A 137,617-nucleotide genomic window follows, 5' to 3' on the forward strand; every position below is an offset into this window, starting at 1 on the left:
AAAAGCCAAGCAGGACCGGGCTGCCACCTGCTGTGCAAGTTTTGTTCTCTGTTATGACAGGGAGTAATTTTGTAACAAAAGGTTAATTGTGGAATGCAGATGTCTAGCTTGTTTTCCTTCATATGAAATCATCTAGAGGAGAGGAATTTGACCCACGTGGAAATGGGGAGAATCACATCTTGAAGCACAGGTGTGTTCACTGGTGCACACTCACAGGGTGTTCAGGCAAGGTCACAGCCTGGAGCCACACCTGAGAGGGTCACACACACCTGATATGTGACATTAGTTCATGGGAATACTCTCTACATGTGTTCAACACAATGTACTTCAACCTCTACAAAAGAAATATCTCAAAATACCAACTCCTGGGGACATTTGAACTATTTTATACAGCACATGAATGAATGCATAAGAGCTGTCTGCAACCCTACAGATAATACAAACTTTCTAGTTAATGTTCACCAAATTGCACTTGTCTGTTTGACTGATGATTTCTTTCCTGTTGGTTTGGGTTTTGTTTGTTTTAAGAAAAGCAGATTTTATATAGATACCAAGTATTTTTTAAATGTCCTTTTGTTTCACTTACAAAATTTACAGATCATAGAATTTCACTGCACTATAGAAATGGGAGAAGGCATGCACTGGTATTGTGGTGAAGATTTAAAAAAATCTTTTAATGAGAACACTGTACTTTATTCTGTTTGTGTGCCTGAACATCTAGAATTTTCTTTGCTAATATAGCAGCCATTGGCGCTCTTCGGACTTAACACAACAGCAGCAAACAGATCTGAAAAACAGGAATAACCTGAAATGTTTCAAGCTGGAGTATAATTTTGTTCTTCTTTCCCCCTTCTTTGGATAATTTTTTCAATGACATGCTCCTGGAACTCCTTTGAGATTATGTGCCCACACAAGAGTTTCAGCTTATCTCTTTGTTTCTAGTAAAGGCTTTACATAAATAATTTGGGCATATTTCTTCAGCATTAGTTGGAGTTCTAAACAGAAAAATTTGTTGCTGAGTCCATATGATCTGCTGGGTAACAACCTGTACTGAGTACCACAGCACTGACCTCCCATCCAGGCAGGAAGGGATTGTGTCAGGGTTGGGGCTGTGGAAGAAATCTTCCAAGTAATCAGCCACAGGACAAAACTCAGCCCCCAGCTCTGAAGCATGTGAATACCATCAGCCAAGCTGTGAAAATGCTCACATGTACACAAGCCATGAATCCTGATATAGAAAGCTCTGTGGTAAATATTTTTAAGATGTTTGAAAAAGCCTAAGAGGGGCTGAGCCATCTGGAAATCATAGACCTGAAAAACTCTTTTGCATCCCCTGTTCTATTACTGGAAACTGTTAGCAACCATCCACTGATGTGGGATGGATAAAGGAGCCAATGGCTACATGATTCATCTGGATACCAAGATGAGAACATAAGCTGAGATCTGCACAAGATTTATATTTTCTTGTTTCCTTTAAACACAGTGCACTACATTGGCCTCAGCAAATAACACCAAAAAGATCCTCTTATATTTAAACATCATCTCCTTTACAATAAATGCAATCCTTACATATTTCAAGAAAACTTAGTTCAAGTTATGTATCACTAAATTTCAGTCCAGTGATTGCTGCAGTTCAGAGCTAGTTCCTTTCTACCCCATCTCATCTGAGAACTACAAAACCTATTTCACTCTTTCAGGTCTAACATGAGAACACAATTCCTGCCTTCCTTCCTGCAAACACTGACTCATTTTCCCAACTCCTGTTCTATCAGAATGCTTGGTGTGCCCAGGCCCCAGCCAAGTTCCCAGTGACTACGTGGCCATCATCCCTTCTGCAGAAGCAGGCACATACTCTTGGAATTTAAAGTAAAACTCCCTTGTAGAAGAGTATTGTGTCTCATGCAGGTGTGTAATGTATTGTTGGAATAGAACTAGTTCAATTCACAGAAACATAGAATCATAGAATGGCCAGGGTTGGAATCTCCTTCCTTCTGCTAGACCAGGCTGCTCCAGGCTGCTGCATCCTCACAGGGAAGAATTTCTACTTAGGGATCTAATCTAAGCTAGGTCTTTTCCAGTTTAAAGCCATTCTTCCATGTCCTGTCACTCCATGCCCTTGTCAAAACTCCCTCTCCAGCTCTCTTGGAGCCCCTTTAGGCAATGGAAGGTGCTCTAAGGCCTCCCTGGAGCCTTCTCTTCTCCAGACTGAGCAGTCCCAACTCCCTCAGCCTGATCAATAGTAAATTGTTACTATTTCATTTCCTATGTGTAGAAGAGTGGTCATAGCAACATTCTCAAGGGATAAACCAACAAAACTTGTACTGCTACTGAAAGCAAAGTGTGTGTGGGTTTTTGTATTAGTTATAGAGCATTGGGATGAGAATTTCAGGGTGTGACCAACCACCAGAGGGCTCGCAGCTCCTTCCAGGCTGTTCAATGAAATGGTTAAACAGGACCTGTGTCCCGTGTGAGGCTCCTACTCTTTGTGAAATGCATTACCTTGCCCAGAAAACATGCCAGTATACTACTTTTCCTCAATAACTTATTAAGACACAGTAAAGACATACCTCACCATGGTCCTTACCACGGGCTGCAGGGGAATCTGTGCTCCAGTGCCTCCTTCTTCACCTTGGTGACCTTGGTGTCTGCAGTTGTTTCTTTCACTTGTTCTTGCTCCTTCCTTCCACTGCAGCTGCACAGGGGTTATTGCCTCTTCTGAAATCTGTTATCGCAGAGCTGATGTCTCTGTTGGTGCTGGCGCAGCCTCATCCAGCAGCATCCTGGAGCCAGGCAGCCTTGGCTCTGTTGGACATCAGCAAGCTTCTGGCAGCTTCACAGAAGTCACCCCTGCAGCCCCCTTGGCTTCCAAAACCTTGTCATGAAAACCCAATACAATAAGAGCAGCCTTTTGGTATTTTAAAGCATCTAATTTCAGGGGTTATATTCACAGAAATGTTCAAGTGTGTGACTGACACCTGTGCATGCTAATAAATGATGGGAGGGTCTAACAGAACCCAGGTTTGGCTCCGAAATCTTTGTGGAAAATGGACATTTCTTGATCACTCGCTGTAAAGCTGAGGTATCCAACACCTCCTTCCCAAATATCACAAGACATAAAAATAAGTGTGATAACACAATTATATAACATAATAGACCTGACCTGACAAAATATTGCATGATAGAATGAAATGGTAGAAATTTCATACAATTTAGTTAACCAGAGATTGCACCATGTTATAGTTCTCCTTCCCATCTTTCATGTTGTTTCTGAGACTGCTGTTCAATTTGTTTTACATTATGTAAAATATAGCAGTTCCCTGACTTTGAACACCAAATATCACAGTGGTTTTAATAACAAAGGCAAATTCCACACAGAAGGTTAGGGAAGACACAGTGTTCTGAATCCCTCAGGTTGAGGTTCATAAGCAGTGACAGTGTCTCATAATCTGAAATTAATTCTTAGTTTTAAAACTAAGAACTCAGTTGTAGCCAAAATGGATTTCAGTAATTCATCATGGAGGCCAGTGTGCTCAATAAACTATAGCAAAACAGAACAAAAATAGAAAGCACACATTCTTCTGTCTTAATATCTATGTAGATTTAGAGTGTACCTCCTACGTACACCAGTCACAGCTTAGCTCAACTCTAACAACAATTAGAGACTGAGAAAAGTGCTGTTAAGGCTCAGCTTCCAAGAGAAAGAGTTTGGATTGTTCTTTGTAAAATGTCTTTTATTATACTTAGCAATAATATGGGGCTAGTACTGGACATAAATTAAAGCACATGACTTGAAAACTGAAAAATGGGTGAACAACACAGGACACAAACACAAAAGGGAGTGTTCTAAGGCAGAAATGTTTGGTTGCTGATGTGTGAAAACAGCAGTCATCTTTTTGTTAGTTCTCAAGATACTTCAAGTTTAAGGAGAACATCTGGATGGAAGCTTTAGTTTTCTTAAGAACATGTGTTTTATAACAGATCCATTTTTATAGCGGATCCATTTTTTCAGACTCAACAAAAATATCTTTTCCCAAGCTCCAAACAACCTCAGAGACTGTGTTTACTCATTTAGAATATGAAATTACAAAGAAATATTCCAATTTTTCAGGTGGCTCCTCCACCTGTATTGCAGACTGACTGTACTGTTTGACCTCTTAATTTCAACACAAAAAATCCAAGTGCAGATAAACTGCCAACTATGATTTTCTTTATCTCGGAGCAAACTTTGCTGGTTCATTATAGTTCTGTACTTTTCTCTGCTTTTACATCCACCTGGTTTTTGTGTCTATTAATACTGCAGCATTTTATGTAAGGGAAAAACTAAATGTAATAGTGTGAACATGACAGAAATGTGAATCAGTGAGAAGCTGGTTCATGCAGTTGTCACCTAGCAAGTTTCTGCTGGTGCTTTGTATTATTTTCAGTCCATCAGGTTAAAAAACATGACAACATGATATGCTTTTTAAGCTTCTATTTTGAATGCTTCTAGTTGACATTTACTTATTTTTTGGTATTGTCTAGCATATGTTCTAACTAAATTATCTGACAGGGAGAGATATGATAAATGGAACAGACTTTCATCTTTCTCTCAAGAAAAATCCTTGAGAGGAAGTAAGCAATTACACTACCATAAGCCTTTCTTTAAATTCATAAAAAATGCATGTGAGCAACTGACTCAATAGAAGGAAGTCAGAATAACTGATGGAAGAATCTCTATGAACCTAGATTGGAAGCAAGAAGGAAAAAACACACAAAAAAAAGAAAAAATAAGAACAAACAAATCCATCCTTAGTGAGTGGCTTGCAGTAGGTATCTGCATCCCCTGTGACCACTGAGGTGTCCTGGATGGCAGCTGGTGGTGCTGATCTCCCTGGGGCAGGGACACTCTCAGGGTGCCCCTCAAGGCTGGGAGAGCCCTTACCCAGCATCTCACATCTGCAGCAAGGCAGGAATGTTTGATGTCACATCTGAAGGTGCACTGCATGCTCCTGGCTTGGATCCATACCCAGCTGCAGCTTCTCTAGAGCAGGGCAGCCAGCAGCAGTGTCTGACTGCCAGCAGATTGTCACAATCCTGTGGTCAAAGCAATCATCAGCCCTTGCCACAGCCAGTAAAGCATTGCTTGTGGCCCCACTGCTTTCATGAGTGATCCAGGGTCTCATTACTTTCTGAAAAGTGGATAAAATGAGAAGAATTTTCATAAGACTATATAAGCCCTTCAGGAGTTAGTAGAACTCAGCCCGGGGTGTCAAAGCCATCCTAACAACAAAAAACACATTGAAAATAAGGTCAGAGGAAGGATGTAGATGTACAGACTTCTGAAGATTCAACCTCAGTAGGGGAGCAATTGTCCTAATTTGTGAAGGGAAAGTACATTTGATTTAATTAATGGGCTACAAGGAATGAAACAAGAAGGCCAAGGGAAAAGTGAAAAGAGGTAGGATGTAAGTAGGAAGCCAGAGAGACTGGGGGTTCTGTTTTGTACAGAAACAGGACTTCTGGTTTACAACTGTTGATGCTTTCTGCATACACAACTTGAATATATTCATGCCCATAGCCTGTAAGTGCTGCCCAGAGCTGTTCTAAGTCTCATTTTGACTGCTCAAAGCATTTTCAGAGTGCAATTATGTGCCCAGTACTGTTCTTCAGCCAAAAAACTATGAACAAGGAAGATCTGTGAGTATAGTTATTCACCGGAAACATTTCAGGACTTAAAATATAACTTTGTTGCTCATTTAGCCTTGTGGGTTTTTGTTGTTTTGTTTTTTTGTAATACCCCCTATACAACAAGGACACAAAGTCTCTAGTACATGTACAGGTGTAACCACATACTGATGTGTACAATCACATTTCTAAAGTACAGCAGCAGAGCTTAATGCTGAGGAAATTTATATAATTAAATTCAAAGGATTTGAGGACAGGCTAAAGCTAAGCATGTGCTTAAATGCTTTTTTGAATAAGAATTAACGTTGTTTACTCCTTGTGCTTTGAAGTCCAGCTTGTGATGCTTGTTGATGATACCTGCCACATGCAAGATTTCAGGCCTCGCCTCTACTTTCAGACTCACTTAAGATGGAATTTGTGAATGATAATTAGGGAGAGACAAGATGTAGAGCTTTGTTTTCCAGAGAGAGCATAAACTGCCTTTAAATTTCATACCTTGTCAGAATGGTACCCACAGAGGCAGCCATCCAAGAGCTGAGGGCAACCACAGAGAGGCCCTGACCTGAGCAAGGGCTCATCCCAGAGCATCCAGCCAGGCAGGAGAACAGGGCTGGAATGTGGCAGGGGCTGTAAGAGTCCAGTGATCATTAAAAAAATGAGGGGGGACAAGCCAGGTCCAGGGTCAGGCCAGGAACAGCACTCAACAAGTCAGGAACAGCCTGGGCCAGGGCTGAGAGCAGTCTGCCTAAGGCCCAGCCTGGGACAGGACTGGGGCTCTGCCTGGTCAAGGACTCCTGATGTGCCCAGGACCTGGCATTTCTTCATGGATTAACATGAGATTTCACCATTTTTATATTTAAAGAAGCCACTGACAGAAAAATAAATCTCATGCTAGATGCAATACAAGCCTCAGGCTCTTGTGCAAACATTTTAGTTGCAGGAATTTATTGCTTTTAGAGAACCATTTCTATTGACATTGGAGATATTTATGTTTAAAGTGGATTGTAGTAAGATCCTGACTTACTTAGGCAGAAGATGAGAAGAAATGGTTAATAAAGAGAAAAGAGCAACAGCTTAGTGTTCAGTCAATAATACTGAATTGTTATTCACAGATTTCAGGGTGCTTTTCAAAGAAGCTGAAGAAACTCAGAGAGAATGAATGAACTGTGCATTCAGCAGATTGAGATCAGAGAAGCAGATATTTTGGATTTATTTTGGATCACAGTCTGAACATGAATGATCCATATTGTGTTGTTGCAAAGAAGTATCAGTTGTACCAAGATATTAAATTTTATACCAACCATATTCCTTCTTTCTAATGACTGGAGTGTCACAGCAGACAAAAAATCAGCAAATCACCTCATCCACTGCCACAACCTCAAGTAGGATCATATAGATCAGCAAAGTGCTCCAGGTTACACCCAACTCTGGAATTATAATTGTAAAGTTAATCAGCTTCCTCATACAATCAACCAAAGCCCCAGAAAAATTAATGCTGGTGTAAGATAGTGAGGCAGAAAATGAGTAGCAAGGGGAGGAGAAAAGGCAGAGATGATTTATACCAGTATAATGTGCTGAACTATGATTCTACTTGATCTTATTGAACATCTTTATTATTTATTTTAAAGTTATTATTTATTTTAAATGTTTCCTGAATGGTCAAAAAATGTTTTGAAATGTAATTCTGTGTCCTTCCTCCTTTGCATCACCTGCAAAATTAATAAGAATTTTCTCTGTTCCATTATTTAAATTGTTAATATCAATAACACAGAGACCCAGACTGAAGACAGGCTCTAAAAAAACAGCAATATATCCTTTCTTTTTGTGAGTGAACTATTTATTGCTGTGAACTACTCCTTGCTATGCAGGAAGTTTTGTACAGACCTCATAAAACATTTACCCAGACTGTATTTCTTTAACTTTTTGAAGAAAATGTCATGTAAGTGTCATAAACATAATCAAGCTGACAACAGGCTCTGTCCTATCCATAAGGCCTGTTCCCTATTGGAGGAGAAAAATCAAGTTATCTGGTATGATTTATTTTTGACAGATCCATGTTGACTGCAATTTTTCTCTGGTTATCATCTAGGCTCTAATAATAGTTTGTGAGGTTTATTTGTCCAAAGATTTTTTAATGAATTTAAGTTAGTTACACTCAAATTGAGCTGTATTTCTCTGGCTCCATCCCCCTCTGATAACAGCAATGTTGCCTCTTCTGTTTTTCCAGCATCTCATTTACCTTCTTAATTCTTCAACTGTCTTTCAATCACATTCACTAGAGTCAAACTGAAAACATTTGGTTCATCTGAGTGCTCCTTATCTGTTCTTTACGTACTCTGGGCTGAGATAATTTTGTTCTCAGCATCACCAGTCCCAACTATCTGCTTGTGCATGGTCTTTTTTGTAAGTCTAATACAACAGAGACACCAATCCCTTTAGCTGTCTTCACAATTTTTTGATAGATTTTCTCTGTTGAGTAGGGGGTTAATAATTTCTCTATATCCTTCTTAGTACAAATATATGTAAAGAGCAGTTTTTATCTGGTAGCTCTTGACAGTTCAATGGTTTTGCAGCAGTACCTTTTTTAGTATTTCTTTCTTATTCTTAGTGATTTGACCCATCTTCCTTTGTATTTTCTTCATGTGCTTAAGGTCAATAGAGACCTCATGATGTGGCCAAGCTAAGCTTACTGCTATTTCTGTTGTACTCCCAATTGGGATAAATGGCCCTTTGAATTATTTTCTAAAGCATTATTGCTTTTCTTAACTCCACTCTTTAAACTTCCTTCCTGTGAGGTCTTAACTATTGATTGCTTAAATCTTTAGCTTTCATGACTTCTGTCTTTATCTAGCTGTGCTCTTTCCTTCCTCTTTAATGGACAACAAGCTGTCATTTTGCAAACACACTGTTTTTGTGAGCAAAATGCTGCCCACTTTCATGTTTTCAGCCAGTTATTCTTCACTGGCAATCTCTGAAAAAACCACAGCAACCCCCAATCACCCAACCAAGCCCTCATATTCTTGAGGCTAGGCCATATTCTAAAGAAATCGCTACATCTGAAATACCAGGGTTTTTCACTTCACCAAAGATAAGCTCAGGAAAGAAGTCAGAGACCCAGACCCCAGACCCTGCCAAAGGTAAGAGACTGAAATGCAGAGACACTGCCTGGGATTGCTTCCAGCAGCAGTAGCTGTCCTGTTGTATGTGACAGGGGTTGGAAAGGACAGATCTGTCCCAGGTTGTTCAGTGGTAGACCCCTAGGAGAAAATACTCTGTGCTTTGTGAGCAGTAATCCTGTGTTTTAGAAATGGAATATATTTTTGAACAGTAATCCTACAGCTTAGAAACAGAGGAAGAAGAAAACTGCCAAATATTGGTGTTAGTGCTGAACTGCTTGTTTTGAGAATTCAGGCTGTGAAGCAGGGTCATGCAGCATGTGCGTGTTGCAGGTGTGTGTGTGTCTGGTTGATGGGGCAGGAATTTACAGGAACATTGTGCTGCAGGTTTAGATCAACAATAGGTGTTTTAATCAATCAGCAGTGACTGAAAAACCAGCATTTTGTAGAATTCTTATTAAGTTCAAATTGTGGAAAAGAATCCTTGAAGATTTTTGAAAAGCCAGGTGGGATCCCTTCTTTCCCCAAAAGGGAGTAATTTTTTCCACAGCAGTGGCAGTGATATACAGCCTCCAGCTTTACAGACCAGGTATTGCTGCTGCTGTGTCTATATAGAAATCATTTTGACTCAGCCAGTATTGATATCTAACTGGTCTTTTCAAACTTATTATTAAGCTTTTATTTTCAATTAATCAGGCTCAACAGTTTGGCCAGTGATGGTGCTGTCCTAATGCTGTCCTGTGGAGAAGGAAAGCCCTGAAATAATCAGGATGGGGAGAGCAATGTGCTGCACGCAGCGAATGTGAAATAAAATCTGTAGGAGACAGCTCTCAGGGGATGAGCAGGCTCTGATTGCCTCGAAAACATCCCCTTAACCTGCTACTCTCTCCGGACCCCCACAGACCTTTGCCTTTCAGACAGAGTTACATATTTGCAATCCAACCTCTTCACAGTGCTACAAACCAGGAACCCAACCCGTGCCGTGCTGCACAGGGCACACATGGCAGTAAATCGTCTAAGCGCTAAGACAGGTGGGGTCTGTGCTCTGTGTGCGACACTGGGCACACCTGGCTGCGGGCACCTGTGTGCGACACTGGGCACACCTGGCTGTGGGCACCGGTGTGCGACACTCGGCACACCTGGCTGGAGGCACCTGTGTGCGACACTCGGCACACCTGGCTGTGGGCACCGGTGTGCGACACTCGGCACACCTGGCTGTGGGCACCGGTGTGCGACACTGGGCACACCTGGCTGGAGGCACCTGTGTGCGACACTGGGCACACCTGGCTGCGGCCGCCTGCCCATGTCCAGATCGGAGCTGAGCTGGAGCCCCGCTCGGGTTTGGAGCTGGAGCCCCGCTCGGGTTTGTCGTTCCTCGGCCGACCTATCTATATCTGCTGCAATGGCACTTGAAAAACTCGTTTATCGAGTTAAGGTCGCTGCGATCGGGTCGGCGAACAGCCCAGCGCTAACGGGCGTGCAGAGCCGTGCCCGGTCCTTGCCGCCCTCCTGGCCGGTGGCACTGAGGGGGCGAACCGCGGGGAGGAGGAGGAGGAGGAGGAAGGGGGACGGCCGGACGAAATCAGCGGCAACAGGCGGGAGGCAGCCCGGCACGGGGAGCGCGCACCCGCCGAGGGAGCGGCGGCGAAGGGAGGCGGTGGGGAGCGGAGGGAGGCGGGCGCAGCCGTACAGGAGGGAGGAGCGGGCGGCCGGGCGCAGCCAATTCGGGGGACTCGTCCATTTTTCGGCGTGAGTCAGGCACGTCGGTGGGGTGATGCTGCGGCGCCGGGCAAGGGCCGGGCCAGCCGCGGGGAGCGGCCCGCCCGCTCGGGCCCGGAGTCTCGGCCGTGCCGGCGCTGCCGCTGAGCGCAGCGGTGCTTCCTCCTTCCCGTCCCTCGCCGAGGCCGGCGCCATGGCCGGGGGCGCCAGGCCTGCCGCTCCCTGACACCCGCCCGCCCGCGGAGGTACCGCGCCCGCGGATGCGGGGGCCGCGCAGGGACAGCGGGGCGGGCTGAGGGGGCCGGAAACGGCGCTGGCCGCGGGTAAGGGCAGCTCAGATCGGGGAGGAAAGGGCGAGCGGTGGGCGGCAGAGCCGGGCGGGGAGAGGAGGGTCCCGGGGTGGGGGTCTGGAGCTGGCAGGCTCCGTGCAGCTGCGGCCTCTGCTCCCCTCAGGCTGCTGCGTGCGGGACTCTCCGGGCAGCGGAAGGGAAGGAAAGAAGTGCCCGTGCCCCGAGCGGAGCTGCCCGCTTCTCACGGAGCCTCGCAAGGAAGGGCTGCAGCGGCAGCGTTTCGTGCTTCGTTAGCCCGGCCGTGTTTTGTCTTTGATTCCGTCTTGCTCCTACCTGTTCCTGGAGAAGAGGTCCCCGCCATGTCTCGCTACAGCCTCCACAACCTCCTGGACTGGATGTACGGCGGGGTGGACCCCAGCTTTGCCGGCAATGGAGGGCCGGAATGCGCCGCCTTTCTCTCCGGCCAGCAGCGCCTGCTGGAGAGTTTGGTCTTCCTCAGTGTGGGCACCGTGGAGATCCTCGTGTCCCTGTGGAAGCTGAGGCAGCAGCACGTCCAGGAGCTGGAGAATCTGCTGCAGCAGCCCCAGGCTAAGCAGGAGAGCCTGGGCAAGAACGTGCTGCTGGTGCTGCTCTGCCTCATCTTTGGGCTGGAGGTGGGGTTCAAGTTCGCCACCAGGACTGTCATTTACCTCCTGAATCCCTGCCACGTGGTCACCATGATGCAGGTAAGGCTTGTGCAGGGTCACCTGGAAGTTCCTTTTTGTGATGTACTTGCACAACAGTATTTTCCCCCCTAGTTTGTTTGTGGACCAAAAGTGCCTAGCAAAAATACAAATGCCAAGAATGGTATAAATATTTTAAAACATAGGTTTTGTGTCAGTTGAATCAAAATCTATCAAAAAACCCAAGTCAGATGAAAAGGTGAAATTGTAGCTATAACTAATGTCCAGATCTCTGGTTGAAAGTGTAGATAATTAAGGCTTTCTCATCACTTGCCTTCACCTGATCCTTGTTCAAGAATAGAAGGTGCTGTTCTCACTGACAGCAGTGCTAAAATTTGCACCAAATCTAATGAAAACCAGATTACATGCAACACCAGCTATGTAATTTACGTGCAGCTTTTCCAAGCAAGTGCCTTCTAGGGGTGTGATTCTATTTTGTGAAGGTGTTGGAGAAACAAATTACTCATTGTGCAGATACTGTTGATTTACCTTTCTAATTTTAGAGGCTGAATAGTAAAGAAACAGCTGTTACCTGGTTCTCATATGTGGGGTGAACAATCTGATGTGGCCTAATATATGTGGATAATCCATTTCCTTTTGTGACTTGGGGCATGGTTGTTGATGTGTAATAATGTGCAGTTTGTGTAGATTTCAAAATAATGGATACATAGACAAACTGTTACTGAACTGGGCATCTAAAGCTTATAAGCTGTGTTTGTTAATATTTCTGTGCATGTACTTAACTATCAGTTTTGCTGAGCTTGTTACAGGGTGCTGGATATGCCAAAAATAGTATTATTTTGCTAATTTTATACCCTCAGCACTGAATAGCTTAAAAAATTCAAGGTCAAGAATTAAGTGAAGAATGTCAAAAAGGCTTTCATGAAAGCTGCCATGATAGCAATGTCTGTCTAAGATCAACAACAGATGAAAATCAGATCAATGCCATTCTGGGTCTCCTATTGCAGTATATGAGGTGATCTGGGCAGAATCAGATCTAGCCAGTCATTGGATTCACACCTGGAGAGCGTTTTCTAAAAGGCAGGGAAATATCTTTTCTGGTTGTTCCAGTGTTTTGAAAGATGAGTTTTATTTTAAGGGCAGGGGGACAAGCTGATACAGCAATATTCAAGATCTTTACAGCAATTAATTTACAGCTCCAGATATAAGTAGTAGATTATGTAAATTCCTAGGCTGTGATGCAGTGTTTGCTCAGTAATTTACAGCATAGGACACTTCCTTCCTGTGAAGTGATAAAGGATTGTTGTGAAATCAGTCAGTCAGTATTGGGGTGAAGCTTTGCAAGGACTATGTAGAAATAATTAAAATAAATTAATATGGCCACATTTCCTTTCTGGGCAGTGCTCAATGATAACTGGGAAGTTTTCCTATTAATTCTCTGGAAAAGAGGTGGCGAAATATTAACAGTAGGATTTGAGAGTTTAGTTGTCTTTATGCTATGATATTAATGATAAGTATTCAGCTGAATGCTTCCACAGACCTGGGACAGCCAGTTCTGTTCACCTCCTTCAATAGTGCCTCCTGAAATAGAGATGGAGTCTATTGAGAGTTAAGCCATGTAGTTAGGCATTGCCATTTCTGAATCTCTTTTTGACTAATTGTGAAGTTTTATAAATAATCCTAGCTAATTACTCACTAGAAATGGTGCTCCAGCATTTGTGAAATTGAGAAGGTGAGCATATCGGCAAAATGTGGAAGTCATGCCCCTTCATCCTCAAAAAGATGCATTAGAAATAGGCTTAGGCTTAATGTAGAGAAAGAAAATAATGGCAAAACCAATGGCTTTCAGCAGACAAAGAGAGTTAGAGCCAAAGATTGTCAATGACCTTCACCAGCAGACAAGTAATACATAGTTGGAAAACATTGTTTTCCTAGCCTGAATTTGCTGAAGGCAACAGATTTGTAAGATGAAACATATGAAAATATAATTTGTCCTTCTCTTCTTGCAGTAGTGTGTACATAATCCTGCTATGTCTAAATAATAGCATGAACAAAGTAGAAGATGAAGAGATGAAATGTGCTACAACAATCAAGATCACTTCAAAGGGAAGCCAACAGTAGCTGTTGATAAATGTTTCTTCTTTCACTCTATTTCTGTTTTCATTTTCTTCAGCTGAGACTGTTTCACCTCAGCAACAAATACTCTGGGCTCTGAGCCAAAAATATTTGAAACTCAAAATTGTGCTTCAGATTTTCCCTGCATAAAAGTAAAATTCCTGCTCTTAAAAGACCTAAGACTGAAATGAGATCAAAGTAAAATGGAAGTTAGGTGTGTGTGCATTTGGGCAGATAAAACTGTGTAATACAATGACTACTGAGTTTTAGAAATGAGTCTGTTCTGACCAGGCGTCTGATTTTTGCCTATCATGCCAACCTGTGTTCAAATCTTTTCAAAAGTGGAAAGAACTAGTTTAGATGTGTCATTGCAAGGATGAAGTGTTGATCAAATGAATGTATTTAACTGCCTCAACAGGTTTCATGGCTAATCAGCTTCCTAGAATTTGTTGCCACCCTGTCATCTGGTTGAATTACTAGAAGCTGTAACTCATTTCCTGTTCTGGGTTTTGGCTTCTTGCTTAGCTTTTGGAGGAAGAAGGGTGTTTCTTCACCAGTGTCATACGTGCAGCATCATTGAGAGAAATCCTTTAAGTCTTAAAAAAATTATATATATTTTGTAACACAGGTGAATGGAAACTGGTGTGGTTTCTCTGCCAGCTGTGGGATGGGGATGGGGCTTGTTTGTGCAGCACAGTGTTTAGTTAGTGTGTGCTGCAGCAAGGGGAGAAGTCTGTGAAGGAATTCATAGTGATCTCTCCTTACATAAAAAATGGTTTTAGTGAAAATTATTTGAATACCTCTGTTAGAAAACAAAAACAAGCCACAAACCACTCTCCTTTTTGGACTGGCAATATGACTGGACTGGTGCTGCTGCAGACCTGACATAAAAAGGAAACATTCAATTTCTAGGCTGTTGAAAACCTATTTGCCTTTCCATTGCAGGAAACAAAAATCAGCATATGCTTAAGGCACCAGGTGTTATATTTTCAAGACATTAATCATTTCAAGTATTTTAGGGGACATCATTGTGGTATTAAAATTGGCTGTGTGAAGGAAATGCTTAAAGTTTCTGATTGAGCAGTGTGAGAGGGAAGATTTCCTCGAGAGCCAAACACAGCACTATTGATTTCTTTACAAGCTTTGTGAAGGAGACCTTGAGCAGCAGCTGGGTCTTGTGCTTGTTGAGAAGTACGCACACAAGTGTTGTGTCCCTGTCTATGAGCCTTGCTTTAGTGAGGTGAAAGGAAAATTTCACTCTTTGCAATGTCAAACCAAACTATTTCTAACCAATTTTCTTTATCTATTCTGTATTCTTTAAATGTTTTTTTTTACTTGTACTAGTTTGAAAGCAAACCAGTGGGAAATCCCAAGTCAGAACTACAATTTAATAGGAAAATTAAAATAAATGCAATAGTACAAAACCACTGACAGAGTCAGGATACAACCTGACACCCTGTGGGTCAGGGTGTTGGTAGCAGTGCAATTAATGGTGGCTGCAGTGCTCCTGCAGTGCCAGGTGTGGTTCTGTTGAAGCAGTGATCCTGTAGAAGGGTGTGGTTTTCCTCTGAAGGGCCAGTGGTGGTGTAGATGGGTCGGGTCTTCCTGTGGGAATCCAGTGGGAAAAGGGTGCTCTGGTGTTCCAAATCTCAGGTTATATCCAGGTAGGAATGCTTGGCTCCTCCCCCAGGTGGAGCATCTCACCCTGGGATGATGTAACTGTATCATCAGTCATGCAGTGAGACCCAATGGCCCATTAATGGGAGATGTCCCCCTGGAGAGAGGATGGGTGGTGAGGAGATGAAGAACACTGCCCCACCTGGTTTTAACAGCTGGGAATCGAATACATAATTTTGGTTACATCTGACATTGTAACTGAGGATGTTACTTTTCAGCCAAAACCCTTGTGTTCGTGTAGCAGTTCTTTGTTTCACATTTAGTGAAGGAGCAGTTAGAATATATATCAAGAACTTGTTCTATATCATTTGTTCCTGTGCTCCCAGTTTGTAATTTGACACACGAAATTTGCAACCTGCTATTCACAATCAAGGTAACTTAATGCAAATGAGTAAACACAGGTGTCTCTTGATATCCTGAAGCCACCCAGCTGGAGTTAACAAGCAATTAAAATTAGGTGTAGACAGGAGTCAGGGCTAAAATTAGTCTGTATTGCAAAAGTGAAACTTGTAACCAAAAAAAGGAAAAAGCTATCTAAAGCAGAGGTTGTAGGTAACACTGGTAGGGTGAAGTAATCTCAAAAGGTTTCCAACATTGATGATTATGGATTATTATAATGTTTTTCTTTTTAAAAGGATCTTCAGTTTTAAACACTGAAGGTTATGACTGACCAGTCTGTAGAAATTAAAACAGCATGTGTATAATTTTATTGAAACCTTAAGGAAGTGGCAGAAACATGACTGCAGTCTAATCCTAAAATGATAGGTACAGCCACTTGTTCTTGTAAACTGTTGTGGATTTTGAACTTGACTTTAGTATGTCTAGGCCTTCTTCCAAAATAGTGCTTTAATACCAATCTTAAAATAAATGTTGTAACTCTATTTTATTTTAGAAAGAGCTTTGCAAAAATAATTTCTCAGTGGTAAATTTCAGCTGGTTAGTTATTGTAATTATCTTCCAGTTTTTCACTGAATTATTCCACTTCAGCCAGTTAAGGACTGACATTTGTTTGGAATAAAGAAAAGTGTGTTTGTAGGAAACATCTGTTTTGCTGGGTTATACCTCTGGTGATTTTTTTAGGCAAAGAAAAGTAAATGTAAGAGGGAAGCAATAGGTGGAAAGAAGGATAGGTTTCACCTGGTGATTTTGGTCTGATGTTTGCATAAATAAAGTGAGTACTAAGTGCATCTGCAGCTCAGTAAATACTAAATTCTGTGTTCATTATTTCCAGTTCTGGCTTCTTTAGAGACCTGGATCCTTTCTGTCCTCTGCAGAAGATGTTACTGTTTTTTGAAACGATGGGCTGTTTTCAGAACTTACATAATAAACATAGCTTGACTGAATTCTGCATCATTTGGGAATATGTAGCAAAATATAAATTGTCTTTTTAAAAAATATATTCTGGTTCTTCTAAACCTTGAGTTAAAATTAAAGGGACAAAATTCCCTATGAAAATACATGCATTTTTCAAAGTGTACGTCTATGAACACAGACTTCCTTTTGAAAATAAGTCTTTCTTTTTTCTTTTTACAGCTGCAAGTTAACTTGTGATGCTTTTTCTTATAGCTGATGGCTAGAGAGAAAATTCATGCTGGTGTGTGGTGAGAAAGGGCAGAGGAAGAAGAATTAAAGCACTGACAGCACCAGTGTTTCTTGGTGGCAAGGCTCATTTCTTGCAAAGGAGTTCATTTTCCTTCCAGGAGGGTGAGAGCAGCCTCAGGGACACAGACAGGGAGTGACAGCTCAGGAGACAATCCATCAGCTCCTGTATCCCCAGTCTGCAGTGCTCCAGAACCATTGGTCTGGCCTTCAGAGCACCAGGGCATGCTTGGATAGCTTAATCTGCTCCTGGTTCCCAGAACTGGCAGGTTTTTTCTTAATTGTTGCTTTTGTCTTATTGTTTTATTTGTCTTGTTTTTAAGCAATGATTTTGTTGTGTTTAAAAAACACAATCAACAGGAGTTTAGAGGCTTTTACTGATACTGCAATTATTGTAATAATTACATATATGATTGAGGAAAAGCTTTTCTGTGATAGCTTTAACACTGTATATACTTTGTTTCACCACTGTGTTTACTGTTAGTCAATCCCAGCATAGAGCAGGGAAATGGGAAAACATTAGTATGAGGCAAGGCAGTGTTTCTTAGTCAGAAATAAGAGTAATTTTTTGTTTAGTATAAAGAGGATAGCAAATGTGTCCTAAGGCTGTGATTCAGTTTTCTTTGTTTGAAGAGATTATGGACCAGCCTTTTTAATTTAAACAAGATTTGGCCAGTGATGCTTTATCCTAAGCTTTAGTCCAGGTGCCAGGGACCCCAGGAACAGTCATGGTGCGGTCAGTGTTCCAGTTCAGGAATTGGAGTCTAAAGCTCTTAGTTAAGCCTTTGTTTTGAAGTTGCTAGAATTTGGAAATACTGATGTGCTTCAGGCTGTTATGCATTCTTAGCTAATTCTCTCCTTCAGACTATTCTTAGGAGAAAAGAACATAAAAAGTGGGGAGTTGACAATGGGTATCTTGCTCTCTGAGCAGGAGTAGGAACTGCATGATCGGAAACTGTGGATGAAAAAGCTTAGCTTTGTCTGACCCCAAATATTTACACTGAGTGTTATCATCTAAAGGCCACTAGATGAATGATTAGGTAACCAGATATTGGTTTGTTTTGATGAGATCATCACAGATTTAAAGCAAGTATCATTCAAAGTGTGACATGTGTAGTTTGAGCAAGATATTAGGGGAGATAAAGGCCTCTTTTTGCTTCTTTTTTCTTCTTCTGTTTAGATTTTTTTTCCAGAACAGAGCTTTCAGTGTACTATCCAGTGTTATGCTGTTGGCTGCAATACATTTTTAGGATGGATTTTTTAATCCTAGTTGGCAGTTTCACATACCGTTCTATGTAGGTTGTTTGCTGGTAACTTAAACTGATGTTTCATGAGTAGCTGCCTGAAACAGGCAGAAAAATAAATCCTGCATCTAGTAGGATTTCAGTGGAGTGGTGAATGAAAACAGCAGCAGAAATCACACTGGACACCTTAAATTCCAGGGACTGGGATGTCTTTCATCTCATGATTTCCAGTCTCAGAAACCCTTGTTTGTTGTTGATGTTGGCAGTCCCAGTCCCAGCTGTCGAATTTCACTGAAGGGGTTTTACACCAGCCACATCCCTTGCAGCAGCTTGAACCATGTCAGTGCTCACCAGGAACAAATCCTGTGCCAGGAGTTTGAAACCTGCAGAGTGTAATGGGACTCATGTTTCTGGTGGCACTTCCTCAGGGCTTTGCATTGAGGTGCTGAGGGTTTGTTAATTCAGATGGCCAAGTAATTAGTGTCAAGCAAATTTAATGTTTTGTATTGTAATACTTTGTTGGTTAGTGAAATGCCAACTTAAATTATCAGGAATGCAGTGTTGTATGCCTTAGCTTTTTATGGATTGTGTTACTATTTCATTGGTGAGAGTTGGCTGTAGTAGGGCTATTAGTTACTCACTGGCTTGTGTTTTTAAAGACTAAAAATTTCTGTTGTAAAATCCTACAAAATGAGGAATTTCGAACTGTGACAAGAAAAAAGGTGTTGGTGACTCAGGGCGGAGTAGAGCAGGGCTTTTCTATGATGATTTTGCTTTTGTAGGAAACCAATACAAAACATCCTTCTCAAGGGGAAAACTAACAAAAGTGAATATGCATGTGACAATCTTCTTGTGAACTCGTGTCACTGACAGAGGGAGATGCAAGTTAATCTAAATTGTGTAAATAAAATTTTCTTAAGAAATTGAAATTGGGACTTCTTTTAAAATTTACCCTCTTTGTTCTTTTACCTCAAATATGTTTTTAATTGTCAGGTTTTGTTTAAGCACTGATTTAAGAATAGGGAATGAAGTAACCCACTACTGGTGAAGGGCTGGTGTAGATGGTAGTTAGAGAAAAAGGAAAAGTCACTTCAGTGACCTCTGAAATACTAATTCCTAGGGTGTGATAGCTAATGCTAACGCACTCAAAGAAAGACCTGAGTCATGTGTTAATAATTTATCCTGAACTATGAGAAGTCTAGAAATCTTTCACCTAAGACTCTAAAAGGGAAGAAGGTGAATATGGATTTGCTGATTAAACAAACTAAGCCTGTGGAAGGGGAGACTAACCTAGAATGTCCCAATGGACGTGGATCATGTACAATACATTAGATTGTAGAGGATGGAAGCTGTTCAGCTTGCTGCACATCTTCCATCCCTGGGTAGAACTGGGAAGCTGGGGATGGAACCTGGGACAGGCAGCTCGTTGTGTTCCAGTCTGCTTTATGTAACACACAAACTGCTTTTATTGTAGTATTTCTTAATGCTCTGACAGCAGTCTTGCTTTGAATCATGAGTATCCTTAGTACTAGATTAACATAGGACACATTAATCCCTGAACCTGTCTGACAGCTGCACTGAGGCAGCAGTGGTTTTTATGCTAAAATATTAAATACATTCAACTTGCTTCTATTTAACAATTAGAATGTAACATCATTTGGTATCTTTTTTCCCCCCAGATTTAGCAGTCTGAACTTGTCAAACCACAGATATGATTTTTATTTATTTGTTTATTATTTTTCAATCTAGCAGTACAGTTAAATGTAAAATAGGAAACCAGCTGTGTTTGATGGTTTGTGCACTTTTTTTCCACCTCTTTAAATGGTGTACTTACCCATTGCTGAAGTCCAGATATGTAAACTGTAAAATAGATTTCTTGAATAAAACTATTTCTATATTAATCTAAAAAAAAAAAGAAATCAAGCCCACTAATATCTCCAAATTAATGGGATAATTGCAGCACAAATAATGCTTGACATGGCAGAGATTATTTGCAGCCCAGTTCAGACCAGCCATGAGTTCAGTGCCCTAAGCTCCTGTCTCAAGGAAAGAATAGTTAATTGGTGCTGTGCTGGACACTGGAGTCCCCAGATCTCCAGCCCTGCTGATCCATCAGGTGTGGTGGTGTGACCTTTGTCTCTGGGCTTGTGCAAGGCAGGGCTGGCCATGCAGTTCTTCATGCCAGAAACATTTCCCAAGGGGATGGATATTTGTACTTATGGTCTTGCAAAGTATAGTGACAGAATTTCTGATTTTTCATTTTCATCTGGGTCCTCAAGATTGAAGTGAACTTCTGTGGATTAACCAGAGTTAGGAGATTCTCTGCAATTTACTGCTTGAGGACAGTTGTAGAATCTTCTGGTCCTCTGCTTCTGCTTCTTCAGCCATCCTGTCTCTAGTATTGTCCCCATCTAGGACTTCTTATCTTTGCATTTCCTCAATGCCACACATGATTTTGTACTTCCTCTTCTCTTGCACCCATTAGTCTCAGTCTTTTACAGATATTAATCTCTGTGTGGAAGAGGTTTTGTAACTTTTTTTTTTTTGAATGTGGAAAGGGAAACGCCGTGGTCAGAACTATGCCCATAATCCAGCCTATCAGACAATGTATATTTTATAGCTAATTTATCCCATCCAAAATAGCTAATTTTGTCTGTTTTGGGTTAATTCTTTTGTTCTTCTTTCGTTTGTAAGGTGAAAATATAACAGGTGACAGAAGAAGGGCAGACACATTGAACTTCTTCCCTAGTGTTTCTTCTAAATTGAAAGTTGAGTTATCCTGCCTTGGGCAAGGAGAACTTCACTGTGCTTTACCATACCCACTGCCTGTGTCTGCTGGAGCTCTGCAGTGCCAGCTGGGCTGGGGACTCTGAGCCCCAGTGCCTCAAAACTCAGGAGTTCTGCAGGAGAGCAGAGGCTGGGAGCTCTGCACAGCCCTGCTGCTGGTTTAACACAGGATTCTGTGGTTTGTGGAACAGAACTGTTCCCTCCTGCAAGGCAAAGGATTGAATTTCCAATATGACACTGAAAAGTAGTAGAATTATGGGATCAGTGTGGGAACACTTGTGTTGGGGCTTATGAGCTTGTCTGCTGTGAACTGTGTATTTAAGACTGCTGATACTCTGAGCTGAGAAATGACACTTTTTATCTAGATCTTTGAAAAATGAGATGCAAGTGTGTCCTTTAAAATTTCCCTTTAAGAAGTTGAGATTTGTTTATCCTGGCAAGTATCTACATATGTAAAGAGAAAGTGTTGATATTAAGCTGCTAAAGCTGAAGCATTTGAAAATCTCTTCCTTGATCCTAAACTTTTAGCATAAAAATTCTGGTTAGCATTTCTCTGCTGTCATGAAAAATGGAAGTCAGGCTTATTTTCTGAAAGATCCCTTTAACAGAGGGATTTTCATTCTTTAAAAAGTTAAATATTTGGTTTTCCCCTCATCAGGGTCTGAAACTGTTTCTTTCACTAGAGTTGAAATAAAAATAATCAGCTGTGAATTGTGTTCTCTTCTTTGCCTGTCTCCATGGCAATGAAGTGATTTAAATTGGTATGTCCATCTCAGTCCTTGTAACACTGCCATCCTTTTTAAATGGGAGCTGTTTTAGTCCTCAGTGCTGAGATTCAGGCAGTACTCAGACTCAGATTGTAACTTCTGCTCTACCATGCAGTAGTTGGATACTCTGCAGAGTGTTAGAAAAAGAAGGGTCTAATGTCATTGAGACATATTTATAGTTTGTTTATTTTGTGCATACAGAGAAAAAGATCAATTTATAGGGTTGGGGGAGGGTGTTTGGTGCTTTTTTTTTTTAAGATGTAGGAGATAAGATAAAAAGAAATTGAATTCTCCCTTGGAAGAGCAGAATTTGTTTCATGAAAGTATTAACTTCAACATGCTTCAACAGTAACATATATCTCCTGTAGAATTTCTGAATTTAGGCAAATGATAAAATAATCAAACTTAAAACTCCAGATGAACAGATAAGTCTCTGGATATCATATCTCTGTTTGCTAACATACAACATGGAGTGTTTTAAAAGTTTGACTCTGCATGCAGGTTGCATGTGAGAAATTACTTTTCACAGAAGAGCTGTACAAGATATTATGGTCTCCAAAGAAGTGAAAATATAGTCCACAATTCAAGGAACTTTAGATAGTGAACAAAGTTTATTCCAAAATATGCAACAATGGAATAATGAAGCATAATAAGTGCTAGATACTTTTCCCAGAAGCTGTATGGGTCTTGCATGCAAGGTGATATACAGAGCTCTCATAAGATTTTTCTGGCATGTACTTTTTTTTCTTTGTTTCCTTTAGCACAGGAAAACATCCGTTAGTGATTCTAATCATGCACCTGTTATGGTCTCTTCCTCCTTAACCTGCCCTAATGAGTTGAAATAGCTTGCTTTTTAAATGCAAGACTTCAGAGAAACTGATTGGATTTTAACAGTATTCACTGAGAAAATGTCTTGAGGTAGATTCCATTAAACTTAATTGCTGCCTCTCCTACTGTGCCTCTGTTAGAGTGTTGTATGACTTGGGAAAAACAATTTGAGTGTGTGTAGTGTTTAAAGCTGTTGTTGAGGCTTGAATGGAACATACCAGATGAGTGTCTATAAGGAACTTGACCTGGAAATAAAATATTTGGCATGTGTACATTTATTTGTGTAGTAATGACAGGAAGCCCCTTGTGTATGAAAGGGCTCAGTAGGATGATCCAGATTTCAACCCTTCTATTGCTGCAAGTACATGGTCTGGTAGTGATTAATTTCAGTATCCACTGGAGGCCTCTTCCTAACCCTGCAACACTTGAAAGAAACACATTGGGTGAATTGTCCAATCTGACATCACAAAGCAGACATATTCTCCAAATGTTCCCACTCAGTTCAGTGATAATTTATTTTGTTGGTTGTCAGTGAAATAAGGTATTGTGAGTTTATTTTAGGAACAGCAGTAAAAACTGAGATCCATATTTTGCTGAAATATGGAACAGTAAACCAGAATTTCTTCTTTGCAGTAGTGGGCAACATAAAAAAAAAGAATTTTTATTACTGAATATTTATGTAGTAATCTCCTCACATCTAGAGCAAGACTTGTTTATATGAAGTTACTGTGTGAAGTTTTGGCACTGGTGAAGGGAAGGACAATGGTGATGTTGTAAATGCTGATATTTAGCACAGCAAGGACCTCAACTGATTGAGGGAGCTGCTGTATGCGATTGGTGATACAGTAATCTGGTTCATAAGAGACCTTTTATAATGCCAGTAATAACTGGCTAGAATTTGGCTGGTTTTGTAGGTACTGGTAGAAGCTGAACTCTCAGTGCTGCTGCTACTGTTTAAATCTTTTTATATGTAGGTAGTGGGAGACCTTTTGATTTGTTAAAGACTTTAAATCTTTCCCAGCTCTGCTGTAAAACATGTCTTCTGGCAAGAAATTAATTGTGACATACAGAACTGAGTAGGAAAGATTTTGAAAATGGATTCTAAAAGAGGTCACTGCCATTAATTTAAATTTGTTTCTAACATTTCAGATTTTTCTTCTTGCCTGTCCCCCATGTCGGACTGCAATGATTCTCTTCAGGTATTACCTCCTCCTTACTGTATTTCTGTCCATTTGTACAATGTATTTTAGAAGTTAATTTATAAAATACTAAGGGAAATATCAAGTTGGAAAGGCATATTGGCTGGATTGAAAAATGACACTTTGAAAAGCGTCAGGGCTTAAATCAGTGTGTTGGGTCCCTTATCCTTGCTTCTTGTGTGTTGGTGGGTTTGGCCTTGCTGATGAACAGGAATTAGCTCAGTAACAGTGGATTAATGCAGATTAATGTATGAGCTACTATAATTTGTGTCATGGGCCTTGAACCCTTTTACCATCCTCAGTAGAAATTGTAACTGGGCCTTGCTGGAAGCTGTGCAGGCAGTTTGGGTCTGATTTCAAAATTGTGGATATGTAAAGTTAAATAGGCAAAGCAAATTCTCTCTGGCTTGGCTGGGTATTTCTCAGATCTGTGCAGTCTTTTCTAAAACACTGCATATTGTTACTAACTTCAGCAGCAGCAGAGCCAGGGTGCAGCTGAGGGTGCAGCCAATGTGTTGAGGGGAGGGTCAGTGATTTCCTGGGCACTGGCACTTGGCACTGGCTGCCACTGTGGCATTAAACTCTGCTTTTCCTTGTCTTAGTCTAGGCAAACAGGGTGCTGGGGGAATGCCTAAGCAGTCCTTCTGCAGCTTTTCCCTGCTGTTCCTTATTTCTGCAGGGATTATGCTGAACAAAGGCTCTGTATTAGCATTTCTGTCTTGGAAAGTGTGGAAAGTATGTCTGCTGTCCAGGAAATCTTTGCTAAAGACCAGCTGTAGATCAGAGGCCACAATATTTGTTGTTTTTCAGAATGGGTATATCTATTTTCTAACACCCTGACAGCATATAAATTATATTTGAAAATCTGTTTTAAAATTGTAGTACCTTTCCCTCCCTCAAGTTACTTTTAAATTCCTAGGAGTTTGACAGACAGTGGTGGGAGACAGTTTATTCTTTAGTTTGTGTCTGATGTAAAATAGACTGAAACAGTTCTGATACCAATTTTCTGTTCCTGTGATCCAACAGTAGTTCAGAAAAAAGATGTCTGAAAGCTATACAAATTATGGAGTATAATACTACTTTCCTGCCTTGTGCTTTCCTTAGGACTTGCTGTTGCATTTTGATAAATGTAATTATTTTATTTAAGGGACTTCTTTCAAATTCTTAAAGCTTTACTTTGAAGCTCTGCATGCACAGCATTAAAGAGGAGTAAAACCCTTTATCAAAGATGCTATATTAAGCTCTGCAAGACAAATGAACAGCAGAATTCCAACTATTTAGCAGCTTGCATCATGAACAGGATTATGGGCAGCCCAGGCTTTCTAGGAATCCAAAGCTCATTATAGAAAGCAATCCTACTTTAGGAAATTCTTTAAGTGTGTATTTAAAGATAGGATTTGGTCCAGTTTTATTGCATTTAATAGTGACTTTATTAAAATTCAAGCCTAAATAATTTTTAAAGTGTCTTGCTATGTTTTATTGAAGAGATACTACATAAAAGACATGAAAACATTTTTATTGCGTTTTATTTCCATGTGTGAAAATAATATCTCTTCTCTAAGGTTGCAGATGCATATGCTGAATGGGGCCCTCTTAGCATTGCTGTTTCCTGTTGTTAATACACGCCTGGTGAGTGTACTGTGGGTTTCCTTCTCCTTTTTATTTCTTTCTAAAATATTATCTTTGGAGAGATGTCAGATGTTTGCTTTGCTTGGCCTTTTAAAGTTCATTTTACCAGGCTGTAGACTCCTGGTCACTACAGTGGAGCCAAAATAGCAATCTTGGATTTTAGGATGTTTACAATTTGGTATGAGAAGACAGCACTGCTGTACTGAGTGCTAGCTCCATTCTAGCCAGTAATGGAGGGAAAACTTGATGGCTTTGAAAGAGGCTTTCACAGGTTAGCTTTGTGGCCTGTAGTCAAAATTCAGTTTCAGATTTTTCAAACTCTGTAAATGTAAGATTCCTCAGGCCCGGAAAATGCCAAATGTTGTTGTTGGCTGTCATTCCCTCTCCCCCAAGATTAGGCACAGCAGATTTTTTTTTTCCCACACAAGTTTTCAAATCTGCTGTAAAACTTCAGTCTCCTGGGCAAAAAATTAGCCCGTTGGTGTTCCTAGTGAGATTGTTAAACCTGTTGAGATTTAAAGGTAAAAAAAAGCTATTTTGAGTGTGAGTTGAACGAAGTATTTTTGAGGATTATTTCAAGAGCTGTTCTCCTTGCATATGTAGAGGGGGCGTATGTATATATGACTAGATGCTTTTAACTTTTTTTGTATGATTTATCTGCAAAAATCTGTTGTTGCAGCTATTTTAATGTCTGTTTTAAGACAGATATGAGTACTTTATATTTAAGCAAACTATGTCCATAATAGAGGGTGAATTAATATTATTAACAAAATAGTTGTGGGCTTTAGAATCCATTTCAGATTTTGTTGGTGGATCTCCACTTGCAAGTTTTGACTGTCTAAATGAGATGAAGTATAAACTTTTGCTTATGTGCAGTTTGCAATTACATTTTATTAAAACTTGGTACTGTTGAAGAGGCAACAAATTAATAAAGTAAGTGTTCTTTTCCTGATAAGGAAAACTCTTATTTTGTATTTAAAACCATCTAGTATTTAAGTATAAATAACCTTAGGCATGACAAAATTGGTCTGGGTAACCTTTGAAAGAAAAAATGTTGAAGTATTTAATAAATCATCAGCTTGTATTTTCTCTGCCATTATCACAGATCTCATTCATATTAGGGCAATGGTGATTAAAGAAGAAAGATACAGACTACTTATAAAACTGTTCCTGTAGTTTGGAACAGAGTAGCCAAAAGATACTGTCCAAAAGTAAATATTTTTGGAATAATTATAACTTAAGATATTTTTGGCCTAACAGCTGCTTGCCAGGCTTTTCACTTTTCCATGTTTCTTCTGGCACAGGATATGTGGGTGATGTTGTACAGCACTGCCTTGATCAGACTCTCATGGCAGACACACATTCTGCTCCACAACTCTCACTGTGGTTTTAACACCAACACTGTCCTGAAACAGGAAATGTCTCCTAAAACCCAGTAGGAATGAAAAAATAAAAAACTGGCTGCTCTGGTTTTTTAATATCTAAGTGAAAAACTTTTGATTCAGTCATTCAGAATGAGACAATCATTGCTTCAGCAGATGATGGATGTTTTAGTGGGTATCAGGATTTGGGTTGTAAGTGTTAATTTGTTCAAAGTAATTTCCAGAACATCTCTTACATTTTGTGGCAGAGTCTGTTAGGGTCATATGTTTTTGCTAGCAATTATATTACTTCATGAAATGCAACTGTCTTTTTGTAAATATGCTTCATTGTTAAGTTATCCTGAAGTGGAAGCTTCTGGCATAATTTCATGGTTCCATTTTCTTGTAATGTATCTCTTAATATTTTGTTGTTGTTGTTTTTTTAGAACCTCAATCAATCAAGTAATTTCAAAATTCAAAAATAGTAGTGTACTGCCAGTGAAAATGGAGAGTTGACATATTCACTGAAACTACAGTAGAAAGTTTCTACCTTCTGTTATTTTAATCTTTCAGTCAAACTGTGCTAAACAATGCAGTTAAAAATCTTGTTGGACTATAACAGGGACCTGGGATGATGTTCAAAAAATGTAGCCTGAAAGGTGAGGTCAGTCTATTCTGTTCTTTCCAAGAAAATATTTTCCTGCCTTGGCATGAGGTTGAAGTGCCAACAGTTAACAGACTTAAGCAACAGATGCACCCACTTGTATTTGTTTGGCACCCAAATATTGCAGTTCTTTGCTACATTAATTGCCATGTGCTGATGAAATTAAACTCTGTGCTTTGGGATAGACATTGGATAAAAAGATAAAACTGTTTCTTGTCCAGTCAGTGCTTTTGTGAGTTCTTCTTACACTTTCAGAAATAAAGGAGAAGATGCTGAGGGAATTGGCTTGTTAAGCTCCCAAAAGGGATCCAGCAAGGTATAAGAGGATACACAGGAGTAGAAAGATTTCTTTTTACTCTATATTTATATTCTGTGGCACACAGTGTAGGTCCTGATTACCTGGCTGTGCATGTAAATTCATTTAACTGCCACAAAGACTCAGACTGTTTGGACAGTAACTGGGTTTGCTGGAGCTTTCATGTTGCATTAATCAAATTTTAAAGAAAAGTCTTTCCACTAGTTTAAAAGTGGGAATTTTTTGCAAGCTGATGTCCTGGAAATGTTGATATACATAAAGTAAAAAAAAGGACATGTCCCAGAAGGTCAGATACATGGGTATCAGCTCACATGGCTGAGATGGTGCAGTTTTAATATTTCCAGAAGCTGCTGTATTCTATTATTAGAACTATTTGGCCTGAGATCCACATTCTAAACCTGTGTTAGGAGTAGAATCATACTCTGAGCAGGACTTTGAGTATATTCTGTGTATGCTCCAAACATTGGCTGCTGTATTGTTGCTGATTGTTAGAGAAATAATTCACTGCACTCAGTAGTTTGCCTGTATTGGCTGTGCCTGCACAGCAGAATGGAATAGGTTTGGTAGCACATTGTCATCTCTAAACTGGCCTAATCTATCTGGCACAAGGGAAAACAACAGTGGGGGGCTGTTGGGAGATGGTGGCTGGTAGGTGATAAAGCCAAAGTTTGTGCATATTTGGGCACGTGCACATGCTGTGTGCATTAAAATGGTATGAGTGTGTCATTTACTGATAATGTCTAAGAAGGTGGCTGGTAGAGTTTGGTGTTTATTAGGCTGTTCTAGGTGTCCTACAGGAAAGACCAGAATGTGAGAGTTGAGTCCCCTCTATTCCTTTTCTGCCACACTCTGCAGTCTTTGTAGAGAATGATGGAGGAGGTGCTCTTGCACAGTGCAGTGCTTCAGCCAGGGTATAATAATTAACAGAGAGTGGAGTGCTACTGTCAGAAACCAGAGCAAAGTGTCAGCCTGGGAGCCTACAGAAAACCAACTGCTGTGTCTGAGTGTTTAATCTAAATTAGTATTATGTCCATGATCTCTTGGGGTGAACTCAAAATATCTGACTTCTGGGTTCCACTCTACTGCTGCCTTGAAGAGATTTTTCTAAAGCTGAGTTCAGTGCATGGAAAGATATCATTGTTCCCTTTGGAACAATATTAGCTACTATTAACTTAATACTACTACTATTTGGGTAGTAGCTAGTTTAAGTTCGAACATGAAGTCTTACTTGTTTTCACAAAGAGATTATTGAAATTCTTGATTGATGGGCAATCCCTTGTGCCTTGTCTTCATTTCCAGTTTCTCCTCACACACGAAAGGCGCTTATGCTGAGTGAGTCTTTTATTGATAAAACTGTTTATAGACAAGGCAAGAGATGCAGGTGAGTTAGTTTCTCAGTGCAGCTTGCTTTTTGTGTTTGTTGTAGCCTGGCTGTACAACTTGAGTGCTTGGTTGTACAGCAACTCTGCAGCTCTACAGGAGGAAATGCACTTGCAGAATCAGCCAGGATTCAGAACAAGCCGCCTTTTACAGTGGGGAAAAAGATGTTTTGTTTTACACACAAAAAAATACTGTCAACACTACTGCAGCATAACAACTGTTACTCTGTTCTCAGGAGTGTCCCAGCACAGTGTTTGTGTAACAGAGCCTCACAACTCCACGGCTGTGGAAGCCCTTTTGACACCACAGATAAATGGAGAATGCTCCTTGGCAGGAGTGAGTGCCTCATGTTGTGGTGTTTATATCAGGAGCAATTGTTTCTGAAGTGGGAGAGGTACAGTTTTTCTCCAGTTAGGATCACTGCTTTAGCCCCATCTCAAATAATTTTAATTCCCTCACTTTGCTCTCTGTCTTGTTCAATGAAAGACAGTAGGAAAGGTTCAGATTTAGGAAACCCCACAATTTTCATGAAGTTCTTGCTTTTGCATAGTTACCTTGTTTGTTTTGGTACAGAATACTTGGAATGAAATAACCCAACAGATTGTATGGGAGGGTTGGTTTAGCTCAGTCCCTACAGGAGCTGGCTGACCACCTTGGAGTTGCCATCAGGATAGCCAGTGTCCAGTGGGTGAATGCCAGGACTAGTAAAATCCAGTTGTTAGTTTTAGAATCTTCTACATTCAAAATAGGATATAAGAATTGTAGTTGAATTTATAAGATCACTGTGTTATTTACCAACTGTTAGACTATTGGTTAGGAAGAAAATCAAATTCTTTAAACCTCTCTTCTGTTGATGTAGAAATTTCTGTAATGTTTCAGTTTCAAGGCTGTGACTTCAGTATCTCAGAAGAGTCATACAAAAGGAAGGCTTTTCTCCCCACTCCCTGCTTCCCAACACACAAGCCACAGTGGTAGGTCCCGTGTCTGAATTCTTCTGGCTGGAAAATGACAGAATGAGTCTGCATTTGAACCAAGGTTTTTCATTATTCCCATGAGATTTCATACTTGTGGTATTGTCCAATTTGCAATTCAGAAAAATAATGCAACCAGTGTGGCTTTTCAGCTCTGTAAGTCAGATGCAGTAAAAAGCTGAATTCTGAATGTTTGAGTGTTTTCTACTACTATTCAGTTCTGTTCAGTTTTAAATGTGCTGCTTTAGTGTAATAAATAGATGTAGGCTAAGGTACTTGTAGATGGGAGTAACTTTCAAATACAGTGCATCCCCTTTTCTAAGTGATGAAGAGCTAGAAATAGTTGAGTCTGGATTAGGAGGCTCAAACACAGAGATATGGTTGAAGTTATTTTTAGTATTACTTTAGGTGTCTGGCTTCTTAGAAGAGAAGTTACACTAATTCAAATAAACACACAAATGACTAATTGTAATTTCCCAAAAGTTGGCAGCAGGTGAGAAATACCTGATTCACTATTAACTGGTAACTTGCTTACACATAATTCTGCAGCTTGTCTTTAAAACCAATAAATGACTGGTCATTTTATATTTTAATTTATATTTGGCCAAGCTTAGCAATTCTGTGCATGCATGCAGGTTGCTATAAATCAGGTCTTTTGATTTTTTTGCACAGGCCTCCTATTACTTGAATATATCTATTTATATACTTTTATATATAAAAGACCTAATTTATGGAATTCTCTCACAAGGTAGCAAGTATCTTTTCTTTCTAAAAAGACTTCTACACTGTGGGGGTGTGCATAATTTCTGATTTAATTATTTGAGTGGTTTGCATTGTTATTGGTGATTCATGCTAACAAAGAAAGGGAAAGAGCAACCTTATGTTACTCCTCCTTTGTTGTGCTTCTGGCTAATTTTGGGAATTACCTACTGGAAGTGCTGTGTTTGTTTTAAGGGGGATGGAATGGGTACAGTCAGCTGCACTTTCAAGGCACTGAGCATTAATGTTTGTTATTATACATAGGTGATAAAATAACTGACCTGAAAGCATTGTCATGGGTTAGAAAGAGAATTGTTCCTTGGAACTTGGTTGTTAATGATGAAAAATACTTACAAATGTTTTCTTTATCCCACAGCTTCCATTTGAAACGGAGATTTATTACATCCAGCATGTGATGCTCTATGTTGTGCCCATCTATCTGCTGCACAAAGGAGGTAGGTAGGCAGTTTACTCCCTACGGATTGAGCTGGTCCTGTGGAATGAAAACACTGCTTACTGGATAACACCAGCTTTATTCTTACCCTTTTAAAACCAATTTTCTCTGTTTTTAATAAATAGTTCCTGATGTTCTAGTGTTCTAATGTTGGAGTTTTAACCCAGATAATGAGTTGTGTCAGGCACTAAACAAAAAAATTTAAAAAATGGTCTTTTGCCTGAAGGGATATTTAGAATGTATTTGCACAATGTGCATTGTCTTCTTGAGCAGCATCTCTGCCATATTGCAATATTCTCAGTTGTTGGTGGGATGTATTTTTAAGATTTTTACCTTCTTGGATGTCTCTTGAGAAGTACTGGAACTCAAAATAAGCCAAAAAAAAAGTAAAAAAATTAGTTGTCTAGTTAGATAAGTCCCAGAAATTCTGAAGCCCCAGTGGGATGTAGTGACATGTATCACTGAAATGAACTAGATTGCTTATCTCTTCTAACAATATTGCTGTCTTGCATTCACTTATACCATAATAGTTCAGCAAGTCTGGGAATCCTAAATTGTTTCCCTGGCCAGTGATTTTTCCAGTTGTGGATTCTCCAAGGGAATGCACTATACATTCAGCTGGTGTGGTGCTCTGCCCCTATCTAGTGCTGACATGCCTCTAGCTGCATTTTCTAGCAGAGCTGGATTGTTCCATCCAGGAAATAAAATATGATCATTTGTGATCCACATGTTCAGTAGTCTTTAATGAAAGCCCTGAGGATGTGATGTCAAGCAATGGGATGCAGTCAGGCTCTTCCATCCTGCTGAATCCATTGTGTTTTATACCAGTGGTCACTTATAATCCTTCACCCTCTTTCACGGTAACATTTGTGTTGCAGTGACCTGATTGCACTGTGACCCACTGAGTGAAACTAAGAAAAATTATTCAAAGGAAAATTGAAGTCCTGTACTTAAAAACATGATTCTGTTTCTTTCTTTTATCAGGGAAATATGCCAGCCATGTTTTAATTTTAATCCACCCTTGATAGTATAAAATTCTAGCAAATAATGCCAAAGTGCAGAGTAGTTGTAGGAGTTACACAAACTCAAAATCTTTGCAGGAGGAGGGTGAGGAGCAGGGGGCAGAAAGACTAAGCAGCCATGGAGTGAACTGTACATAGTGATGAAGCTCTTGTGATGTCAATAAATCACTTGGTGGCCTTGGAGTTCCATCTGAGGTCACTTTAAGACAGTCCTTTGCTTTAAAAAGGCTTGGCCTTGGATGATGCTTGATGTGTTCTTTTAAGAACACTTTTGGTGGTTTGGTTTGGCTTTTTGCTGGTTTTGAAGTAGAGGTTCTCAGGGTTCTTCAGGACCTGGGACTGACAAGAACTGATTTGCAGTTTGAAGGGTTTGATGTTGGACACTTGTCACCCTGGCTCAGTATTCTGAACGCCTGCCCTGTGTTTATGTACAGGTATTTGCTGCCATCTAATGTTCATGTGATGGCAGTAAAATTGCTGAAAGAACTTTGTTGGCTGAACCTGTCAATTGAGATTGCTGTTTAACTAATAAACAGCTCCATTTCTTATGCACTAGGCTAGTCGTCACCTGACTGGCTGTAATTAACAAAACACCCATGAACTCCTGCCACAGGTGACAAAAATGGATCATTTTTGGCGGAAAAATTATGCCTAAAAATATTTGTTAATTTTGTCATTTCACTAGAACTTCTGTTTAAGTACTTTCTGAGTAGGTCACACAGGACTTTGTCCTGAGTTCTGTATCTTGTGAAAATTGCTTTTTCATCACTGACATTGATCAGCATGCAGCTTGATTTCAGTATTGAAAATAGAAATTTCCATTAGTGAATCTGTGTATTATGATTGAGAGAAGTAATCAAAGCGTAGAAAATGGAAAAAAATTAAAAGGAATGGATTGTATTTGGAAAAATATACTACTTCAGTTTTATTGGGAATCTGCCTATATTACTGGTGACCTTGATCCAAATGTTTCTCAAAGATAGGGTGAGCAGAACACCTGAAGGAGAGTGGATTTGAGGCTCAGGCTATAGAGAACTGCACCCTCAAGTTTGCTTGCAATACCCTAATCAGGTATTGCACCAGCCATGCACACACATCCAACTGCCTGCTGAAGTGTTTCCTCTTTGAAAGTAAGCAAGGGCTGGAATAATTTATTTTTTGTCTTTTCCTGCTACTTATTAGTGGTGCAGACTGGTCATGCTGCACTGGCAACCTTTATGTCCTTCCTGACCCTGTAAGAGGGGGGCTTTGCCACACTTAGCAGCACATGGATGAGAAAGGTGTTTGGAGCTCAGCATTCACTGTTGCACAGTAAACTCACTGGAGCTCAAGGACATGGATCCCTTTTGGGGATTAAAAACTCCTCTTCCCTCTCACTCCTCTCTGTACTGAGTGAATATAAATTTCCATACTTCCCTTTCTTAACATATTTTCTCTCTAAGTGCATATATGCATGTATACATCGCATGCATGCAGGCTAGACAAATTAATTGCTTTTACACCATGTCTCATCTTCCTTGGCAGCACTAAGAGGCTCTCATGCAAAATAGATGTAGTGTGGATGTAACAAGCCAGCACACAAGATTCCTACCTCAAGTCAGTTCTTACATAAAGTGTATCTGCAGTTGGCACTTGTATTTTACTGGATGAATCTCACCTTGTGTCACCTGCCTCCCAAAATTGCAGTATGCATCTGAGCAGGACACAGCATTCCAGAAACTGCTGGAGCATTTGAACCAGACCTTGCAGGTCACTGTTTTCTCTTGTCCTTAAGAAGTGAGACTCTGAGAGACTTTCGGTGAGGTCAGGACAGCTAAGTTCTTAAACTGTGTATTCTTAAGATAACAAAAAGAAATCTAGCTTGCGCTACATCAGGTTTAGAGACTGATGATGATGACTCTTGTTTCTGATTGTCTTAAGCTTGTTTGGTTAGGTTTTGCAATGGATTTGACAAGGTCAAGTGTGCACCTTATTTCAGAACATCAAATCATACTGAAAGTTAATCAAGGCAGAATTGTTACTTCCTTAGTGCAGTGATCAAACAATATTGTAAATTACATTATTCCACAGCAGACTGAAATAAGAGTGAATTTGTAGCAGCTCCCTAGAGCTCAGGAGATAACCGGCCCTGTGTTTTGATATCCTCTGTGTTATTTATTTCAGTTAGTAATTCCAGTAGGTAGAAGAGGCTGTTGGCGTTGAGGTGTTTGAGATTCTGTGGCTGCAGGGAGCTATGCTGAGAGTCTGTCGGGCAGGGGGTCTGTCCTGCAGCTGTCGGCAGGTCCGTCGGGCAGGTCTGTCCTGCAGGTCCGTCGCGCAGCTGTGGGCAGGTCTGTCCTGCAGCTCCGGGCCGGTCTGTCCTGCAGGTCCGTCCGCGCAGCTGCGGGCAGGTCTGTCCTGCAGGTCCGTCCCGCAGCTGCGGGCAGGTCTGTCCTGCAGGTCCGTCCCGCAGCTGCGGGCAGGTCTGTCCTGCAGGTCCGTCCCGCAGCTGCGGGCAGGTCTGTCCTGCAGGTCCGTCCCGCAGCTGCGGGCAGGCCCGGCGCTGGGCCCGGCGCTGGTGCCAGCGGGCTGCGCTGCGCTGTACAGCACGGCCGGCAGGCGGCGCTGTGCCCGGCGCCGTGAGGGAGGGCAGCTCCGGGTGCGCGCCGCAGGAAATGCCCTCGGTGAGCCGGGCCGGGGTGGGCCGTGATGGCCTTGTGAGGGCCGGGCAGCTCTGTGCGCTGCCCCCGTGTGTCTGAAGGGCCGATTTGCCGCTAAATAAATTAGTTGTTTGTTGGCAACAGAAGCAGAATTTTCTTCTCAGGCAAGTGCTGTATCTTTATAAGCAGAGAAGAGCCTGTGTCTGACTCAAGTCCCAAAGCCCTTTACTTTGTTGATCTGTTCTCAAAGGTGGCATCAGAAGAGAAGCTCTGTGGCATTGTCACACAGTCAACTGAAGCTGTTGATTTTATTTTCCTTTTCTCCCTTCTCACGGAGGATGCCTCTGTTGTGCTCGGCAGCCGGGCAGGAGCAGCCAGCGCCGGCAGCTCCCTCAGAGCCGGGAGTGCTCCTGACCTCAGCACGGCCTGGGCTTGGGAGATGCAGCACATAGATACCAAGTACACATGAAAGGATCATTTTTCCTTTCGTTGTAAATTAGGAAAGTGCAATTAAAACACTCAAGTTGTGTTTTCCACTGGCTGTTAGGACCATATTTAAAGACCTTTTTTTAACTTTTGCAACCTCCGTCAGTCACTTTCCCACTCTCCCTGTCTTTTAGCTAATTCTTTCCTTAGCTTTCTAAAGCAGTTATCAAGCAGGCTTTATTATATACCTCTAGCAGTAATCCAGGAGAAATATCACTTCATATTTTGATATACTTAGGCAGTCATAAATCTAGTCCATCTCGATCTTCATTGAAATACTTGATAATGTGTGATACAGCTCTTTTGCTGCAACTGACTTACTTAGAGGCCTATTGACTCTTGCATGTTGTTTCCCTACTCTGCTTCTGCAATTCCATGTTCTATTCCAGATTTCTCTACCTGCTGAATGCCCTGTAGTAGACATAAATGTGTGGTTTGCTGTTGAGCTGTGCTTGTGCCATGGCACCTTGTGTGCTGTTACTCTCCTGTAGCTTGAATATTCGAGAATAATCTTCTTTGATGATTTAAGAGAGATGAAGAGGAAGAGGAGGAGATGTGTCCCTGTCCTATGACCCTCTGAACTTTATGCACTGGGCAGTTACAGTTTGAAAAATGAAATATCTTTCCAGGAGATGGAGAAATTTAGAAGGGCAGGTGCCAGTATCTGGAAGAACTGCGACTATATGAAAGTAGAGGAAGAGCTACTGCTGCTGCTTTATGGAATATAAAAAAATGATTCCTGAGAGAAGCAGGTGCTGTAAGAGCTCTGTCTGAGCTGGTTCTGATGAGAGTAGCTGGCACTGAGGGGAAACAGAAACCTCCTGGCATAAGGCACTAGTTTGAAACCTACTAATGGAGTCAGAACTGTAGGGGAAACATGGATTTCAGGATCATCCTCTTGAAAAAATTATTTTCCTGTGTGCCCCTGCAAAAGGAAGTTTTATCTCTAGGCTAGCTCAATAGGCCACTCATGTGGAATCAACCTTCTGTTCAAGGGAAATAAAAGGAAAATAAATTTGCCCGCACATTTTTGTAAGCTTGAAAATGAAAGAATTGTAACAGTTGCTCTGAGTTTTGGATTAAGCAGGTCTACTTATAATTGTAAGACAACTGAGAATGTGCAGCACTGGAAAACTCATAAAGCTCTATCAAATGTAGTGGGAATGAAAGCAAGACATTAAAGAGATTATTTTAAACCCTACTAAATTAAAAATTTGTACTATATTTAGATTCTAAGTCTCTAATTCGAACAGAGGAGTAATTTTCTCCTGCATTATGTTTTCACAGAAACACAAAAGGAGTATTGCTTTCTATTAAGTTGGGTTCAAATTTTCAGAAGCCTGTGTATTGAGAATTTTAAATAAAAACAATAGTTCATAAGAACATTTGAACTAGCACATTGTGGAGAGGGAAGAGTATAGAAAATGGCATCTCTTTGTGGATCCTTAGTTTTTTAAAGCCATGCTTCCATTTCCTAGATGGCAAAATGATCCATTTGGCATATTCAAGGTCAACAAATTCTTGTTTAGAAGCAGATGAAGAACCCCAAACTCTTCAGTCTATATGGAATCCTTCGTATCAATGCTGTTGAAGTAATGAAGTGTGATTCAAACTGAGGTATCCCCTGCCATGCTATTTCAACACAGGAGCAAACATGCAGCCTACCTGGATGGCCCCAGCCTGGAATGGTCTCAGCTGTCTGGGGAGTGAGTGTTTTTGAGAATGAGATCAGTGCCAGACTGGCACTTGGACTAAATTTCTGTAAGTGCTTAATGTATAAGAACTGCCCATGATTCTTCATAAACAGAGAGTGAAACTCTCTGCTCCCACCCATTGAAATTGATTTCCTATGCAAGCAGCAAGTAGCTTTTGCCAAAGCCAACACAGGCCCTTCAAACAGCCACTCAGCTGGCTCTCAATTTTCCTGTTTGTGTTTTTCTTTTAACAGACTGTACTATGGAAAATAGACCACACTGCTCCATTAAACAGCAATCCATCGAATAGCAGGGCTGTAGTGTAAGAAAATCTATAGTGGGTATTTGTATAATGAGAATTGTACAGAAAATATCCCAGGTATGAATTTAAAATTAGTTTCCCAAAGCACACTGTGGAATCTAGAGTGCTCCAAAATGTTTTTGTGCGGAGGTCAGTGTTTCCTTTTTGTCCTTTGATGTCCAAATAGTGCCACTGCTGAAAATCACACCATTATTTTCAGGATTCCAAAGTCTAATAAGGAGGGATATTTTTAGTAGGAAGCAAGACCAAAAATCTGTCGAGAGCGAAAGTTGCTGATGTATTTTTTTAATTTTGCAACAGAGCAAGGATGTAGCAGAGGGAAATTCCTTGTTGGGGGAACCTGAAAAGCTCTGCTAAGGGACCTCTGAAATCCCATTCCCTGATTAGACTGAAGCTGGACATGAGAAGCCTGAGTTCAAAGCCACATTGTGCCATGGATCTGTGTTGTCATCTTGTGCAATTTCCTTAGTCTTCTAATGACTGCTGTCTCCCTCCAGTCTCATTTTATAGTTGGGGTCACTTGCCTATATTGGTATTTATACCCTACCTGCCCTGTAAGTCACCTGGATGTGGAGATGTCTGTATTTTAGCTTTCCTGGGTGCTCACCCCTTTAGACTCACCAGGCTTTGTCACATACTTTTGAAATGACACAGGCAACTGCCAACAGAAACCTAATTTGGTTTAGCACTGCTCAGCCAGTTCCCGGGAGCTGCTTTGATACCTTATTTAAATTTCATGTTGTGTTTTGTATCTAGGTTAAACATACACCTAAAACTGCAAGGACAATATAAATAAATTTTGCAAGTTAAGCAGTGTTTTCTTTACAGCAGAGGAGGGAGTACAAAGAGTTTCTGTAAAGCTTGACCAGGTCACCTAAAGTTGGTGCAGCCAAAAATAGAGCCATGATCTCCTGCACTCTGACACCAAGGCTCATTCCTCCCCCTCCTCTTCTCTCTGTAATGAAAAACCATATTCAAGGTGGTGTCACCTATCTGATGTTTTCAGGCCATGGAGTTTAATGAATATCATTGCTGTCTAAGTCAAGACTTCTGTACTGTTTCCTAAATAGGATGCCAGTCTTAGCTCACACTTGCCAAGTGCATCCCAAGAATTACTGTTGGGAAATTTTTCCCTTTACCTGCAGAACTCAAAGTGATTCCTGTAGAGTTCTCTTTGACCTTTGGTTTTACTTGCTGTTCAGACGCTTTTGGCCTTCACCTTCCCACTGCATAAGAAACCTTCCAAGCTGCCCTGTGCTTTCCAAGTAGCTCCTGTGCCCAAATGTGTCATGGGCTCCCCAAGGTCCTGCCTGCTCACTGACCCCTGTGTTCTTGGGAGCGGATGTGCAGTTTTAGACAACAGCTTGTAGGTGATTTTGAATCTGTAGCACTCACAAAATGCTATTTAATTGAACTTATTTCAGGTAACTACAGCAAAATCAATTTGAGCTGGCATGATGGGTACAAATTACAGAAGGAAACTATACAGAAAATAATTTTGAAAGGGCCACAGAGCTTGAGGAAGCATTGCCCTAGAGACCTTAAACCTGAGCTGGGATGCAGCATTAAACAGTGATGTGGTCACAGCAGTTACTTGTATTTATCTCCACAGGATGCCCTACACAGGCATTTCCATAGCAGCTGTGGTCTGGTGGGTGCTGTGGTAGCTGCTCTGCATGTGGAGTTATTTAAGTTCCCAGGAGCCTTGTGCAGTGCATGCTGAAGTGTTTCATTGCTTCCTGGTAATTACTGAGTGTGCTGGCCAGCCAAGGCCAGTATCAGTCTTGCACTCTGTGCTCTAAGCTATCCTTTGAGTACTGGATACGTGTTCCAGTATTTAATAATATCTAATGGATCAGAGAGCAGATAAAGGCAGATAAAAATTGCCAGTGTATTTTTATAATCCTCTGAAACTCTTACAGCAGCCAAACAGCATGACATTGTGCATCTTTCCTTCGTGTTTTGAGGCTGTTATTAAAGTCATAAGGAAAATAATATTTTCCCACATATCTTACAGCACAATTTTCATGTCTGCTAGTAAGAGTCTAGAGAACTCTGTAAACTGGTTTTGTTCTTACCATATGAAATTTGAATATTTAATTCCCAAGATAGTCTTGTATCTATGAGTACTTTTATTAAATCTGATTCCCTTGGTACATTCTAGGTCAGGGAACATTGTGTTTTGTCAGTAAAGCTTGGTTTTGAGAGGGTTGGAATAATAGAGAAAGGTTGGAATAATATATCTGCTATTTCATTTGAAGGGAAAAAGTGTTTTACAGTATCTGTGATATCTACTGATTATAAAACTGTTTGTAGTGTATATCTGAAAATATCCCCACAGCAGCTTTCATTTCAAAGCACAGCCTGTCATTAATGGATTGACCACCTGATACAGCTTTTCTGTTCCTTTGCACTATTGGTGCAAGTTCCTTTTTAATAGTTGTTAACCATAAAATTAGGAAATTACAATTAAGCTGTGCTCTAATAAAGGCTGTGCAGGACCTGCTGCTGACTAAGTCAGTTCTGTGCATGCTGAAATCCTAATCCCTGCAAGAAGCAGGTGTTTTAAGTATAAATAACCTGATTTTTAAAAAGATTTACTGTACACCATTATTGCATTTATTACTTCTGTGGTAGAAGGAAGAATGAAATAAAAATCATTGATGTTGGTGAAAAATAGATTTAGTGAGGTAACATATTGTACATCTCACTGCTGAGATGTGGACAAGGAGGAGGGAAGAAGCTGATCAGGATGCTTCAGGTAAGAAATAAAGCTCTCCAATATTAATTAGTATAATGGTATTGAGGAGGTTATCAGCTCAAGCCAGATGTCCTGCCATGCAGGAGAGAGAGGATTATTCATTGGGAGTGTGGTGGGCACAGCAGTGCAGCTGAACATTAATGTATTCCTTTCTTTTCAAGGTATCTACACCCCTGAACCGCTCTGCAATTTCTGGTGGGCTCTTTTATCCACGGGGTTTATGTTTGTGTATCATTTTAGCATCTTGCAGATCCTGGGACTGGTAAGTAAACCAGGTTAATAAATGGATAGTCTGCAAGTACATTCAGAGTAAAAACACTGAGTAGTTTAAGTATGCAGGTCTACATAGATAAGACTACTTGCATGCAAATTATTTTATTAGGCTACTTGTATGCAAATTGCATGTTCTAATGAGGATTTGTATCTTATGTCTTGCAAGTACTGATAAAATAGTTCATAGATTGGTTATGTACCTGCATAAATCCATTTATTAAATACATCATGGAACTTGGATCTGCTTTTTTCCGAAAGCTGCCCTACTTGTGTTGAGCAAATGTGTGTCACCTGAACATTTTTGATTATTTTGGTAATTTTCTAAATTTTCACTGTTTTTAGGTGAATCAATGGAAGATAAAAATATTGTTAATTGATAAATATATTGCTGCTTCCTCAGGTTACAGAAGTGAATTTGAACAACATGTTGTGCCCAGCCATCTCAGATCCTTTTTATGGGCCCTGGTACCGAATCTGGGCATCTGGACATCAGACTGTCATGACCATGACTCATGGGAAGCTCATAATCCTGCTGTTTCACAGTGCTGTTCCCACCCTCAAATGCAGCATGGACTTGCTTGGACTCCCAGCTAAGAAAATAGACTGAAATTTCTCCCCACATAATAGTTCATACAGGAAGCAGAGCTATACTGGAAAACAAAGAGGGGGGGACGAGAGGACAATGTCTTTATACTTCTTCCCACAGTTTTTTTGCCTCAAAAACACCTCTGTAACAAAGTGAGTTTTTTTTTACCTGCTGTTTCTCACTGCCTATTGCCAATGGCAAAATTAGTGGCCTTATTTTGGGGAAGGTTCATGTTTTATACATTTTGTATAGATTACAGTAGAATCTTGCTAAGCCACCATTTAAAATTAGGCCAGGACCTGTCCACATTCCAGCAGAGAGAGTGGCAGTGCTACCTCATTTTGACTCATTTTCCATTAAAGAATTGTAACTTCTAGGACAAGAAATAATGCTGAATTGTAGCACTCCACTGATGTGAACCAGCATGCTGGACTGCATCACCTGGCTTAACTCTTAAAGCTTGAATGTTCCAAAATGGTCACAGGAAATCATGCACACTTAATCTTCCAATCAGAAGTGCAAAACAGTGAGGTTCTACTGTATTTTCTTAAAGCTGGTTGAAAATGTTGGGGAACAATAACTCATTAAAAAAATTAATCAACTACTTAATTTCTAAGCTGCAGTGGGTAAGTACCTATCTAGTGAAGTCCCATCATGATGCTTTGGAGATGCTTTTATTTTAATGAGGGGAAAAAAAAGAATGTTGAAATAACTTCAAAAGACCATGTTATGTATAGGCCATGATAAGATATTGCATCCACTGTTCTGTCCTGACTTAGAACAAAATTTTTTTTTTTTCCACTTACCTTATACTGGAGAAGGAGTGGAGATACCAAGTCCAATGTAAACATCAGGGCTTTTTTTTATACTTAATAGCTTTTGAAACATTCCTGCTTTGTCTGTGCTGATCTTCACTGACCAGACTGGTTGGTGAAGAAACCAAATGAAACTGTTCTCTCCCTACAGCTCTGCTATATCATGTGTATTGATTTTAAAATACAGGTATAAAAAGGAATGTCAAGTCAGTGCAGGCCTCTACTGCAAAGGGCATGTTCAGTTTAGTAGCATGACCATCAATGTCTTTTGGAGAACAGGATGGGCAGAATGATCAACTGTGTGTACCTGCTCAAATTTTGCATGAGGAGAAATCATGGGCAGAAAGAGAGAAAATCCTGACTGTGTTCTTCCAGAATTGTGAGTCCATTATGCAAACTGTTGGGTTTCAGGGCTGCAGATTTTTCTTGTACAGAAGTTTGACGGAATTTATAGATTAATTGTGTTGTCAAAGCTGTGACTTGTAAGATAAACCAAAACCATCATACCTCCTCCAGCTGGATCACCTGAAGGTATGTGCTGAAGTTAAGGTACAGCTATTTATACCTCAGGAAGCAAAAGTAAGTTAACCTTTTTTTTTTTTCTTAAGAAAGAAAAAAATTATTTTGTGAGGGAACAAGTGGCTAGTTCAAATATTTTTACTCCATATGATTAAAAAAAGTACACCTTAATCAGAAATACATTGTCCCATATTCTGATTTACAAATTGATTTCTGGCATTCTTCCATGCCTTGCTGTATGTGTGTGTGTATATATAAAAATACACTGTATGCTCACAACTTGAGAACATGCAGCATGTACCTAAACTATCCCTCAGGCACATACAGCTGGTGTTAGTATTACAATAGAAGGACTTAAAACAAATTTTGCAAATACTACTTAGCATTATTATTTGCTTTATTTGTTTAACGTATGGTTTCTGGGGTTTTTGTTTTTTTAATTGCCTTTTTTTTAGCATCTTCCCTTTTTTTTCCTGTCAGGATACTGTAGTTACTGGAAACACTTCTCTAAGTAGGAGCCTTTTCTGTTTTCTTTTTCTAAACTATAGCATTTCCTATCTGTAATCATCTGCTTCAGGGCATTCCAAACAAGTATAAAGCAGCTGCTGTTTGCCACCATTGACTGCCTCTGGTCAATTAAAACTGCAGGAGCATTTAAATGAGCTCAGGTGTCTCACTCAGTGCAGGCTCTGTGCTTGGAAAGCAGAATTTGCAAGCTCTTCTGGCTGACTTAAAATTCAGTAGCAGGAATGTGAGCAGAGCTGACAGGGCCATCCCTGGGCAGTGGAAAGGGATTACTGGTGCAGAGCTGCTGGGAGTGGTTGCCTCTGCCCTCCCTCCCTGGGCCCACCTGTGCTTTTCCCTCTTAGGCTGCTCCAGTTGTTTCGAGTCACACAGAAATCTGAGGTGTAATTTCACCACATGGGGTTTGCTGATGGAGCCGCTCATCAGAGCCAGTGGGGCACTTGTACTGGCCTTCTAAACCTTATGGGCACGTTCTGGAGCTTGTTGAATCTTTTGTACCAATTTAAGCTGAGAAAATGTCTCACTGAACAAGGCAAAAAAGTAGAGAGGTAACCAACTACTGCACTCAGTAGGGATTTTAGAAGTACTGGAGCTGCAGTGAAGGAATCAAATGGTGCAGCTGGAGTCAGGTGGGAAGGCAGGCAGTGCAACCTTCACCTTTTGAACATAAACTGTTGCTTCTTTGTTGTTGTGCACTATCAGTGAGGCTGGCTGAGTTAGAGCAGAATCATTTAGGTCAGAGAAAACCTGTGAGTTCATCAAACCAAGCATTGACCCAGCACTGCTGAGCCCACCACTAACCCTTATCTCCAGGTGCCACATCTACACATCTTTTAAACTCCTCCAGGGTTGGGGACTCCATTGCAGCCTGTTCAAGGCTTGATAACCCTTCTGGTGAAGAAATTTTTCCTAAGGTCCAATTTAAACCTTCCCTGGTGCCACTGAAGGCTGTTTCCTCTTGTCATGTTGCTTATTTCCTGGGACAAGAGGCTGACCCCCACCCTCCCTTCAGGCAGTTGCAGAGTGACAGGTCCACCCTGAGCCTCCTTTTCCCCAGGCTAAACCCTCAGCCATTCCTTAGATGTGTGCTTCAGACCCTTCCCCAGCTCTAATGCTTTGCTTTGGATGTGCTCCAGAGCCTCAGTGTCTTTCCTGTAGTGACAGGCCCAAAACTTAAAATTATTCCCTCCTTCCCCATGCCCTTCTTTGAAGGCTTTTAGAACTTTATGTAGATTTATGGTGACCCACCACTCAAAACTGCATCATTGTAGCTAAGACAGGCTCCACAGCAGGGGAAGGACAGGTCAGAATGGGAGCAGAAAAGGGAAAAACTTCTGAAGCAATTGTGGAACTTCACATCCTTCATTCCTCACCTATCTCTGGTATCTGCTGGGAATATGCATTAGCCAGAGCTTGCCGTATGTGCAGGAAATGGGAAAGCAGAGTGCTTCATCTCTCTAGCACTTATTTGTTGTTTTCCCTGGCAGAGGCTGATTCTTCTTTTCCCTGAATGGTTTATTTTATAGGCAGTTACACTATACAGATTTCTTTGGTTGCTTTATGCTTATTTATGCTGGAAATGAAAGCACAAAACTCTACTGCTGTTCTTGGGAGGCAACTGCATTCTCTCCTGGGGTGTTACACACTCCATCCATATCAAGACAACTTGAAGCTGTTGCCCAGTACCTGGTGATGAGGTTTTACAGTGCTGCAGTGCAATGCAATTGAAAGGGCTGTCCTGGGCCTCCTGCTGCAATGTGCCCAGATGTGTCATGGCACTGGGAATTTCAGCAGCAGCAGCTGAAGCAGAGTGTAAAATCTTACCCCAGAGTGACTTCATTTGCTGGCCAGAATACCCCAAAAAATTCTTGTGCAGTGCCACTGCCTGGCCTTCAGAGATGCTGGTATGGGTTAAGGGGTCTGAACAGAGCCCTCCAAGTGTTGGTATTGTAGGCATTTCAAAAGAAACAAACTCATTACTCCAGCTGCCAATGGCTGCATTTCCCTCCAAGTGTACCCATGAATGCAGCATTATTAGCTATAATAAACCTGTTTACTGATGGGTTTGTTTATGCAGCATTGGAGTAAGTAGCTCTCCAAACCAGTAATGTTTCTGTCCCTACCACTTGTGCCATGGCTTCAGCTGTCCAGGATCCCTGCAGTGCTCTTTTTCCAAGGATTCAGACACTGTACAGTGCCTGAGCTGGATCTATTGGTTCAACTTCCTCTTTTAAGCATCAAAGGAGAATTTGCATCGTTTCTCTTGAGAGGTGCAAACAAATAGCTCTTGCCCATGTGTTTGTAAATTGATGAAAAGCCACAGTCTATGAACACACACCTGGAGCTGGTTTTGGTTCAGCTTCTCAGTTCAAAGATGCTGCCCTAAGCAAAACTTAACGTGTGCTTGAGGAAAAGTCAGTCCATTTGCAGTCCAGTCAAATCTTGAGGCCAGAGAGTACCTAACAGTAGGTTTCTGTTTCTGGCCACAGAGTTTTGATATTCTTGTATATTTCAGATAATTTTATAAAGTTCAGTTGTATTTTCCAGAAGTGGCTCTTTGCAACTGTTAACTGACTGTAGTTCTATGTCCTAAGTCTTGCATCTAAACCAGAAGCATTTGTTTTCTATGCATCCATAGCTTATGGAAAATAGAGTTGCGGTGTTTTCTTCAGTGTGACAATTGTTTCACTCTAGGTGGATCCTTAGGAAAAAAATATCATCCTTATAGTTAACAAAGCTCTGAAAAAGCCAAAACCCAGAAGAGGGTGTATGTCAGCCCTGGTGGGAGGTTTCTGCAGGCAGACACGTCAGCTTTGGTGTTTTCAGTTCTACAGTGACAGGACTCGTAACAAATCTGTTGATTTTTGTGACCTTGTACTTCAAGTGATATTGCTGTAAATCTCTCTTGCAGCTGTTGGTGTAACCTAGTCAAAGCCAAGCTGTTTTATAAATAATTTTATTTTTCTTCAGGGTCAATTTTGTACTTTTAAAAACTCTTTCTGCATTTCCTGAGTCATTATCCCAATGCTGCAGAGGACACAGCAGGCAGAGCAGTGAGCACACCCCACTCTCCCTGACCACGCTGTGCTAGGGGTTGGGCTGGAGCACCAGGGGCCTGCACAGCCTGCAGGGCTGCTTACCCCACACTCCAGTCCCAGCATGGCATTATCCAGGCACAGAATGGGTTGGAAAGGGATGGATGTGGATGGGCTCAACTGCCACATATGCTGTTAGTTCTGAATAATTTGTAAGAGTGTTATAAATTTTGTAAACTTTTTAATGTGCTAAACTTTGGTTATGAAGTAACATTTATAAATGAGGGGTAATTTGTGTACCTGTTTTTGTATTTTGCTCTGGTGGGCTTTTTTGTTGTTGTGCCCTAAGTCCAGATCATTGGGCAAATAGTTGTTAAACCTTGGAATTAAAACAAATAAATGCATTTTGCTGGATACTGGATGATTTTGTTATCATTCTGATTGTGCCAGGTCTGAGTCTGGCCTGCTTAGGACTTTTTATAACTAGGTAACAATCACAGAGGCACATTAATATTAGCTGTTTATAAATCAGGTAAGAAGATGGAAGCTCCTGTGTGAATCTGATGTTGTCCATCTTGCACACAGCAGTTCCTGGGAGAACAGTGGGTACTGGGATTTCTGGAATTCTAAGCAGTTCAGTCTGACTTTTGCCTGTTACCTGTCAGTCAAGAGCAGTTTAGTGTCAGAGCTCACTGCAGGGTATAAATCCTTTAATCACTGTTTAAATAGGACCTGTCCTTGTCTTTCAGGTGCAGAGCTCAGGGAACTGTTACAGCCCAAGGATGCTTTCTGCAGGCTTCCTCACTGTTCCTACCCCAGCCTGGGCAATGTCTTGTAATTTTCATTTCACAGCACTTTAGCAGAAGATGGGAGAACATGCACAGAAGTTTTCAGCTCACACCTTTGTTCAGAAAGCTGCTGTAGGACTGCACTCAGCCCCACATCACAGGATGGCAAAGTAGTTATAATGTACTTTGCAAATGCTTCTGGCTGTAATAAACATGATTGCAGCATAGTTAAATGTATTCTTGTGACCCAGTACATCTCAGACAAGCAGGTTATTGCCTTGTGTGCAGTTCTTGGCAAATACTGTTCTTGGAAAAAGAACATACTGGCTGTGCCCACCCTGTGTTATTATATATCCATTGCAGAGAATTCAATTTTTCATGTGGCTGGGGAAAAGAATCAATTTTCCAGCTTACTTTCTCTGGAAGAGTATAAAGACTGATGAAACAGCTTAAATAAAAATCCAGTGTGAAGTGCTGTATGGCAGCCTGAGTTGAACCAAGCAAGCAATTTCCCATTGCAGGCACTGCTGATTACTGGCAGCAGCCTTCTGTAACTAATTGGAAATCACCCTTTTATTGTTTAATACCAATAAATATGTAAGAATAAGCAAGTTTCTACATCTGAAACACCCTTAATGCTACTGGCTTGGTTTGATTTTTACAGTGGGAATTGGAGAGCTAAAGCAGTGAGAAGAGTGGAAACTCATTGTAGGAAGTGGTAATTAGCTCTGCCTTTCAATGGCCTCAGGGTTTTAGATTAGGTTTAGTGTAGGTTTTACACTAAATTTTACCAAATCTGCGAGCCAAGCTTCCATCACTGGTTTAGTATTTACCCAGGCAGGTCTCCCTTCAGAGGTTTGTTACTCTCCTAAATAAAGCTTCAGAGCAAGTGAAGGAATGGCTGCATCAGACTTCAACATCCAAAGGTTACATGGATTCTATTGCTCTGCTTTCAAAGGCCCTGCATCTACAGCCAGCAGAGCTTTTAATAGAGCATGAGGCAAACAAAGCCCTTCTGAACTCAGAGCTGAGTTCCAGGGAGATGGAATGCTTTGTCTCAGGAATTATCCTACAGAGGAAATATGCTCCCTCTAACTCAGACTCAGTAGAAAGTATCTCAGTGCACCAAGAATTTGGCTGAGGGACCAAAGTTCTCCAACTCAGTTTTGGCATCAGCTGTGCTGTTGCTTTGACAGAGATTCTTCAAGAAACATTGATCAACAGAATGTTGTGCCAATCTGGCTGTTAAAGGGTACTGGTGCTGTGTTCCTGACACCAGTATAATTGGTTCTGCAAAGAAGTTTTGCTTCAAAAGTTTGAAACCATTTCTGCCTCTCACAGGAGGGAGCTCAGGCCTGGACAGAATTCCATGTGTAAAGTTAGACAAGAAGTACAAAACTGAACTGGCAATTGATATAAATACTGATGAATATACTGAGACAAATAACTAATGTAGCTGATATAAATGGTGATTTCACTGGGAGTGTTTAGTGAAAGCTGCACGTACCTTTATCCAGTTTGTTCCTACAGCAGACAAAACAGGAGAACATTTCTAAAACACCACTGGCCTTTGACATTAACACCAGGTAAAAATGCTTCAATAAAAACACTGACCAAGCCACGCAGTTAAGCAGAGAAACATAAAAAGAAGTGGTGATTCTTTTTCCTTATTTTATTGGGTAAATGATTTAAAAGGTAATAACAATAGTGTTAAAACTACTACAATATCTTTCCACAGCCATATCTCACAGACCCACAGATAACCTTCTAGCATTTTTTTTTCTTTTTCCTCATTTTTCTCTTTTTAAGCCATACTTATATTAAAATGCCCATTTCAACAGTTTCTTCACACTAATAGCAATTAAATGTGGAAGGAAGAAGGATCTAGTTATAAAGGAAGGGGGTTCAGGTAATCTGTGATATTACTGTAATCAATTGAGTTGCTAAGGAAGGAAGGAAAAAACTGAGGCCTTACAAGCTACTCCAGGTAGCTCTAAGCCCACTGTGTGTCACCATGGCATTGAAGATAACTCAAGATGCTGGTGAACAATTTAAAGTAAGTTTGTTTTTTGTTTGTTTTTTTTTTTTTTTTGTAACATATAAAACACTAAAATAACTTAGAAACTAGATCCAAATATCTTGAAAAGAATCAACTTTGATATACAAAAACAGTCATAAGTTGTTACAAAAGTTTCAAACAAAAGTTTGTTTTCTCAGTGCGTTTATGTACCAGCGCAATTACTGAGTCCAGAGCAAAGAAAGAGGTTTTTCTTTTTTATTTTTTTTCTTTAACAGTAATAAAAAATGAGGAAAACATATCTTTGTATATAAAGAATCATTGCTGGTCTTAAGAATAAATGTAACCAGAAACCCTTAAATCTGAGAGGCACACTTTGGGTTTCTCTTTTTTTTTTAAACTTTTTTTTTTTTTTTAACATAAAATGAAAGTCACCAGTTTATTTAAATGGAGGAGATACTCAGACTCCCCAGATAAACTTAATTCAATTAACATCACTAGCAAAAATCAGTTAGAAACTGTACAAAAATAAAAAAGTTAACACATTTAATCCTGCAGGGATTTTGTAAGGACTGGAAGGCAGGCTTTAGGAGCAGCATTTGGGCATGGCTGGAGGCTTCTTTGGTTCGATCTAACACACATAAGAGATGTAACCTACTCCAGACAACAGTTTTAAAAACCCGCACAGTTGAGACAAGTAGAGGTCCATATACAAACTCCAGGTGTGCCAGGGCTGTGCCCACCTTGGTTCCAGAGCGGGGCTGAGGTCAGGACCGGAGCGTCCCCCCCTGCCAGGGCAGCGGGAAGGACACTTGAAGCATCACCGAGTAACAGCTTCGTGTCAAGTCTATGGTTTGGTTGTCTAACTCAGTTTACAGAACAGAGTTTTTAGGAACATTAGGCAAGAGAATGAAAAAAAAAACCCCAACAATCTCTTCAATGGAATAAGGCAAACTGAGTAGTGCTCATAAAAAAAATAATCAGCATTTCAATTTAACAAACAGTGAAATAAGCTACTTGGTTGTACCTTAATTTCTATAAAGTACCCCAAATGAAAAACAAATCTGTAGCTAGCCCCAACAATACAGCTAAAAGCTACTGAAGGTAACTATGAGGGAATGACATTTGTGAGAGCAGTTGCTGATTAGCTTTAAGCAAACAGACCTGTGCTGTGCCAGTGCATGTCACAGTGAGCTGCACGTTTGGTACAAAGAATCCCACAATTACAGAGAAACAATCTGCAGCAGTTCAGCACAGTGTGCTGAGGAGGTAGGTGCCCTAGAAACACTGTAGGTAGACTGATTATTCCAATCTTAAAAAAAAAATCATACAATCTGATTGACCACAGACTCTGTAACAGTTTTTAAATTAGTGATACAAAACTCTGGTCCAGAAGGGTCTGGCATGAGCTCGGTTCAAAAGCACACCTTTACAGTTTGTATAACAGCCTTGAACTATATTTTTAAGCAACAGCTACTAAGAGATAGACAAAAATGCATTGTGCATTATGCTGTATACAAAAAGGAGACAAAACTATCCTTTTCTCCCCCAAGCCATGGTGGGAAGTATTGCTGACCTTGTCCTTAAAATCCTGCAGGATTGTTTATTCATCAGTATATCATTATTACACTGGTAAGAAATTCTGTATAACATCTGCATATATCGAAGATTTCTTAAAAAATCTGATATGATTTTAGATCCGCATGACCAGTCACGTGACCTTCTTGAGGTTGATTAGCACCTTTCAATACATATATATTTTTATATATAATAGATCTTTTTAAAAAACTTCTAACAATGAGCTCATGCAGAAGCACGAGCGAGCTGTAACGAGATGACAGATAAAGATGGGGTTGGATGACTTTTTTCGCAGCAGAATGATTCAGTTTGTGCTCAGGTTCCCTATAAGGGCAAGAAAAAAAACCAACACAACTCTATCAGGTAGCCACTTGTTCACATTTCCACTTGAAGATTAATTCATCTAAAAGTGTTCCCCAAGTAGAAACAAGACAACAGTATCATCCAAAATAGCCTCTGTATAAACATTTACTCATTTTTGCAGCTTCTGGCTGGCATCTCTTGGCTCCTGAAATTTCAGGCCCTCTGCTTAAATTAAGGCATCGCAACTGAAAATGGTAATATTTGGACATAAATGCTGTGGATGAAGGAATACCAAAGACCTTCTACAAGAACCTCCATAGAAATTAAGTGGCAGACCTAACCTCACATAAGGGATGAGCATAATTTATCCATATCCGACTTTGAAGCCCTATTGAAACACTTTTACAGTTAATCCAATTTTTTTTAAAACTGAATTTTATCTATTTGATTTTTATATATCTATGTATTTACAAACATTCATTATTCAAAGCAACTGGAATTTCTGCTTACTGTGGTTTACTCACTCAGATTAGGAAGGTCTTTTCTGTAACAGGCAGCCTGTGCTGCAACAGGCAGCAGTGGGAGTTCTGCAGGCACAGGAGGAAGCAGTGAGCTCCTGCCATTGACTGGCCTTGCAAACAGACCACACATACCTTTTACTAAATCCTATTTTTACAGCAGGAAAAAGTTCCAATCGGTTTTCTTTCTGCTACCGTGTGGAGGGGTATCAGAATTATTACACAGTACTTACAGCTCTCAAGCACTATTCCTGCAACAGATGAAAACATGTAACATTATGGCATACTTGTCCTGGCTTTCTCACAAGAGTCTTTTTTCTTTTATTAAACAAAAGTTAACTTGATCCAACTATTCAAGACTTGATAAAATTCAGTAAGTTCAAAAGCAGATGAAGAACAAAACAGGAATTTCTCTTTTCCAAAATAATTTTGCTAATAATAATAAAGTAAATCTCACTTTAAAGAGAAAAAAAAGTGTCCAAAACCCTGATGCCAGAGCAGCCTCCACAGGGTCTGCGAAAATGTCTGGAGTATATGTTTTCTATGAATTTTATATATAAGTATATAATTATGTTATAGTCAAAGGCACTAAAATCTAAATCCATTTCCTTCCTAATATGACATCTGCTACTCACCAATCTGTTTTTAGGACACAAATGTCACTCCTAATTTGAGTCATCACAAAGGCATCGTCTCATTACAAATGCATTCTTGTGACTACTCCCGACAGGCCTGGGCTGCCTCTGATTGCCAGCACAGGATGGGACACAAAAGGGTCCTGGATTGGATTGTGCCCAAATCATTTAGGCCACTTGATTCTGAAAATGCTGCCATGTTAAACATCACCTCTCGCTGTACATGAGTCGCTTCTCTTCATCCCAAAAAAGCATTTTGCATGTCAGCCTTGGTGCTCTGGCTGTTTGTGCTGGATCTGGAGATCCTGTACAGAGCTACATGGAATCTTTACTGTGAAGGTGAGATATTGTACACACAACGTCATTAACAATGTTATGAAAATGCAATTCATTGTCTACTTCAATACCTGAATCTGATATGTTTCATTCCCTATCACACCCATTAATGCAAAAGCCATGAATGCCTTTTTGCTAAGCAAAGCATCCCTAACTGCAATCCTTAAACTCTTCCTTCCATCCACAGTTACAGAAAGCCTTGATTGATATAATTCAATGTTAATGAAGTAGAAATTTAAATTTTCATAAAAAACCCAAAGGTATATGCTGCAAAAAAATCTGCAGTGAATTAGTAAGAAAAAGGTATGGGATCTTTGTAGTAATGCAGTTTTCCCTCCCGTTGCCATGATGAGCTGAACCAACCAAGGAGCCTCAACATGGCAACGGAAACTATCATCATAAAATGGTACAGTAATAGAGATAGCTAGACCAAGAAGGGGCAGGGTCTCCTGGGAAGAGGTCTGCAGAGAGGTCCAGTGACTGGTCATGCGGCTCAGTGTCAGGAATAATGGTTGTATGGTGGAAGGGGGTGCCCAATACCATTCTGGAAGTGATGATGCTGACGATGGGCAAGGTACTCTGTGTAGCTCATCGTCATCTTCTCACTGCGGTACCTGGCAAAGAGCAGAGAGGCCAATTCAGAAACTGCTACCAGGAAGCTGCACTGCTAGCACCAGAAATGCTGCACTGCTGCTTTGTTTAGTGGTAAGAGCTCTGTACTTTTGATGTTGGGAATAAGACTGACTTCAGCTGCACAAGGGAACTGCCACAAATGTCAGGGTCATTTCTTAAATCATGTGACAAATCACAATATAACTGCTTATGAAAAAATACTTTAAGCAAACAGAATTGTTAAAAATGGTTGGCTACTATGCTGGTTGAGGTAGAGGGAATAGAGAATGTCCTGTAGCTTCAGCCAACCCTCTACAAAAATATAGTAGGAAAAACCATAAACAAGCACTATAGATTTTTGGGCTGTTTTTAAACAATCAGTATCGACTGTCTGCCAAATTCTGCTTTTAAAATTATCCCAGCTACATTAAATATAGTTACATTCTTTTTAGACTAGAATCACAGAATATCTCCAGTTGGAAGGGACCCATCATGAACATCGAGTCCAACTCCCTTCTCCTCACGCAACTACCTAAAACTAAACCATATGGTGAAAAGCATTGTTCAGACACCCCTGGCCTCCAACAGGCTGGATGCCATGACCCTGGACAGCTTGTTCCAGTGCCTGACTACCTTCTCGGTAAAGAATATTTTCCTAGTGTCCAGCCTGAAACTTCCCCTGAGGCAGCTTCATTCCCTTCCCTCACATCCTATTGCTGGTCCCCTGAAAAAGCAGATAAGCAGCTCCCTTCCACTGCCCCCCAGGAACCTGTAGACCCAGTGAGGTCCTTCTCAGCCCTCTCCAAACTGAACAAAACATGTGACCTCAGCTACTCCTCCTGAGTCTTGCCCTTGAGGCCTTTCACCATTGCTGGTCACTTTCATCACACTCTAGAGTTTGATGTCCTCACAGAGAGGCACCAAACTAATTTTACCAGGCACTGAAGTGAGACCAGCAGGCCTGTAATAACAAGGATCTCCTTCTTCCAAATGGAACAATATCTGCCAGCTTCCCCTTGACTGGGACCTCTCCTGACTCCCAAGTCAGTTGAAAAATAATGAAGAATGGTCCCACAAGAACACTGCCCAACACCTTGTAACTAAAAGCAGAATCCAGGTCCTGACAACAAATATTCTGAATACATCTGCATCGGTATTGTCAGACAATGAGGAACACAAGGCACCAGTGGCTGCTGGGCCTTGCAGAGAAAGCAGCAGCTCTTCTGGAATCCATGGGATGGTACATGGCACCAGTGAATGGAACTCCCCCATGGGACACAAGGAGGGGCCCTGCAGGTGACAGTGACAGACATCAGGGCCAGCTGCACAGCCCCTGCACAGCTCTGCATCCCCAGCTGCTGAGCTCTGCATTTCAGACCCCTCTGACTGCTCTGAGTGCCTCTGTGCCACTGTTTAGCTCTTTCAAACCATGGCCAGAACTGCTGGGAACCTGAAGGGAGTGACAGACTCATGATCAGCCTAAACCTTTTTTCACACACTTACTTTAATTCAGAAGACTTGAAAAAGAAGTTAAAGGCCCTTATTCACTCCTCCAGTAGATATTTTCATGTATGACAATAAATTATTAAAATGAGGTTCTAAACCAGGTTGTCTAATGCTGGAAAACAATTAGTATTTTAATAATGCTGTCTCTAATCTGTCAGCAGTATCTGAGATTTTAAGCAAGTAAAACAGACAATCAAAAAACCCCTTTTTCTGAACAATGAAAAAAATTATGGTTTGCTCATTTCGCTTATCAGGCAATTGATTGTGGTAGCAGTTTCAGTGTTGTGAACTTAATTACACTAAATATAAGGCTTTTTGTGGGGTTTTTTGGGAGGAGTGGGGTGAACTTTAGGGTTTTTTTGTTTGGTTTTGTGCTCCATGCTATTGCTCCAAGCAAAATTGTGCAGCAGGAAGAAAACGTGTGCTATATAGAAGTTTTGCTTAATGGAAAAATATGCTCCTCATTTGCTGAGGTGCACAGAAATGATCTGTTGCCTTATTACTCTTGCCCTCAGCTATCTCCAGATACACTTTTCAAAAATAAGATAACAAGGTGTACAGCTGGAATGAATTAAAGGGAGACTGGGGCTCTGCACTTGGAAATTTAGCTGGCTTCTGTAAATCCTTCCTCCCTAATTTAACCTTCAGAATAAAATGTTTCCCTTACTTGGAGCCACTCCACAGTAGTTAGGTTCCTATAAGAATCCAGAATTCCAAACACTCATTGAGACCCAAAGTCTTTATCTCCTTGAAGAAGACAAATGGTCAAAACTTCCTTATAACCTAAGACTTAAAAAAATCCTATTTCTCCATGCATGGCTAAATAACTGGAGTTCAGCAGTCATTTTACACTGCAGGCTTATACAAATAAATAACTTTAAACCATTCCTACAGACATTCATACAGACTCCTCTACCCTTCCCCACCTAAGGACAATATTATGGGCAGAGTATCTGCTGCTAATTCTGAAATACCTTGGCTGCCACACACTATGGAGCCCTCAAGAACATGTTTTATTAAATTAGAAAAACCAAACGAAACTAGCATGAAATAAAATATTAAATTCTTGTCCCCACTCCTGGGAATTCCCTGACACAGTCTCACCAGAACACTGGCTGTGGAAGCAGTGCACTGCTTGCATGTCTCACACCTCAGGATTAGGGAAACCTGCACTCCACAGGGCATAACGCTGAGGTTTCTCTGAGGATCCAGGGCTCTGAGGGACCTCCATGGCAATGCAACAGCAGCCCCACCATGCACCATCTGCCCAAATAAATCTAACAAGAGCAAGTAATTCCCATTAACCACAGCCCTGAACACCCATTACAGCCAAAAATCCCTCTGTGAGAAGCCAGAGCTAAACCAGCTGTGAAGGTGCAGAGTTATCAGCCCAGATCTGCTGGAACTAACATACCATGGTACTGAACAGCCACCTCTCACTCCTGCTTAGGGGATTCACTCATCCCTGTGCAAAGCCTTTCCTAAGTCTGTACTGCTCTTGTGGAGCAAAGCAACCATGACTGACACATCCAGGAGAGTTCACCATACCATCTGCAGGAGCACTTACCAGGAAGGAGCATTACAAGAACAGGGCTGTGTGTGGTATCCCAGTGCATACCTGGTTAGCTTTATTGTTTTCCTGAATTCATTAGTAATTGGAGCTTTGTAGCCTCCTTTCCTCAACAAGGAATCTATGGTTTGAATGTGGTCCCATCCTGTTGAATTTCACAGTAGCACAAATTAGTGAGAAATGAAGCAATAGGAACAGATGTTGCAAAAGCACAGTAGTGTGTGGTGCTATTCAGAGTGCAAGGGCTCTGCTGGCATTTGGGATAAACCAAAACATTCTTTCCTACTTCAGAACAGCTGAAGGAAATACCACATTTAGTATTTCTTTACACACACAGCTCATTCTACAAACAACATATATTTCTCATCTCATAGCTGAAAGTGAACCCACTCTGCCCAAGTGTCCTAAAATGGGTGTGTGATAAACTTTTCCAAAACATCTTGGTATGATCATGTATCACAGCCACTTTTGACATTATAAATGGTTATAGTAACATGGAAAACTAAATTTATGCATAACATTTATAATAATAATTAGTTGAACATGTACAGAGAACTTGAAGTCAGACTTCTTCATAAACATCAGTTCACTTTACAGAGATATGGCTGATTTTAGAACTATATATTATAGGTGTCTGGATAATTAAAGAAGCAGTAGATTTAAAATACAAATTCATTACTGTTCTCAATAAAATTTTCATGCTATCCAAACCTCCTATTTATGTAAAAAACTCTCATATTTTAAACAGCTGTTAGACAAGTTATTTCCTAAAGATACAATTAGTCACATTGTTACATTAAAAACCTGCAAAAACCACAGTAGATTTGGGCACATACAAAATACAAATGAGTAGTTCTGGAGATTTTAAAGAATCAGATTGCAATTTATAGTCTACTAAAACTTTTCATAAATTTAGACACATTTCCTCCACAATTCCTGAATTTTAGAAAAAACTTGGAACACCCCTCAACTTTTATGAAACTATCTGGAAACAGAATTATCAATTAAAAAGAATTGTCAGTAAAGATATCAGCTGAACTCTTTGTAGACAAACTTATATATAAAAAGGTAAAAAAAAGTAGCAGTAATGCAAACTATAAACGATCGAGACACACTATCAACCTTGGAAATATAAAAACATAGTGAGCCCTCAGAGTCAGCATAAGACTGTTCAACAAAATCTACTCTAGTTTTTTAAATTCACAAACTGAAGTCTCTGCCTCTATTAAAAGGACTTTTAACAACATCCTTTTGTACTTCCCTATTGAAAATAACTTCCTTCCATCCGTTAAAAACCCTGACAAGTCAGTGTTTGTAACAGGAATTGAGTACTAGCAGAAAGTACCTAACCGAAAAACAATTCGAACATCAGGAATTCAGGAATAAATAATGATTAAGATAATTGCCCAGCCATCCCAATGCTTAACAGAGCTTCTGCATCTCCCTTATATCCCAGCCCAGCAGCCACACAGAAACTGGCAGCTTTTAACAGCTGTTAGCCTGGCTGACAGCACTGTACCATTCCTCCACATTTTATTTTATTTTCCTATAGCTCCATGCATTTATGACTGGCTCAAAAAACAGCTACAGTTTACTGAAGCCCTCTAGGAGACTGACACATGCATGTAAATTGGCATTTTATATAAGAGCCTTCTTACAATTAAACACTGCTCCATCATCTGACATCAGTGCAAGGTCAAATACTGCATTTTAGATTTACAGGTATGTTAAACTCTTCACCAGATCATAGGAAATAAAGTGCAACAATGACCTTGCTCCTTGGCAACCTCGGGTAAGTAGGTGGCCGTGCGCTTTGATCCTTTCTCGTTGATGAACTCTATTCTAATGCCATGCACACCCACCTGCAAGAGATTGGCACCCATTAGTACATCAGCAGAGCAAAGAGACAACATGGGAACTGACATGGTGAAATCCAGAACAGTGGTTAACAGCATTTCACAGAGTTTCAAGGAGGTGGCCCTGCAGTGGGTGGCATGTTTTGGAGAGGTGTTCACTTACTGCCATGAAAGCTCAGCAGCAGCACAGGTACACAGGATGTTCCTCTGCTCCTCACCACAGAGCTTCATTCCTGGGCTGGAGGAAATCCAGCTGAGGAGCTAAAGTTGTTCTGTCTCCTCTGACACTGTCACCATTGTTGTTGCTGATAAAATCACCTGGTCACCAGCTATAATCTGCAGGCAAAACAGCTGCCAAATCTAATGAGGCTTCAATTAAGAGCATTAATTTTGTTCAAAGCAGCAACTGAACAATCAAAGATTTGTCACACTATGGACTCGAGCCTGGAGCCTTCAAAATTTCACCTCATGTATGACGAGGAAATGGAAATATTACAAAGTACCCAGCCTCAAACTCCTGTTTCTGTGCTACTAAGAACTGTAAGGTGACAAAATGACAGCACAGAAACCAAGATTACTAATACCAAGGAGCTGGATGCAGATCAAAATGCTGAAAATATTGGGAGAAGAAGAACCAAGAGGCTGGGCACATTTCCAGGGCATTGTTTAAGGCCCCTGTTTTCAGGTTACAGTAATTCTGTGGAGAGTACCTGCACTGGGATCAGGCCATAAAAGATATTCCATTGCCAGAAGGTTTTCAGCTGCTTTTGAATTCTGTGCACAAACACAAAGCATTATTAGATGGACATTTTTATGCCCACATAACCAAGATGTTATTTCCATTTGAATCCCAACACTGCATGTGAAAATGAGTCAATGTTTTAAAAGGATATCACGTTGTTTGGTGTGGCACATGCTTGAGGACACAAATTTAAGCAAAAAATGCTGTAAAATTTTCTCTAGTAACAATTTACTTACTTTACCATAACTGCAGGGCAGTCAAAAAACAAATAAGGAATATTTACAAAGCTCCACCACTTCTTCAATTAACATATATGCTTATAGTAAGACTTTAATTTTTAAACTTTTCACTCTTTATATATGATATAAGCAGGGGAAATGGGAGGAAGAGTCCCTTGTAGCTGGCCATGGCCATAACCATTCTTCCCTATGAATCTAACATTGTTCATAAATAGGAAAAATGTAACTTTGTGACTAACAAATTTAATTCACTGCAACTTTTAACATATTATTTCATTACCAAACATTCCTAAACCCCAACTTTCATTACATGGATATATATAATCACCAGAGAGATTAAATCTGTATACTCAGAAGATACAATTATAAGCCCAAAGGCCTGAAAGTAAAATGAAATTATGTTAGAAGCTGAAAACAGCCTACAGAGTTTATGCCCAAACCAGTAAGTTTCTGCAGCTGGTGATTCTGTGACTGTGTATATTCAGTACTAAGATTAAATATTTCCAGGGTTTGCACACCTTTAAATCCTGCAGAATCAGAGATTCTAAATGCTACACAAGTCTTTTGCATAATAACCAGGAGCACTAGTGATGCCTTGAAGTATGATGCAACATTCAAATTGCATCACTGCTCTGGATGTTTCCCATTAACCATTTTAATGGACTTTTAGGCCCATGTCTGTAGAAAAAGGGATGTGCAGCAGGGGAGAATTTCATAGCATCCTGTGGAGCACAAATTCGAGCTTTTCATTGTTCAATTCCAGCTAACAGGCTTGAGTTAAATAAATGGAAGCCACACACAAGCAGACTAAAAATGATCCACACTAAGACTGGCATGGGCACAGTGTGGAATTTATTTTCCTCAAGAGACTGGTGTTCAACTGATGCAAACTTCTGTGAGATTTCCCAAAATAGCCCTCTCCAAGATGGGAGGTAGGGGCTGGGTCTGTAGATGGCATTAACTGCCCTGCTACCAGGACCAGCAAACACCTTCCTACACAGCCTCAGGTCTGCTTCTCAGACTAAAAATACTGATGCACTACAGGCAGCATTCCGTAGAACAACAGCATCTGTCTGTGAAGTTTAGAAAAACAAACCAATCTTGTGCAGACAGAGCTGGAGTTCTGCCTCACCTATTACCATTCATTAGGGAAACAAATGCCTACAGGTACCTCTGGAGCTGAAAAGGGACACACAATTGCTCCTTCAGCCTCCCACGTGGATAAGAACCTATTTAAATTGTTGCTATTGGGAGAGGAAAGCAAGATAAGGAGAGAGACTTAGGCAAAAAGCAATCTCTGACAATAGAAATATTTCTATGGAGATTTAGAGCATGAAATACTGTGTTCTATATAAGCAGTACTTGTAGATATAAACTTTCTGATCAGTTGTGTAAGTGGCCAGAGGCCATCTAAAGTTAGGTTCTGTGACAATATTAATTAAATTAATAGACCTTTCATTACATCTAAGGATTGCATTAAGCTACATTATTTTACTTCTGAAACTACTTCTACAAAACTTCACTTTGTTGTGTATTTAAACACATTCATATTCATTTATACACATTATTTTTAATGAATTCTTTATTTCCATACACCTTGGGATGACAGAAAACATGTACATGCCATGTTTATTGCTTTGCCAAATGCCTATGGCACTAGCCAGATTACTGCCCACAATACCTCTCTATATATCTAAGAAAAAATGGTTCCAAAGCCCCCTCTGACACCAAAGCTGCAGCAACTCTCCTGATGGACTGTTCTGCCCCAAGGCTCCAAAAGCAGTTCATTCATTTGTTCCTCTTGGACTGACTCTCCAACCACACTGAGAGGAAGGAAAAACATTATTCTCATTAGACTGTCCATGGGGAATTTGGCCTTGTTGACATTTAAGTTTCTGTGGACTCCATCGTGGAATAAATGATCATCTAAATAATGGTTCTGTTTGGTTATATCTACTGCACTGAAATCTGTAAGCTATTTACTTGCAATCACCACTAATTAGTTTAATTGTAAAACAGTTGTTCAGAAATACATTAAAGCAGCTAACAAAGAGCCGGTTACAGAGAATCTACATGGAAAGCTCCAGAGCTGGAGCAGTGCAACACCCCCTTGGTGACAGGAACAAGCATCTGCCTGTTCCTTTTGTCCACTCACTTTCTGTGTTCTGCATCCCAGACCTGCTGCACAGCCCGCGCCCATGTGCCAGTGGCACTTTGACACCCTGCTCTGGGTTAGGGACAGCCCTTCTTTTGTCACCTCAATCTCTGCACCAACCTAGAAAAAAGGTTTTTTCCTTTTTTTCCGGCAAAAAAGCTGGCTTAGAACTTGCAAAGTATTTCTTGTGATACAACAGAACAGTAACTTTCCCCTTTATTTATCTGACTAATACTATGGAAATAGTTGCACACAAATGTTTTGGAAATGGAAACCTTCAGATTAAGTGACTATTGCTACTTTCTTGAAGCTGATCCCACTTGGCATTAGCTCAATTCCACAGCTTTTTAGCCCCACATTTGCAGCAAATATACTGGCTTCTTTCTGACCATCTATAGTAGCATCCCAATACTACATTCTGATTTAATAACAGAGGAAAAAGACTCCTCAGGAGGTTTGTTCTCTACTTCATGTCAAGCATAATCATTCATTCACATATATGGAATCACTGCATGTTGTCCAAAGAGAATAACATATTGAGATCCAGACTTTCTTGTCAGTTCTACAGAACAGAAGCTGAGAGCCACTGGCGTCGCTGCACTTGCAGGCAGGAAAGAACTTCACAACTCCTGAATATTCCCACTTTGTCAACAATGAAAAGCTGCCTTTCAGGCAACATTATTGGCTACAGCTATTTAAGCTAATATTTAAACCAGTGCACACAGGTTAAAGGCCTTTTGTATCAAGACAGCATGTACAATTCTGCACATTTTACTTTACTAAGAACAGCAACTTTGGGGCAAAGAGCTCTCTCAAGGTATTTTAAGGAAGAGCTACTGCTCAAGTCTAGCAAAAAAGTTCTTTGTTATAATTACATACAATTGCAATGCTTTAGGATCTCCTAATAAAAAATGAGGAGAGGATCTGAATCAGCAGGTCTGAATTAGTTGATGTAGGGAAGGAACGACTGCTATCAATAGGACATGTTTAAAAATAAATGGTCTTTTATGACTTACCTTGTAACTAGTCCTTTGCTGTCTGATCTTTAATAAAAGAGCAGTAGTATCACCAAAACCCATCACATCTTTGAGTTTTTCATGCTGTCTATTTCTCTGAGGTGGAAAGGCTGTGCAACTGTGCAGCTCCATCCCAGCAGCAACTGGGCCACACTGGTCTGTCATGGGCTCTGAGAAGCAGAACTGGAGATGCAGCTCCTACACTCACAGTGTTCCTTTCAAAGCCCTACATCTGCTCAGCACTGCAACTCAGACAAAGTCACAGGTATGTAGGAATGCTAAGTTATATTTCAGAAAGCATCCTTGTCAACATGGCATTGAAGTGGTCCTTTAAGGATGTGTACTTTCCTCTAATTACTTTTATAAAAGATGAAAACGCAGTCATTTGAGAAGTCATGGGGGAACTAACAGCAGTGAATTCACACAGATCTCCTGTTGACTTGAAGGAAGTTTCTGCCACTAAGGGTTTCACATTGCTTTTTGAAGCTGAAATATTAATTCATTTTGTTTGGGAAGGTAATTTTTTAATGTGAGAAAACATCCATCACTCTGCTTCAGCACAGAGAAGATACTCCTGAGCTGTCTCAGACAGCTTCACTCCTGACTTCAGATGACATTGTCTCTAAGTCTCTGAGAGCACTGACTTGTCTGAATTGGTAATTTTGAAATATTGTGACCTGTGTCAGCAAATTGCTGACCTGGCTCCCACAAGATCATCAGCAGCACACCTACAAAAGCAAGGACTCCTACCTAGGCTGATGTTTTTCAGGATGATCCCAGCATGACAGGAGATGACAGATGACAGATGTAGACTCTTTACATCATACTCTAGAATCCTGAAATGTCCTTTTTCCATTAATATTGCATAACTGCAGCTCTCTTAAAAGACACATGGGTGACATAAGCTATCCCACTGCCAGGCTCACACAGTGATGAATCACTCTTTTAAGGACTAACAACCACAAATTTTATAATGTCATACTTATATGGCATCCCCCTCCTCTGGGTCTTTTTGTATGGAAACCAAGTTTGTGACCATTTCTTACAATTGTAGGAATTTATGAAGGGTTTTAACAACTTATCACTAGAAAACCTTAAATGAAATAGGAGAGAGCAACTAAGCAACACAAGGCCTTTTATATTTTTGACCTCTGCTTTCTTCCCTTGTAAGTCAGGGGTTTCCAATAAGAACAACTGTAAGAATCCATAAAATCAATCAGAATTCAGAAACACTACAGTTCAGCATTATGCTTACTTACACTGTTGTTAAAGTCCCACAAGTTCTGCAGAAAAATATAGAAAGTGCATAGAAAGTAAAAGCCTCCTTTTTTTCATATTAGTTATGAATTAGCAGTTGCCCAAGGAACAAAGCTAAAACCAGTCTTTCCACGGGAAAGTGGATTTTTGAACTCGGGCTTTGCTTTCAGCTTTTTCTTAAGGAAAAGCTACTGAATGTACATTTTTTATCTTTAAATACAACAGAAAGTCTCTTTTTCTCCTAAGAAGTTCTAAATATTTAGTCAGGCTAAGTTATTATTAAAGGAAAATACTGTAGCTTTTGTGGTGTCTCTGGCATTATAATGTCTGCAATTCTATGACAATTTCAAAATTCTTCTTATGTCCACTCAAAAATAGATTCAAAGCGGAATGAGAAATGCAACATGATGACCGAGATGAGCAGTTCATCTTTAGTCAAGTACCTTGTTTTTTTCCAAGCATCTAATGCTAAATTGTTTGGGGAAAAGAACATTACAGACTAGCACTTCCATCAGCATACACTGTCATACACACGTCAGCATGTGCTTTTCAATCTCTTTTATGCTGCTGTTCCAAGAGGATGCATGCAGGTTTCCTAGAACCTGGCAATTAGAACAGATTCAGCTCCATGCGTAAGCAGTGTGAGAGCAGTGATTTCTGTGGCCTCACTGTACAAAGGCTTTGGGAGGGCTGCGCAGGACACTCACTCTGAAAGTAAACCAAGTTTGGGGGAAGATGAATGTCTCTACAAGCTAAATGAAGCAGCTTGTTCTGGGACTGCAATTTTGTGCATTTTGTTTCTGGAAGTACACATCAAACTGTTAACTTCTGTACTGGAACAGCCCTTTCCAGAGTCAAGGGACTGATCTACCAGGTAGATGCTGTAAATGAGACCTCAGGACAGCCTTGCTCAGACAACACCTTCCTTAATGGAGTCTTAGACATCAAGACACCCATGCAGACCACTCTGAGTGTCTTTATGGGCAAAACCACAACTTTATTCTATTTGCACGGCTCAGACTCTTGAGGTGATGATAGTTTTATCAAAAAGTGTCTTTTGAATCTATGCACCTACTCATGTGTACAGAGTGCAAAACAGTGACAGCTACACTAATACGTGTAGATCATTTGAAGTGTTACTTCAGCTACAGATGTTCATTTTCATGAAAGATATCTGGCATTCTTACCTCCCAATCCATGTAGTCACACACATCTTCAAAGTTAGTGAGTAGAGACACTGAGCAGAAAAGCCGTGGCAGCTCATCCCTCGTCATTGGGGGGAAACGACTATCTTTAAGGGCACTGTTGAAGACAAAACAGAATTTCAAAGGATTTTTTTTTTAATTTCGAAGATCTAATCTGAAGAGTATAAAGGAGAAAAAAAAATCCTGATGAAATGATGACCAGTTTGATTACCCAGTCACCAGTGTAACATACACTCTGATCAACATTTCCAGCTTTTTCCTTAGACATTTGTTTTTGGTTCTTGGCTGGCCAATCAGATGTTCTGAGGGTCATTCCTTCCTGAGCTGGTTTTGCTACTGTGACAATCTTATTATTACAGAAGCAGAAAGCTTTTGAAAAAAAGTTACAAAAGCAATAGCTCTTCCACTTGTAAGCCCCGTTCAAAACGGATTAAACTTCTCAACACAAAGTGAAGGGGGAAGTTCTATAGCCTGCAGTGACCAAACACTTAATACAGTAATCAAATTGTAGAATTTAATTATTCAGTCAAAAAAAAAAATCCCAAACAAGCGGAATATTCTCTAAAAAAGACTAATATTCATGCTTACTAGCAAAGGTGAATATAAAAAGGTGAAAACTTCCAGGGCTCTACAGACCTGTAAACCTACAGGACTTGAGGAGGTTCTGCAAAGCAGATGTCATGATTAGTAACAGGGAAGCTTGCAAACAGCTAATCCATGGATGACATAACATTCTACAGACAGACAGACCTACTGGGGTAAAACCCACACCGAGGGAGCTACCGGTGCACAGGCCAGCACGCCTGGAAACACACAGCAAGCAACACATGAGTAAGAACACTTGTAAAACCTACTTGCATAAGTTTGGTTAAGAACCAGTTAAATTGGCAAAGGGAAGGTTAATGTGAGGATGGCATTTCAATATTTTATTCTCTTAAGCTTTGAAATATGATGTGAATACAAACATGCCCATCTCCAGCAAAAACAGCGATCTGCTAACTGAGCTTTTGGAGGAGTAAAGAGAATTTAAGAGACTTATTGAAATACTACCAAGCTCTTCACCTGTCTCATTGTTTCATCTAATAATTAGATTGTTCCTAATTATTTTACTTGGCCTAGAGCCAGTGGCTGCCCCTTAGCTGATATAATCACAGCCATGGCCAAGGCGTTAGAATAATGGCTGCAGGCTTTGCACCAGAATTCACCAGAATTTTTATAAAGAGCAATAGAACTTCATAACAGCAAACCATGTAAGGACACGTGAGAAAAAAACCACAACATGTAAAGTTTAACTAAAGGAAATCATATGTATAACCAGAAATAGTTTCCCATCAAGAACTAATACAATAAACTGAAAAGTTAAAATAGAAACTACATTATTCTGGGGTGGGGGGGAAAGCAAATTTTTTGTTGCAGATATTACAAAACACAACATAGTACTGAAATTCAGAATCCATTTCTACACAGACCTGTGAAGAACTGGGGACACTAAAGAGATTTAAAGCATAAGGCCTATGATATTTAACTAATGACTTCCCATGAAGATGTATCAAAAGCAGGTAATGCTGATGGGATTTTCCAGGCTAGCTTTGAAACTGCTGGAACCAGGCAGTTACCATCCTCTGCTCTCTGGTGTTCAGAGCTACAATAGAGATAACTCCTATAGCCACAGCACACCAACAACATGCCAAAATACCAATAACCTAATTCAGCTTTCAAATCTCCCCACACATTGTGGTGAAAACAAATAAACATACATATGTCAAGGGAGGACACTCAGAACACAGGGACAGCTCAAACCAAAAGTCTATGTAGCTTTAAGTCTATCTAGTAGTACGTCCTTATCAACAGCAGTTAGCAAAATGAGTGAGTACAAGAACATGGTCACAGCAAATATCCAGGGGTACCTTCCTAGAATACTCTCCAGGAATCCAGTGATTTATAGCTTAGGTATTTTGGGTCAGAGATGGGATCACTGTACTTTAAAGCTCTTCTGAATTTTATTTTGTAAGTTCATGTATACACACATATAACATTTTACCCTCCCTTTTTAATAAAAAAATATTATTGGAACCCCTAATCCTCTTCAAATACATTGCTACTACAGGTTTGTTTATTTGCAGATGTCTCACTTCCCTGAGGTCTCCTGCATCTCTGTCACATAACCAATCTATGTGAACACTCCACTGAGAAGCACCCAGACAGACAAGCATTATTTCATCAACAAACAACAAATTCAACTATCCCCACAAACAACTGTATGCACAGATACTGTTAATATTACTTTAAATGTGTTTCTTGAAATTTATGCAGCCATCTTACCAAGCAAAACACTTTCCATATTGCAAGAATTTAAAACCTTCAAAAGATTTTTTTTCTTTTTTGCACAACTTGGTACTAGGAGTTTGTATTTGAATTCCAACTCCTATAGCTGCCAAAATCTACTGTAAATTTCAACTTTTTGAGGCAAAGGTTGTCTGTGTGCTGTGGGTGTAAGCCTGATCCCCACAAAGGTAGCAGCAGAAGTCTCCAGCAAATTCCCACTCACTGAAGATCAGCTGCACTGGCATCGCTAGATGATAAACCATCTGTAATTTAACATTCTTCAAGTTGTGCAGAAACAGACCCCATCCCAGGCTTGTGTAAGCCAGGTCTCACAGAACCACAGAATATCCTAAACTGGAAGGGACACACCAGGATCATCAACTCCTGGCCCTGTGCAGGACACCCCAGCTCAGCTACCCCACCTAAATGCTGAGCTAAGAATTTGAAACAAGATGACTGAAATAATTACATATTTAAATATTGATAAAAAGCTGGGATGTGAAACCTTCAGGTGAACAGTGGGAGCAGGAAGGCTCACAAAGGTGAGAAAGCCTCGGGCACACAGAGGCAGCCAAGTGGTTCAGTTCCAGAGAAAGCAGTGCCCAGCACATCCTGAGCAGCAAGCTCAGCTGCCCAGCTCCATTCTTCAGCAATAACACTGGCACAAATACCCTGTCTTCACGTAACCACCTCACGAGAACCAAAATATTGCTACCAAATGATAGAGTCATTTCAATCATAACTAACTCCTGCTGAACTGCCAGGTGCTATTCCATCTGTACAGCATGCTGGAAAATTTCTCCTCAACACCTCCACAGCTACAGACACTGGTGCACAGATCCTGCCTCAAAACTCCTGCTGCTGGAGGTAAGCGAGGCAGAGTAAGACCAAAGATTTCAGTAACAGCCTCTGACACCACTGCAACTACTCTTCACAGATATTGCTGTGATTTTAATCCTCCTTGGTCTGTCTTCATCTTTCAGAATAGCTTTGCCTCTGTTGTTTCATAAGTAAAACATAAATTTACCTGGAGAAACTTGTATTGACAATCAGAAACTGGAATAAAACCTACTGAAGGCAAATGCCAACAAGAGAGCATATACTGATTAGCTATACGTGAAATACTGTTGCCTAACAAAATTTATGAAACAAAAATTTTATCAGGTGCCAGCTTCAGAAGAACTACCTTAAAACTTTGTAACCTTTTCCTAATGAGTTTGGACACCACATACTACATAAAAAACCAAGACCTGTTTTATCATGCTCTATATTACAGTTGTAATACCAGTCGTCTTCTCAATCATTCTATAATTGCTACCATGCAAACTCTACAGTAAGTTCCAGATACCTCTGCAAAGCCTAAAAGCACACCAGCTTTGTAAAACCTCTTCACAGATGAACTGCTTTCATTTTTGCATTTGCCAATGCCTAGCTAGCAGGAGACATATGGCATTAGAGGTGCTTCCCTTCAGAACTCAGCCATTATCCTTGAGTTTAAACTTCATCTCTGTGGGTAGTGAAGAAATCATCACCTATGACTGCTCTGATGGTGCCAGTGGAACAAGTGGATGGTGCCCAGTGGTTCCTCAAGGGCAGCTTCCACTTTATACAAAGTCTCAGCTCTCAATACTTGGCATCACTCTCAGAAGTGTCAGCAGATGTCAACAGAGTCAGCAAGGAAAAAAATCCTTGCATGAGCTTTTACTTTTGCCATTCCTGTTCTGGCAAGAAACAGTTTCTACAGGCAGCAGTTTAGCCCTTACCATCCAATTTACACACTCTAAAAACATCTATGGATGGAAATTCAGACCTGGCCTCCCCTAACAAGTCACTGCATTTGCCATGTGCCTCTTGGTAACCAACTCTCAGCATGCCGAAAACAAGACAAGGCAATACTTGCTTTTCTCAAAAGCTTGTCACTGATCTGAACTCAGAATAAAAAAGTCACTATGTAACTGTGGGTCATCGACATTCTTATCTGGCACAGGAGAATCTGTACCTGTCTGTACTCTTGAGGCCATCGAATTTGGTTTTAAGGTTTTGTTCAGTGCTGTATTTTTCTGTCAATTCTTGGCTAGAAAAATGAATGAAATCTGGCATATTAAATACCACATTTAAAAAATATTGACTCCACAATTTTTATGTTTAACTTAGAATTAAGGAAGGGTAAGTGGAAATAATCAGCAAAAGGAGTTGGAAAAATTAGGCGGCATTCAAAACTACTTTTAAAGAAAAAGCCCAATAATTGTAAAAGCATTTCCTAGGCCATCTGTTCTTTATTCCTTCATGCCCAGAAATAGATTACATACATTGCTGCTGACTAAATAGAAGTACATAGTACTGAAAAGAGGTAGTGCCAAGCAAGGGGAATTCTAGCTGGCCAATAAAAGGGCATTCATTTTTCCACATAGAGTTGGCTCCATGTAAAAAGTCAGAATTGAATCCTGTTCAAGGAAAACTATTTTTAGATACTAAATGCATGCACGCATATGCATGGCCTTGCTAGTTAAATATTTATGCAGTCCTGGATGTCCTAAGATCAAGTAATTGCCAGTTAGGAAAAAAGCCAAAACAAAGTGTTACTCAACTATCAGTTTTTCTTCAGCTGAGGCATACTATACAAATCTCAGCTTTTCTTCAAATGAAGTTTATTTGGCTATAGGGAATGTTTATCAGTAATTTCATTTTTCAAGGACCACTCTTCTTTGTATATGGGATATAGAAAAGCTTGCAAACACTTCAAAGACACTGAAAAGTATAAAAAGAAAAGGGAATTGTTTGAAGTATGAGTTGCTGTGACAAACAGTATGATGATTTGGAAAAAAAATATATTCCTTACATACATATGTTCCTTAAGACTACATCTTGTCTTCTATAAAATATCACTACAGAAGCTCTAGAACAACCTGAAATGATAGTATGTGCAGGTGAACCAAAATGAAATACATTGTGTTCTCCATCCATAATTTCTGTAGGGTCTAAAAATGCCTTAAAAAGAAAAGTCAGCTTCAGTCTTTGAGAACTAGGGCTCTTACATGTGATGTGGCAAATGGGTAACAAACAGTAGAACACAAATCAGGGACATAAGTAGTAGTGGAGTTAAATTACTCTGTTTGGAAATGCCTGAAAATCCTTGTGATTGAATTTAAAAGATCCTTTAAATAAGTTTGATAGCATATAAGCATTAAAAATAGTAAAGAAGGATTTTGATGCAGATGAATGGTGGCATTAAATGAATTGAATTCCTAGTGTTTTACTCATTGTTATTTAACAACAAACATTAACAGTGAAATTTCCCACTAAAGCTCTTTTTTGGGGATAGTCACATCTACAGACCTATACTGGACAGAGTTTAGATAAAACTGGATACAGTTCTGTACACTGCTGGAAATTACTTCAAAGGTTTAAACATGACATGGGAGGAGGAGATGCAAAGGAAGCTGTCAAACACTGGGCATGATGTAAGTAATACTCACTTTTATAGGAAGTGTGAATGAGGCAGAGACATTAAGTGACTCATGCAATTTTGGAGGCTTACACTGAGTCAGTGACAGAATTGAGAACAGAATCCAAGATCCCTGATTCCTAAAAATCTACTTTTTGTGACAGCCTCTCTTTCAGTCTGCTCAGCCTATCCTGTATAAATGTAGCTCCCAAAAGCTTAATCAAACAGAACTGATAAGTTTAATCCAATTTAAAAATTCATTTTCTATTACTTTTTTAGTTCACTCTACAGTAATAAATCTTTTCTTAACTAGTTTCTGATACTGAACACAGTTAAACTAAACCACAACTTTATGGCATCTAAACAATTCTTCAAATATCATCAGTACACATACGAAAAGTAGGCTAAAGATCTTATTTTACGAACTATTACTATCTTCTGATAAACAGTACCTTGGCACTACTTTCAGATGGTAGGGAAGAGACTTAAATCCTACCAGCTCTTTATTTAGCTCAATAAGTGTAACCCTGAGAGATTTTGCAATTTTTTTCACTGAGCCAACTAAGCTTAGTAGAATTACATTTGAAGATGTATTTAACAAAGAAATGGCCCTTTGTCAATGAATTCAGCCCAAAGGGCTGAGATATTGTACTTCAATTAGTTCAAAACCTCCTTAAATTAATGAGTGGCAAACTCACTGGGTTTTAGGGAACAGTGAAGAAAAGACAACAGCAAGAGACACTTGGTGCCAGGGTTTCAGAACAAGAAAAAAAGACAGTATTTACTGTTCCACTGCTGGGTTACTGAGCAGTGAAGTTAGTTCAGATTTCCAGTTCTTCATTCAGTAACTTCAAGAGGAAGAAATTAAGGAACACTTAAGCAGACCACCAGTATTTTCCTAATGAAAATCAGCTCTCACAGCTCGGTTTGGCAGAGACCAGAGAAAACTAACAGCTTCCAAGTCACGACATGCAATTAATTTTTAAGCCAGAAAAGCAGGGCAGAGTGTGCTCTACTGCAGAAAGTAGAAATTATTATGAATACAATCCTCCTAGCTGTCAGCATAAGCCATCAGAGAGCCCAACAAAGCCCACAGGTCAGCCTTCTACCGACTTTTATTTATGACCAGCAGAATTTTGCCAATTTAAATGGAGATTTCAAGGAGTAATTTAAACACAATATCAAATCACTTGAATGCAAGCAGAAAGCATTTATTTATATTGTTGCTCTTTTTTTGGGTCAGACTAGAAAAATTTCCAGGAAACAAAACAACCGTGAATTACGTGTTTTTCCTGAACCCTCCCTTACATCTGGGAGACAGAATGGGAAAGAACAACATTTATACTTCCTGCACATTATGCTGCTAAGTGGTAGTCAGAGGATAAAAAAAGAAATACACACTTCTTGTGTGGCACAGAAGTACATCTCTGAAGTTCTCAGCTGATTTTAGCAGCACAGTGCAGCAGGTAACAGCAACAACATTCCAGATGGGACAAATAAAATACTGATCTGGCATTCTGGCTCTTGAACCAATTTATTTATTTTTTTACTCCACAGAAGTGAAGTATGCCAGAAGCACTCTCTTTGCCCAATCTGTCTGAAATCAGACATGAAACTTAAGAGGAAGAAGGAAAAACCTGCTGCTCTATTTTAGAGAGTTATTTTAGCTTTGAAAAAATACCATTCCTTTTAAGACAAATCAGAACTCGTATATAAATTAAGCATTTAGAAAAGCTCATCAGAAAAGGCAACCTATGTTGGCCACATAAGACAATTAGGTCTCTATTTTAGACAGCCAGCAGCTCCAAAAATAAGCTGTCTATACATTCTCCTTATTTAATGGCTTCAAGAGTATTTTTATATACACAGATGTATTGTGGCAACCATACCCATACTGGTATTGCTGGTAAGCTTCTGGGCCCTTGTTTTTCCATAAAAAAGTCCACCAGCTGTATAAAACAAAAGAAGCCTTTACAGAATATTTCTAAGCATACTTAAAATTTTCAGACAAATCCTTATTTGATTTCTTATTCTGGCTACACAGTACAGATCCACTCCAGAGCACACAGAAGGACTGACACAGTCTGAGATGCTGCTCAAGGACTCTGCAGTCACTGTGAGCACCTGTTAGGACACAGAGCTCATGTGCACCTGCCCAGTGACCATGGGCTGAAACTCCTGGGGGTTTCACTACTGCTGGCTCTTCAGCTGGGTCTGTCAGCCTTAGGTACATAGCAGATGAAAACTCCAACTCCTCACAGACTCACCATTACCAAATTTCTTTTAAGAAAAGCAAGCTCACAAGCATAAAGCTCTAAAAACCAACACTTCAATAAATTCAGGGCTTTTTAGCAGAATGAAACAAATATGTTTCTTCTACTGCTCTGATAATTATCCAGAGAAATATTCTATCATGCTGGATTCTTCCAAAAAACCTAGTTCATCATTATGCCATGATGATGTTACACTGTGTGAACATGATGCCCGAAATGATTTTTCTCTTTCTTTCTGTCATAAAGTATCAGGGAACCAACAAAGGCTTGTATGGATAGGTTCTTAAAGTTTAGGAGAATTCTCTGTACGTGCTGTTATGGACTTCAAGCGGAAAAGTATGATCACAAAGTCACAGCACTCGCAATCTGCTCCCATCAAAAGGTTCAGTTAAAATGAAGAAGATCCACAAAATGATATTGTAGGTTCCTGATTACATTCATAAGAGTCAGGTTTCTATGGCTTTAACTTCCTGTTTCCTGAAACCAGAAATCTTACAGTATACTGCTTCTGTGGTTCTAAAGGACTTACTGGCCTTTCAAAAGGCCAAATAAGGTCAAGACTCAATTTTTCTCACAGTTTTAGTCCAATAGGGCATGATGTATCATTTTGCATTACTATACAATATACCCTATTACACCAGGAAAAAAAAAATCTTCAATTACGTTAACTTCAAGACACAGCAAAGCTTCAGTAACAGCTCAGAGCTACATCCTGACAGAGGTGTGCTAAATCCAAAATCTTCCCATCACACAGGGCAGTGAGAGAGGGGCAGCTTGGAGCACACAGCAGCCCAGAGTGAGCAGTCACTGTGCATTTCCCCAGGTGCAGATGAAGAGCTGCAACTGCTTGTTCCATCCACTCCATCCTGCAGGAACACAACGAGGCAGTTTGGGACATCCACTGCCTCACAGCTGCCTGCACTGGGAATTGCTCAGCACAGACCCCAAACATCTCCTGACTACAGGGGAACATCAGGTCAGCAGCTCTACACAGGAGTTTCTTAACGGGGGGCAGCTTCTTTTCTGCCTTTCCTGTATTGTTTATGGATATTCTTTTCTGCCTTTTCCTGTATTTCTGTATTGTCCCTCACCTGTCCCTGCATCGTACATCCTGCTGGGATAAATGACAATGGAATTCAAATACACGTGGCAGTTTGTGTCATAAACATTCAGGAAGCTGAAAGGTGTCAATTTCCACAGAAATGTCTTGGTTTGCTATATAAAAACTAAATCCACAGCACTTAAAATGTACTCCCAGCATAACACAGTAGGCTTGTCACAGCGATTCCAGACGCTTGTTTAAAAACTGAGCAACACAACTGACCAGGGTTTGGTGTGTAGGCTTTTGTTTGGTGAATACATGATAACAGACTAGTCAGAAAACCTTAATTGAGCTCCAACTGGACTAAATTATAATGTCACTAAAAGGCTTTCCAGCAGATGGCAAAGTTTAGATAACGAACAAAAATGAACTGCTCAATTACACTTAGAACCACGCAGCTTGAGCAACATTAAGCACTCAAATCTCTAGGAACATAAAAAGAAATCTCTAGAATTCTTTACATCTCCAGCACATCTCTCAATGTTGACCTAAGATCATTATTTTACCACAAAACAGATACAGATACTGAAGTCAAGACAAAATCTTTGAGGCCACATAATAGCAGAGTTCAACTCTCATTTAAGCAATTCACAAAATACTGCTCCCCCGTAAAGCTGCATTCAAACTGTAATTTTACAAAAGAACAAATTAATGAGGTATTTTTAATTTATTATGAACTTTAAAAAGACCTCATCTTACGTACATACAGAAAAACACTTCTAAATGTGTCAGCAATGTAGTTATATATAAATACAGGAAGATAATGTAAACATTTACATCTTCAAATTCCTGCAGCTTGAAAAAAGAGGGTCTTTTTAAATTATGCTGCTGAGATTCTAGAACAAAAGAATACTTCATTTTCTCAACATTTCTTCTGCCACCAGAAACACTGTATTTTTATATAAAAATATGATAGTTGAATCTTTATTGCTCAGTTTCAGTACTGTTTGCCACAAACACTGAAACTGTTTTTCGATCAGGACTCTGAAATCACAGTGGACAAATTAAATATATATAATTAGGTTAAATATAAGGAAAGCAAAAGGTATGGTACATTATGCAGTAAATCAATTCAGAAGGACAAATACTGAAGAATCACAGAATAGCTCTGGAAGAGACCTTAGAGATCATTTAATTCCAACCCCCTGTTGTGGGCAGAGACACCTTCCACCAGACCAGGTTGCTTGATCATACTTTCTTACATGAGGTGTTGCAGTAAATGGTTCATAGAAAAAACTTCAGACAAGAAAATATGCTGAAATATGAAGGCATTAGCAAATATAGTCTGAGAAATAAAAAGTGACAGGATCCAGCCTTGAAATTCTTCAACAAACACCTAAACTGAGAGTAACCCAAGGTCCACACTGCCTTACAGACTGGAATACAATGACTCAAAACACAGAACACAGAATAATATCCTGGCTTGTTTCCCAAGATGTGTTCCATCAGTATCACAACTCAACTTGGATTATGTTCAAACCAACTGGTTTTTAGCTAAACAATCTCTTACACATCCTGTAAGTACATCTGCAGAGGGATGCAGATCTGAGTGCTGACAGTGTAGAGGATGATAAATGAGCTCATAGCATCTTACTAATTCTGTGTTTTTATAAATACAGTAAAAGATAAGCACAAGATGAGTCCCTTGCGGCACATCACATGTAACAAGACCTCAGGGAAAGAAATGGTCTCTCCTTACTTCATGAGACTTTTGGTTTCTAGGCACTCGCTCCCGCTATCATGATGCTATTCTAGAATGCAGCCATCAGAACTGCTGGATCAACAGAATTCAATTCCTGTTTAAGGCAACAAAAAAGGCTTTTTTCTATTCATTTTGTATGTATGCAGGTTTTTATTTCATATATGAATCGCATTAGCAGATCAAGCTATGATGAAGCTATGAATAGAGTATATTTTAGATACATAAACACATTCTATATATCTGGAAGCTTTGCTTCCCTCTACCTTCCACACACAAAGAAGTTGTCTGTAAGCCATCTTCTTATTCTCCTTTTAGCAGCTCTGCCACTTCTCTCTCACTCATGAGAGTGGGTCACGATTTCATGCTTTTATTCCTTCCAGATTCCTGTCACAATTCTGTCTGCTTGGGGTGGCACGTTCTGTACCTCCTGCAACCTACTCAGCTTACAGAACTGCCTGGATGGGGCACTCACAAACCCCTCTTATCTAAGGTCAAGATGCCCAAGCAACAGAATGCTTGGAAGCTCAGCTAAACAATACATTCAGTTCCAAGTCTGCCAGCTGCCACTCTGTATATGTTTTTCATTCTAAACCAGGTTTTGAGTAGCAAATAAAAACAGCTGAAGTGGAATGAAAAAGAAGTTCTGAAATAAAGGCAAAGGTCCAGGTTAGGCTACATCTGTCCATAGCCTCAGAAACTTAACTCAAGTATTCAAGGAATGCATTTAAATCACATTTTCTTAGAGAAACTACAGGCCAAATTCCTCTGCCTTGAAGGTAGTAGAGTTTTGCCATTCACTGCAGTAAAGCCTAAACCAGGAAAGGATTGTTCTGTCCATGTGTCTATTCAGCTTTTAACTACCACAACCATCTTGCATTGCCACATATGTTTAACTATGGGACTTGTACCAAGACCAGCTGAAGCCCAACTATTCAGTGTTAAATGAGGATACAGTGGGGACACACAGAATACTGGTTTAGTCATAATCATACCATTAGAGATACAATTCAACACATTGGTCTAAAGTGGATAATATTTAAAAGGAAATAGATTATCACCTTTTTAAAAAACGACTCATGAAATGTTTAATCTCCTGAATGTCAGGAATGCTTTAGTCAAACACAGACTTGTGAAATCATATGTAACAGCACCTGGAAATTCACATTTTTGGGGAAAAAAAAAAAAAGAGAACATGCATTGTAGACTTCCACAAACCTGAAGAGGGTTTTCTGAGCAACAAACCAGAAAGCCACCCTTTCAGTGACTGAAAAAGCTGAGCACACAAAGAGGGGTGGCTCTGGCAACGAGGCTGCATGCGGTGCAGAGACCTCCACAGACAAAGCACAGCTGCTGCTCTTTGCAATGAGGGATTAGCAGTCTAGGTCAAAGGAAAAAGCCTCTCTGTAGCTAAGTGAGCAAACTGCAGAATGCATCCTCAGCACAGATGAGAAAGGGCCAGCTAACCAGCTTGCAAATCGTGCAGAAGTTTCTGGAACACAAACAAAACCAGCATCAATTTCTTGACAGAGCATGTAAAATATTTCTGGTGAAAAGCAGTGATGCCCTGCTGTAAAACCAAGGTTACAATGACCTCTCAATTACTTTAAAATTACATTTCTCCTTTTCCTTCTTTGTGTTCACTTATATAACAAGCAGTTTTTCTTCATGACCAAACGAACACATTACATGTGGGGCTTTAACAATACCTGGAAGTAACTGGCCTAGAGATAACACTAGCAGCTCTTTTAACTCTAATTCAATAAAAACTGAAGCTATACACATATGCACACAGAACATATTTTTTTCCATACAGACATCTCTCTTTCAACATTTGTACAATTGAGTATATTATACTTTGGTTTTACATTGACTCTTCAGTTAAATGGGATATAAGCCAATATTTGAAGAAAATACTTGCTTAACCTTTTATTACATACTAAATAATTTTTATTCTACATTATTCACTTTAGCAATATTAAATGAAAGAAATTAAGAGTCTCCTGAAGTAAGAAATACCATTTGAATGTACCAGTGTGAATGTATTTCTAATCTGCCTCTTATTTATCAATAAAGCACTGAGAATGTTACTCACAATTAGGCTGGTATCTAAAGTAGCAAACTAATTGCATGTTACAAGAAGTTTGACAACTATTTCAGTTTGTGGTATTATAGAATTCATACAATTACATGAACTAGAAGTAACAGAAAGCTGTACTGTTAAAAAAAAAAAAAACAGGAGCTTTTCTTCTTTTCCCCTGTAGAATCAGAACTAAGGGAATTCCAATGAACTGAAAAATACAGTAAAAATAAAAAGTCACCATTCCTTGCTGATAGAAGTTTGCAATACCTGATTTAATATACAGACTTAAATCACAACTGTTAGTAATTGCCAGGATCACAAAGGGCTCTTTCACTGAAGCTGGGGTTGCAGCTTCTGACAGATGAGAAGTTCCCAGGAGCTGTACCCAGGCTCAGCAGAGCACTTCTTAACATCTGCACCAGTTCCCCAAGTTCTTGTGGGAGTTATTTATATACTGTACTTCTCCAACCTGAGAGACTGCTTGCCTGACAACTGACCCTTTAATGCAAGTAATCTGCACTAAGAAATAAAGATTATAGCATTGCACTGGAACAGGGAACCTAAATTTAAGCATGTGAGCTGACACTTTGTAGCCTACGTATTATATTTACGACACAGGCACATGTCACCATTCCCCCACAGAAAATATCCTTGCCTGAAGAACTGAGTGTTACCAGTCCTACAGAAATTTGTACTGATGGCCAAAAAAAGCTCTTCTCCACCATGATCAAAAGCTATTCTCCACATGTAAATTATAACTATATTTAGAAAAGTTTTAATTAAAAGTCTTGAAAACTCAAAGGTAGGAATCTTTGAGATTAGAAATATTTTTTGGTTATGCAACAAATATTACTAGGTAATGGTTTATTCACATACTTTCACAGCATCTGATGCTTTGTGAACTGCATCAACACACAGTTATTTACAGAGCTAAAAAAATAAACAAAGTACATTCAGTTTGTTTCTAAAATAAAGGCTATCACAAATATACACTCATTTAGAGTGTATACAGCACTCCATACATTTTTCTAAGGAGTACAGTTGAAAATGGCAGAATCTGAAAAGTGCATCTGCAATTCAAAGAAAAGAGACAAACCTGGAGTGCTTCTGTTCCTAATATTATATTTTTTAAATTAATGTTAGAAAAGAAAAACCTGGTTATTTTCAGGTAAGTATATATACCCCTACAATGAACTGGAGATGAAATGGAGTAAAAGTCCAGTCACTTGTAAACTCTGAAGTTCAAGAAGTCTTTCAAGACTTTCCTGTGTTTTGTTTCTCCCTCCCCACTCTGTGGTCACTTGCTCACAAACACACACATGATATAAGCTGAAATAGTGCAGTCATTGGGCCTCTAAGACTTTAGGACTACCTCAGAAATGTGCTTAACTTCAGATGTCTTCAGACATTCTTCAGCATTTATATGGCTGCCTGTAGACTTCCAAGCAGTGGATAGGCTATTTCTTCTTCTTCCAAGAGCTTTTCCTCCATCTTAACTGCACAGCTCTTGTAAAGGATATAACTTCTTTCTTCCTGGTGTCAACAGGAACAAATTTTAGAAACAGGTATCTGTCAGTACTATTTAAAAATTCCAGAAAACACTGCTATAGTTTACAAGAGCATTCTAACTCTCATTACTCTGATCTATGGAAAATGGTAAAAAACAATTTCAAAAGCTTCAACACCTTTGTGTCAAAGTGAACAGGGATAACAAGGGCTTTTGAAGCCCAGTTCCCCACACCCAGTTTGTGTTATTTCTTCTTTATAGTCTTAAAAGGAAGCATCAGAAAACACCTAAATGGAGGAGGTGCTGACAGACTGAAAACTTTAATAGACTCCTTTCCCACAGTGACTCCCACACAAAGCTGCAGAGTTTAAAGATTTTAACAGCTTGTAAGCATGAGACAATTCTTTTTCCTGTGACCTTGCCTAATCTCTGCTAACTGGTATTGAAACATCAGATTTCAGTAAAAAACAGTTCTTTGAGCCCAAGTTTACTTCTACTGGGCAAGCTATGTAATATACCACAGCTGCACCTCAATTCTCAGAGTCTTACTTGGGATGTCTCATATTTATTACACATAAGCACTTGCCAGTCTGTGCAGTGGGATGTTTCACTACCCTTACAAGAAAGTTGTGGAAAACATCCATCCCTTGCTCTATATTAAAAATTAACACCTGCTGAGCTGAGAACAGACAGAAAAACTCACTCACAAGCAGGTAACTTCCATACTAACTTTTTCCATTCTGTCCTGTTTCCAAATAGACAAATCCTTTCTTTACAACGTTAGGTGGAGTGTGTCTCAGAGCACTATGCCTCTGCCTGCTGGGAGCACAGTCCCATCTTGTATTCTGCAGCACTGGCCCATAGCACACCTTTGTAGCACGTCAGAAATCAGTAAGTCACCAAGAGTCTCAAAAGAAAGCAAATGTCATTATAAAAGATTTTTAGGTAATGTTTTGATGATGTTCCCCTTAAGACTACCATATAACGAGATTAAAAAGTTGACTAAAACCCATGAAAGTACCAACAGCTACCTGTACTAGTAAAGGAAAAGTAAGTCATGGCACTATAGAGTTTTCTTAGGAAAGCCAGGGTGGCCAGTTCCCCTACCTCCACCCTCCCTCCCAAACACTTCTGTCAAGTAATATCCAAAGACAAATAAATATCTGACTTGGAAGCAAACTAGTGTTTCAACTCAACAAGAACTCTGTCTTTGAACTTACAGGGCATATATCGTTTTGTTCACATAATAGCAGACTGTGTGGGAAGAACATGAAATGCAAGATCATCATGGGAAAGACTGGAGTCACAAATGAGATGGCTCCTCCCTGAAACCCATCTGGAAAGTCTGAGTAACTGCTGGGGAGCACCAGTTCAATCAAATTCCAGCAACATCTGATTTATTCCAAATACCACAAGTTACATTAACTAATTAAAGTTATCTTGCTTGAGCATGTCTTTTTCTAAGTATGCATTTTATAAAAGTACATTTTTGAAACTCCCAATTTTTAATGCATGCCTTTTAAATGAGCAGATTAAATAAGTATTTCAAATATGGCCATTTACTGAGTTACACCAAATTCTACTGCTGAGACCTTAAACTTAGGACAGTAAGTTTGTCTCAGCAAAATGCCCTCTAAACTTCCTTGAGTCATTTTATACAGATACAGCAATTTTGTAGTAATTTTTAATTATAAAATTTATTTTACTTTGATTTTCACATATCTTTCATAAACAGTCAACTCTAAGACTAAGTTCACTCTACAAAACACAGTAATACATTCTCCTGTGCCAAAGCATTCATATTCTATAATTCAGTTTTCCCAGCAAAACCGTAAAATGGTTATCAATATTTGATAACCCTGGTTCTATTGAAAAAGCTTTGGGAGAGCATCATTATGCTCTCCTCCTTTCATAAAGATAATAATCTAAGGACTGTCCTTCCATTTGTGGCATTTTCCTTTGCTTTCTTTCAAGCAGTGTTGCTAAGGAAACAGACTCATCTACCATTAGGTCCAAGGGTCTAGCAAGGTTTTTCTCAGGAATAATACAGTAACAATTACAAAACCAGGGTTTTTAGTTTTGTTTTGCTTGTTTGTTTTTAAATAAATAAAAAAATTAAGGCAAATGACTACATTCTCAACACATGCAATATGCAAAAACCATGTATTCCCTAGGGCATGCTCCTCTCTTCTAAACAAGATTTTCCTTCCTAACAAAATAAGGAGAAGCATTTAACCCATCATTAAAACAAAAATTTGGGGTTTTTTCCACTTAAAGAGGCAGTATGGTATTTAGCTTTGCCCTTTGAGAGAAGGCAGCAAACAGCTCTGTTAAACAACAGATCCCTGCAGTAACAACCTGGCACTGTGTGCACAAAATCATTACAGACCTATTTACTGAACTGACTCACACAGAGTAACTAAGTCTGGCTCAATAAATTCAGATTTATATACTTCATTTGGACTTTCTGTTATTGTGGGTTTACATCACAAACCATTTTACTAATAAACATATATTCCACTAGAACAAATCTTAGGATTTATCCAAATTAAAGTGCTTGTTATTTGTAAAGTCAGTGTCTACAGGCAGACTCAAAGCAACTAGCTTTTATTGGCTTGGATAAAATTTAGAAATATGAAAAGCTCCAAGTTTCAGTAAAATTTTGTCTATATACAGATGATATGGTAGGCAAATCCACGAGCCAGTACAAAATTATAAAATCTCTATATGTTCAAATAATTTTACCACAGTTTCAACAGAGGTAATCAGTAAAACTTTAAGATCACAGTGCTAATACCTTAATTTTATATTTTAACAAAAGCATTTTTGAAAACAAAAAGGAGTTCTGAGATACAACATTATTAATACCTCTGGAGGGCAACACCATCATAAATTACACATATGTCTATGTATCTTCTAATTTGTAAAATGAAGTTGAATGCTGAACTGCCTTAATGTACTTTACCTCAGTTCTGACTCAGAACACAAATATTCTCTATATTATATGCTATATATGAATATACATTTGTATGTAATAAATGTGTTCAGTACTCAGGTATTTCCAAATGTCTTTCAAAGACAGCTTTGGGTCACACATCTCTCTCTTCTGATAAGAAGTTCTAGTGATATGAAATTGCTACAAAGGGATGAGAATAAACTCCTCTCTCTGCTGCTGCCTGGCAGGTGAGCACAACCTGCCTTATACTGGGCACTGAGTGATGCCCATGTCACAGTAACACTGTCCACCACCAACCCAGGGGGGCCCAAATTAGCAGAACAGCAGCTCTGCAACCTCTTCAGCATTCCTGAACTCTCCTTAGGCCAGGGAGCCCCCAGGGATCCTTGGTCTGAGGGAAAAGCACTCAGTACACCCTCTTAAGTGTCAGTTTGGCACCCCACTTCCTACCTCCCCAGGAATGCAGGATGTTCTGAAATCACTCCTACAGAACCTTGTAATGCAGTAAGGGAATGTGATGGTGTAACTGAGAGCTGCTTATACTGGAGATGTTTAGCCTGGAGAAGAAGAGGCTCAGGGGAGACCTTACTGTTCTCTACCCGTAATAGAGTGGCTATTGGGAAGCATTTTTTCACCAAAAGGGTTGTCAGCATGTAGGGCATTTTTGTTTTTAAAACTCAGTGGATTTTACAGGTTGAAGCCCCCTAAAAATTTTACCCTTCATGACTGCAACTTGCTGTAAGTGGGAGGTGGGAGTTACTCATTCCAGAGGGTTATTGCCACTGGCTTCTCACATGCCCTGTGGTACACAGTGGTTGTCTGTCCACTCAACTGGACACAGAATCATGTCAGCACCTATGGCCCAAACTCTGCTCACTTGGAGATCTGTGCCCTCTACTTCAGTAAGGCAACCCTGAGAACTCAGAGGAGACCAGCAGGCACCTGCTTTTCACAGACACATACAAATGGAAAGGAAGCTCCCTGACTTTACAAACAATATTGAACGTACAAGAACAGCATAACCCTGGTGAGTTCAGGCTGTCATGAACCTACACTGCTCTCTGCAGAGTTTAATTACAAGCATGATAATGTAAGCTTCATCTCACAATTATCAGGCACTTTTCCACTGATGGCCACCAGACAGTGTATTAACAGAATTTTAAAAAGCCAACTTTCAGCAGTGGTATACTATAAATCAAAGTCAAAAGCAAGACAGCCTGCGAAGTATTATCAGTGGGGAACATAGAAGCAACAATATGCTCTCAAATATTACATGAGATGTTATTTGCACAAATTATTTCAACCTATGACTTCTGTCAACAATGAAGGCCACAACAACTGTCAAAAACATGTAATTCCCCCAACTCTGCAGTTCAAAAAATTGCAGTCAGATGAATGAGTATACTTTGCTCTGGAGCAATGGTAATGACTACCTACACCCACAGCAACACTGCTTGGCAGTAAAGGTTCTGGGAAGTTAGCACTGACCTGTGGGACTGATTACAGGGTTAGAGTAGTAAACGCAACTAAATACATGAAGGAAGTTGTCCTGTCTGAACAAAAACTTGTCACTAGTCTTCAGCAAGTACAGCCAGCATCAATCTTAATGTGACCAGTTATCAAATATTTTTCAATTTCACCCTTTAAATTAGCTTGCTGTACTGCTATTTTATGGTTGGATGGTAAAATCTGGAACAGGAAGAAAGGGTTAGTGTTTCTGACAGAGAGAGCAGGCAGTATTGCAGCAACAAGGAGGGACTCTTGAAATTGCTGACAGGGACAGAGCAGTACTTGACACCAGCAGTAGCCAAATCCTCATATGGAATGTACACCCAAATTCAGTTATGAGAAAGTTGGGTCGTACGTTTCATTTCCTTCCATCTTGTGCTTCTCATCCCCAGCTTCTCTTTGTTTTCTTTTGTTGATCAGCCACATCTAAGCTGAGTGTCAGCAGTCCTATTGCCCTCAGGTGGAGTGGTAAGTAGAACACACAACAAAAAAACTGATTACATCATACAGTCAGCAGAGACAGGTCTATGCTAGTTAAAGGAAGGTGGGTTAAACCCAGTTTTCAGCCATTAGGTTAATACACTTAAGCCTTGGAGTCTCTTTACTACTTTCTCCTGGGACAGCAGACTCTGCCATGTAACATCTCCCTTCACCTGCCTGTTCTCTACTACCCTCCTCCCCAGATACATATTCTAGCCTTGATGGGCTAAACCAACACAGAGTTAAAAATTTATGCACCTATACTTTTACATCCAATAGGCATAAAATATTACATCAAATTCTATGAAACAGATTAACTTAACTAAACTAGATAAACTAAAACTAAAATAAAGAGCTGAAACTATTTTGTTCAATATCTCAAGTTTATAAAAGCAGGAGTTTAAAACTTCAGTGCCAAAACCTAAGTCTTACTGCTGTACAGAATACATGAAAAAGTAATTTATCAACCTGTTATGAAATTCTGTGGTAACCTGCTTCCAAGTTCAGAGTATTTTCTTGAAGGGGCTGTAAAACATAAGGTATTTTTCATAATCTGGATTGGTTTATTTTTATGTATTCAGGTGGGATAGTCAATTTAACACATTCAGTCTAAAGGACTGTTTTAGCCATGGTAACATTTCTTAATTCTAAAATGTAATATGCAACACTGTAGAACATTTGGACATGGTTTACCTCCTAGTAAAATAAAATACAAATCACCAAGTTTGAATCTCTCTCTCCATAAAGTTCTGTAGAAGATTTTAATAATACACATCCTTTCCCTTGTGTTTCACTGATATAACTGCAGAGAAAATTGAATTTAACATGTAGACTTTATAAGGAATGCAGTAATAGTTTTTTTAACTATATGTATTCTCATCCCTCCTCAGAACTTAGGCAGATGCATCCAATTAACGATGAATCATTCCACATAAATTTCCTGTTTAGAACATACTGGCAATATCAGCACAACAACCTACAGAGCTCAAAATGGTCACACCATTTCTGGCTCCAGACCCAAAAAAGTGAAGGGTGGGGGTGTCCCAAGAAACAATTTGTTCACTCCAGATTTCTAGATGAACTATCGTTATGCTGCTTCAAAGGAACTACACTACTGTATGCAGATAGAGATGTGCATGCCACACATTGGATATGATATACAACAAGAGATGACTAGAAATAGCAAAATTTATTTACTGTGATCCCAAGGACTGTTCAGCATATTTGCAATAAAATTATGTGTGAAGGGAATTGTGGATATTTTGATTGCTAAGCACCAGAGTATTCAAAAACAGCTGCTCTTTTGTGCCATTTTACTGACTGAAAGCTGGGCCACAATTACACAGAAGGTACTGAAAAGAGTAAAAATTAATTAATTAGACAAACAACCTGGTTCTGTTTATCCACACTGTATCTTCAAAATAACTGAATGAAAGTGCCTCCCTTTTGAAAACTGTCAAAGGAAAATGAAGTCAGCAGTCATCTGACTGCATTGTCAACTGGAAGTTTTGGTCAAATTCCACTTTCTGCAGCAGAGCCTAGTCTCATTTCTACCTAATTTGTTGATTAATTTCTGCCTTTCCTGAGTAAGTTTTTCCCTTTCAGGAATTGCCACGTCTTCTGCAGCAGCCTATTGCCCAGATACTGCTGCAGCAAGCTATAATGTCCTGGTTTCTAATCCTTCCTAGGGAGGCCCATTGAGCTCCAAACTCTCAAAGCCCATGGACATTTCAATGGTGCTTCTTTTATTCCTCAAATGCTCTCCTCTGGAAGCCCCACAGTTGAAAAGACTGACCACAAGAAGGAAACTAATCACAGGTAACCCTCTCTTTTTTTTTTTAATATAATGACTGATAGAAGGGAACACCTTTTTTGTACATTCTCATATGAACTCTACATTTCAGTGATTATATTTGAAGTTTGGTTGCTATTTTAAAAAAATAAAGCAACCTGGAAACATTTTAGGTACCGAAAGCATAAAAAAAGATTTTCAATAAAAGGTAACAAAATCCAATATGCACTAAATGTTATATTTGATTTTAAAGCAACTTATGTGCTTCTGAAGATTTTTTTTAAAAAACATGTTTGCATTTAGTTCCATTTTCCTCATCTTGAAAATTATTGATCTGTCCTCTAAATAGCCTAGTATAAACTTCCACAGCATGTGGCCAACCTGTAAATACTGCACTGAAATTACTTCAGTTCCCTTTAATTTTCATCACTTTTCATGTATTTTGACTTCAGCTTTCACAGAATGCAGTCAGGAATCATATAACCAGTTTTAAAGGTATTTAAGTGTACAGCCCTGTCTGATTTGTGAGAATGGAAAAATCTATGAGGAACAAAACTATTTTCTTAAGCTATCACCTTATTCCTAGCCTCAGGGGGAAATTTTCTGTACAAGCTCATTGATCTTGATCAGGCACTGTAAAGCATATACCTAAATGAAACACTCTCCAGTACAGGGGGAAAGTTGGTTTTCATTCAGTTTGGCTCACTAATGGTAAAGATTTTAAACTTTTTAACCCTCAACAAAGAAATAGTTTTGAATTTATTAAAAGGTTCTTCTCACTGACCATTTTGAATGCTAAGGTTTTAAAGGACACAAGCAGAAACATTCCAGAGTGCATAATAAATAAATTTACCACAATAAAGGTAACTAGGTCTTTCAGAAGTTTGTAAGGGCTCCAGGAGATGAGCAGTTATCTTCTTCAAGCTCAGCAGAGAAGCATGAAATGAACTTCAGGTTGCAACTAACTAGGGAGACATGTAAGAAAGAACATCTCCCTCTCCCATTCTAATATTATTTAATGCCAGAATGGACAAGGCATTTTAACAGCAAAGAGGAAGATCCTGTAATGGACAAAAGCCTCAAATCTAAAGTGATCTGGAAGCACTAATTATTTAAAGTGATGACAATTTTAGAGGTCTACACATGCCAGAATGCAGCTTCTAAAAAGCACAATAAAGTCTATTGTAGCTGAAAGGAACCCAATTCCATTGATTCTTTAGAGAATAAACTTAAGAAAACTCTTAGAAAAACAAGTAGAAAGCTTGTTACTAGCTCTAGTGATAAACTTATTAGTTTTCACTCTATGCAAAGGAAATGGAACAATATTAAGGTGAATGAATTTAGGTGTAGATCAAAACATGAAGATTATGCTGCCAGGGAGTGAAGGATTATCATCACTTACCTCCCTCATCCAGAAGCTTCCCACTCAGGGGCTGGGATGTATCTGAAGAGTAACATGTAATGGAAATTTGTAGCATTAAATTAACTGCAGCTGATTGGAAGCACCTGATGGAGAAGAGGTGAGAATACCTGCTGTTTTAGAAGTGTGAATAGGATAATCCCCAAATCTGACTTTCTGGTCTTCTGGCCTGACATTAACTACTAAGGTTAAAATTTGTCTGAACACTGGAAAAATACCATAATAATCAGTTACAATAAGCTATTGGAGAGTAGTTTACAGACCAATAAAATGAAAATAGGCTCAACTTATGGTTTTTAACTGCAAGCATGGCCTCGTGACACCAGCAGTCAAATATCCAGACAATACCCTCAGCATCAAAAGGAGACACAGGTTTTCATTGACCCATACAATGACACAGCCAAAAAACCCAAAACAAACCAAAACACACCTATCATCTCCTCAACAGACTAGTTAAATATGTAAGTCAAGGCTACAGAAAACAAATTCTTACCTAGTAAGTGTGTACTCCCTGAGTCCTGAATGCAGGTTCATGGCAGAAAAAGTACCTATGCATCCTCGCAATCGCTTATCTCGACCGATCTTCCACGTTACAAACAGTGGGCTGCGGTAGGGAGGAAAAGAGAAACGTGATCACAGGAGCAATTTTGACAGTTGGAGTGAAATTTCAGGAACAGTGCCCTTCCATTTCAGGCAACAGGGGGCAAATCTCTAAAATGACTGTATCTGAACAGGACATAGCAGTGAGCAATGTCCTTTGTAATTCTTCTGACTGTTCTAGAAACATTCTTCGTGAGACATAATAGAAAATAAGATTACTGGAATAGTTTAGGGACAGAATGAAACTGCTTGGCAACAGATCCAACATGCTCAGTGTACCTTACCCATTAACCTTCTCTTGTGAATGGGAAAAGCCTCACCTTAGAGATCTCTATATAAAGAAAACCCTTTATGGAAGAGAAAAATACCCCTGCCACACTAGCCATCCATCCTCCTGAACACAAATACTTTGGTCCTAATACTGCTGGCTAGAAAGAGAAATCCTTAGAAGACAACAAAATTCAGGAACACCCTCTAAACTTAAAGAACAACCAGAGGAAAGGATATTTTCTCCATGAATCCCAAGTTACCATTTAAAAATACCAAAAATTACCAGAAGTAGAGCAAAATCTAAGTTGAACGCATGACCATGATAGTTACAAAGAAATACTAATAACAAACCAATTCATCCACTAAATTAATCCGAAAGAGGAGAACCATACAGTCTTGGGGACCAAACCTTTCCTTGCAGTTCTAGAGAACTGCATTAATCAATACACAAGCAAGAGAAAACTGCACTAATAATTTCTCAAGGGAGTGCACATGGCATCTGGATACTAACCCTAACAAAGATTTCTAATACTGAGATGAACAGGGATGTTTCAAGAAGAAAAGCATGTAAAATTTACTCTTTTTCTAGAAAGGTGACAAATCAAAGTGCATTACATAGAGAAGAGTGCACTGTATTATATGAGATCAGTCACTGCAGCACTGCACAGTGTAGTACAGATGGGTGTAACTGTCCTGGGGGTCCATACATAGGGATGGTGCACTTTGGGACTCTCAAGGAACAGCCCATATCCCTTTTCTCCTTCCACACCATCTGCTTTATCTGGTGTGGCACAAGATACTTGCACTGTGATGGCAGAAAAGGATATGCCTCAGTCTGCAGCACTAACACAGCAGCACACAGTCCTCTCCTAACTTGCTAAAACCTGTTATCACCTGCTGGTACAGCAACTTCCTTCTTACTTGACTGAGCTGGACAAGTTCCCTTCTTTCAATGACAATGAATAAAAGAGGAAGCTGAAGTCATAGTTTTCTTTTGGATTTCCTTTTATTTCTTTTCTACTGCCGCCCCCCCTTCCTTTTCTAAAAGTTGTTTAGTAAGTACTGAAAAGCATAAGGCCAAAAGAGCCCATTACCAAACATTTAATAAAATCTGGGTTATTTCACTATTTTCCATTCAGATCAACAACTGGCATTTTACTACATTTTCAAGAAAGGTATCCCAGTCACCCTTAAGGGTACCAACAAAATTATTAGATCATAATGGCACTGAAACCAGTCTCTCCCCTTGAACAGAAATAAGCATGAGTAAGACTCAAAATGGACTTTAGGATTATTCTCTTGACCTTTATCTTTGGATTATGAGATTTATTAGCTGTAATACACTTAGTGGAGGGCTGTAATTCAAGGAAACATATACATATTTACTTCCCTGTCAAAAGTGAATTTCTTCTAAGGTGCATGATTACTGCCACTTTAAAGGACAAGAGAAGACCACAGAACTTCACTGTTGGTCAAATAGCACTGAAATATTTGCCTACACTTTGAAGGTCCTTGTCAATGAGTACAAAACAAAATGTAAAAATCATATACATATATTTTTGTGCTACTGGTAGTAGGAGTATAAACATACTGTTCTGACTGAGTTGGGTAAATCAACCACCACTGGTAGCCATTATTACCATACAACACAAAGTCTGACTAAAGATGTTTTTCCAACCTTTCAACTTCTGTATTGCTCCCCAGGAGCCACTAAAGGTATGAGGATGTCTACACAGGAAATCTAAGCCTACTGAACAGAATTACCCAATCACCATCACAGATGTCTTCAAAGTATAATATGGACCACAGGTTCAGAATAGTCAGTCAGTGACTCAAGAGGATTCTAACTCTTAAAATTCAAGAAATAAGGCTGAAAGAGACCTTCAGTGCTCCTGCTATTCTAAGGAATAATTATATCATTCCGTTCATAAATGATCCACGTTCTACTGTCAGCAGTAAAAATAATGGAGACAAAATCCCCAAAATGAAAAATCTGAAGCTTGCCTCAAAACCTTGCTAAAGTTCAGAACCTCTGAAAACATTCCAATTTCCTGCCAAAATGTTTTCCCAGCCAGCTTGTACCTATCTATTCTTGTGCCAACATTGTCCTTTAGTTTAAATAGTTCTTTCCCTTCCTGGTTATTATTCCCCAAAGTATTTATAGAAATAATTCACATGCCTCTTCAGACTTCACTTTGCTGAGCTGAGTGGGATGTGCTCATTCAGTTTCCTCTCAAAGGGGACCTTTCCATTCTGACCATCACATCCCTTCTCTACATTTTTTCCCAGTTTAAATTTGCCTTCTTGAACATCCATGTTTGGAACTGCAGACAGAATTACAGAGGAAGGTCTTGCACCTGAATCGATGCTTCCGTCTCTGAACTAGGAACACCGACTGCTACTTTTTAGTACTAACTCTTACAGACTAATACAAAATCTTCAGAGAGCATTTCTAGTCTTACACTAAACAAAGACCATAGAAAACCTGCTCACAGAAGCTAGACAAGCTATGGGAAGAAAAGAGTATTTTTCTTACTAGTGATGTTATTTAGCTTTGCATTGGCATCCTTGGCTTCAGCTGCCAGCATATCTTCCTCAAGGCTGCAATTCTTTTGTTGTGTTCTAAAGCCAATAACTCACAAATAAACTTGCTATCTGACATAACTGCAAATTTAAAGCTAAAGTCCCAAACTCTAGAGATATTGATGTCAAAAGCAGCTAAGTAAATTGGTACATTTTCAACTTAAAAAAAATAATTTCATTTGTTACCTGTTTTTCTTAAAATACAAAAAAGAGTTTTCTGAGCAGCACATTGTTAGATCTAAAAATCTTTAGTAAGAAGCAGGAAAGGTTGCAGATGCTTGGATTTCTTATTATCCAAGGACATACAGCAAGGATATGCATGGCATCCTGGAGATCAGTCTTCTTTTTGCCTAAGGAAGTTTGAAGCCACATAGCCCACAAGAATAAAAAAGCATACTGGGTGGAGTGCTCTCACCTTTCTGTCTGGTTCCCTCTTGATGTAGTCAGAAAGCTGCAGATGTTGTTGTTTGTTAGTTTAAAGAAAAAAACATCCACAAAACCAGACTGCACTTCCCTGGGAAGTGCTCTAATAATCAGCCTTAAGCAGTTCTCTTACTCAGTTAAGGATTAAGCATAAAAGCAAAACAGCTCCAAGCTTGGGAGTGAGCTATCTTGAACCACCAGACTCGGAAATTTATTTGTTCAGCTTCTCATTGTGGTGCCAAGAACCTCTAACATGCTGCTGACAGTGTTAACAGGAGTTTTGCAGAGCACCACCAAATATCAGTAGCTGAAAGATGGTAGAGGATGTTTCAAACCAAAAGGGAACAGAAGAAGAGACCAAATACAGATCCTCTGAAGCCCCTGTAAACATGACAATCAATCTGCTTTTGTAAGGGTCTACATTTTGATTTTGTTGTTTGTTTGAGTGCCAGACACTGAAAAAGTATTTGTATCCAAAACTATTTACAGGTGCCACAGCAAATTCACAAGCAACCTGAAGACTATAAACTCATCATCCAAACACTGCACGACTTGCTATTGATCAAAAAGTCTTGCCCAGCTCTAATCTAACTAGCAGGAACTGCTTCAAATATTTGCTACAGAAGTTTTCAGGCACTACCCCATGAAAACCAGCTGATCATGTATATGGTTTTTTCCTTTCAGTGGCAACACTGAATTAAAGAGACCACTGCAACACAGTTGAGTTTAAACCGGAATTACCTCCTTATATAGAACTTCAGTCATCAAAAGGGCCCTACACACACAGTCGTCTGCTTGTCAGATTCTAAAACACATCCAACACCCTGAACACGGACCTTAAACGCAAGCCAGAAAATGTGTGGCTGAAGCCCATGTGCTTGGGTCACCCAATCACTACTGCCCATGTCAGACTCCAGCTACTATTATCCCCTTCTCATTAATGAAAAAACTAGGACAGCCTCATACTTCACCTGAGCATTAATCTGTTACAACTCCTGGAGAACTGGGACAATCCCCATGGAGGCCACAATGTATAAACCTATCTAAACACTGGAAGCAAGTATCAGGAACAGTGTCTGATACATCATGCTTAAAAAGTGTGCTTAGGGCATTGGTAATGCTTCACAGGCAAAAATTGCCTAAACTAATTACTCACCTGTTGCTATATGTTACTGAAAATATTTAGACTGAAAGCAGAAGCCTGCAAGCTATTTTAGCAATCAGTCAGCTACCACAGATAAGAGTCATCATGCCAATAACTTACACTGACATCATGCAGAATGCACTGTTAAAAATATCTTTCAATACAAAGCAGCACTAGATACAAGCTGCCTCTTATTTACCAAAAAAGTGAAGGGATCCTTTAAGTTTGGGTGTGGGAGAGAAAGCAAGAACCATGAATAAACTAGTCTGGCCCTGGTACCACCAGTATAAAAAGTTTCTCTTCCTTGTTGTGGATATGGAGAAAAAGAAAGGGGAGGAAGGTGAGAAGAACAGGGGAAAGAAAGGGTAACAGATAAAGAAATTTCTTTACTTTCATAAAAGATGAGTGAGAAATGTTTGTTTCATTTGAAGACTTCCAAGTAATAAAAAACTTGGAGGACTTTGAAGTGAAAAGGATTTAACTTGATGAACTGGGAGGTAAAACGATATTTAGACAGATACTTCAATTACAGTTCTTTAACCACTACCTCTTATAACCACAGAAGGTGAGACAGCCTCCACAGCCCTCATGTTACTTGACACCCAGAGCTGTAGGATCTGACACTTGGAAAAGCTGCACACTCATCCCTTTGTAAGACCAGAGTGCTTCCACTTCAGCTCTGAGGATCTCCAAGCTCTCACACTCCCAGGAGGCACTTGGAACAAGCAAAGTGCACTGCCAGCATTTTCCTTTTTGTTTCACACAAGTGAATGAGCTACTACTGCTCCCCAGCTCCAGAAATTTTAGGATTTATATTCTTTCACATGAAGCTTACCCTGTCTTATTTGTGATCATGCTACACTCTCTAATAACACTAAACCCTCACATAATACTGATTCCAACTAGAAGCATCTGGAGGAAAAGGAATTCCAGTCTGTCACTGGGACAGTCTGTTGTGACCCCTCCTGTACAGGTGCAGTGCCAGGCCTGTCTGGAAGCACAGAGAGCAGCCTCCCTCCTGTAACTGATGCAGTCAATTCCAGCACTCTCCAGGCTGGGACATTTCCAGATGTCACAATTCCATGAATTAACTCTCATTACTCGATATCAGAGAATACAGCTCAGGAGTGAAGGAGGCAGCACCTCCCACAACAGCTTTATCAAGGGCACCTGCAGACCTCTGAGGTGTGCTGGGAATACCTGGTTTGTGATGAAAGGGGAAACTTGGTGGATAAAACTGCAGAGCTGGTCAACAACCACAAAAACATCTGCTGTCTTTCTCAAACAGTCATCAACATACAAGCACACAAAGTGGGGCAAGGACATTTTACATACAAGCACACAAAGCAAGGACATTTTAGCTCACCAGATATATTCCAGAAAAAGTCTGCTAAGACACAAGAAAGTCAAGACAGGAGTTCATGAATCTCCAAAGGAGAATAAGAGAACAGCAACAGCCTTCCATCCACATTTACAAAGACAGAATTTGGTAAATGCAGACAATTAATACATACAGTTTTCCAGGAGCTGAGAGAAGCAACAAAAGGAACTCAGTAGCTTCTCACAGGAGCCCAAAGCTCCTTCCTCAAAGGAAAAAGGCTCAAGTGCATAAAGATTGACAATCACAGCAACACATCTACTAGGAAAAACTGAAGACAGACAGAAAAACAGCAAAGCACAAGAAAAGGCACAACCAAGACAATCAATTTGCAATGCATGAATATAAATGAGTATAAAGGGAAAACTGCCACTCTCCTCACAAAATCATTTGTGAGAAGAAAGAGTAAGACACGGAAATTGTTTGCCAGCTACTCAGAAACTTAAGGGAACATCTGGCAACAGAGGATGCTGAGAAACCCACACTGTTAAGATATTCAATTAAAGCAAGTCCTAATGGTAAGAAACATGAATGTTGGGATTGACTGCCTTGGAAGATGTACAGCTGCCATCACCAGTGTATCCTCAAAGGCCTCCAAAAACTGGCCACTCTCAGGAAAGCTGTAAATATATTTGATTCCATCCTTTAAGAAGAGAAAAGATCAAACGGCCTCCAAATGCTCACTGCAGACTCCTTTTCTAATTTTGTATGATGCAAGGTAAGAGAACAAAGGGACAATTCACACATGAAACTGTGTGTAAAACTTTGGGAGAGAACTGTCATTACAAATCCCATAGTCAAAAACAATCTGAAAAACCCACATTCATATTATAGTTCTGCATGTTTCCTTTTATGTAGCACTATTGCAGAATTGAGGAAAGAGAGATACGTAATATTAACCATATTTCAAGGATCAGAAAAAAATTTATTGCTTCAAGGAACAGAAGACTGAATAGCTTTCTTGAGGTTCAAGGTGCTCTTCAACTTTTTCTGAATTCAGAATAGAAACCAGTTTCTTCATCTCAAGTTCAAAAAGCATTCTAAAGTGAAAATTTAGAGAAGCCCATATATTATATTTTTCCTGTTCTGAAAGTCAAATTTTTCTGTTCTGAAAGGTTCTAATGAGCCTTTTGGGCTAGCTGCAAACAAAAAGTTGGGGTTTTTTCACTACAGAGACAACACATATTTTGACACAAGCTGTTAACAGCACAATTTGCTTGACTAGTTTTACACACTCAAAAAAAGAATTAGCTACTGAGTAAAGTCTCAAACCCATTCCCCTGCCTGTGTCAAATCACATATACATAAGAAACCTCAACTTTCTAGGACAGCAAATTTTTTTCCCAGCAAAATCCACAAAGACTGGAGCATGTCAACCATAGATTTCCCCAAACAGACGGAAATTTATTCCATGATAACATTTTTCTTCCATGTGGGAAATATGCTGAGCTTCTTAAAAACAGTCTGCATTGCAGTACTCCTTCAACACATTTAGTCAATGAAGAAGGTTCATTACTGCCAATGCATGGTGACCCAAAGACAATCACAACCTACTGGCTTCAGAAGTCAGAAGGAAGAACTGCAATTTTTGAATTTAAAATACTATACAATCACTGAAAAGGTTAATAATTACTTCTGAGGGCACAGCATATTCTTTCAATCATTCTCAGGACTACACGAGCAACTCTTCCAACTACTGTATTTCAGAAATCAACAATTAGAGATTGATTTCTTTAAGCATGTAAACCACTAAGTATTATTTGGTGATTTTCCTGAAATGATCATGTGCCCTAGAGAGATCAGCCTCAAACCTGAGCTGCTAGGTGTGAATTTGTTAGTAAGTTCTGCTTATCTAAGCAGCTAATCTTAAGGAAGGTCAGAAAGCAGCTACTATTTTAGGAATATCTAGTTTAAACAACAGTATAATCAGGGTTAAAAATAAAAGGACTGCTGCCTCATAGGTCATTTTTTAAAGTGAACCTACAACACCTTAATTAAGGTCACATTAAAAATGGACAAAAAGGATATAAATTCACAAATACAGCTAGAATCTGTGTCTGCTCCTTCAGCTGCAGCATCAGAGCTGCTATTCTTGTACTCTCTATTACACGAGCTCAGGCAACATGGGCAGCATGCCAGGTAAGAGGGTACAACCAACAATTTATAGGGGGATCACAAGAAATTTTAGGTATGCTTAGACTGAATGCTCAGTCAGTCATGACCAACAAAACATCAAAACAAATGAAAAAGTCATCATTTTGTACCTTCTCCCTTTAACTCCCAGAAGACAACCCCTCAAGTTCATGAAACAAATTGAGTTTCTATGACATCTGTTCCTAAGTTTGCAGTTCACTTTGCTAAAATACATACTTACATCTAATAAACCCAGAGTGCCTCAGAAATCACACACATTGGTTACGCACAGCTTATTAAGCATTGCTAAAAGAAGTTTGAATATCTACAGTTCCTCAGACTGCACTTTCAAGAAACCACCTTCAAAATCATGACATTCTCCACAGTGATATTTCTCAGGGCAGTACAGTCACTTAAGGTCTGCAGTCCTACAGGTCACAGCACACTTGGAAATTCCTCGGGATGGCATCTTCCTTACAGGTGAATTAATTACTCACTTCATTGCTCAGAGTTACTGATGAATCTTTAGGCGCATATAACTTGTTTTAAGGTAAGACACTTGAATTGTCCTCTAAAATGGAATGTTTATCTTCCCCGAATTCCCAACATTATAACTTCAAATGGGTATAACCTGTGTTTGTACAAGGGACTGACTGATGTGTCACACTGCTGAGTATGCACACACTAACCAAGAAGAAACACCAGTTCATCAGCTCAGACTGCTTCAAATTACAACACTTCAACAATGCTCCAACCACAGCTCTTTTCTACCACAAACTCCAAGATCATCAAGCTGTATTATACCTTAATCAGCAGGTATCAAGTTTATACATCTGGAAAGATGCTAAACCATTAACTGAAGTAATCTAGAATTGAGTATCTTTAGAGCATCAAAGCCTAGGGCTGGCTGTACTTTAGTCACTAAAGCCATCTGTATCCCCAAGAAATTAAGATAAAGTTAAAATAAGTATCCAACAGAGACTTCTGCAGTTAGGCCAGAAGGGATACATGCAGATATGGCTACGTTATTTAACTGAGATTTTTAAATTAAAAAAAAAAAAAATCAAGCCTTAGGGGTATTTCTAACCCATACAGCTGTGAAGAAAGTTTTCCAAGTATGACCCAAGTATTAGCCAATGCAGTATCGCAAGGTTATTCCAGCTCCTTGGCTGCTGATCTTAGCAATATTCATGTTAGCACAGCCTTTATGTTTACTACTTCTTGTCAGAATCATCCATGCAACAGGGAAACTATTAGTCATTTCAAATTGAAAATACTCCTTGCAATGATGAAGAACAGTGGCATGAAGCCGGCACCCACACAAAACAGGGAGGGGAGGACATGATTAGAGAGTAGATCGGAGGAATCAAAAAGCAAGAAGAATAAAATGAAAAATTCAGTGCTCCTCAAGAGACTACAGAAGTGAAGGAGCTGTGGTGAAAGAGAGGAGTTTTTCACCTTCCTCTGAATGTGATGTAGAACACGTCTCTTAGTTTTAAATAACAGAAGCTAACAATGTAGACTAGAGCTACCAGAATGGGACAAAGGGTTACACTCTTTACGTCGCAGCACTTGTGATGCCAAGGCTCCTCACCAGGGCATTTTCACAGTACTGTCTGTGATCATGCACACCATGATCCCTTGCCCTGCCATATTTACCTCTGACTAGCCAGGTTTAGCCTTCGATCTTGTAAACTTCTGCTAATCCTATCCAAGTCCTGACCAGCAGGATAAACACACAGAAACCTGCTTCTCAAAACCAACCAACCATCTCTATGTTAACACCAAAAAATTAAAAGACAGTAATTAATCAGCTTTGCTTTTTAAAAAGGCTTATTGTTCCATAAATATTCTTTTCATTAAAGGTGCCTACAAGTCTCTCAGCACAGGTCTGGAGCAATGCAGCTTGAAGACAGACATCCCTTGACTATTTCCAGGCGAGCATGTTTATCTGAGCAGCACAGTGCCATATGTGGGAGAGCAGATAGGATGGCTCTGCACTTGGCCTAGATGATTCTGGCTCTTATTAAGCACTAGATCAGGAATTGCTGAACTGTACACTGTTTTGTAACAAAGCCATTAACATGTAACATTCCTCTGATGACCATTATCACCCTCACACAATTTGAGATGTGACAAGTTATTACAGAATAAATGTGCACTCCTGCCTCCATCATACTCTAAACTCGTTACATTTCAAAACTCATTCTTTTGCTCATTGTGCTCATTTCTGTATTCCATGTGTTTTTAGGATTTCTTTCCCTATCCCACTCCTTTAATTTCCTCTTCCATTTCTGTCCTCCCTCCATCTTTTTCATACTTAAACCTCCTTTTGCAACCACTTTTTAAAAAGATTGGGGGGGAAGAAATCATGTAATACTCAAGTTATTACACTCCACATGCCCATTACTAGTCAGGGAGAAAGTCCTCAACCCTCACTAAATAAGTCTCTATTTGCTCCATAAATTCTGGAACCTTCATTTTGATTAAAACTTCTGGAGCATTCAGCATGTTCCCCAGAAAAAAAATCAGCAAAAGTTTATGAGAAAGTGGGGTTCGAATTTTGAAATGCAGACTTTCAGGTTCTTTGGAACTTCTCTTCCTAAAGTAATGTCTAATCTCTCCAGACAGTACACATGCTTCTTAAATACATCCTGGGTAAGGACTGTAACTCCAGATAAAATTCTGCTCTACTGTCAAAAGCACCCAAGAACAAGTGTCGCCACATTCCAGGTTATTAAGGCACCATAATTTGCAATATTTAATAAAATTATGCAACAATATATATACACATTATAGAATTCTTCACATTTATGCTCTGACCTACTTAAGCAATTCTTTTTCCTCAATTGCACAATTATGAACCAGAGCAGAAAAATCAGACTTTATGAAGATAATAAATCAATTCAGTGTCATTACAAATTATTAAAATTATTATTTCAAAATCTGCAGTCACCTAATTATGACTTTCTCTGGGACATTTTAAAATGTTCTGAAGAAATATACTTTTATTTCCTTGATACCTTTATGAGTAGTCATCCATTATACTCCTTTTAATCAAATCACACTAACTTCAGATTACACACTCAAACTCCTGGTTTGTTAAGAAAAACTATTCATAAAGCAAAGCTGGTATTTCCACCTCTCTCATTCCCCAGACAACACTACACTATTTTATGTTCCCGTAGGTAGCTCTTAATAGAAACACCAGGAAAACACTTATCAAGAAACTCTGGCTACATTTGAAGTTTTTCAAGGTAGATAGGTTCCAGCCAAAGTCACCTCCCCACCCAAGTTTCAAAGAAAGTGGGCAACTTCAAACCACAAGCAGCTCTTATATCTAAAAATGAGCTCAAACACATGTACCCATTAACAAACTGACAAGTCTTCAACTTATCAAGGACTGGCACTACTTATCCAAAGCAACACTATGGAGTCTCCTCTCCAGACGGACCTAACAGTCCTGAATTAGAGAGTGCCATGTCAAAGAAAAGCACTTTAAAGGGGGCAGAACAGTCAGCCTAGTAACATAACTGGATGCTTTGCAAGTCAAAGTTGAAGCAATTTCAGGACCATCAAAGATCTCAGGTATAGTTTGTGATCACTGTAGGTACAGACTGGAATTGAGACAAAATATTTCCACTGAAAGTATTTTCCTTTCCATAATAACTTTTTCACAATTAATGCTTTGAAAGGATTCAGCAGAAAACTTTTCTAAAATTCCATGAATGTATCCAAACCCACATGTTTTAAGAACACCACATGAAACATGTTTTAGAAAGCTGTGTAAGATCTTCAGAACTTCTACCCCATAAAAGACTGTGCTAAAGAAATCTGGTAAGAATAGCTCTAGCTCCTATATTTTTATTTCCTTAGAAGTCACTAGCAAGAATGCAGCAAACACTAGTTTTGAGGCACTGGTATAATGTTTCCCCTTCTATCACTAGCAGAATGATGCAGGCATAAAATTAGTTTTGAAATTTGATAGAGAAAAAGCATTCTCCAAGCACTAAAAGTCTGGGAGCTTTGTGCCACAGCATTATTTCCATTCTTTTAAGAGGGAAAACAATTCCATGCTCACAAGTAGCTGCTGCATATTTGCTACAAACCAGGAGCCAGCAAACATTGTTTTGCAGAGAGTTCAGACAGCAAAACAAATTACTTCTACCTTCAGAGTCTACACAGACTACCTTAAAAGAGAGTCTGTTCTCACTGCCAGTGAAGATAATGAATTTTTCACTCTGATTAGACTTGCCAGTTTTACCCAAATTGCCAGTAACCACTGGATTTTCACAAACTGTTTTGTTTGTTCTGCTGAAATATTACTTGAAGCAGTTACTCAAGCCATTAATGGAAAATTAGGAGTTACAGTTAATAGAAGGTCACACAAAATTTTATTAGAGGTATATCTGGGCTTCTCCTGCTACAGGTTAATCATAACTTATGTTTTAAGGAATTTCAGCTAACTGTGAGACACACTCTTCATTCAAAATATTAGATCAGTGAGTAGAAGAAGGCAATGCAATGTATGCAATTTGTTCTGGAAAATAACTTTCTTAATTAAGTTCAGGCACTTTATACAAACAAGACACTAGGTATAGTCATAAAGGCATCCATTTGGACCTTTAAAATGCTTTCTGTTAGTTGCCAAATGCATGATGCACGCTGAGACAGAAGCACCTAAGGGCACAACATAAACAGATGAACAAACAATTTATGCCAATAACTCAGAATTTGCCAAGCCTGTGAGAAATTAACACACAGGAGTTTTCTGCTTAAGTGGAATTTGGTTCAAAGGATTGAGAAATATTTAAAGAAACCTTAAGAAAAAATTGAAACTACACAGGATTTTTTATAGCAATAATATATTACAAAACTTATATGCCAAGGTGTCAGCTGACAGGAGAGACTGCAATTCAGCCAAACATGCAAAATTATTCCTTTAAAACCATTGTTCCTTCTTATTTTAAACTACATATTTTAAAGTCCACTGCATAACAGTAGTTTGCAGGAGACTTGAAACACGAGGAAGCAAACAAGAAGATACCTTAGCATTTACTTTCAGACTTTTAGAATTTATTTTCCAAACGTTTAACCTTGAAAATTTAGTAAACATTCAATAATTTTGGAAGTGGTTTCAAGAAGCTCACAACAATGCAAGAGGAGCAAAAAAACAAGCCTCAGAAGAATCTGAATTTGCCCTCTAATTCAGATTTCACTAACTCAACAGCTGGAATAAATTAATTACTATTGAATCAATGCATTCTAGATTGCACTGTTTGTATAGAACTTAGCCATGTAATTTAAGCAATGAGATGACACTTTTAAGGCAGTGTAAACACAGGGCTGAAATTAGAGCCAAATGGAATTTATATTTTTTGATAAAGATGTAACAAAAGACAGCACTTTTAAGGCAGACAAAGATGATTCAAAATCAGAGAGTTCTCCCTGGTTTGAAATCTATGGAAACTGGGTGCTCTAAGCAAGACAGCATAGGCATAGAACACAGGATACCATGCTTTCAGATGCACTGGATGATGTCTCATTGTCTTCCCACCCCTTAAATCACTAATGACTGCATCAAGGGTTGAGTAACAGTGAAGTCCAGAGCTGCAGCTTAAATAAATACACACTCACTGTAACCTCCCATCCCCAGCCAGCCATACACTCTCTTGTTCTGCAGTGAACACGTGTGATAGAAGAACTGATCTGGTTAAAAATATCTCTCTCCTTTTTGCCAGTTCAGCCTAGACCAAGTGTGTTTCTCTTCTCTGTTTCACTGTGTGGGGGCACGCACAGCGAGGGCAGCTCAAAAAGAGGAGAGGCAAAAGGGGCAGTAAAAAAGGGCAATGACTTCACTATTTACATTCGCATCTCACAAGAAGAAACACATGCAGTACAGCTTAAACAACAGGAAACAGCAATAAGATTATTAAAGAGAGGTAATTACTTTCATGAGGACAGACTATACTGCTGGAAAAAGCAGAGGAGCTTTCAGACACATTGCTTCAGCAGATTATGCAACACACAAGGCAGAACAAAACTGGTCATGAGGTAAACATGACCATGCTAACCTTGAAAAAGAACACACTAAGCACTCAGGGAACAGAGAGGTGTGTTAGCAATAAGCCAGGTGACTGGTCACTGATCCCTTTGGAAGAGAATACACTGCAGGTTAGTGACACAAAGAGGCAGTAATACACATAGCCAGCACTGAGGCTAAATTTTAAGCAGGCAATAGATACAACTTACTACTTTCAGACAGCCAAGATAACAGAGCACCATCTTCTGAGCAAGTATACTGGTTACCACCTTCTATCACCAGCCATACAATTAGACAACCCATAAACACAAACACACCAGCTCTAGTAAAGAAAATTACAGGAGGATTCAGAAGCATCTTTACAAGCTTTCCCTGTAGTTACATTCTTCCAGCAGAATCTTCCATTGGCAGTCCCTGGGACACTAATAAAGCAGATCCTCACTGGGAACATCAGTTCTTTCACAGTCTTTTACCAAACACAAGCTCACAAAAGTACAGATGCTGTCTGCAATTTTGCTTCCCAAAAATGCATTTTTTTTTTCCTATTTGAAGACTGACAATTTTAGGGATGTGCCTTCATTATGAGGAAACAAATCTAAAAACTTTTAAAAAGCCCACTACCTCACATGAACCTCATTGAAGTTTTATAATAGATAACAAGCAACACCATTGAAAAAGGTTCTTGTGTTGCCTACTTGTTTTCTCTTCCATGCTTCATCATGTCTTTTGACATCTCTAGAATTCATGTGCACCTAGGATGGATCAGAGTTAATCTCTGGAACAATCCACCCTCTGCTTCCTGTTGACACAGGAATCCTCCTTGGAGTAGACAGACTTAGGACTGGGAAGAGGCAGGTGTGGTTATCAGATGACTTTACTCGATACACAGCTTGTTCTATTTGTGACATCTAACAACTGCTGGCACAGCAGCCAGCAGATGGAAAGGCAGCAAACTCACAGGGCTTCTACACTGAACAGTGACTACTTGGTGATTCAGCAAAAAACCAACAAAACAAAACAAAAACCCACCCAACCAAACAACCCAGTAGTCCACTGAATCCACACGAGTAAAAGCAGTGTATGGAATCACAGGATGGATTCTCTGGAAAGTAAACTCAGGTTGATGGACAGAAGCATTACACTCAGGATTTCCATGGTTTTACTTTCTTAAGTGCTGCCAGATCCACATGTGAGGCTGAGAAAGGAAGTCAGTGATACAGACAGCCAGGATTCAGGCATGATGGGAACAGGAAGAACTTGTTAAGCAGGCACATTAGTCATGCCAGAGTCAGCCAGACTGGCATGCTAATAAGAGTTTTGGAACTCACAAACACTTCTACACTACTGCTAGAAATTTCCTAAGTAACACATGGGAAGCCCAAATACTTGGCCTCACCTGACACCCTCAAAGTAACAAGGATCTCCAAGATCTGGTGGAAGGAGGACAAACCAAAACAGGATAATGCTGAGAGCCTGCCAGCTTACTCAGCAATTCCAACAGGAGCAACAAACAACAGGCAGGTGGGGAATGGCACAGTCTGTGAAGGTTAAATAAACATTTAATGGCATAAAGTGTTACAAGAGAGGAGAAGTCCAATTAACTTCTTATGCTAGAAGTCACACAATCCAGTAATAAAGATGCATGATCATCTTTATTACCAGATCAGGAAGGTTACAGAGTCTCAACTTTAAGAAAGGTAATAACAATGGGCAAATGAAATCTCCTGATGTAAAGTGAAGCCTGTGACTCATTAGAATGCCATGCAGATTTTTTACCCCCAAATAATGATTTCTACCTTGGAAATTAGTGCTAGGACCTACAAGAAAAGATCCCATTTTTGGCTTAGTTTTTAGCAGTACACAAGAACTAGTTAAAGGATAAGAATGCTGCTATGTAACTGTGCCTGCAATGCAATTGTATTTCGACATCACAGCTGAATACAGTGACACAAAAAACTATTGGCACATGGATAATGAATGTTAAGGGAACAGTGTAAAAAAAAAGGCAATTAGCAATCTCTCAAACCTGTTTCCCCTCAGAAATAACCCAAACAAAAAAACCAACCCAAAACCACATAACCCTGAAGAGAGGGGAAAAAATTACAAAAAAAAAAAGCAGATAAAATTCTGTATGAGGAGATCAAGGAAAAACTCCTCACAGTTTGAAGCAAAACAAAAGCAGTCAAAGGAATACATCAGTCCCTGCAATAAAAACCTACATACTACATGATTAAATGGCGAAGGTAGGAAGCAAATCTGAGAAGTCAGCTTTTAATGAGAACAGAAGAAATCAGAATATACATGGTAGGTCAAAATAAACAGGAAATAGAACTTAACATGTTTGGGTAGCACCTTGCAAAGTTACTTAACTACATCAAAAGCAGGAAACCAACTAGAAAAACCACAGGGGTCTCCTGCAGACCAAAATGAGAAAAGGACAGAGGATTGACAACACCAGTGCAGAGAAGCTCAGTGGAACACTATTCCCATCATTCACCAGTGAAGCAACTGGGGAGACATTCACACCTGTCTTCATAGTATATAGGTCAGAGGGATGAGGTAAATTTGAATTAAGTACAGGGGAAGCATTTGGCTGAACAGACAAGTCACACATAGTTCAGTGGGGCCAGCACAGCACAGTTCCAAACCTGACACTGAGGAACTGCTGGGCAACAGGTTGCCAGTGTAATTCCAGAGCACACTAAAGTCTCTAAAGGGACTGACACTACAGAAAATCAAACACAATTTCCATCCCTGCAAAGTAGCAGCAGATCAGATCACTGAGCACAGACAACCAGTCTGCTGGAAAGAGCACACACAGCTTCTCTGAGAGAAAATCCTACCAAGGCCACAATACTTCTCCCCCACACTGGTGCCAACTTATATATCCCTCTGAATTAGAGCACCCAGCTGTTGGGTCCATTGAGTGACTGGGCTAAACACCAGATAGCCTTGTGGAAGCAACCCATCAGGACTATTTTGAAAAAAAATCTACTTGTAAATGTAATCCTCAGCCACCCAAAATGGGCTCAAGACTTTCTGTGACAGCCTGCACATGGTTCTGCTATGTATTGCAGGCTCCTTCACTATCTTAAAATCACGATCCAAAGGTCTGCCTGTACATTGCAATGTTTGCAACTATGTACATAAAAGCACTGTGATGTACCCAGATGAACTCAACAAGGGGGAAAAAATCCCTGTTTAGTCTTGTATTCTAGCCTGTAAGCTTTGTTCTGATGACTGGGGAATTAGATGTAGGGCAGACAACTGGCAATGCTGTTAACAGCAGAATCACAAAAGGAAATCTGTTATGTGATTGCTTTTTCTTCCACAGCTTCTGGATGTACTTGCAGGCACCAACCTACCTGTTCAATGTGCCAAAAGCTAAAAAAGGCATTGAAATGAGTCCACCAAAAAAACCAAACAATTCCCTTCACTGTAATCTTTAGCACCTCTGGGTACAGCAGTGGGCTTACAGTGTCAACCAGGAGAGCATTTACATTCTCAGAGCAGAAGACAAATCCAGATTAAAACAACTTGAGCTACAGTTCTTGTCAGCCTAAAATTAATACTGGCTGGTTGCAAGGGTCCCATCTTTCCCCAGACCACATGGGAAGATCCTATCCCTTAAGCCAGCTCTGGCATTTAGCATGCTCAAAGACTCAGCAAAAAAGTCTTAAAACTCAGCAAAAAAATAACCTAACAAAAAGCAGCAGAGTATCCGCTGCTGACTTATCAAGCAGAAACAGCACAGCCAGCATGCACTGATCAATTAAAGTAGTTCAAGGGAGGGTGTGGGGCACATGTATGAGGATGTTTGGTTTGCCCTGGACATGGAGTCTCATCCAAAGGCTGCATTTAACCCACATTACTTCCCCAAACCAGCAAGCTTTAGTCAGAGCATTAATTATGCCTGCAGTAGTCTTGGTACGTGAGCGAAGTCAGATTGGGAAACTGCACTCCAGTTCTATAAAGTCATTCAAGTGGCTTGCAGGACACAAATACACTGTATGAGATAGCCAGCTACTCAACACTAACAAGACTAAAGAAAAATAAAATTCTGAAAGACTCAGAATTAATCTCAAAGACACTACAATGTTTCCACAACAAAGCTTAAACACTTCTTTCTAAAATTAAATACTCTCTCAAACACTGCATGAGATGGAAATAGTCTCATAACTATGTAGAGAAACCTTCTGTGAGAACCCTTCAAATGTCAAAGCTGAATTTTAAAAATCATCCCATCAGACTGAAAACTCCAGAAAATAACCAGAGTGCATTTTAATTTTGACGCATCAAAATCTGTGTGTTCATGTTTTGGTTTTGTTCACTAGGCATTTTTTGAAAGCAGAAAGCTAATGACATCTTCAAAACTAACCTTGAAAATGACACATTTCTAAAGCTAACACAAAATACAACTACACTGCACACCAGCAAAGTATATATAGAGACTTCCAAAATTAGTACTTGGAGTTCTCTGAAAATACTTTATCCTACAACTATGCCACAAAAATATGTGTAGCATTTAATTTAATAGAACTTTTCTAGTTTTGTTAAAAACAGGTATTTGGTAGACTAGCAAAAAGCCCCAAACCAACTCACCACCTATGAGCAGATCCCATACAACTATGATTCAATCATTCTAGGAATTAGCTAAAATAAAACAGCTGCAGACCAAATCACTGATCTAAAGATGAGTATTATTTTGTTGTTATTAAATCTGTCTATTGGCTAATCAATAGCCAATAGACAGATTTAATGAAGTTTCTAAAGGTCAAACCACTAAAGATTTATCTTTACTCCAAAAAACCTAAACATTCAACCACCCTACTGCCTATTTTTTTTTTAACCAACACAGGTAAAGGGTAGATAGCTTTTAAAGGTCTATGAAAAACACTATAAATCCCTTGAAAACAGAGAGGTCCAAATAGCTCGTTTTTGGATTTCTCAAGGTGTCAGAACTCCAATTTTCACCTCTTCCAAGGCAAAATAATTCCACTATTGTGGCACCTTGCTCCCTGACCTCAGGCTGCAACCTGAGATCTGGCAGCTGCAGGTTGGCATCAATTTTTCTTTCAGTAACCTGGGAAAGGTGGGTCTACACTGTGATCAGCAAGGTTTACTGAAAACTAAAGCATGGATTTACACACTGGACTTTGCTCAGATACAGCCACTGCACAGCATCCACCTCAAGAAGAGCACTCAGCTCTGTGCCAGATAACACATGAGGTGGTGCCATGTTCCACCTCAACGTGTGAAGTCAGACTTCCTCTGATCATCATTTCCAGTTTTAGCTCCATAGAGGCTGCCACTCCCTCAACTGCATCCAACCCTAAAACACAAGTAGCAGTGGGCATACTTCAGCTTCAACCTAAACTGAGATGAGGAGGAACAGCAGAATGACCATATAAAAACACTGATAAACAGCTCTAGAAGCAATGATCACCTACTATATCACTTTATTGGTCTGCTGTCTTGGTTAAAAAAAAAAAAAAGCCACACAACCCACCAAATTGCAGCTTTGCTTTAAAAGTCCTTCTTCACATGTCACAATTTCAAAATTACCAACATGAAGTCTCCTGACATTTCAATGTAAACATGGAAGGAAGCCACAACGTTCCCTGACACCTCAAGGTGAGCCTGTCTGTTCAGTTCCCTGTAATTCCCTTTCACAGAAACTATGCTCCTACACGGCTCCATTTCTTTGCTGCCATGAAATGGTGTGCAAATAAAAATCCATTTTATTAGGTGGCTGAAATTAAGCAGTAAAGTCTCCAGTATCACTACTCCAAAAAAACATTACTGCTTAATATATACTTTGTTTGCCATTTGAATTCTTCCCTTGAGTTTTATTTTGGCAACCTCTCTTATTAAGAGCAAAAGATACTGTGTTCAGAAAACCAATATTCCAGTCCCCGTTCAACATGAACAATAGCAGAGTTATAGTTCAGTTCCAATTTAGTGAAAAATTATTTATACACATAACATTCTCCAAATTCATTACCTCCACAGAGCTCTGTTATTGACCAATGTTTGCTTCTATTCATCTCCACCTCAAGAAAATCATAAATCTTACCCAAAACAAAAGCAGGCTGGAAAGAAAGGTAAAAGTTTCTCTGCCAAAGCAAAACAATTTATTAGAGAACAACCCCCACTAAGTAAGTTAGTAATGGTGCTAGACCCAACCAGAGAGCACCAACTTGGGCATCTCTGAACTCAGTGAAACAAGTAATCTGCTCAAAAACAAATTCTATCAGAAGCTGCCTAGAGACACTTCATCTAACAGTCCTCAGAGATTAAATAAACTTCATCTATCATCACTATTCTCTAAAACCAATCTTTCTTATACAAGAAAAGCATTAGTGCCACAGTTTAAAACTGTGACTTATCCCCATATTCTGATACAGAATTCAATGGTGACAGCACTTAACTTCATGTCAGGAGTAGCAGTGGATGATTACTAACTACCATGGCTGCCCATGAGGACATAAACAACTTGGCAATGATTGTCAGTGTCAATTAAAAAAAACAAAAGAGGAATTTTCAGGCAAATAATAAAGGTAATAGGATAATATTGAGAAGACAAGCTTTGTCATGTTATCTTGATAACTTGAGACTTTCAATGGCAAAATTACTGTCTTCATTATTGAAAACTTAATCACCAGAAGATTCCTCAATCTAGAACATATTACCAAAGCAGAAACAACCAAGGACCAGGATTAATGCCATCTCTCCATCCCCTTCCATGGGGGACCCATGAGAAGGTAAAATGCCACACTGATGCCTAAAGCCCAAGCCCACTCCAATGAACTCAGAGGGACCTTTTAAACTATCAAATCTAGTAAGCTTACTACTGAAGGCAATGTGTCACATATATCTTATCATAAAGTAATCAAGATCTATCTAAAGTATTTGGATCACTCCCCTGCTGTAATCCTATTAGTGGTTACAATAATGCCACACTACTCCAGAAAGTGGAAATCTTACACACTAAATCTAAAATGAATTCACAGTCTTTTAATAACCTTTTGTTCTTCTAACAGTACTGGCACTTGGTTTAAAGAGTTAATTTGTGTCCCTTTATCTTCCTATACACACATACATATGCACTCACAAAGACATTATATATATACAGACAGACCAGTATGTATACACACATATACATACACGCCTCCTCTCAATCAAATTTTGTACCTTTTAGTCATTGTTCTGATCCTCTAAAGCAGCCCTTCTCATCTTCCTTTGCAAGTTCTTTTCACACTTTCAAGCACTCTGGCTGCCCTGCTTTGCAAACACAAGATGTCTTTCTCCTGAGAGCAGCAGAACCATAAACTTTTACAAGTAAGCTCTCAGCCACTCCCTTTTAAAACTGTATTTAATACTTTTCTATTCTTACTTATAATTACTCTTTAAAATAGCCACTTGCCCTTTATATGTATCTATAGCATAATGAAAGCTAAGCAATCTCACAGTCAACTGGTAATACCAGAAAATCATTAAGGAGAGAAAAAAACTCCTAACTTACAGAATCAGTTTTTATGTACTCCTGAAGTACATGGAATTATTCTAAAAAATACTGATTTTCATTCCATTTCAAACAGTATAACCCCTGAAGTACTTCAACCATTCCTGCAAAACATTCTCATCTTTCTTCCAACTTCACCTCCATAAAACTTCATTTATAATCTAGTCATTGCTAGTTGGGTGGGTGGGGTGTTAGGGAGAGTTACTGGTGAAAGACATCACTTCTGGCTCCCAATGTCCCAAACTACTAGTTCCTGAAGACTAGAAAAATATTCAGGGAAGTATCATTATACAGTCACTGCTTGTACTTCCTTGCCACCCTACCTTTTCTTTCTGCTCATCTCCACTTCCAACACTCAATAAAATCAAGAGATCTTGTCTCTCTACACAACCATAACTTAGTGGCTCTAGCAGGGCATGGAATGTGTAACCATACCTTCCTTCTTCACAGTTCCAAAATGCCCATAAAACAATGGTGTTCATGCAACTTGAACAGAACACAAGATTGCAGTATGATTTTTGGAAGGTCTTGTCTTCAGCTTGTATTAGCAGACTTAAAACTGTCTGAACTATTCTCAGGGAAAGGATTCACTGAACAGTACCCTAAACTATGAAGAAGGATACTGTGACTATGAGAACCCCAAATGAAAAAACTATTCTGAAAAAAAAAATCATTGCAAATTCTGTGGTTTATTTGAGAAGCAAGAATAGCCTTTAAAGGAGTCAAGCTAACACGAATACAACTGTGATTCATTTCAGATATAGTAGATTACAGTTTAAAAAAAGGAAAAGAAGGAAAAAAAGGGAAAAAAATGCATGCCTCCAAGTTGCCAATTTAGGCAAAAATATCCTGAGCCGAGTCTGGAAAGCTTCTTGGCAGGATAATCCAGTCAAGGGAAAGAACAACTGCAGTAGCAGCCAATTTCTCTCTATACTAACTTGATAAAGAAAAGTAGGTTGAGGTGCCTTATTTTTTACATTAAGAACACAAGGTAGAGTGATTGAAGACCTCATTCAGGTTTGTCCACCATAATCACAAGGCCAAGAACAAAACACAGCCCTTCCAAACACCACTGCAGTGATTCATCCTTAAGTCCCACTTGCCTGCTCTAATAACTTGGATACAGAGAAGTTGGACAGAACCTGCAAAGCCCCAGAAACACTCAGAGGTCCAACAGCCAGTCAGTGTTTTTATGTAAGATTCTCTCTACTTTTGACTTATCCAATCACGTGAAAACAAGTAGAGGTCTTACCAGTGGAACCATCTGAACATTACTGATCTCTCTGCAATGGCCTCTTCCAAGAAATTTCCGGCATCTCCAACACTTTAAAATTTAGTGCCAAGATGTCAGAGACCACTCTGAACTGGCCTAGTTTTCCCCTCCAGAGCAATTTCCATTAAACATTTTACATAAAATGACAACCAAGAAAGTGTATAACGCTTCTGTTGTCTAACTATTGGATGTATATCTGTAATCCATACATTTATATGACTACTGGTTGGAGAAAGAGGAATATTTCACACTGTAGCAGCAGAGTGTTCATCACGTTCCTCTGTCTTCATCTACCAGGTCTAGTGTAACTATTTCAGCTCAGGATAACCTGCTGCTGAGCATCTAAACACATTTTAAAAAGAAGAAAGCATACTTACATTAGCAGGATGGCAAAGGGTAGTAGGTAGTCTTTGAGTAGTCTTTGAGTCTTATTCCAAGACATTTACATTACATATGTGAAGGAACTTAACACCTTGAAATCGTGCAAAAGGAAAAAAAGGAAGGGAAAAAAAGAAGCAGCTGGCACCAAATAACCTGAAGCACAGATTTCATATTCTCCCAAAAAGAGGTACTGCTGGAAGCCACTTTTTGCAGTGGCTTAAATTTTCTACCTTAAAAGCCCAAGCTGTCCAAGCACAGAAAACTGTAATAATTCAACCTTGAGGTGAAAAGAGACCACAGTGGTTAAACTTACACAGGAATACTTGTTTCACTTGAACCTTTTTCCTGTGAATTAAGAAAAAGGTAATTTGTGTTCCATTTATCCTTCTTTATAACACTTCATTTTTAATGCTTGGGTTTATCCAGTGTTCCTTCCCAATGAATAGCCCCAATCATATACTCTTCTCAAATTTAATTCCAGTATTTTAGAGGAATTCAGGTACTATGGTGGGAAATGTCCCATGTGAGATTTCTGCCGCCTGCCTCTTCTCTACCTGTTTATTTTTCAATTTTAGTTGAGCTGAATCAGAGCCAGAATCCTGCTCCTATTTCTTAAGGAAGAGTAAGCCTTATTACTACAACTTTGCATTCTATCAGCATCTTAATTAGGGATCAGTTTTAATACTACATTACCATTTGGTTCTTCAGAGTTTGGATAACTGCTTGTAACACTGTACCAAAAGAATTTGCCTTCTACTGCTTGGCTGGCAGTTTTTAATTTGTGCCAGTGGCTTGCTGGAGTTTTGTTTCCCTCATGCTTACGAGACGCTTCAAGTGCAGTTAGTCACCTCCCTTCAGGCACTGCAGCACTCTTTGAAGAGGCTTCTTTCCTCACTGCACCTTGTCTGTGGGTTTTTCAACCATGTGCTCAGCCCCCAGCATTCTCTATGCAGAAACACTACTTAAGAGAAGATTAGTGCAGCACTTTCTTTGCCTACTTAATGTGGCAGTCAAAGTACTGAAGACTACAAAGAAATGTTTTTTCTTCCTCATAAAGGTCCTTACAAGGGACCTCTGCCTAGAACATCATCTTTCCCAAAAGTCAATATTTCAGCAAAGAACAGCCTTGCAAACTTGCCATTCCTTGTCAGCTGAACTTACCCTTGTGCTAACTTACTGAGTAAGGAAAATAGCGTGGCACCCAACCCTTCTATTCTTACAGTCACCTGATTTACACAGGCCCACACTGCTGTCCACCAGTGGAGAATCACACACTTTTTTTATACCTTAATAATACAGCTAAAACTCATGAATTCTTGAGCTTCACCCATAGAAGTCTTATCTCTGTACAGAGCACCACATGGAGAACAGGGAAAAGTGTTTTAATTTTCAGAGAAGATAAAGGAGAAGCATTACTGATGCTAAAGATAAAAACTTACGACAATGATCCTTCTCTTCCTCTCTCTTCTGTCTCAAACATGGCCCCCAAGTACCAACCAATAAATAAAGCAGACAGCCTCCCAGATGCTAGAACCCATGGTGTGCCAACAAAGCCTGGGGAGGAGACATCTTTGGTAGCAGAGGGGCAAAAGATAAATTACAGGAGTATGTCTATGGCACATATATTACAACCACTGCAGCCCTAGGTTCAACTTTGCCAAAGGTGCCACAGACTTCAAGCTAATGGAAAAAAAAGCATAAAGTGAGATTTTATATACCATTAAGGATTGTGAGAACTCCATCTTTGTAACACAAGAGTGCTCTGGGAAGACATACAGATCTTGATATGGCTGCTGTCCCAGTGACCTTGCCACAACTCCATGGAGCTGTTCTGCATTCCATAAGATGTCATTCTCATGAAATTAGCACTTTAATAACCCTGGCTGCAAGTACTTAGTGTGGCAAAGCAATATCCACGTACTCACAACAAGCACTGCCTTCCAGGAAGTTATCAAAGCCCAGTCAGACTACAAAAACTTCAGGCATATCCTGTAAGGCATGGACAGAGGTGCAGTCTGTTAGGGGACTACACAAAGGGAAAAAAAAAAGATCTCAGCAAATATGCTTCTGACCAATGGAACAGGAAGGTGTGCCTTCAGAAATGAAGCTCTTTACATTGATTGCTTTAGCCAACACCCCAGTCATGAAAATGAAGGGCTTTTTAGAAGGTCATACAAGTAGCCCAGGAAAAATGCTGACTTGTTTATAGTGCTGCACTGATAAACTGCTCAGTTTTTGGTCAGTCAGCATATACCACAGTACTATCACACAGTGAGAAATGCAGCACTAGGACCAGCTCAACAGCCATATTCCATTTGAGAACTACTGCACTCCCAGCATGCTTTGTTATCAAGGACATGTTTCTGAGAATTTGTCAATTAACCACAGTAGAACTGCCCCATCTTGTTATTTAAATGCAAACTTTGCAATGCTAAGCTGAGTACCAATCTTAATAACCCACTCCTTAGGAACATAAACATCATAAAAAAAGTCAAGCATTTTCATAATGCTTTGCTAACGAGGGTCAGGGCCTGACTGGACTTGTTTTGGCCTCCAGCCTAGCAACAGTCTCTGTATTGGCCAAACTCTGGTGAGTCTACTATTATTTTCAAATAATTTACATATTTCCTGCCTTCCACAGAGACTCTTGCCACCAACCACCAATATATGGCATATATCAAACAACTAACACTTCTATTTCTGAAGACAATAATTTGATGCTACAGAAAACCTGCACTTAACTGTAAACAGTTACTTAATACAAAAACAGATGGCTTAACATACTGAGCTTGCTCCATTAATTATGGCATGAGTTTTGAGAGAACAAAAAACTAAAGACTACATTTCATTCATTAACTGGTCACAGTCTAGATCTGTAAACTAAGCAAAATGAGCCGGCCCAGGGTTCCTAACTTTTATTTTCTGGTTATCTCTTAACTGTCAGCAACCAAAAAGTGCCAACATTAAATTTGTCTTGGTTTACTATTCAGTGCTAGATAACATTACTATTATACTTAACTCACAACTGAAGACAAGGCAGAACTGCATATCCTTTCAGCAGCTCCAAATAAAATACCTGTATTCCTAAATCATTAATGTTTCAACAATTTCTAGCAAAAAAATATTTAAGTTAGATGTGTGAAGTAAACCAAATCTAGACACAAAATACAGTTTTCTGACAGTCAGAGAGTTTAAATGTCAAAAGCAATGCTAAAATCTGAATTTCCATGAAAATCTTTAGCGGGAACATAAAGTACCAAATTGAATAAAGAAAATATGACAAACAATATGAATATAACTAAACCAAAGGAGGCAATAAAAATGAATGACCAGACTGATGGCACAAGGAGAGGTTGCTGCTGACTCCTCTTCGCCCTACAAGGAGTATGAGAACAATTAACTTCCACAGAACCAGTACTGCAGAGAATCAGAGCACTTAGAATGACTTTGTGGTGACTGCTCTTAGCTAAAGAAACAAAACCAGGGTCTATCCTTAAGACTGCCGATGATTTGATTTCCTGTATTAATAGAAACTACCTCATCTGCATGTAAGAACAGCTCACTAAAGTGACCTTATGAAGGAAAAAGTCCTCAAATTACAGATAACCTAATTTGGAGTTTATCATAGCATTATTTTCTCAGTTCACCAATCATATCAGAGGATGAACCTACTGGCAAAGGCAACTTCTTTTTGAAGCCATGCAACCTTATCCCTTCTGCCCCTCTGCTGCACCAAGATGCATTCACCAGATCTGCTTTCAAATATGCTGGGAATTCCCTGCTGAGCACTGCCAATGCCAGCCAAAATACACACTCTCTACTGTACTATATTTTCAAAGCATCTACCACAGAATGCCACTCTGAAAGAACCACTACTTCATATTCCAACATTTAACCTTCAACAGTAAAGACCAATAGAGCCTGTTAATTTGGAAGAAAATTCTGAACCTTATACAAATCCACATGACATGCACATGAAAACCAGAATGAAGTCAGACAGACACACAGACATGAAAGAACACTTCCCTGTGTGTTTCCTTGTTGATCTTTGGCCATGACCAAACAATCATTATAGCTGTTGTGTAATATTGGAATGTAACAATAAATATAAATTATTACTGAGTCTGCCACAAAACAGTGTAAGTCTCCACTGCCATACAACCAAGTCCTGCAGAGAAACAACAAAATTTCATATTCCTGGCATCAAGAGCAGTAATGACAATAGGTACAGCTCAACTCTGTGTAGGGATTGCAGAGAAAGAACGCTGCTGGGCTTTTTAAGACAATATGAAATTCTAAGTTTCCAGACAAAGTTTCAAAGAAAAGCTTGTAAAGAAGCACATACCAAAGCAAGCAAGGAGTTAAGTGCAAGGTTCCAACATTACAGTAAATTGTAGAGACTAAAGCTGGAGGTCAGGCTGCAGCCAAGAAACAAGAAATTGAGAAAAGGATGAAATCCTATCAACTGCAAGCCACAACATTTTTATTCACACGTATGTGTGCATATGTATGCACCTATAGACAAGTCTCATCTCTCTTCAATGCCTTACCAGAAAGCACTGGACAGCAAACACTGCAAGAAAATCAGCTTTGGGGCTGTACTAGAAGATTTTAAGCTATTTCAATCTAAATTACCAGCAATTCTCCACCATTACCAACACTTTACCGAGACACAATAACTAAGGAAAAATCCGGAATATCCAGTAACCCTGGAACCGTCTCTTTACTACAAGGTTAAGTTGTACTCATTTTGAGTAGAATCACAACTTAAAGTCTTTGAGTGAGAAAAATAATGGGCACAAGACTAGCTAACTGTATTTTTAAACTGTATTGAATTGAAATGTTTCCAAACTTCACTAATATTAAGGTAGTGTAGTAGTGCTACCCCACACCCTTTCAAATTATGTAAATTAACAAATTTTAGACCTGAAAACACAATGAAATACTAAAGTCAGGCAGGTCAACATGGCTGCAGATCTGCATCTCTGTCCTGCAGCCAAACAAACAGTTGCTGCAAAATACCACAAGTTATCAATGAAGGAAGGAACAAATACATCTCTAAGTCTTTAGCTCAAAACTGGCTATCACCTGGACAATATTTTAATCCAGAGGTCGTCGATCACAGAAGATGGTCAAGCCACAGAGATTATTCCTAGCAAAGAATGTGGTAGCCAGCAACACCTCCTCATGTGCACAGGGTTGTCAGCTTCCCTAAAGCATCAGAACCACCACAGGTACAGAGGTCAGCTACAGGAACCATCCACTGCCTCCAGCACAGTCCCCTGAGAGATGAGGAAGATGTGAGCCAGTCTGGGCATTTGAATACTATCTCCAAAGAGCTCTTCAGACAGGTGGGAAGCAGGGCAACTGTCATTCCAGGTGCAAACTTGTGTTCTTGGTTACCACGTACCAGATGACAGGGGCAGAACAAATGATTCCCCTTACAAATTGTATCAAGTACAGGTGGTCACCACTAAAATAATCCTGCTCACTAGCAGGAAACCTTCAAGAAGGGACTACGAAAAACAAACAACTGACAAAAGAGTTAACCTGAAGGACTGCCAGACAATGTCTTTTCCACAAAGATGTTGATATTAAAATTAAGTAGGCAAGATGAAGAGCTTGAAGCAGACACTGTGCAGGACAAAAACTCAGAAAGATGATTTCTGCGTGCCAAGGGAAATCATTACAGTGAGCAGAGACGTGAGATTCTAAGAAAAAAGTCCTCCTCACTCCCTACAGCACAGCTTCAACTGAACTCCTCTTCACACACTTACCCTCCCTCTCTTGTCACAACCTTCTTGCACTTCCTTTCAAACACTTTCTTACTAGAAGGAAAACAGCAGTGAGCAATAGTGTAGACCTTGAGCCCCTTCACACTGGTAGACACCTCCCTTCCACTTTCACAACAGAAGGCAGGACATGGTATTGTTTCCAATAATCATCATGGCCCATCTTGGGTATTGCACAAGACCAAACCAGAAAAGCAATAAAAGGGATAGAAATTACCTGTCAGAAAGGTAAGAAACACAGGAAAAAAAGGCTACTCAGTTTTCATTCTCCATAAATGAATAGGCTAAAATGCTTTTACAATTCTTCCTGCATCTGCTTACAATTCATTTCTACGGACAAGTTCAGTGTTCTGTAATTTTACTCATGAAACCGAGTCTCAAATTCAGCGTCTAAACAACACTTTGTCCTAGAGATAATTTCATAATTTCTGGGTCAGCAATTTCCAAATTTTGTATCAGTGTTCACACTGCCAGGATAATTTCTACATGCCTTCTGAACCTGTAGTCTGAGAGCCATCACATTGGTGGAAGCAAGGCACAGGCCCTGTAGGACATACCCTGTGAAGAAGGGCAAGGGTGGCTTAGAGAGCAACCGAAAGTGAAGTGAAATTAAAGGTATCAGAAAGTTCTTCAATCAAGAGAGACAGAATAAAATGTTAACAGATCCATGGAGGCTACAAGAGGAGAAGTAGTTATGGCTGAAAGAACCTGCTCAGCCTATTCTCAACAAAACACTGCTGGAGAGATTCAATGTCTTCCAGCTATCTTCTTTTAACTCCATGAGTCACCACCCCCTCCAACCCAACACCTCCCCAGCAATACCCTCCACACCCTATTCTCTGTGCTTTAGGAACTCCAGAGATAGGAAAATGCCAACTGTTTCATCCATGTATGGCCTGCCCTGGAGTTCAAAACCCACACCCTTTCAAAACAAGCTTTTTGACTCATTCCTACTGCCTTGAATTTGCTGTCCTGATGCTGTCCTCATCTTGGCATCAGAAAGTCAGAAAAATCCAGAGGTGTCACAAGCAGGTTTTGTTCTAAAGACAACATGCCAGAACCCCTTGTCCAAGTGATTCAGCCACCTGCTTTTCTTTGATCATGCCCCGTCTCATTGTTCAAAGACCTGCAAGGAATATGAGTCATGTTTGTGTGAGGATACCTGCTCACAGGTCTTTCATCCTCCCTGTAATTAACTGTAAAAAATAACTCTATAATTTACATACAAACCCTTATTTTAGGCCACTGCTCTTTGACCACATATTTCAGCCCATAGACAAAACCTCCAAATGAATTTGAGGCAGAAAGCTTCAATACACAATCACTGAAAAACACCAGCTCTCATTCAGGTTTTTTTGCTGTACAGGATGAAGCCCAGCTTCAAAGCCAACATCTAATCTTTGTGAGTTACGCAGTTATCACTAAGACTGCCTGCAAATCTTGTGAATGCTAGAAATCATGCTGCCTCTGAACACTTAGCAAAAGCAATTTATTCACCGACCTATAATTTTACGTGTAATACTGAACAACTTTTTCAAAGTTGCATCCCCAACTGCACAAACATAATCAGCTCACAAGGCTGCTGAAAGCAGCAGTTCTGCCATCTGTCTGCTTATTCCCACCTCACAATTGTGCAGGCACAAATGTTTGTGAAACCATGCAATGATCCAGAGAGAACCAAACTCTGTAACCAACTGAGGAAAAATATAAAATTATTGTTAGATCATTTCCTGATCTATACAACCATGCATGCTGGCACATGCATGGGAATAAACAGAAATTACATTACTAATTTTAATGACCGTGCCACTTTCTGAAGTCTAAAATTTCAGAAGTTGATGCAGCAACTTTTCACCAGATCTAGTAACTAAATCTGAAAAACACATATGAATTTCAGAAAAATTCAAATAATTTTACTTAGTTTGCAATTGTGTTGTTGTTAAAGTAAGAAGTAGGAGGAAAAAAGTAAATTGATTTACTGCTTACTAAGAGGAATCAAAGTGCTTACTGGAAAACATTTTAGTGCTGAAATCTTCACCCCTGCCTCAGTTTCCTCCAGTAATAAAACAGACAGTAGAACTAATCTGTTCAACAAATCATTCTACAACACAGATAAAAAACCATAACACCAATGTAATATTGTTACAGAGACAGACAAAATTCAACTCTCTGACAGCAATGAAAAAGTGAAACAGCACGAAGCTGATGTTGCAACCTACAGTGGTCTGGGATGGAGAACAGACACAGGACAATGCACAGCAAAATGGCTACTGAGAGCAGCAGTTGCTGAACAGTTGGTATCTACAAAAGGACAGACACGGATTTGCAAAAGACCTGGGTAAAGAAACTCACAGTGGAGTCTCCCTGCCCTCCTTTCATTATTGGTACTCTGATGAAATCACATAGGAGTTATGAAGAGCATATAGGGAAGACTTGCTGGGGTGGCAGGTTAAGTAGGAATCCACAGAGCTGGGTTGTCATGACAGCAGCTGAAAGTATGCAAGAGATGTATAGATCCTGGGTGTTAGCAAGGACTACAAATAAGATTATCAATACATTACATTTTTAAACACCAAGAAGCATACACTACATCTCATTAATGAAACACAGACTGCACAATAACTGTTTGCACTGGTGAAGGTGCACGAGGGTCCAGGACATACATGGAAAACTTGTACTCATTAAGTACTGAGAAAGCACAGGTTCTTACAAACTTGATAGTCATGCTATACATAAGAGGAAAAAAGTGACATGCACTCTGGTGGACCAACACAGTCGAGTCTCAGCTGGAGCTTGGAAATTCACCACATGAGCTCCGTTCCATTTAAAAGCAAAGTAAAACAGCAGAAACTCAATTTCAACAACCCCTTACGTTAACTCTGCAATCAAACGGACTTGGATCATGCAGCAACTCGGTAACTCATCCCGGCTGAGAGGAAGGAACTTCCTGTCAGAGAGAAGTTACTCCCTGAAGTGTCTGAGCTTATCTGCAGCAGCATGCCCGGCTCCCCAGCACAGGCAGGCTGCAGGTGCTGACATGCTGGGCAAGACGGTCCCTGGCAGGTCACTTCTGAAGGCAGTGCAGCACAGGGTTCAAGACAAACACTGAACAAGAGTGGCCAGGGATGGGAATAAAACAGGCCCTTGCTGGACACTCTTGCAAGGAAGCTTGGGAGGCAGAGGGAGGATGGGAGTAACAGGTGTTTATGTGATCTTTTCAAAACTCTGGGAATTTGATGTGGTGGATTACTCAGGGACTCAGGATGTCTAACACTGGGTGATCTTCAGGAGTCATTACAAAGCAAGGACTCTGAACGGTATGAGACCAAAGTAGCGTTACAAGTGCCTGGCACAGGGAATGTAAAGGTACACCAGTGTTCACAGATCCGGGACTCGCACACAGGGCTCTTACACTGGGTACTCACCATCCAGCACTGGTGAAGGAGAGGCCCGCCCTCATGCAGAACACACGGACAGCGAGAGGCTGCCTAGTGGAGGGGTCCCAGTAAGGACTACTAGTGAAACTGAGCGAGGAGGGAGCTACTCGGGGGTTGCTGAACACAGCCCACGAGCGGGGAGAGGGCACTGCCCACGGAACCTGCCACAAAGGCGGCCGCTCGGAGCAGAGCGCTGCCAGAGGTGTGAGGGATCACGGGGGAGATGTCACCAGAGAGCCCCGGGAGCGACGGGCCAAGAGGGGCCGGGGAGGAGTCACGGAGCTGGCGGGCAGCGCGGCGCTCCCCGGGGCGAGCCCGGCGCGGGAGGGCAGTGCGGCTCCCGGGGAGCGGGGGCGCCCGCGGGCCGGGCCCGGGGACAGGCGTGGGGCCAGGCGAGGACAGCGGCCGGGCGGCGGCAGCGGGGAAGGTGCCGGGCGGGAGGCGGGAGCCGGCGGGGAGGGAGTGAGGGAGGGCGCCCGGCCGGGGGAGCCGGGCGGGACGGGCGCGCACGAGGCGCCCACGCGGGCGGTCGCGCCGATACTCACTATGGGTCGTTGGTGAAGCGGGGGCTCCGCGGGGGCTGGTATCCGTATAGGTGACAGTAAAGCACATCGAAGCAGAAGCAGCACATCTCGGCCGACACCACCATCTTCCTGCAGCCGGGCCCGCCGGAGCCGGGGGAGGCGAGCAGCGAGGAGACCGGCGGGGAGAGGCCGGCGGGGCCCCCGCCGCAGCTGGGCGGCAGCGGCGGGGACAGGGCGCAGCCGGCGGCGCCCCCCGCCAGCCCCCGATGCCGTTCAGGCGGGGGCCCCCCGGCGGGGGGCAGCGCCCCCGGCTCGCCCCCGCCGCCGCCGCCCCGCCGCAGTGGGAGCCGCCGCCGCCGCCACCCGGGCCGGCCGAGCCCGAGGGAGGGGAGCTGGAGAGTTTCTGCTTCTTCACCCCGCAGCAACCCGCCGCCATCTTGGAGCCGTCTCCCCCCACGCAGCGCTTCCGACCCATGGCGGGGGGGCCGGCCGGCCGGCCGGGGGACGTGCGGCGGCCCGCTCCGCCTCCTGCCGCGCCCGCTTCGCCTGCACGGGGAGGGGGCGGGAGAGGGGAGGATGAATGAGGAGCGGGAGGGAAAGGAGGATCGGCGGGGGAGGGGGGGAGAAAGAAGAGATAGGGAGAGAGCTGCGTTAGAGCGACCCGGTGAGCGGCCCCGGCGGCCAGGGCCGGGCCTGAGGGGGCAGCGCGGCCCGCAGGTGTGGCGGCCTTTCCCCTCCCCTCCGCACGCCAAGCCGCCCCTCTCGCCTTCCCCCCGCGCTTTATCTCCTCCTTCTGCCAGGGAAGTGGAGCAACTCCACCTCGCGTGCTAAAAAAAAGAAATTAAAAAAATAAAATAAACCCACAAACCCGAGCTCTGCAGGCGCCGCACGGCAGGAGCAAAGCCCTTGAGATGGTTAAAAACACCCCGCTAAATAATTCAAGTGACCTGAAATGCCTTTCTCTGGGGAAGAGAAGGGGAGGGCTGTGTTGGAGCCGCCAGGCTGGGAGCCTGGAGAGAGAGCTTGGATGCAGCTATTAAGCATGCGATCATGATGGCTAAAAGCCACGGGCTTTATATGTGTATATAAAAAAAATATATCTTTTTTTAATTACAGCTTTGGCAATTCACAACCAGTAAATAGCAGCTCGGAGCATAGGCCCGCAGCTGCAGAGCCAGCAGCCATGACCCGGTGAGACCACGGCGCTGGGTGCGGGCAGCCCGGCAGGGACCTCTAGGGCAGGGAAGTCCAGAAGAAAAAGGATGTGAGTTCCCGCCGTTCTCCAGAAACCAAAAATTAAGCTTATTAAGGAGAGGAAATGTGTTTTATATAGCTGTTTTACATTAGCCTCACATATAGATATGTCTGAATGGAGAGACTTGCAAACAGCCATAAAGTACTTAAAAATTTGTAAGTATATTTAGAAAATAACACCTCATCCGCCAGTGTTATGCAGCCATCTCTGGCATGGGATGTAACAGCTGTTTACCATAGAATAGCAACACTACAGTATCAAGGAAGACAAGGGGGTGAGGACTGCCGCACAGAGTTAAAATAATATCACAAGTTTAGAGAGACAGCTGTTACAGAAGCTGAAATGAAATATATAGAAAGATTTCAGTTTCAAACTACTTGGAGACTCAATTTTACATTTCTTGATGGAAATGGTTTCTCCAGCACCCTCATATAAATTTTGGTAGCATCTTAAATGATGTTTTTGAAATTACTAGATCTCCTATACTAATGGGTTAAAAGGCCCTTTGAAGGTTTCTATCCAAATACTGGCTAAATTCCTCTTGCTTTGACTGTGAATCATAGCCTGAAGTAAAACAGCTGCAGGGAATAATAGCAAACAGAAAGGAGAATTAGATGGTGTGAAGCAGTCTTTTCCATTTTTAAATGTAATGTTTATGTTTGGAGCTGGCAAATACTTGAGAAGGGAACCCAATTACCTTCCCAAACAATGTTCAAGTTTCTTTCAAAACAAAGACAGTGTTTTCTACTGAGGGATTAATTTGTTTAAAATCAGTTAGCAGTGACACCTTCTGTTGCTTTTGGGAAAATAGTTTCTCCAGGTATTGAATTCTGTCTTTTCCTCTTTTTTTTTAATATCCTATATTATTTAACACCAATATTTATAAAATATTCAGTAATTGCAAAAGCTTACAATTCAGACAGAAAGATTAATTGTTCACTCCACTGGGACAGCTATTTGGAAGATTCATGGTAAGGCTCAGAGCTAGGACTGATATCCTTATGCAATATCAAGACTACTGATAATGAATAGTGATAACTTTTTGATTAAATATTGTATTGCAAATGGTCCCAGAATGAAAGGGTAAACTAAGTATATTACTTAGTCATTAGCAAAACCTTCCTTTTTCCACTTCTGCTGATGTTCTCTGCTGTATTTGCCTATAGTTGTGCTCTTATTTTACCTCAGTGCACGTAATGCATACCAACTGTCTAGGTAAAGACAACAACCAATACACAGACACAGCTGTGGAAACCAGTGGAATCAGGAAGACAGAATTCTATTATCAAATATCTTGAAGTGATGAGAACTGCAGCCTCACAAAACAGTCTTCATAGCTCAATGGAAATGTTCCATTTCTATTTGAAGGAGCATTTTTTCTTTGGATAATATGGCTTTGGTTAATAGCAGCATGTGTTTCGTTGGTCCTTTGCTTCAGTAAAGTATCAAAGACTTTTACATTTCTTACTACAAGAAACCTGAATGTACTTCTATGCTCTGCTAACTTAAGCAGATTCTTTCCTGTTGATTGATGACAGTGCTGTGCCTCATGGAGTCAAGCATCCCAAGTGAACTCTGGATGAAGAACAAACTCTTTAGCAGTACCAACAGAATCAGAATGGTTGTGCAATTAGGTCAATGCAATTTAGGAGTGATGTAGCTCTCCTTTATGACTACAGCTGTTTAGCACTATTGCTCACCTCATGTTCTAAAGCCACAGTGATTTCAGAAAAGTCACTTGTTACAAGTAGCATATTAAAATCAATGTTTTAATTAAAAAACACAGCTTATTATCCTTTAAAAGAGCTGTAAATTATTATAGTAAACACAGAATTCTTTGCAGAAATATATTTCTCAGTGATCTGATGCTGCTCTGAAGGATTGCCCTTCTTAAACAAAATAATCAGAATTATAAGTATCTGGGGGAAATGATATCCTGACAGACACAATCTAATTGCTTTTGAATACAAAGTAAAATTTGCACTGACTGTAGTAGAAGTCAGATTGTTGTTAAGTGGGCCAAAAGATCATTTATGTTTCCCCATTATGTTTCCTACAATCTAATTAAAAGACAAATCCACCAGAACAAGGAAACAATGAGCCAAAATTTGGCTCCATCAGTAAGCAGGAGTGATATAATCCTTGCCTTATTAGTATCAATTCTTTTAATAGGCAGTGGAACAGGTGAGGGATTTAAAAGGGTACTTAAAATAGCACATTTAGGCTGTTTGGCTCCATGTCCACTTCTGCAGGAGTAGTAATTGTTGGTTTAAACAGTTCTACCTCAGCTAATTGTTCTCTTTCCTGCCCCACCCATTCTGATGTGTTCATGCAGCTGTTTGTGCAGATGTGAGGCAGAAGATCAAGTATAAAAACACTCTTTTCCATCAATTATTTTTCAGACAAATCAATTCTCTAGTTTGATTTATCAGAGGGCTGCACAAAAATCTGTGTTGGCCTCTTGGAGTGGCTGCACAAAATTGAGAATTAATGGCCTTGGGCAGCTGAAACAGTGCTGGTGAAAAACTAGAAGATGCAGCCTAAAGCAGCATTTCACATATTTATGGGGAAACTGTCAGAAATCAAAAACATATTTTAATTTTAAATAATAGGTGAAGAAAATGAGTCCAGGAAAGATAAAGGGCCTTGAATGGGAAGGAAATTCATTTATGCTTGGGACTGTAGAAAAGTCAGTCAGGCAATGAAGGAAAGGGAAACAGAAAGTCCTCTTTTCAAAATACAGAATATTCCACTTTCTGACAACTGAAGGAAATATTATACTACAAATAATTCTGTAAAAAGAAAATCCCTTCAAAAATTGAACTAGGTAAACAGCTAGCATATCTATGGAGTTGTTAGTTACTATTCTAGAGAAAAGTCTGTACATACATCTTCCAAAATTAAATTCTGTCTTTCTATCTTCCCATCCTTATGAGCTTTTTTTGGATGGGCCTGCCATAAAACTGGAAGATTTACATGCTAAAAATTCCTTTGGTCTGAAGAGTTTCCACCCATTGTAGAGCCAGCCTAGGCAACTCTTCCCTTGCTCTGCAGCCTACAAGGCATCAAGGGTGTAGCTGGAAAGAAAGTGGGTTTGCTTGCATTATTTTCTCGCATTATTCCCAAACTGGTCTATCACACTCTTGAGGACCATGTGAGTTTTCCTCAGTATATTCTGCTTAGACAAAATAGTTTCTGTTCTTCACTTACGCTCAGTGCCTCAGCTGTCCCCAGGAGAAATTAGATGCAGCCCTGAATCTAGGCCAGAAAGTGTGCACAAAATCTAACAAAGCTAATGAAAGTTAACTTGCACATGTCTGAGAACAGCAATTGTTCCTACCATTTAGAGGCCATATCCTTCTATTGTTCCATATATCAAACCCCTATTGAAGTTTCTTCTAAAAAATCTTGTACAAAAAAAATCATCTCCGGATGTGATAACAGCCAGCAGACAAAAGGTCGTCACATGTTTTTTTACTGGAATCCTGGTCCTGTGTCATATTTTGGACTATGTTATAATTTTACTGTACTGTGAATCCAGTCTGTATTATTTTAAAATTCACATTGTTTTACAGGCATTTTTCACTCCAATGTGAATTTAGAGTTTGGTCCTGTTAAACCATCTGAGCATGCACTGTAAAACTGAGCATTAGTTTGGGCATTAAAAAACCCCACAACAAAACAAACAAACAAACACCCTACCAAATAAACCCTCCAAAACAAACAAGTAAAGCAAACAATAACCATGCATTCTAAAATGTTATTTGTCAAAGTAAATAATCTAGGACTGAACAGTTTCTGAACTAGAGATAAAAGCATTAAGTGTGTCAATGGAGTCAGAAAAATTATTTCATTAAAAACCTAAAGTTCAAAGCACTTGTAATAAATGGAAGGTGAGACTGGTAGCAGTTTTTTAATGGAATTCTTTTCAACTAATTCTGTGAGCTGCAATGTTCCTCAAATATTATGTTAATACCATATCCTATCCTTTTCAATGTATTTTTCCATTGTACAGTGATAAAAGGAGATGTAGCTTATGCAGCTGTATTCTCAATATGAATTCACTGTGGCTGCATTGAGGTCAGTGAAGCTACAGTGATTTATGCTAGCTGATACATTAATAATAAGCCTTAGGATATATTTTTTGACATGGCTGTTTGTAGTTAGTCTCCTTCACAAAATGTTTGCCACTGCTGTGGAGAACCTTTTTATTAATAGCATTTCTCAATTCTGAAGAGTGAGAGCTTTAAGAGTTATAAGTTAATTAGAACAATATCAATGTCTGTTTATCCAGTGCAGTTATACAGACACCACCAATGAACCTCAGCAACAGTCAAATAGGACACAACAATTGAGGTGTATTAGGAAAAATATCATCATTAATTTTCAAGTGTATGAGTGGATTAGGAAGATAAAATACATGGTGATGGTATGCCTAGAATTAAAATCTGATCAGGATTCCACAGTTACAAGCCTGCTTATTCCTTTAGCCATCCCAAGGGGCCAGCACTTGATTTTGTATCTCATGTAAAAATACCAATATGAAACTTTAATTTAAATTTAGTTAATGCAAGGAGCAGCAATTTCAGAAAAGGGGTGAATGTTAACAATACCAATTTATTATTAATGATGTTAATTGATGAGGATGACAGAAATGCTCCAGTGTAAGGAGGCCAACAGGCATAAATTCTGATCTTCCTTTTGATATGAGAATGTGTTGAGCTTCCTTTTTCAGGTGTTATTTAATTTTCTCGTGAAATGATTTGATTCTTCTGGCTGCTGCTTTTGCTGTCTTTTTGCACATGTTATCTAGCTTTTGGTGTTAAGGAATTCCACCTCCATTCCTCTAATGTCCAGTTCTTAGCTCAGGTTCATGCTCCCTTGCTCTGGTATTTTACACTGTTCAGATAGCATTGAAGCTGTCATTTCTCTGTTCCTTTCAAAGAAATGAGATATACTGTTCTTTTCTCCAGAGACTGAAGAACTTTTTTCTTTAATCTTTGTGAGCAGTGAAAACTCAGCAAATCCTTCTGCTGCCCTTTATCATTCTCAGTTCTACAAAAGAATCTGTGAATCTTAAGATGGCCAAGGACTGCTTCCACTGTTTCAGGTGGAAACATCTAGTCACTTGATATTGGATGGGTTTAGTTTCTCCTAGTGTAATATTTTGGCTATTGTTTTGAAAGTGTGTTCATTAGTAGACTATTGCAGCTTCTAAAAATATGCAAGCAGGGCACTCACGTATTTTTCCATCTTTGTTATTGTAATACATTACTGTTTATCAACTGTATTTTTTTCCCTTTCTCCCTAGAAGTATCAGCCTTTTTTATACTCAATGCCTAAATTACTTACCCTTATATCTTCAAGTGCTTCTGATCTGTACATGTCATCCTGAATATGTTGATCCTCCTTTCTGTGACTGGTTTGATAAAATCACCACTTACATCACTTTGTTGCACATCTCTATTTCTGTGCAAAGTAAAAACTGACAAATGCCAGTGTTTTGCCATAAAGGTGCTGGTCCTTCAGCACTATGAATTGCTAAAATCACTGAATATATTGTCTTAAAAGAGACTTGCTGTAAATGGAATGTTAGTTGAGAGCAGCTGTTGCCGTCTGTGGCAAAAAGCCAGCAGGGCTCTGGAAAAGCCCTTGTCATTGCAGTTGTTCCTTTCCTCACTGGCACCTCGTGAGGGCAGCCCCAGTGTGGCTCAGGCTCAGCCTCACCCCTATCTGCTTTCACTTATTAAGTCCTGCAAATTCTTCTTTTCTTTCAAGTTGGTAGGAAAGGCCAAACAACTCATGAGCACCAAATCCTAACTCTTGTATCTTTATGGAGGGGACTAGCAGTCCTGAACCCCAACTTCTGCAAGTTTCTGAATAAAATTGGATCTGTTGGAGCTGGTAGAATTCAGTGTCTGACTTATTCATAGTTACATTTTCATTAGTTTTATTGCTTCCTTTCTGTAGAATTTGTGTTCTCCAATATATTTTCCCATTTCTTTCTGTTACAAAAGTCAGTTTTACTTTCAGACATGTATAAATCAAATTACTCCAGTGAGGTAAATAGAATTTCCTGTTACAGAATGGTGAGTTCAGACCCAAGCCTTTCAAACTGCTAGGTCCCCTTGTAAATTGATGAATGATTTTCAGTTTCTAGGTCTCCTGAGCTAGCCTCTGTTTTCAAGGAAAGTGATATTTTCCTAGATCAATAGCCATCCCCACAAAACTTTATGTCTTCCCATTTTTCTTATCTCCCACATTTGTATTCTCACTCTAGGATAGGGCCTTCAGGCTGCCTGTGGTGGTGATAATTTTGTCATAGTTGTTTAATGTATAAAATAAACACATTGCATTAATTTTGAATAAAAAGCAGCTGGTAAACATGCAAGCTTCAAAAGTGTTACCTCTCTTGTACATTTTTCCTTTCATTCACTAATTCTGATATTCCTTTTTCACATTATCCATATAACTCAGTCTGCCATTACAGCAAGTAAAAGTAGACCTTTCCTTTTTTAACATGATCATTATTTAAATAAAGTAAAACATATTTTAGAAGATTAATATAAATACTATTTCTTAAACTATGAAGGAAGTCATAACATTCAGGAATCACTGTTGCTTATTATGTTTCCTACTAAATATTATAAAAGGTGAAGTTACAGTTTTTAACATCTAGAAATATCTGTGATGATCAAGACTTGTGTCTGAGCTTTGATTTGCATGTTTGTTTTTCTCAGTGGTTTCTTCATAGTTAATACTCTTAATAATCTACTGACTGCCAGAGATTGCACAATAATAACATATTTTGATTTAAATACCATACATATGATTTGAGGAAACTATTATTTCCATTCCTAATACCAAAAAACATATCCTTGTTACTTCAAGTGAAAAAAAAGGCCTTCTCTCATTGTGTATTTTAGAATAAATGCATAAGTTTTTTGATCTACAGGCTCCAATTATAAATGAGATTCTGGGTTTATTACCATCTCCCTTGAAACTGCATCTCAATAATAATTCATTTGTTTTGATTAGCATTTCTGAAGAGCATTTCAAGATTGGAAGTATCCCTGTGACACAGTTGTTGGGAATCCTAGCACAGCATGTCAGATCTAAGGCACTGAAATATTTCAGGGCTATCTGTACATGGGGTAGGTCCTTCCAGCTAATGCTCAATTTAGATTAGGGATATAGAAGAAATTTGAAAATAATTTAATAAAAAATCCTATGTGTTTAACTCTTAAAAAAAATCACATAAGAATTTGAATTCTCTGTTTTTCTATTGCTTACTTTGTGGTTGTTTCCACAGATCAAAGTCCAGCTGTCCAGTGTCATCACATTCAGATTCTGCCATGAGCTGTAAGTCTCTCACATCTAAATTTTCTATTGCAATAGAACAGCTGCCTGAAAACTGTTGTAGAATACTGAAATATGTCTTTCATTGAACTATCATTAAACAATATATGTTGGGTATGGCTTGTCTTGTTATGCTAAATCCACGTAGTTCAAACATACAGACTTATAGTATAATACGTCTGCTTTTTAAAATACTAGCTTATGATAATCTCATTCATTGCATTTGAAATGGAAGGCTCACAGCTTATCAAATCTGTTTCTAGAGGTACCCTTACTCTAAAACTAGTTCTCTTTCTAGTTAAATCAGAATGAAAGTTATCAAAGGAAAATATTACATTTGCCCTTTGATGAACAATTACCAAGCATTACATGCTCAAAGTTAAAAATGGATAACATTTTATTTTATGAGTCCACTAACTAATAGTGAATTAGAATAAAACTCCCGTGGGAACACATTTGACATTCACACGAATAACAAATGAGTTCATTATGATCCCCTGCTTATAAAAAAAATGGAAAATGAATTCATAATTATTAAGCATTTAAAAGTAACATTCCCCCAAAAGATAAAACCTTGTATTAAGTACCCAGCTGTGGTTCAGCTGCAGGGCTTTAAAGAACCTGAAATGAGGTGGTACCAGAAATTATTTGGTCATTTGCCACATTGTATAACTACTTGGTTCCCAAAATAATGAAGATTTGAAAGCTAGTTAATGCCTTTAAATTAATTCTGAAAGTTTGAGATTAATCTTGCTTCCAAAGCAGAGAATACAGATTAGATACATGGTGCATGAAAGGATTATGCTGGGTCTATGTATAAAGAGGAGGATTACAGCACATATGGCTACTGACATGTACTCATGTTGTAAGTGCCTGTGGGCATCTCATTTGAAATATGTATTAGAGTTGAATTTTGTTGGGGTTTTTTTTGTTGATATATATGTGGTTTTATATATGATAAATAGCATTCAGGACAGTTATTTTGCTAGAAGTGACATTCTCAAATACTTGCCAGGCTGTCACATTAGCATACAGCTCACAGCCAGCCAGGAAACAGCTCTTCCATGAATGGAACCTCTGCTCTGCCCTGTGATGACACTAATAGCACAGGGTCCCAAAGGTTGCCTTGTCCGCCAGGCAGAGAGGGAAATAAGAGATTCTGAGAACAACGTCAAGAGAGCAGCATAGAGAACTTGCTGGGGATGAGAAGGGGGATAAGTAAAATCCTTTTCTTTGTACTACCTGCACCAAGGACATAAACAGAAAAGGATGAGAAGTAGACTGAATTAAGACTGTTCTAAGTGCTGTCAGCACCAGAGAGATGCAAAATTCTTGTGCCCCAAATCTTACATTGATCTAAATAACATTGATGGAGTGAAGAAGATAGTTATCTTCTGCATAAATATTGACCCCATGGGTAGCCCTCCTTGGTTATCCAAGGAGTAGAGAAATAATGCCATATGAGACATATTAACATCATGACTATAATGCCATATTCCTTTTCCAGTATAGAGGTAAGGAGATATATGAAAGACGTTGTGTACATGCAGATTTTAAAGCAACATTGCTCCCACATTTTTCCAAGCTCCCTTCTCCTTAGCAACAGCCAAGTCTCTAACACAATTGTGTTGCCATTGACTATGTTGTCATGCTGATCAGGAGGGGAAAAAAGCCACATCAGATGTGCTCATATTTTATTTCACTCAGAGGTCTGAAGCTGCAGTCTGCCATTAGGTGGACTCCATGAGAGACCTAGGCTGTGGACTTGAGAAAAAGTGCTGTAAGACCAAAAAGTGCAGAGCAGGGAGGAAGTAGGGAAGGAAGGGTCTCAGGATTGTGGAGGGTGAGGGACATGCTGCAGAGTCATGAAAATGGTCATGAAGGCTAGAAATATATTAACCATAACAGAATTCTGTAAGATAATAATGTACTTTTCTAGTCCAATTATTTAGTTGTTACTACTAGGGAAAAGTTAATCAAAATATCAGAAAAGCCATTTGTACTATACTAAGCTTGTGGAAAAATGTGGGCAATTATTTGAGAAACTGTTAAATGGAGATAAAATTACGTCCTTCTGCTTTGGAACAAGAATTACCAGATGAGCTTTAGAAATTGCATCGCTGCCAATGGATGAATATGATTTATGCATTGCTGAATTACATTTCTTTTAATTTTAAAATCTTGGTTCTGTCTGATTTAACTTCTGGTTTGATCTGTGTGGATAGAGTTTGGATGTATGTCCAGACAATAGGGCTGAGCTGATGCTTCAGAGGGACATGAGAAATACCCAACCTAAATCCAATAGATAAAAACAAAATGTGTATCAGAGAAACTAATTGTGCATCAGGGAGACTAACTCCTTCCTGAGCCCTGTGAATTGCTGGGTGAAGAATGTGCTTTGATTAGGATTATTGCCTTAATGCAGACCTTCAATTCTTATGGGCCTCATGAGGGCAATGCAGGAAAGCTGCTCTGTGATGTATGAAGTGAGGCATATGAACTCCTGTATTCATACAGTCACATCATACATGAGTCTACATTTCAAGGAATTGGGAGATAATAAAGGAGATAAGCCATGACTGCTAATTATGCTACATACAACTCTTTTTCCTTGAAAGATAAATCCAAGTTTGGAGATTTGTTTGAGGGTTTTTTGTTTGGTGGGTTTGTTCTGGCTCTTTTTTCAAGCTGATACATTATGAATCTATTGCTTATAAAACTTTTAAGGTTTCTATTTTAAAACATTTAACATCTGTCAGAAAGATAGTTATTTGTTTATACAGCCTTTAATATTATAATGTGTCTGTAGTTGTCAATATTTGAAGTAATCATTATTATAAACAAGGGTGCAATAAGAGAAATGCTGTAATAGTTCTCCAAATGATGAAAAGGGAAAGTGTATGTACTTTTTATTTATAAAAATCAGATTGCATTATCTTACTGTTGCCACTTTAAAGGTAAGACATCAGAAGACAGTTTGCTTTCAAAACGTTGGATAAATCACACAAGTCAATATCACATCATGACTTCTCCGACCATATGCTCTCTCACAAGGCCACTGCTGGTCATCATCCAACATCAGTGTGCAAAAAATTGGCATGACATACCTTATCAGGTAGGTTTCTGTTCATTACCATCGCATTAGATTGCACATAAGTTATTCCAATGTTTGCTTGTAATTTGCTGGGTGAAACAGGGTGGCCTGTTGCACCACCCTTCTGTGGAAAAAGGGAATTCATGAAGTTTGTAGAAAGCTGTAAAATTAGACACTTCTTTCACATCAGAGAACTGTGGTCACTAGGATTCCTTTTGGAAAATTAAAAGAGGAAAAGTGGTAGAAAGAATTGGTTCTTGTAATGGGTGAGTCCTGACTAAGATAATTAGAAGAACAGCCGTCTCTGAGAAGAAAGGGAAAATCCATACAAGATTATTTTTTAAAAGAAACAGGTACAGTTGTGAGGAGATATGAATAATTTATAAAGATTACAGTCTAGGCTTCAGAATCTACTTACAATAAGACAAGTCTTAATCTGAGTTCCCTCAATTTGTGGTATGGTGTCTTGCAGCAGATAGCAAAACATGCTTGTTCTAAATCTTATGAAACAATAATTGTAGTAAGTAAATGCAATTGGCAGTGGTTGAAATACTAATAACACACTGCATTTCAAACATTTTTTTAAAGTGACCTCAGCCTGTCATTCTACTGCTAGAGACAAACCTCACTCAAATTGCATTTTTCTATTGCTGAAATGTTCTGATATTGCATTTTGGTACCAAAATTAGGTGTAATTGCTAATAATTTATTCACCAGAAGGTTTGCTATTATCAGCTTTGTTTATGTCAGATGGAGATTAAAAAATAATTCTCTTTCTTGCAAACTGCTGTGCAAATTTCATCTGCTTTATTAGATGTCATTATCTCGTAAGAATTACATGAGATTCTTCTCATAACAGAAAAAAAGATAACCAAATATAATATGGGACTTATATGAATTTTTGGATTTTAATTGACAGAACCTTATTTATATCTACTATATCTGTAATATACTATAAGCTTTCTATTCCACTTTCAAGTAATGTTGGCATAAACATTCATGCCAAGAAAGGAATAAAGCTTGTGAGTGTACATATACATTCTGTATATTTAGAAAACATGTAAAGAATTTTTAAATTTATTTTTAAATTTGCATTACCCCATGCAGTGCTTTTTGCTGCTCTGATTCAAAATGTTGAGAACTCAGAGACAGGTTTATTAGGAAAACACATATATCCACTGCATCTCTACACTGTATTAAGTAATGTAAAATCACTTCTTAGCTCTTGTGAAGATGTGCTGTTTGAAATTTTAAAGAGATTGAAGTATGTGAGTAGCTCTAAACTATTCCTTTTAGCTACTATTTTGATAATTATCTTTTTCTTTATAACATATCTCACTGATCCTCAGTTTGACGTGTTTCAAAGGATGGGGGGTTGTCTCTTAAAACGTGGTATTTCTACTTAAAAAATTAAAATAATAAAAAGATAAATAGCTGCACATCATAAAGTTCAAGCTACTTGCTGGCCTCTGGATGGAACTCCTTCCTTGTGCACAGCATTGCCCTTTTTCAGTGCTAGGAAATGTACAATACACTACTTGCAGCCACAACAGAAAAGATACAGAGAATCCAATTAGTTTCTTTCCCTGTGTAATTTAGGAGTTACATTCATTAGGTGATTAAAATTCAGATAGATCCATAATTACGTTTATTAACATACAAATTCATTTACATTTCTTATTTATGACCTTGCACATCACTGCTTGTTCACCAGTGGTAGAGGCAAATGTAGTTTTATGTTAGTTTATAATGAATTTGTTCTTGCTGGTAAGCACTGGAAATGTGATGCAATGTTTTAATTTCAAACACTGCCAGAGAATTTTAAAATCCAAGTAATTTATTTATTATAGCAGGCTTCCTGGAAAATTTTGCTTTAATTTTTTATTCTAAAACCTAGAGTTTATTTAGTCAAAATTTTTGCTGATTTTCCTTCCCTACACATGAAAATTAAATGCAGAGATTTAATGTTTTAGATCATGTGCTTTCAGGCAACTGCATACATGCATCTATCTACATGTTAAAAACTCAGTAAATATGCTGCCTTTTTCAGAGAAAAAAAAACTTGAAAAAATAGACATTTCTCTTCCAGAGGTAATTTCACAGTTGTGGGGGTTTGCTTTGTTTTCCTGATGATATTTGTCAGGGATACTTGGTTGAAGTTCTATGCAAGGATTTCTGCAATCAGTGGAAAGGTCATGTGCTTTGAACTGAGGTCTCAGGCATGGAAGAATCTATTCACTTGTGTGTCAGAGCCAGACTAGAAAAAGGAAGGAGAAGGGTCCCAGGTGTCCATGGTTCAAATCACCTGCTCTCAGCTCAGATTAGAGATATGTAGAGGCAGTTTGTGACTGAAGAATGGTGTATGGGATCCATCATAACTATCCCATTTTCCCCTCATTGGTATGCCAGGACATGAGTGCAGTGGTAGGTGCAGAAGCCAAACCGAAGAGTGTCTGGAGCTGCTGTGACAATCTGCGGGTGCAGTGTGGTTTGCAAGGTCCAGGTGCTGTGACAATCTCTGGGTGCAGTGTGGTTGGCAGTGCCCAGGTGCTGTGACAATCTGCGGGTGCAGTGTGGTTTGCAATGCCCAGGTGCTGTGACAGTCTCTGGGTGCAGTGTGGTTTGCAATGCCCAGGTGTTGTGACAATCTGTGGGTGCAGTGTGGTTTGCAAGGTCCAGGTGCTGTGACAATCTGTGGGTGCAGTATGGTTTGCAGTGCCCAGATGCTGTGACAATCTGTGGGTGCAGTGTGGTTTGCAGGATCCAGCTGCTGTGACAATCTGCGGGTGCAGTGTGGTTTGCGGGGTCCAGGTGCTGCAGGGGGCTCCTCTGAGCAGAGAGCAGCCCTGGCAGCTCGGCCGGGGAAGCCCTTCCCGCAGATCCGTGCCAAGGGCTCGCAAGGGCACAGCTCCGCCTGCTGCTGAGCTGGCTTGGCTTCCTAGCACTGCCAGAGTGTGGTACGGACCATGCTGCATGGCTGTGCCTCTGCCGGCTTTGCTGCATAACTTCTAGTTGACTGAAGAGATAAAAATAATCCCTGACATAAATCAACTTCATTCTGCCTCAGGACATAATTTAAATACCTTCTCCTGGGTGTTCTTCTCTTTTTTATAAAAGCAGCAAGTTCACTCTCCAGCCTTCACACTCTAATTCTAGAAAACATTTCGCGAGGGACTGCCACAGTGAAGGTAGAGCTATTGCTGCATGAGGATACAAGGAATATCATCTAGGGACACAGTGGTGGGAAATGGAAAGGTATTTTAGAAAGGCTCTTGAGTATTTCCTTTCCCAAGATTCTAGGGCCAAAATGATGCTTGAATATGCATACTTTTATGAATAGAGGTAAATGATGCTTAAATTTATGAATAGAGGTGGACAAAAATTTTGAATGATTTTTAAATTTTAAATTAGAATAACAGAAGTTTGAAAAGACTGGTTCCATTCTTGAGATTAGTTGAGATAAAATTGTTTCAACTGAAATATAGGAAAAATATGAAACATTTTCCAGGTTTTTAAAGGAAATATCTTAACATGCTGAAAATGAAGTTTTTCATCTTTTGAAACAGAAATAACATTTTCCACTTCCAAGTTAATATAAATTGAATAGTAAAATATGTGTATATGTGTATTTTTTTAAAAAGTCACAAAACATTTTATTTTTAATTAGATGTAATAGATTTACCCCAAATGGAAATTACTGGGTTTTTGTTTTGTTTAAGAAAAAGAAAAAAAGAAAAAAAAAGTATCGTGTGCGTTCTGTATGAACTGGGTTTTGTGCTTCATTTTTGCTGACATTTTCATTTTTTTATTGAAATGGAAGAAACTTCACCTGCTTAATTTTGTTTATGTAATCTTCACGAGACACTGTCCTGGGAGTTTTCAGGTGACCTGTGTATTTTCAGGTGACTGTTAGTGTATGAGAGTGTAGCTCCTCCCTGTACTGTGCCAGTGCTGGACCTTGAGCCTTGCTGCATGCTCTGCCTGTGCTTTTCTCTGAATCTTTGGGACAAAAGTACAGTGGATAGGGATCTGTGATTTCAGCAGGCTGTTCATGAAAAGCAGGATATCTTAATTCTAGTGTGATTGTGGGATACCTGCATGAGGCATCATTAGCTCAGCATACACTGAGTAAAAGAGACCTGGTCACAGATCTTTTCCTTCTACTTTGTGTTTCTATTCTTTTCTTTCCTGTTCCTTGTTCTCTTGTCTGCCATCAGTTCATTTCAAAATGATCAAAATATTCATCTAAAGTTACAGAGCAGGTGATGAGAACTCCAGATGCCCTATCAGACTCATTTTCTCAGGCTGGTCTGGGCAATTCAAAGGCAGAATCTTCTGATCTGTGGCTCTTCTCCCATTGACCCTCTATGGCTGACTTGGGTGAATGCTTAGGGATTTCAGAAGCTGTTTTGCTCAATCATTGTCACTCTAACAGTGTCAGCCTCTGGAAGCTCAGAAAGCTGCTGCAGTCTCCCATGAAAGGCCTATCAGACCTTTCCTTGGAGAAGTGAAGCAGGTGATGAAATCAAGTGTCTCCGTTCACAACATCACTTGAGCATGTAAATGACTACAGATTGAGTGTAGGATTCCTATCTCTTATAGGCAGTTGTTTGGATGTTTGGTTTTTGTTTTGTTTTTAATGTCTTTTAAAGAAAAGCTATTAGGGTTGGTCTAGTAGCTAAAATCTTCAGCATGGAGATGACATTATGGACAGTGAAAAACTTTTACTAAGAACTTCTGTAGTCAAAACAGCTAATAGAAGTTTGCAATCTGAAGAGATAAAAGTGAGCAAAGAGAGGGAATGCTGTCAGTGCAGTTTTACAGATGGAGAAGGGGACAAACCTTGATTCAGAAAAGTATGGGGGCAGATCCTGATTTTTACCATTACCAAATGTGTACATTTCAACATACTCTGTTTGATCCTGGAAATGCTTTATGCCTACGCGTTTCTAATTTTAACTGTTCTGATTTTTTTTTACTATCAAAGAGAAGGGCTTTTATAGTTTCTCTTCAAACTGATTTTTAAATGTGCTGGAGCATCTCTATTCTCAGCACAGATTTTCAGTATATTTTCAGCAGTTTTTGTATAGGTGTGTGGGCTCCCCTTCCACTTTCCTCTCTCCCCCATCCCCCCCACCCCAATTTTTGTGCAACTGCAGACATCCAGCAGAGAGAGAAGCAGGAAAGGACAGATTTACATACATTGACTGGCTGTGCTGACTTTTCAATGCAAAATAGCAGGGTTATTGTACTGCATCAAAGTAAGAGCCTTAGCCTGGAAGGGATGTTTCATTGACATTGAACTGAAAATATAGGCACAGTGTAATGGATCCTAAAATTGGCTGGACTGTTTCTGGATGCCTGTGTTCAGTATCCATGTAAAAATCCCTGTGCACAGCATATAAGCAGACTAATGAGGTGAGACCTTTTCTTAGTAGTATAATCTTTAAGACAAGTTCTAGCAGTCAAGCAGGAAATCAGAAAAATAAATGGTACATTCAAGCTACTTGTCTTTGTCCAGGGCCCTGGTAATAGTTTGAATTGAATGATACAGCACGTGAAGAGGTTTATTCCTCACAA

At 39.7% G+C, this 137,617-nt stretch overlaps 2 protein-coding genes across 5 annotated transcripts; one reads left to right on the forward strand and one right to left on the reverse strand.

The window, feature by feature from the left end:
- Positions 1 to 10,359: 10,359 nt before the first annotated feature.
- On the forward strand, positions 10,360 to 46,313 carry TMEM164 (transmembrane protein 164). 4 transcript variants are annotated; one of them, XM_030967374.1, is made up of 7 exons: positions 10,360 to 10,437; positions 10,953 to 11,514; positions 23,639 to 23,688; positions 25,251 to 25,317; positions 31,145 to 31,223; positions 40,308 to 40,408; positions 40,820 to 46,313. In XM_030967374.1, the coding sequence occupies exons 2-7, from the start codon at positions 11,149 to 11,151 to the stop codon at positions 41,024 to 41,026; spliced, it is 870 nt and encodes a 289-aa protein (XP_030823234.1). In that variant the 5' UTR covers positions 10,360 to 10,437; positions 10,953 to 11,148; the 3' UTR covers positions 41,027 to 46,313. The 4 variants fall into 4 exon arrangements, with proteins under 4 accessions (XP_030823234.1, XP_030823232.1, XP_030823231.1 ...); XM_030967372.1 differs by lacking the exon at positions 10,360 to 10,437 and adding an exon at positions 10,467 to 10,822; XM_030967371.1 differs by lacking the exon at positions 10,360 to 10,437 and adding an exon at positions 10,467 to 10,744.
- Positions 46,314 to 48,338: 2,025 nt separating this feature from the next.
- AMMECR1 (AMMECR nuclear protein 1) lies at positions 48,339 to 121,056 on the reverse strand. Its single transcript, XM_030968001.1, is given in 7 exon segments — positions 48,339 to 52,688; positions 55,811 to 55,907; positions 57,534 to 57,624; positions 64,215 to 64,329; positions 87,317 to 87,427; positions 120,351 to 120,588; positions 120,591 to 121,056. Coding segments are annotated over 7 exon segments (981 nt in total). The 5' UTR covers positions 120,805 to 121,056; the 3' UTR covers positions 48,339 to 52,573.
- Between the last annotated feature and the right edge of the window lie 16,561 nt (positions 121,057 to 137,617).

The sequence above is a fragment of the Camarhynchus parvulus genome, chromosome 4A, assembly GCF_901933205.1.
Source record: "Camarhynchus parvulus chromosome 4A, STF_HiC, whole genome shotgun sequence".
Taxonomy (NCBI): domain Eukaryota; kingdom Metazoa; phylum Chordata; class Aves; order Passeriformes; family Thraupidae; genus Camarhynchus; species Camarhynchus parvulus.

Coding starts and splice junctions, on each gene's coding strand:
- TMEM164 (XM_030967374.1), top strand. CDS start 11,149: ATGTCTCGCTACAGCCTCCACAACCTCCTGGACTGGATGTACGGCGGG. Junction 23,689..25,250: donor ACTGCAATGATTCTCTTCAG/GTATTACCTCCT, acceptor CTCTTCTCTAAG/GTTGCAGATGCATATGCTGA. Junction 25,318..31,144: donor CTGTTGTTAATACACGCCTG/GTGAGTGTACTG, acceptor TTTATCCCACAG/CTTCCATTTGAAACGGAGAT.